Consider the following 143,596-nt stretch of genomic DNA (forward strand, 5'->3'; position numbering starts at 1 on the left):
AGTACAAACACGTCCGCCTCACAAACCCCATTTAAATCCACCAATTCCCAGTATAATTCTACGATTATGTGGCGTTTAAAACTCTCTGTGCATTATGACCACGGTGTATTCATACATACATAAAATCCCAATGGTTTCTCTTCTATGTACATCTTTCTATTGTGTCTTTTACAAAACTTTGAAAAAAGAGGCCAAGTCGCACTTCTTTCAATGAACCAGGACACGACTGGCTGCACAGATAGATTGGCCCTATATCATTCATCCATCTACTGAATAGATGTGATGTAAACACAAACACTTGCTCGACCCTATCTATGTCGATTTGACAACAGCACAGGTTGGTGTCACATAGCCCTTGTATTGTGGAGACAATTTGAAGACCCACTGATCTAGAAATCTATGGCTCTGAAATTCGATATTTTCAGGCATTTAAATTTCACAATTACCAATCAGTGTGGAATGCCAATCCAATCACTTTAATAATGAGGAAGATGAACTGTTACACAGATATCAATTACACCACCAAGTCCGGTTTTCCCAATATGCCTCTTCTTTTTATAAACAAAGACATACCACAACTCAAAAATACAGACAAAAGAACAACTGAATTCAATGATTAGCTACCTAATATTCAGGAAATTACACATTTCTGGTACTATAAAGTATTCATTTGGTAGCTAGCCAGCTATTAGGTCACCTACACCCACCTTCGGTGTTTTAAGCCCCCTACCCTTCTCTCCCTAATTCTTTGCCTTTCTTAATTTGTAAACATGATTTAAAATGAGTTAAAATAATTTGATGTAACAGACAAAATATATTTGCTCTCTCCGTTGTTTTACAAGAATATTAGACGGCACTTGACCACTTGACTTAAGTTTTAGTTTTTTTTACGTACTAATATGTGTTTCAAAGGGAAAAATGACGGTTTGAGGACCAACCGTTTTACACTAGTTGTTTGCATCGGGTACAATTCATCACAAAATCTGTTTATATCATGAATAATATGCATTTGCTCACTGAAAGGCATCATGCGTGACCAGGGGTCCAGAGCCAGATTTTCTTTCATTCAGTGGTTTGCCTTTGATTATTTTCTTTGCTTTCATTGAGAGTTGTGATTCATATATTCGCGTCTCTGAGAGAGGAGAAATGTAATTTTGAAATCTGCTAGGTGGGTGAAAATACAAAATTTACATCCTGACAAAAAAAAAATTGTATTCACACCCACCCAGTAAATTCAAAATTTACAACATGACAGATATCTTAAACTCGGTACGAGGACTACTAAAGACGTGCATTAAAAATATTGAATATATGCAATAAATGCATTTTGTTAGCTGTATTTCATTAATAAAACAAATAGATAAACCTCATCTCACACATTAAAAAGGTTTTCTGCGAAAATACCGATACCATCTGGTATTTTATCTTGTCAACAACTACACATTAATGAGTGGGGCAACGCTCCAAGAGAGGTATAGTGCCTTTTCCCATTATTACTCGTGTTTGAACGGAAATCATCTATTACTAAAAATAGATACAGGTATTTAGGTACTGATTTTATAATGGTGTCTGTAACTACTGATTTGTCATATAATATTATAAATGCATTGAGATTGAATATATGGAACTCCGTGTATAAAACCAGCTTATATTCTGAACATTGCTAACGCTATGAATATAAAATAGAATAAGATTACATGTATAATGTAATTGAACAGATCTGTTTATATTGGATATGCTCATACTCAGAATAAAACAAGAGAATGTGAAGAAAAAAATCCAGTAGATAAGATACATGTAATTTAAACTGTGTATTCTTTCAATGCTAAAAGTGAAATTAAAGAAAATATTTTCTATACGGTGGAATCGATCCAGCGACCGCAAAATCAAACACCTACGCGTTACCATTTGACCTCGCATGTACAACACTTTGGGGGTGTCTTATCAATATATATGGCAATATAAATAATTGCTTTTGAAAAGTCCCTAATTGAAATATTTGCATGATTTTCAGCACGAAGACCACACTGTTAAACCAGATTTAATTCAATATAAACGTGTACTTTAATGCCTGTAGGACAAAATTTGAATCATATTTCTTTGGTTTACAGTGGTTCAAATAGTCAAATATCCTTCCTTTTATTGCATACTAACTTTTTTTCTATATATCCCTAACAAAACCTGAAGATTTTAATGATGTCGTGTTAGATAATAATAACTTCTTTAACATGGTAATTGTGTGATTTCCGTTTCTTTGAATATATTTTCACTAAATAATGTCTAATAAAATAATGATAACTGCCTGTATTATACCTAGCTTTTCTTAATGTGCATGAATAGTGTACGACAATGATCATTTCAGTTTTGCGATGCAGTTTGAGATCAGGACCAAGTGCGGTTCTTATTGTGTGTCACCAAATTATATTTCATTCAAAATGCATTTCAGTCACGAAAATTAACACTATAATTCATTTTAATTGCAGAAATTAACACTGAATTCCATGTCAAATGCATATAAAGAAAGAAATCTTGAACCAGTCCCACAGTGGAGGGGTAAGTGTATTTTACTTATCCCTTTTGCCAAGTCATTGTTGTTTACAAATGAAATCGTGATTAAACTGTTGTGAATCCTTGTATGTGATTTACGTCATACATATTGCCTTTTTAAAAGATGAAAAACATATTGAACATTTCCTCTATTTAACAATATATTCAATATCCATTGATTATGAAACATCGGTTGGTTTTAGAAATTCGCGTTCCGAGAAAGCGCAAGGGGCTAGTTTATTAATTCACTCCAAACCTCCGGACAGAACACAAGGGCTCGTCACCATCCTTTTGTTTTCTTACTATATATGACCACCCCTACACTATAAAATACACAAAGTATTTTATAGTAAAGGGGTGGTCGCATAGTAAAAAGACATACAGTCCGTGGTCCTGTGGACAGAAGACCAGAGAAGCGCTTTTCGTCGGTTGGCAGTACATATCATTTCGTTGAGATGATGCTGGCAATATTCAGGTACTGTTTATGTAGAGAATTAAACAGCAAGCTGCAACGCTAATTCATATCATCATACATGTAACGGGATATCGCCAGTAAGCTCTGTTGTTAACTATTTCACTGAGCTAGTCTTGGTAAATTCATTTCAGTCCGATGCTTTTTAGAATGATTTCAAATTTTTCATATTTATTTGCATAACCCACAGGCACCTGACGTTAAATATATTTTTTCATAGTAAAACAATACATACCATCTACCTATTAATTGTGTGTGTGTGTGTGTGTGTGTGTGTGTGTGTATTATTATGAGAAAAACCATCTAAACACTTCAACTCTTAACCCCCATCTCATGAAGAAAAACAAGAAAGAAACCAAAGTATAGTGTGAAAAAACGCCATTTCATGTTTTATTATAAAACATATCACATCTTTCATCTATGCTTCATGTACATAACACACCGTATTACAAGTATTACACCTTCCCCCAATCACAGTCATGTATCAATAATGCTCTTAATACAATAAATAAATACACAAGGATCCTGCACATGTACCGGTGAGCTGCCCATGGTAGTCATGACAACCTCAAACCTCCTTTGGCAGTTTACATGTTAATGTCTTTTGTAAAACAAATACAGACCTCATATTCAGATCTAGTACTCCAAAAAATCACTGAAAGTAAACCAAAGCAAAGTCCACCATTAACACTTGTCTAATCATCAGGAAATAAATTCAACTTATTTTAAATTAAACAAGTATGCAGTGATGAGACTAAATGTATTGTTCACAAATATCTATTGAACAGAACATAAATATTCTGTAACATTCATTTATATATAGCTTGTTTTAATATCTCGGTTCAGGGGTGAAGGTCATGAGTATTGTAAGGGGGTGTATAAATATAATTTTAATACACAACATTAAAAAACATTGCTGTCAGAGATTGACAATTACATTGATAGTAATGCTGTGCATTGCCTACAGCCTAGCACCTCAATTTCTAAAATTTCTTCCTATCTTGCACATGAATAACTCTTAAATTGCATCCCTTCTTAATCTTGCAAAAATTTTGATTTGCTGGGTGTAGTGCTTCATAAAACACAAATTGTGTTACATAAAAATATACTCTTTTCAATCACTAAAAGGATATCTAATTGAAAATCCCTATTCATGGTACATAAAAATGCAGATAAAAAATATCGCTGAAAACATTATCGAGACATCAAAAATATACAATTTGAAAGTGACATATTAAATATCCTGATAGCTGGCAATTCCAAACTAAAGTCATTTTACACAATAATCGTAAAAAAAAATTCATGTTTACCTGAAAATTAAAAAATCATTTCTCATTCTAAATCTTTCATCAATAATAAGATGATAAGATACAAAAATAAGCATTTGTATTGAGAAAATAAATACATGTAGCTTATTTCTCATTATTTAATAAACAGTTGTGTTTATAAAAGTTAAATATGTGTGTATTTATATATTAATTAAATATTGACTGTGGTTTCATGTATCAATTTTTGTGGATTTGGTAAAATGCTCAGTTTTAAGGATACATAAATTTTTGGACAACAGCTCTATCAATAAAAGTTTTTGTCATGTTTCTTACTTTCATTTTATTGGTCCATTTAACAATGAAATCAACAAAAATTAGTGCTCCACAAAAAATAATAAAACCACAGTAAAAAATTTCTTTTTGTTTATATCTAGCTTTCTGCATTTAGACACATTTATACATCAGTACCAGTAATGCATTGTTTTACGTATCCAGTTAAACCCTCAAGGCATCAGTCTCATTTTATCATGCTGTTTATACATGCACTACACCTGTGTCTCTCTTGGTAGCTTAGCAAGCTGAGGAAGCCATTGTAACACATTTTCTTTAAATTTTGATATGCTACTTAAACCAATACATGTACAACTTTCATTTTTACAAGAAAAGTGTCACCCTTTGTTGTCTTTAGAGCTCTGGTAAAAATGTGCATTCAGTCATTAAATGACCAAAGTTTTAAACCTATAAAACATTGTACAAGTAATTTATCTTGTACAAATACTGAAAGAATAAAAGAACTCAAAATAAAAATAATGAAGTAATTCCAAATTTGCCTACTTACAATTACATACATCAGGTATCTTTTTCTACCAAATATGGCTGGGGAGAAAAATTCTTAATTTTTTTTTCTGTGATGCATGTTTTTTTGTACATTTTAAGCACACTAAATATATTTCAAAATATTCAAACTTTTGATTGAATTAAACCTCAAAGCCGACTAGGTGAAAAAAAAATGAAGCAAATGGCTTCCTCAAATATAACGCATTAAAAATAATACTTTAGAAAAAAATAACCAAGTACATATACACATGGAATATAAGTAATGATGCATGTCATTGACTGTATGTGGGTAAACATATGTGTTGTTCATGCATTGACTGGAACCTCTACACTGTACAGATAATTTGATTGCAGGGGTCGGGAGAATAATGTGATAACATGGCAGTACATATTACAAAGCATGGCAGTATACATACAGTATATATCAGTTTGGTGTTTTATACAGACTCCATGTATGAACTGATGCTTTATGATGGGTGATTAACAACCTCTAGTTATGGGTCTGGCATGTGTCAGATCAAGCTCTGGAAGTCTATACTTCTCCATGCTCCAGAAGTCTATGCTTCACTATGCTCTGAGCTATGCCTCTATACTTCTCCTCTAAAGCTAACATGCTGCGGTGTATCACCTCTGGGAGTTAGAGTTGGGAATGGACTGAGTTCGGTTCGTGGTGCGCACTTGTCGTTGTTTGGCGAGAAAAGACTGTCCTTGGGTGTTCAATCGCTCCTCTGCTGCTTGACGATTCAACTGCATTCCCTATCAAAACAATTATTTATATCATACAGTGTATAAAAAGGAGTAATACATGATGAAATATTTTTAATTGTCATGTAAAACATCATTTTAAATCTGTAAATGATTTTTAACTAAGTATAAGTGGTAAGTTATCACAATAACGAGGTGATTTTGCCTCACAGCTAAAATATCATGTTTGATATTTTTGCAAGATCAGTTTTGATTACAGCTGAAAATTCAATACAAAAACATGTCCATTTGGATTGTTCATTTACTGTAGTACCAAGTTATTACTATTATTCACATTATTATCTGTATTAACTCCTGTGTACAGTAACATTACTTACAATATTATACCAGGCTGATACAACATATTTCTCTTCTTGTTCACGTATACTCTTAGCTTTCTCATTCTCTTTCTGAAATTGACAAAAATAAATCAATTCCAAGTTTTCTATAAATACTCATGAAATTTTTACTCTATAAAACAAAGTAACTTCAGTAAATTAGATAAAAATCCTCCCACATTTATCATAAGACATATGGAACTCTACTACAAAAGGCTGTACATCCTCAGGAAATGATCAAATAAAGATGAAAATAGAAATGTGTAGCCTTATGGCTTCTCTCCCTTTGCTTGACTTATCATAAACATTGAAAAACTTAAATTCATATACAATGTACTACTAAAAATATCATGCATCTCTCAATAGTTCATGCATACTACATTGTACGTTCATTTCCAAAACAGTTTAATGAAGCAATGTAGAGTAAACATGCACAGAATGATTTTTTTTCGGGTCTAACCTCTAAATCACCAATGCTGGTACATGTAATACATATGTAGATGTATCTCAACCCAGTGCAAACACTAAGTTTCTAAATCTTAGTAATGAATTCTCAGATTTGCAGCTCAAGGTGGAATAACACATCATTACAAAATGGCTGTCCTCTAATCAAAACGGCAATTTGTTATATTAAAAGGATTTTATTGCCTGCAACATGTAAATTACTCCATAGGAAAGTGGATAAAGTGTCCGGCTTGTGATCCGTTCATCCTGAGTTTAAATCCCGCAGGGGCTTTTATTATTACTTACAGTAAACTTACTGTATAGAATTTTTTTGGATATTTATATTTTATCCCAAAATGCAAATTTTTAGCTTATTACATTTGAACAATTTAATAATATTGAATTACTATCATTATATTTACATCTACCGAGCATGATTCCCTCTATTTCTTAGGGAAACTTTAGTTAATTCATAGCTTTAGAGAAACTAATATAAATGATATCAACATGCCTGGTTTATCGATAGGTCGGGACCCAAAGCAACTGAAACTGACAGGACTGAAATCTATCCTTTCATTGATTAGTTGAAACCTACAGCGACCTATGAAAAATCATGGACTGCATGACTTATCATGATGATGTCAAATTAAAATTCCCATAGGCGGGGATTTGGCTGTTTCTTTTCGCTAACGTACTGATGTACATTAACAGTGATTTAGTAAATTAAACTTATTTTTGACAGCATTATATCAATTTGTTAAAAGAAAGTTGCCACCTTTATATCCCGCAAGAATCACCAAAGAAAGCACTTTATTGCTTCAATATCTTTCATAATCAAATAATTTACAGTTATTTGAGTGACTTTTTTACCAGGTGTGTTATTCAACCTTAAAACAAAAAGTGTTTAGTAAAAACATGTTTTTATTACCGGTAAGTTCTGGTGGTATTCTCAACCTGTTCTTAATCGTACTATGCTTATAAATACCAATTTCAATTGACATTGTTTTTTGTTTGTTTTTACCTCAATTTGAGCAATGTATTTCTCCTTCTCATGGAGCTGGTTTTTCAGAGCTTGAACCTCAGCTGAAGAACTGCTGTTTTGTTTGGGGTCAATTGCTTTAAAAACCTGAGGTGATCATAATGATGAAAAATTAGAACAGATGTAGAGTTTGACCTCATTCGTTGGTCGGTATTCATGCTTCAGGCATATTGCAAACAAACAGTCAACATAATATCTAATTCAAAATAAATTTGAATCATGCATACAAAAGAAATTTCAGATTTGATAGATTATCACACAATGGACTACAATAAAGATAAGCAGATTGTTAATTTCAAAATCAATAGGATAATTATTTCTTTGTACAAAGATCACTAATTTTAGATTTTAAGTGTATCTGTTTATTTTGGCATACCACTGTAATCATGAGTAATATTTATGATGATTTTAAAAATAAACTTGGTCATGAAATAATTTTATTTAAAAAAAAAAACAAACTAATATCTTCATGTAAGTCAAATCTTAGTTATTTCTAAAGTTATAGGGTGTATTTTAATTACATTGCCCCAACTAAAAATTCCTCTGGTCAAATAAAATCATAGATGAATTTAAACTAAGGACACATTTAACATTCCTGTTCAAGACAAGTTCCCTGACAGCTAGGCAGCCTTACCGCTCTGGCCTTGTCCAGGTATTTACTGTAGCGGGCCTCCATCAGCTTCATCTCGTTATCCTTCTTATTCAACAAGTCCTGTAACTCTTGCACTTTCTGGGACTGGCTGGTGTACCTTTTCTCTAACTCGTCCTGTAAGTCCTTATTCTTGGACAGGGCATTGTCTTTTTCCTGAGTCCTTTGAATCTGTTCATTTAACTTCCTCTTGATCTCGACCACCTCCTCACTCGACACAGTCTTTTGATTTTCATGAATATCTTCCACTTGGGCCTCCAGCTCCATAATTCTTTGGTTGGCAATTCTGTAATGACAGTTAGTTGCAACATACATGTACAAGCAACAGCAAAATGTTCTAAAAAATGGCAAAAAAGTAATAAAAAAAAACTTCTGAATATTAACTCTTTTAGAGAGAAAATGTGTTCTATATTTATCACCTTAGTTCGGTCTCGAGCTCGTTTTTGCGACTGTTGGCGTCGTCCAGCATGGACTGTAGGACATGAGAGCCCTCCTCCTCCGACCCTGAACTCTTCATCCTCAACATCTTGTTCTCATGCTCCAACCTGAGCATCTTCTCTCTACATTGACAGAGTGGACACATTAAGGTGGCTCAACACACCAAATTGTGATTTGATGGATCAATAAAGTTTCTTCATGAAAAACTTTTTCACAAATAAGAGAATGATATCTGTTTTGAATTATTTTATTTGAGTTTTTGAATTTTTTTCAGAGAAACTGGAAAACTTAAAACATAATTTAGGATGATTTATGGGAAAAGCTTACTTGATTTCTGGGGGCAGGGACAACATCTCCACCCTTGGGGTTTGTGTGAGGTCTGAGGGTTCCCCTCCTTCAACATTGATGAACTGAGAACACTTCATCTCTTCATTCATCTCCTTCAATGAGTCCCTCTCTGTCACAATTCTCTACAAGCATCGCAATCACAACACATGGAATCAGTGATACATGTAGAGTGTAGAGACATAAATTTCACATTTCTTGTTGCTGTGATAAAATTTCGCACTGCACTAAATATTCATACATAAGTTACAATTTCCTTTGGTTTTTAAAAAATAAAATCAAGAGCATTCAGTGTTAATTCTATAACTATCTCCTCAGTAATTCTGCCCTCACCTCCTTCTCTCTCTGTAGGGATGCTAGTTTTTCCTGGGCCCTCTTGCACTCAAAGTCAGCTTTATCTGCCCGCTTTGTTTCATCAGACATCTTGTTTTGGAGTTCATGGACCTGTCTCTTGTACATTTCAAGTTGTTGCTTGACAGTATTGGACTTCCGTAATTCCTTTATGAAAAAAAATTATTTTTTATCATTTACTGATACATCTCGCTTATTTTATTAATTGTTCTTAAAACAAGCAAACCTTAAACACAATTTGATTTTTTTCATGATCACGCAATATGCTAGAGTGGAGTTGAAATGTAAGGTTTACCTCTTCCAGTTCTAGGTGTTCCTGCATATATTTAGTGTTCTTCTCCTCCAGAAGTTTGACCTGACCCCTCAGGTCACTTAGCTCCTCTACAAACAAAGAGATTAATTACAAATCAATTTACATGTACATGTACCTCATATCACATGTACCGTATTTTCCCGACGATAGGTCGGTATTTTTTTTCTCTGAAGCAGAGCACTCGACTTATCGTCTTGATCGACTTGTCTAAGGCTTGAGGTCAGAAAATTGTGAAAAAAATATTAAAATTCTTGGTTTTAATCATTTTGAGCTGGCTGTGTTATTGAAAATTACGTTGTTGAATTCAATGTTCATCTTTAATTATTATCATTTTCACTCATCTGTTAACACTAGAATACATATCAATAACAGTTATTGAACAATGGTGTATTTTTTTAATCAATTAAAAGTTTTACCGTTCCGTTTTTATAAACACGCTGTCACATGATTCCATATATCACTATAGTGGGAAGATAATATTGCGCAGTAAAATTGAAACCAAACTTGGATGGAAAAAAATATTGCAGTAGGTCCGGGGAATGTTTTAAAGTTTTATTATTTCATTAGTAAAGAATTGTTAGTGGAAATTATAAATAAGAAATATTTTATGGTCAAAATCAATCTTAAAATACGTAATCGGCAATTATCAACTCTATTGTTTATACGGTAGACTGATCCCGGTTGGGTTAATAATCTTGCTATGGCTGACATCTATACGGCAATTTTACTCACTGTGTACATAAAAAGTACCGTTATACATGTAAGAGTGATTATAGTTCATTAATTAATTATTGTCCAATTCTTTGATTATTGTTAAATAAAAAATTTAGGAAACGTATGTATGTCGTATATCGTCATTATCAAGTCGTACAAATGATCGATCTATTCTAACAGTGTCTCTTTAAAATAATAGCGTGTAACTGTATTACTGGATACAAAGTAAACAAGTTTCATCAAATCATAGTAATTGCTAAGCTTTCTGCACTTGAGATCCCCCTTTGAAGCCCGACACGAGACAGGTGCATGCCTCTGACACCGGAAATTGTTAAACAAACATTGACCACGCGCCGAGTAAACAGGTGGCTGGTTGCGTAATGGCGAATACACTGGCGATGGTCAGAGTGGGTGATTATTTTAATGCATGGGAATAAAATATTTCTGTCAAAGTAAGTTTAATTTTGCATAACACGCGATATCAGGAATTGTTTACAATGCAAGCGACTTTGTAGATGTTGTCGGTATTTGAAAATATGATATCAATGCATAAGTATAAAGAGTAATTGTTTAAATGTTATTCATTAATAATAATTGGTAGCAATATCGGGGACATCGTGGCATCATACACTGATAATGTTACTGCAGTTTATACACCATTTTGAAGCGATAAGTTCGACGTGTCGTCTGAATCGACGTATCGTAGGATTTTGTTAAAATTTTGGCTAAAAATGAGCAATTCGACGAGTCGTCCGCATCGACGAGTCGTCGGGAAAATACGGTATATATAACTTTGTCCCTAAAATGTCTAAAAACTTTCTACTTCAATATTCCCATGATAATGCAGTTAGGAACTATGCAGCCAGAACTTCTTTACCTTTATAAATGTTCACATACTCTACACCAAACTGAATTAATATTACATGTACATACCTAGTTTCTTCTTGTAGTTGTCAATCATTCCTTCATATTTTGTCTGTTAAATTGAAATGAAAGGTTAAGATGTCTATTACATTTGAATCCAACATCCAGTAGATATGCAGATACCTAAAATGGCCCCCTAAAATGTACATTGTCATTTTACTGTAATTCTTTGTTTTATTTGTACAAATATACATTTGAAGTTTTTTCATAAATAAAATTTTGATTTTAGTGCCCACAATTTAAAAATATGACATCATAAAGTTTACCTTTTCCCGCCATTGTTTTCATTTTTAGCATAACATAGCTTGTTTTGAGGCAGTTTTTGTTTAAGGAAACATTAAGCGACTACTTGAACAAGCAAAATATTTTCACCAAAGATGTATCTTTCCAATACTTATAAGGGACAAAAAGTTCGTTCTTGTTCAAAGAGTCGCTCTATATTTCCCATTCGAAAAAAGATAAGAAAAATGTCAATTTTTGGTTGATTTTGATTCAATTATAAAAAATAACCGTCACTTCTGACGTCATATACTGCCAGTGAGTGCATATAAATCAAATAAATAGGTGAAAAACATATTTCATGTCAACCCTTTTATAAAATAACACAACAAATTAATGTACCTGAATTATTTTAAAAATAGTGAATTTTGGGGGCCAAATTTGACTAAAATCATATTTAGTTCTTTTACATGGAAATCTCATTTAGAGATTTTCACATTACCTTTAACTACATTACATGTGTTATGTACATGTATATGTGCAGTTCAAAACATTGATTTAAAATTGATGGAAAATGCAATTTCCTGTGTTAACAGACAGATTACTTTCCACATTAGTAGAAAGAATATATAAACATTATACATATATCATTTGTCAACAGAAAGAATACATGTAATTACCATATGAGTTGACAGACAGAATAGTTACCCAGGTGTTGACAGAATAGTTAGCACATGAGTAGCAAAATAATTACCACATGTTTTAACATAAAATTACCAAATGAGTTAACAGAGAGAATAGTTACCACTTGTTCTGAAGTGTGCCTGAGAACATCCACCTCATCCTTCAGTGTTCTCGCCTCATCCACCACAGCTGTCAGCTCCGCATTCTATAAAATGAATAAAGTGTAATCAAGCAATCATCTTAATTAAGCTAATCATTCTTATAAACCACATCACCACAACAGCTGTAAGTGACTTCCCTTCATATCAACAAAAATATCACACAAAAGAGTAATTAGCCAATCAGCATTACATTGATTTTTGCCTCCGAAATTCTCTGATGCTTAATTATTTAAAGAATGAAGAGATAGCAAGTGAGTTTGAAAACTGAAAGCAAACCTTCTGTTTCATTTCAGCACATTCTTTGGACAGGACATCAAACTTTATCCTCATGTCATCTTTGGCTGTGAATAAAACATGATAAGCTGGATAATGATTTGCTGGATCAATATTGAATAGTGTATAAATTAATAATCAATAATTATAAAACATTCATTAAATGAAACCAAAGAAATAAAACTTGAGAAAGTCTTTCCATCTATAATTGTTTGTATGATTTAATTTTACATCAAATTCACAAACAATCAATATTATACGAGTCTTACCGGTTTCCAGTTTAAAGTTTTCCTCTTGCAGGACCTCCACTTGCTGCTGTAGCTGAAGAAATCTTTTCCCAGCAGGTGTACTGGAAAATATAAAGGTAAAAAAATTATATACATGTATTATGACACACTCATTTTTAAAGTATAATTCATAGAGCATACCTAAGTTTCACGATAGATTTGATTTCAATGCTATCACATGACACACAGACAACAAAGATGGACAAAATGATAAAGGTACAGATACATACAAAGAAATGGGCACCCATTGCCCCCCCCCCCCCCAAAAAAAATGCATTTTTCTTGGACTAGGACCTGTTAAGTAAGAACATACGAAATGAAAATGAAACTGAAGTATAAAACTAACTCTCTGTGGGTATGTAGAAAATGGCATATGCATGAATGCAAGCAAATACAGTATACCCTGCATAGGCATTAGGCAAAGATTTAATTCATGTCTAATATATACATGTAACATTAAAACCATAGAGAAATTTATTTTGATTAATTCTTTTGGGTATGAGTGCTATTTTGGTCTCATTAAAGAATTTGTTGCATCAGTACTTCAAATTTGAAGTTTTATGGGGAACAAGGGAGAATTTTATCTCCCTTCCCAACTCCCAAATACAAATCCTAGCTGGGCTGTGATCCTAAAAAAACGTGATTTACAGCCCCTGTTCTGACACACTACATCTGTCTGTGTTATCTACCTGGAATCATCAAAGTTTTCCGCTTGGTTGATTCTGTCCAGCAGTCTGTCATTTTCTGCTGTAAACACCTGCTTCTCCTCCAGCAATGCTGCAACCTACCATATGTACCAACAGAGTATATATACATAGCCAGAAGGAAACACATAGCTTGTACAGATCTTATCTACAGAAATATTATCGCTTAAGTAGTAAAAACCAAATAAACTTTTACACAAGTAAACAATATACTATTCAATGTTTTCCTTTTCAAAACGTTTCAAATTCAATTTTTAAAAGTTGTCAGCAACACAACACTTATGTATAGTAAGGCTGACATAACACAAAATTTAAAAAAAAAAAGAAACTTTTATTTTCCTATTTAACAGATGTAGGAATGAACTAATTACCTGCTGATCCAGTTCGTGACATCTCTGTGTCAGCTCTTCCTTGGCTTCTAAGGCACTATTTAAGTCATCAACTGCTCGCTTCAACTATAACAGAAATAGAAAGTGAATACTTCAACACCTTGTAAACATACATTTAATTGTTAAAAATCTTAGACAAGCATCCTTCTAATGACTCGTATGAATGATGAGGCATTCTTAGCTTTTAAATTTTCAAATTACATATATCATCTATATCTTATTTTCACATATTCATAGTATAAGTCAATATAATATGCTTGTCATGAACTACCTGTACACACACATTTTGTATCCCTGTGATCTAACAACAGGTACTGTACAGTGTGATTACTCACCTGATCTCCTAGCTCTGTATCTCCCTCTATACCAGCACTGATCTCCTTTGTCATCAACTTAAAAAAAACAAAAAACAGATATTCATCATGATATGGAATACATAAAGGCAACTTTTTACAGCTTAATACTACTATAAATAAATGTTCTTATTAAGGCATTGTATGACAACATCAACATGATACATGTACATGTACTAAAGTCTGAAAAAACATTGTTTAAATGCTGCATCATAATGAACAAAATATGATGGGGTTTTTTCTAGATATTACAGGTACACGTATATGCTCAATGTACATTACTGCAAGTTAAAATCTTGTTGATAACATAAATGTTTATTCAAATGCAGATGAGACCAAGGGAGGAATTCTAAAAACTATAAAATTATGATATAAATCTCAGCCATACCTCCTGGATAGCATTCATGACCACGTGCTGCACGGACTCCTCCATTGACATGATCCTCCCGATGTACTCCTCTTTGTTAGCACAGTTGACAGCACAGCCTAGGATCAGCTGAAGAAGGCGGCCCAACTCACATTTGTCATTCCGCTCCCCTTTACATTCACACAAACAGGTAGAATTACATATAACAACAAAAAATAGAATAACTCGTATATGTAGCCTCATTTAAAAACAAAGAAGTATTATTGAAATATAGTATGCTATATTGAAATACTATTATTTGTATTGATGGATGAAGCCCTTATCATATTCTCATACCTATAGCACTGACGTCTGGCATTTGGAAATTCTGTATATGGATTCCCAAGACCTAGAAATTCAAAAATACACTTGACATAAATTACCAAGACCAATCTTTTGAACAACTAAATACCATCACCTCAGTTCAGTATTTCACAATCCTTGTATAAGATTTTATATGAAATAATAGTGTTTATCCTATAAGCTGCTTTAAATTGGTTTTTATTTTTAATATGGTATTTTTGGCATACCAGTAACTACTATAAACTTAAGTTCTTATAATGGATTCATTGAAAGTTTAAAACAAGTCCTCAACTGTCGTCAATTTCTTACCTCCATATTGTATTCCAAGATGCCATTTAATATTTTCTTCAAATTGCTGACCTGATTAAATTTAAATAATAATGCACTTTTATTCAGAGAGCACAAAAAGTTAATGGTCTTAAATAGTTGATCTGAAAATTTTTAACTAATAATTGATGTAAAAAAAATTATAAAGGTTGTTTAAGGTGGTATGGGACACCTCCATATTTTGACGTACTGTTTATCAACATAAACAATAAAAACAAGGGTAATTTTATGAACATTTTCTTTCCCAAAAAATTGTCACTAAACACTAAACAGCACAGCGCATCAGGTTAGAGTGTTCACTATCAATCTGTAACATGAGTTCAAATACTGCTGGGGATATTAAAATTTATACCTTTAAACAAAAATCTAAAACATATTTTTTTGGTCAAATATTGTAAAATTTGAAAATTCAAAACCAGTGAAAGTATTTGATTATAATGGCTTATTTAAATGCACTTCTATCCACATAAATATTGTCAGATGTCCCATACCAACTTAAATGCATGATCATAATGTTAACATGATAGGATTTCTGTGTATTATTTTCTTGATCTTCAAAAGCTACCAAACATTTCTTTTCTTGTATACATAACTGTAATACTTTCACAATGTGATATCCTTGCATGGATGTATGTACCTTAAGTCTCCAATTAGTAACTTCATCCAGTTTGATTTTAGCCATCCATCCTTCATTAAAATAGTCTGGAGCTCTGAAAGTAAAATTCAGGCACTGTATTGATCCAACTTCCAAAAGTGAAAAAAAAATTCTGAAGGATGCTTCCTTAGTTAGGTTATTATAAGTTTTTAAGAAAAATTTAAAATTTTGGGATCACATCTTTAGGCTCTAAATCTTCTGTTGACAAAACTGGCTTTAGGTTAAAAAAAATATGATATCACAATATAAACTTAGCAGGTCTCCCTTTGACATATTGAAAGATATACATGTATGGATCAAACTGTGAAAGTTTCAATTATATTTTTACTCTGATGTGTTTCGTACAATAACCAACCAGATACTGCATACAAACAATTCAACTAAAAATTGTATTCTAATTTAAGCTGATCCATGCAATCAAACTGTTTATATATTTCTTTTAAAGTTCTATCATGAGCATTCATCATTATAACATAATCATTGATATAATATCTAGCATCATACATTTGGTTGAGGACTTGTGCCATTACCACCCCATCACAAAGATCATCCACACCCTGGACTTGGGAAGAGATGTCAAAAGTGTGCATCTGAAATATTCAATTCAAAACATGCACCAAATGATTTAACAAAAATCAGTTGCGTGTAAAAATAAACAAATAACTTATAGCAGCTCTTATTTCAGCACTGTTCATTAAATTAAGGCCTGAAACTTCGAATAACGTTACTGTAGAAAACTTTACACATATGAAACGCTTAAAACTGTTTAGGACACCATTAGCCTAGATAGTAATTAGATTTATACACAAGTACATCAATTTTTTTTATATAAAGCTCCCGCTGATGTTTGAACAGCTGGGAAAGAGGGGCTGATACATATGTGCTCAACATATTTCAAATATTTATACCGAGCGCAGCGAGAGGCGGGCGAAGCCCGCCTCGCGAAGCGAGGATTAATGGTAACACGTATATGTAAGAAAATCATTGAAAAATGAAAGTTGAATCAGGGGTACTAAGGCCAAAAAAATTTTCTTCCAGCCATGGGCGCCGCCATATTGGCAGCCATTTTGTTTTTAAAAAGTTAATTCGATCATTGTTTGACCGGTACTCATCGATGTTTGTTGCCCCTAAACTCGATTAAAATGTTTCAGTATTTAAATAGAAGGTAATTTAAATCAAAAGAAATAAAAGAGGACACATGATAAGTTTCAATAGTGCTTCAGTCAAGAAACACGACTAGTTCTATGTATGTCTTACCAAATTATCAGATGGAAAATAAAAACATTAATATCAAGGAACTGGTCTTTTAGATACTGAATAAAGTATTCAATTTTATTACCGCGGGATTTAAATGAATTAAATTGATAAACAATGAAAGAAGAAATTAAAAAAAAGTTCGGAATAACGTAACTCTCTTCGGCTATTTCCGAAGACAAAACGTGTATTACGTTTGAAACATGACGTCATAATGTAGACTGAGCACGCGACGTTTCGTTAAACTTTGGCTAATGCTTTGAGTAGGCAACCAGGCGGATCCTACTGTGTGCATTTCAAATAAATTTTACTCTACAAAAATCAAACTGCACTGTGTTAAATCTGCGCTCGGTCCAACGGTCACACCGTTTACATATTAAACAGTATTTATATAAGACTTCTGTGCACATTTTATTCGACATGCATAATTATTTATCAAATTTCTTATTAAACAAATGAAACCATATATAAAATAAACTTACCCATGTTATGAGACTTTCGTAGAGTTCTTCTCTGTCCATTTTGGGCTGGACTAAAATAATATTTCCAAATGGTGGAACTAAGGGGAATAACAACGTAAACTTCCGGTCATATGGATATTACTAATTGGAGAAACCATTCATCATGTTCATGTAAAAAAAAAGATAAATAAAATAAAAATTATGATTTTATGTTTACTTGTCACAAAGATGTAAAATTCATAAATGTATTCTTAAAATACATAAAATGTTTTCGAAAAATTATTTTAGGGACTCTTTTGATTTGTAACGTTACTGTATCTGTTGTTTTAATACAGTAGAATTTTTAAAAGTATTGAATTTTTTACAAATTTATTTTAAAAAATTAGAATTAACCATCGAAATAAAAATATTAGAAATTACAGAGATATAATGACAAATTTTCCACCGTATATACAGACATTTGCCATGACAACTGCATTTTCGAAAGTTTCCGCAATTAGTCTTGTTATGGTTCTATTTTACTTTCGCTTTAAGTTTTGTAAAGGTTTGACGTCTGTTAGACAGTTATAGTGTTACAGTTCGTGAGTTACTTCAGTTACCTAAGAAATTATTGCGTTAGCTTATATATGGATCAAATGTCAATTTTATATTAGAAAACACCTATTGGCAGACGTGGACAATGTGTTCAATGATGCAATAACATAAAAACGCATATAGAACTTGTATATTTTCGATAAATTTATATACATGTTACACATAGCACTACCAAAGTGTTTTCACTGAAGTTGGTAGGAATAACAATTCTATGATATGTCATATCTGCGAAGTACTCATTTAGTAGAGGGTTTTGGCGATGAAGTGCTGTACGGAATTGGTGCCTTTTTAGGAATCCTTGTACCACTGGTTGTATACATAACGAACAGGGGCAGGTGAGATATTTATGTTCCTATCATTAATCTGTTATAGTCTGTCCAAAGTTATTGCTTCCATCACTTTTTGATTATCTTTAATTAAAATTAACATACCTGTCAATGAAGAACAATCTAAATCGATAAAAGGGAAAATAACCAAGATTTCTTCATTGATACATCATCTGTTTTTACCTGTAGATATACACAGGAATGAAAACAAACATTGTACGGAGAATTAAGATGGGATATATTTATATCTTTTCTCCATTTTGAAGTACTCTGAACACTTTGCACAATTTAAAAAAAAACCAACATATCATCTGGGGTACTTTCATGTCTTTTGCAATGTAAAATCTCCCAGACTTTCTATTTTTTGTTGTGTATTGAAACCTGAAGCGGCAGAGGGAGCGTTTCAAAACAGATAATCTGGACATTTTTCACTCTATAGTACATGGATGTAGTTTGGGCACAAAAGTATTAATCATTATCAAGATATTACTCAAAAATTGATGGAAGCAAACTTAGAAAAGAGTATAAATGTGACTTAATAAATGCTCAATGCATATACATGTACATCATTCAAAATCCTCATTACTACAAAGCACCTCAAAAACAAGCTGTTTTTCTTCTTCATTCTTCTTCTATACTCCTCTCGTCAGATAGAAATATACAAGTATAGATGTATGTGCTTACTTTGTAGGCAGTTGACTGTTAGGCCTATAAAAAAAAATTATGTGTTTAGGGTAACACTGATGAAAAAATTAGGTTAGGTAGGTAGGGATTTTTTTTAATTTTATCATATTTTTTCTGCATGAATTCTAAGAATGTTTGTTTGTGTCATATTGAAAAACAGATTTTTTATTAGAAATAACATTAAATTCACAATCGGATAAAAACAGACGTCTAAAAATGGTAGGATCGGGGCATTTTTGTAGATTAGGTCGGGTTACCCTAAACACACAACTTTTTTTTTAGGCCTTACATGTATTTTTAAAAATATTTTTCTAGTGAAGGTGCCCAAAATATACACCCTGACAGTGAGGAAAATGTTCGATCTACCCGTGAGCATGTTCAAGCCACCACAAGAGTTCGCACCAATCCTGGTGAAATAGACTGCCCAGTATGTCTAGGAAATACACAATATGGAATAGAAACAAATTGTGGTCACATCTTTTGTGGTAAGGCCCTGCAAGAGGTAAAGCATTCCTGATTGTATGATACATGTGTATTGGAATAAATCAACAAGAAAAATGTAAAATATCATGTATGCAGATTCAGATGATAGCTCAATATTTTGAAAAGATACCAAAATTACTTGAAATTTTGCTGATGTTTGAATGAGCTGATGTTGCTTTTTTCGTTTTGTGATGTTTGTTTAATATATATGAGGCAAATTACGTATAGTTTGATCCAAGTTGACAGTGAAACAAATTGTCCAGCTTCTGGCATTGATGAGTAAATTTAATGGCCCATTGTAGGTACCTGTATCATTACATACTGGGAGCATGGTACCTGGTTAGGAGCTGTCAGGTGTCCTGTATGTCGTCAACAGGTGATTATCTCTATAAGTTATTTCTCATTTAGTGTAAACAAATTACAATGATTCTTTAATATCTCTTTGAGGCAGAGGCTGCATTCTATGCCCTTCCCTATACCAAATACATAACACAAAGATAGTTAAAAATTTGCTCTTTATATTTTAACGCAGGCCATGTCTTTTTTTTTGCAATGACAGTCTCTACCTTCATATCCCACATGAATCGATAAAGAAAGCATTTTATTGTTTAATGATGCTTTTTATCTGTTGCTGTCTTAACATTATATGAATAGAACATAAAAATTTCAGATTAATTTAATGAATGTATAACCATTATTATCGCCATTGTCATCCTTATATTTTGTACTGTTTTGCTGATCAATTTCAGCATATTTTGTTTACATTTGTCTTGGTTGGCTGCCCACTTGTTATATTAAAAACAACAGTTATTGAATTAGAATTACCCGTACAATTCGTAAACTTTTAGATAATTACTTCCTTAATAAATTGGAGGGTTATTTAAGTTAAGGAACATGTAAAACTATCAGATTATAGACATACAGTATCAGTAACAATCACATACACCATATACAAGTTTCAATGTGTGCAGATTTTGATGACTCTGAAAATACCATTTTTTTGATGTCCTCATTTTTTTCCTCTAAAATTTTTATATCAAAACATTCTTTTTATTACCAAGTGTCATATAATATTTGAACCCCATGATATATTGAACCCGGGTTCAAAATATCACTGCGATATATTTTTCAGTGATATTGGAGAGAGGATTCAAAATATTATGCCTGTGATATATTGAATCACCTACCTTTTTCAAATTCCCATTGGAGAGGGGGTTCAATGTATTATGGCCGCGATATTTTGAACCCCCCTCTATTTTCACAGCCATCAAATTTTGAACCTCTGCAATCTCCAATAGCCAGTAATAAGGGTTTTTAATATTTTACAGGCATTTAAGCATTGAATCATTATTTTTTGAAAGATGTGGCATCATTACTGCAACGGTGTGTGAATACAAATTGAATAACGCTAAACCACATCTTTAAAAAAATAATGATTCAATGCTTATATTTAGGTTTTTTTAAATTTGTTCTCTTTCCACAAATATGATTTATTTTTAAAAATCTTGGCCTTATTCAACGAGAAATGTGCAATTAACGGAAGAGCCATTGGAACAGTCGAATTATGCTGAAAAAATAGTGCACAGCGTTTTAAATTCTAATAACACAATTTTATTTTTCATTCTGTAGTTTTATGAATTTATTTTTGGTGTACTAAGAAATTAATCAATTAAATTCATTTAAATCTTTAAAAAATGTTTACATCCATGAAATATTAATCAGCCCAAGTATAATATCAGGTCGTAATCCGGTTTGAAGTTGGGAGGAGAGTCAGTCATGTTCTGAAGGAAGACTGAATGTATTCATACGCACCAGATTTGGTGATTGGGTCTTCTGTGTTATGCGTAAATATCACTTAAATCTATCAATGCAATTTAATAGGAGGAAAGAAAGTGAATGTAAATATAATGTTTTGAACCCTCTCTCTAGTAGGAATTCAAAATCATAGAGGATTCAATATTTTGCAGCCATAATATTTTAAACTCCCTCATTACTGGTATTACATAATAGGGATATCATTAAGGCTGAATTGAATTTGAATGTTTCCCTACCCTGTGTATACACAGCACACAGGTTTTAGCCCTCTTTTTTCTCCCACCTGAGGACTATCATTTAGAGTAACCAAGTATACGTAAAGTTGCTAAATAAGATTGGGGTGGGGGGGGGGGGTAAAATAACTCGGAGACATGATATCTTGATCCCCCTCTCGAATTTGAAATTAAGGTGGGTGCAGTATATTGCAGCCATAATATTTAAACCCCATTTTCAATGTGAATGTAATTCAGATGTGGGGTTGTGTATTAAATATTTCATAGCCATAATATTTTAACCCCCTCTCCAAAGGGAACTGGAAATAGGAGTGAGGTTCAAAATATCACAGCCATAATATTTTGAACCCCCTCTCCAATAGCAATGAAAAAAAGAGGGGGGTTCAAAATATTGCTGCCTTAATGTTGTGAACCCCCTCTCCAATGGTAATTGGAAAAAGGAGAGGGGTTCAATTTATCGCGGCCATAATATTTCGAATTCTCTCTCCAATAGCAATGAAAATTAGAGGGGGGTATAAAATATCGCGGCCATAATATTTTGAACCAAGGGTTCAATATTTTATAGGGGGGTCAATATTTCGCAGCTATATATTGAACCCGGGTTCATAATATCTCATAATATATTAAAACCAGGTTCAATAATTTGCGGTATCAAAATATTATATGACACCGGATTTGGCCCTTTCATTCACTGCCAGTAACTGTTTTTTCTCTTTTATTCAGGTTACTCTTCTGCTAGTCCATTTTACTGACGAAGAGCAGAACCAACCAAGTGCAAGTAAAACAGAAATTCTAAACAAGATTGCTGATTACAACAGGCGCTTTTCTGGAGAACCTAGGCCTGTAAGTCACATGATCATAGTGGGGTTCATTAGTCGCATGATCCTACTGTGGTTCAATAGTCACATGATCAAACTGTAATTCATTAGTCACAGGATTATACAGTGGTTCAATAGTCACATGATCATATTGTTGTTCTATAGTCACATGATCATACTGTGGTTCAATACTCACATGATCATACCGTGGTTTACTAGACACGTGATCACACCATGTTCGCTAGTCACATGACCATACTGTAGTTCACTAGTCACATGATCAAAGTGTGGTTTAGTAGTCACATAATCAAAGCATGATTCACTTCTTTTTTGAACAACTTTTATACATGTACAATGAAATTAAGTGGATCAACTTAGTTCTTAGTGTGACTGATTTGAAAGACTTTAATCTGAAATTAAATGCAGTCAGAAACACACTTTATTAATTAAATCTATCAGTATCTGGAAATCGATCTCAATAATTCAAATTCATAAAGAACTATTTCCCCCAACAAGTGGTTGTCTATTCCTATAAATGTACAATAGTGTGCTTGTGTATAAAGTTTAATTAATTATTGTTTTCTTCATTGTTGAAAACCCTTTGTTGGTCTAAAAACAGTAGCTAGACTGACAGCTGTTTTCTTTATTTATTGATACCAAATATTGAATTTAAAACTTTTTTTGTTATAGTTGATGGACTATCTGAGAGACCTGCCGACTCTGCTTCGACACGCCTTACGTGAATTTTTCTCTGTTGGCGGTCTAATATGGATGTTTCGTCTTCGCATCATTGCTATCTTCTTAGCTGCATTACTCTACTTTATTTCTCCATTAGACATTATTCCAGAAGCAGTGTTTGGAATTTTGGGGTTTCTAGATGATTTATTTGTACTGCTTCTACTAGCTATTTACATCAGTATTATCTACAGAAATTATGTTCAGACACGTGCAAATGCAACCAGTTAATGGTATTTTCACTGATATATGTATATGTAATTATATGTAATTATTTGATATTAGTGAATCATCAGAGAAATAATTAAAAACTGTGAACTATGATATGTCAATTAACAGTTGATATAACAATGTGGGCAGAAAAAGTAGTTTTGAATTAGTCACAGGTGTATACTTAATATCTTTGGAATATATTTCTCATAAAAATAATGGAGTTTCAGACTAATATAGTAAATATTTTCCCCTCGATATGTAATAAAATTTTCAAGTTTTTCATTGAATTTTGATACAATTGTTGTGTTATGGCCAACCATTTAACAATTGTTTTCATCTCTCTGATCATTAAATGGACCATTTCATCTGATTTTGTCAAAAGCTGTTTTGAAAATAAGGAAATGTGCCAAAAAGATCAGTCCTTTGCATTTTAATACCACTTGTATTGTAGATTATGTTGACTGGTGTGATTCTTATGTAGGATTATGTGTAATTTAGGTTTTTGTAACATATATTCATCACAGTTTATCCAGTTATCCCCATACAGTTTGCCAGAACAGATAATATTTTAGAATATTTTATGAATTTTGATTTAAAGGGGTATCTTCACAACTTTTGTCAATTTCTATCTTCTTATTATTTGCAATGCTTTAAAGAATCATTTATAATGATAAATCAAAATTTGAGAGCCAATCATAGAGTTATAAGCAAGATACTGGGCTCACAATTCCATGTCATGTAAACAAGGCTTGTGCCCTGTTTTTGTTTACATAGGTTCAATATACTAGTAAAAAATCTTTTTCAAGCTGATTTGTTGATCGTTTTAGGTCTAAAACTTGAAAGGTCACTTCAACATTCAAAATGTAAACAAAAGCTCTGTTTACATAACAATTTTAAGCTCTGTAATTTGCTTATAACTCAACGAATGACACTCATATTTTGTTTGCCTATGAAAAATGTCTTACTGAAGCATTGAAAACATTAAAACTGGAAAAATAATTTTTGACCAAAATCGTGTCCATGCCCATTTAATGTGAGAGGTTGCTTACAGTTTTAATAAAGAAGAACAGTTATTTAAAATATTTTTAGCTCACCTGAGCCGACAGATCTGAGCTTTTCTAAGAAAAATTTGTTCATTGTCTGTCATCCTTGTTGTTGTTGTTATCATAATCTTTTCACACTTCCATCTTCCAAAGAACTACTGTACCAATTTGGCACAAAGTATTTAGAGGGAAGGGCTTTCAAGTCTATTTAAAGGAAGGCCCAGTTCTTCAAAGTAGAGATACACTGGTCAAAATTGCTAACGCACCATTTAAAATGAAATAATTTTACATCGTAAAAATTTTTAAAGATGAATTTAATGTTTAAATAGTTGACCTTGATTATAAATAGGACATTAAAATGCCCAAACGGATAAATGGATACAATGTTAACCGAAGCGTAACTGTTGTTTAGAAATGCTCAAATCGTGCTCACACTCTTTTGGAAAAATAAATCTTTATTTTTCTTTTTGTGTTCTTATTATTGATGCATGTATTACTAAAAACTCAAAAAACCCGACGGTGTATGCCGCATTTGACCACAGAAAAGCGTGGCAGGGCGGTTGGTATGGTCTCTGCAGGATGCTCTTTAGAGAGGTTAGAAGATCTTTTTAATAATTTAACGGTTACCTGTGATGTTGGCTAAAACATGATGCAGCATGCTTATCGAATAAAAGCAATGTCTTTTTTAGGTAACCACAGTTTGTAATAGGCACCATACGTCAATTGCAAGGTTGTACCGCAAATTTGTACAAACCGGTAGTGTGAGGAACTGAGCAAGAATTTCAAAGCGCGGCGTGACTACTAGGCGACAAGTTTGTTTAATTCATTTTTTGGCAAAATTATCGGGGCGGCGACCGCCTCTGCCGCCCGTTCCAACACCATTGAAATATCATTGACTCGTACATGTATAACATTTAGGTGAATATCATTTGAAGGAAAACGACATTCAAGGAAATTTTAAGGGTTGGCTTCATCACAGACCCTCTCCCCCTTCATTATCTACATCATTGCCAGATCAGATAATCTTATAACATACACATCAAAAAAGATGCATGTTTTTTTATACAAATATAACTTGTTCGTCCGAAAAAATCCAAATTCGTCCGAACAAACCGTGATTCGTCCGCACAAATAACTAATTCGTCCGAACAAATAACTAATTCGTCAGAAAAAATCCATATTCGTCCGAACAAATAATTTATTCGTCCGAACAAACCGTGATTTGTCCGCACAAATAGCTAAGTCGTCCGAACAAATAACTAATTCGTCAGAAAAAAAACCTAATTTGTCCGAACAAATAACTAATTCGTCAGAAAAAAACCTAATTTGTCCGAACAAATAACTAATTCGTCAGAAAAAAAACCTAATTTGTCCGAACAAATAAGTTTTGTACAAAACATACAACTGCTCGGAATGAATTGGCCGAGCGCTCCTGCTACCAGGCTGTTAACCTAGGACGTTGAACGCAACCCACCTTTTAACTCACTTTTATTTATTTTTCAAGTATACCACCGTACATATCAGTGTTAAAATGTTTAAATCAAAGAATCGATTGCAACTACATGAATCATTCGATCAAACGCCGGTTGACATTACAGTACTTTTTAGCTCACCTGAACCGAAGGTTCAAGTGAGCTTTTCTGATCACCCGTTGTCCGTCGTCCGTCCGTCCGTCTGTCCGTCCGTCTGTCCGTCCGTCTGTAAACTTTTCACATTTTTGACTTCTTCTTCTCAAAAACCTCTGGCCCAAATTTAACCAAACTTGGTACAAAGCATCCTTATGAAAAGGGGATTCTAAATTGTTAAAATAAAGGGTACAACCCTTCTGAAAGGGGAGATAATTACGAATCAGTGAAAATAGGGTGCATGTCTTTAAAAATCTTCTTCTCAAGAACCACTGCACCAGAAATGCCAATATTTACACAAAAGCTTGTATATATAGTGAAGATTCTAAATTGTAAAAATCGTGACCCCCGGACCAAAACTGGGGCCCCAGGCAGGGTTCAAAATTTAACATGGAAATACATTGGAAAAATGTTTGAAAATCTTCTTCTCAAGAACCACTGCACCAGAAATTCCAATATTTACACAAAAGCTTGTATGTATATTGAAGATTATAAATTGTAAAAATCGTGACTCCCGGACCAAAACTGGGGCCCCAGGCGGGGTTCAAAGTTTAACATTGAAATACATTGGACAAATGTTTAAAAATCTTCTTCTCAAGAACCACTGCACCAGAAATGCGAAAATTTACACAAAAGCTTGTATATATAGTGAAGATTCTAAATTGTAAAAATCGTGACCCCCGGACCAAAACTGGGGCCCCAGGCAGGGTTCAAAATTTAACATGGAAATACATAGAAAAAATGTTTAGAAATCATCTTCTCACAACCCACTGCACCAGAAATGCCAACATTTACACAAAAGCTTGTATATATTATAATAGTGAAGATTCTAAATTATTAAAATCGTGACTCCCGGACCAAAACTGGGGCCCCAGGCGGGGTTCAAAATTTAACATGGAAATACATTGGACAAATGTTTAAAAATCGTCTTCTCAAGAACCACTGCACCAGAAATGCCAACATTTACACAAAAGCTTGTATATATAGTGAAGATTTTAAATTGTAAAAATCGTGACCCCCGGACCAAAACTGGGGCCCCAGGCGGTCCAGGCTCAAAGTTTAACATTGAAATACATTGGACAAATGTTTAAAAATCTTCTTCTCAAGAACCACTGCACCAGAAATTCCAATATTTATACAAAAGCTTGTATGTATAGTGAAGATTCAAAATTATAAAAATCATGACCCCCGTACTAAATCTGGTGCTCCAGGCAGGGTTCAAAGATTAACATAGAAATAAATAGGATAAATGTTTTAAAATCATCTCCTCAAGAACCACTGCACAAGAAATGCCAAAATTTATACATAAGCTTGTATGTATAGTGAAGATTCAAAATTGTTAAAATTGTGACCCCCGGGCATAAACTGGGCCCCCAGGCAGGGTTCAAAGTTTAACATATATAAAAAAAATGTTTAAAAATCTTCTTCTTAAGAACTACAATGCAACAGTTTGGGATATCACTATGCATACATTGGCAATTGTAGATTCTAAAGTGTTAAAATCATTTTTACTGGGGCATCAAGAGGGGTTCAAAGTTTAACATAGAAATATATAGGAAACATGATTAAAAAAATCTTTTCGAGAACTACATGTACAATGTCATACTTTGTGAGATTACTTTACTTGGATCCTCAAATAGTGAAAACTTTAAAATATAGAAGCGATCTAATACTGGGGCCCCAGGAGAAGGGGTTCAATGTTTCACATAGAAAGATAGGAGGGAACATGTTTAAAAATCTTATGGAGGAGAACTACAATGATTAAATTTGTGAGATAACTATGCAAGCATTCTCAAATTGTAAAGTTTCTTAATTGTGGAAGCCGTGACCCCCAGACTAATATTGGGGCCCAAGAAGGGGTTCATAGAAATATATAGGGAACATGTTTAAAAATCTTCTTCTCATGAACTACAGTGCAACAGTTTGTGAGATTACTATGCAAGAATCATTGGCTATTGTAGATTCTAAATTGGTAAAATCGTGACCCCCGAACTAATTCTGGGGCCCCAAGACCCCCAGACCAATACTGAGGCCCCAGATGGGGTTCAAAGTTTAAGATAGAAATATATATGGAGTTTGCTTAAAAATTTTCTTCTTGAGAACTACAATGCTACAGTTTGTGAGATTACAATGCAAGGATCCTCAAATAGTGTAGTTGTTAAAGCCAATCATAAACCCCAGACCAATACTGGGGCCCCAGAAAGGGGTTCAAAGTTTAGAATAGAAATAACATATGCTATGAAATAGAATGTTACAAGGAACTGTTGTTCAGGTGAGCGATGTGGCCCATGGGCCTCTTGTTTTATTGTTCTATCAGGGATCTTAAAATTATCCTACATTCTACTACAGTTATTGCCGAGATCAAAGAGATGCCGCGGACATTATTCTCCAATATACAACAAACGTCATCAGTAAATTATCAGATCAGAAATACCTATTTGTCTCGCACTGATCATGAAAGTACAACTTCAAACCGTAAAAAGTTTTTAAACCATGTCAATTTCACGTGTTAGTTCCAGTCAAAGCTATGTGTATTTTTTTAAGAGATCCAATGCGGCTGTTCCTAGGACCTCCCTACCACATGTACACTGCGTGTTTTTACATAAAATATATCACGTGTAGTAGTAACAATCGTATTAAATTGCCCTTAAAATATTAGGAACATGATTCAAAGATATTTTATAAATAAGTGAAGAGAATAAAAAATCCAAAGAAAAATTCTGTCGTCTGCATGTGATTCCTTTGATCGATACACATGTAAACATTACTAACAAAACCGTTGGGGTTACACGGAACAGCCGTCAAAATGACCTATACATGTAGATCGTATATAGGAGAAACGATCTGTAGAAATACTGGGCTGTTAGTAGAATAGAAATAAAGTTCTTGTTTTCGTGAATGTTGCAGGATAACCTCCTCGGTCTCGAAATGTTGTTTGAAATATAAAAGCCTCGGCTAACGCCTCGGCTTTTATATTTCAAAACAACATTTCTCGACCTCGGAGGTTATTCTGCAACATTCACGAAAACTCGTACTTTATTTCTTAATTTCATTTGACAAACAGTTTTTAGTGCAACAATATAATATAAAGAAAAACATTTTATATCAAAACAAATTCTATAATCATATCATCATAAAAATATTTTACCAAGAGAATCTAGGTTATCGGATAATTCATCAGTATTAGATTTATTTATTCAAGTTAACAAAACCACTACAAAATAATTCGACAAAATAATTTTTTTTTCTTTTATTAAATATTTCTATAAAAGGCATTTTTGTTATATCAAAGAGTTCAAACGGTCCATCAGGGAAAATCTTGTTTTGGAAACAGACCCTCACCCATTCCATGGGTCACCAGAGCGACACTTGTAACAGAGGTCGGGCCTGTGGGGCTTATTTGGGTCATTATGCCTGGCCTTTCTTTCTTCTGTCGTGCATCTGCATTCTCGACTCCCGCAAATGGAACAAACCAGTCTCTCTACCCTGTGTGGTTCGCAGCCAATGTGACATTTCTTACAGTATTGTTTGTGAAAGACCTGAAAAGACAGTTTTTGCAGTCCGAAGTACTAGTTTATGGCGAACATTTCTTACGTATGATTAAAAGAGAAAAATCTTTCAAATCTCCTCAAAATCATTTGGCTAGAAAAGCCGAAACTTGTATGAAAGCATTCTCAGTTAGTTTAGATTCGAGTTTGTTCAAATCATGAACCTCTGGATTGGTTGGGACTTGGACCATAAAAATTGCAATCGACACGGTCAATTAGGACCAATTCATTGATCACTAACCACTCACTGCGCTACTCGGCCATCTAGGCAAGACATAAAATCTTGCTTTCGATGACGAACGGAACCTAGCGCGCTGGCCGCGCACTACACAGTTGTTTGAGATACAGGTGGAATACAGTTAATTAAACAATAAAATGCTCTCTTTGGGGATTCATTCGGGATATGAAGGTAGCGACATTGTCCATTTTATTCTTGTCAGTATCTTGTCAGTTTCAGCCGTAGAGATTTTGACCAATCGATAAACGGGGCGTGTAGATTTCAGTCTGGCTGTTTCTATAAAGCTATGAATTAACTATATGTTTCCGTAAGAAATAGAGGAAATAATATTTAGTATATGTAAATAAACGACAATTAAAGAGGATCGGAACGATACACATTGCATAGATATATATACTTATGTTATAAGCAAAAACATTGCAATAACTCTCAAATTGACATATATCTGCTCATAGTGAATGATATAGATACATTATGAATAACGGGACTGCAATTTGACTTCGAGGGATCAAGGGTTTCGAGAGATCAAGAGTTCGAGAAATCAAGAGTAAATTTGCTTAGTTATAAAGGGAAAAAAATCGGGACCCTAGACTCACTTCGAGCGATCAAGAACTTCGAGCGATCGAAGTTCGAGCCATCGAGAGTTACCTGTATATATAAAGCACAGAGAAATTCACTTTTATTGGAGCTCAAGCTCCGCCCCGACCGAGGCTTGAACTCACGACCTCTTGAATAGAAGGGATAGCAATGTTTTGGAAATAGAATACACTTCCACTCCAAGGACACTCGCAGTTAATTTGATGTCTTTACTGTTGGATTTTCTTGCTAGCTAAAACGTACCAGGACGGAATAGAAATGTATCAAAAACTGACAGTCCCACCCTTTCATCCATCGGGATATAATGATTATCATCTTCCTTAATTCCTCATAATATCTGAAAACATACATGTCGAACAAATAGCAGCCGTTAATATATTTTTTTCCTGGCAAATCGCTAGAACTTTATTGCGAGAGGTCAGAGTATTTAATATGACAGCATAATAAATGAACAGTTGTCATTTTTTTGCCTGACAAGTCGTCATCGGTTATTATTAAATTTATTCAATTTAAGAAAAATGTTTTTAAACTTATATTTATAGCTTGGTAGATGAATTGAACTTAATGATGAATTGTTAGCCACTGATCTCAAATTGTCGAAAAAATAACGTGTCACCCTTTACAAAGATTATGTTGCTATAAATGTTTCATTATGCAGATTTTATCCTAGAAAAATTAATGATTTTTTAAAGTCTATCCTAAATATTTATTTACATATAGCATTATCATAATAGCACAATTTCACGGCTAATAAAATACTAAAAATATCACACCAGTTAGATAATTAATCCTTGTAAAGGAATGCGCTTGCATGAAAATCATGCATCATGCCTCAAACATTTCAAAAAAAGCGTATTTCTGACCTTCACGTGAATAGTATATTGTGTTCAAATATAATCAAGTTTACCAAAATTCTTATTATAGCTATGAGTTTTAAAATATAAGTTTATAAATGTATCACACAAAACATAGGGGTCATATGCAAAAGGTTCACTATGGAAAAAAAAATAAAATGTACAGTAGTTACACAGTTTTGAATTGAAATTGAAGCAGATTATGTTAACATGTATATCTAAAAAAAAAAAAAGCTATGAAAGATTTGTAATTTTTTTTATTGAATTAATCAGATATAAAATCATTTTTAAATACATGTTTATTTGATGTTGAATTTAGAAACCGGTTTCGTGATCAAAGTAATTCCACGATGCGGGTCAACTTTCATCGAACCAGGGTCTTTGTTCAGCAGCTTTGGTCTCAATATTTAAGGTTGAAAAGTGACCTACGGGGCATTTTTCAACCCGGCTCAAAATTTCTCGCTACACCGGCAAAATGTACATGCAAAAATTGAAATGAGTTTGATTCTATAATTTTATATAACTTTTGAGCCTAGGTATCTATCATTCAAAGTAATATTGAGGGATCTTTCCACATATTATTCTACATCTACCAAACAATTTAAAACAAACATACATAGACATATTTATTGGACATACAGTTTAAATGTAAAAGGACATTTATTAATAAAACAGATTCCCGGATTCTCGCATTCTATGGCATATCATTTCTGTTTCATTTGATACAATTTTTATACGCTGTACACATGAAATTTTGCCATTACATCTTACAAATTAATTTAATTGTTACCTTTACATCTAATCCGATAGGACCATAAATAATTTATTCGTTAAGTTAATAAATCAATCTTGAATGATACATGTATAAGTTACCAGTATCAAAATCACACAAACTGTTATTTTTTCCGTATTTTTATGTGTATGTATTGCCGAATATTATGTTTCTATATTTTAGTCACAGAAATCACTATTAATTCATCCGTGTAGAGATGTCTTCGAATATTGTTGGAGGAAAACCATCATCCATGGCATGGGAAACCAGAGCGACACTTGTGACAGAGGTCGGACCTGTGGGGCTTATTTGGGTCATTATGCCGTGCCCTTCTTTCTTCTGCCGTGCATGTGCAGGGCTGTGTCCCGCAAATAGAACAGATCAACATCTCTACTCTGTATGGTTCGCAGCCAATGTGACATTTCTTACAATCTTGTTTGTGATATTCCTGAAATAATAAATATCCACACCCAGTGAGATATACTAGTATCGTTTATCTTATAAAACGGAAAAGCGTATTTTTGAATCTATGATTAAGAATTCTTAATAATATGGTCTTGATTTGAGCTGAACTATACAAATTAAACTAAGGAATCTCAAATAGTTAACCAATTTTTGAACGTCAGTTGTTGTGTAAGAAGGGAGATACAGAGCTTACAATTCTTAAACATTGAATAACTATGGTCTCGTGTTTGGCTGTGCTTACAATTTACTTTAAAATTTAAAAATAACAGATAAATGAAGTGTAAAGTATTGTAGTTAGAGAGCTCAGAGGAGATCCAAGTTCGTTTCACGACCCAGCCAACTGTGTTCCTCGCATAGTAGCTTATTTACTACATTTGGTGCCGTAACCAGGACTTGTTTATTTTCATGGCTGAGAGATACTGTAAATTCCTAACTAAACGCGAAGAATTAATATCTGCGTAAACAATAAGAGGCACATCTCGCGGATTTTAAATCTCCTTTTTTATTTTTCTGACAGTTTAAATCAAATGAAACAATTACTAGTATGATGAAAAATTAGTGATCGCAATTTTATATTCTCGCAATCTGAAGCAAAATTGTTGATAGCTGAATTAAGTACTCGCAAAAAAAGGAATCTACAGTACCAGGAGATAAGAAAAAAACAATAACAAGTTTTACAGACATCTAGCCACAGTCAGTGATGACTACAGACAACTCTAGTCTGCCCCGGGTTACTGTTTCCATCACTTTTTGCTGTGCTTATTAATACATGTAAATACACATACATGTCAGTAAAAAAAACCCAAAAGAAATCAATAAATGGCAAAAATCCTAGGATTTTTTCTTCTCCACGGTTTCTCTTTTTATAAGAGAAATTCAAAAGAACGGAAATATATTTCTTACGAGGATTTATAACTGGAAAATCTGACATCTTTTTCAATCGAAAAATCTCAAATCTGCGCACAATTTTTCATGTATCGACGTAGACTTTCCGTTTTGTTGTTTATAGAAATCTGCGGTGATAGAGGACGAGGCCATTTCAAAATGGACTAGTGACAACTAGTCACAGTCAGTGTTTAACGCTAAACACATCAAGTCACGGTCAGTTATGCCAACTCCAGTCAACTAGCCAGAGTCAGTGATGACCACTACAGACAACTAGTCATAATAAGTAATGACCACTACAGACAACAAGTCACAGTCAATGGTGACCACTACAGACAACTAGTCAAAGTCAGTGATGACCAACACAGGCAACTAGTCACAGTCACTGGTGACCATTACAAACTTCTAGCAACAGTCAATGGTGACTACTACAGACAACTAGTCAAAGTCAGTCATGACCATTACAGACAACTAGTCACAATCAATGGTGACTACTAAAGACATCTAGTCAAAGTTAGTAATGACAACTACATTCAACTAGATAGTCAAAGCCAGTAATGACAACTACTCACTGTCAATGGTGAGCAAAACAGATAACTAGTCACAGTCAATAGTGACCACTACAGACAACTAATCACAGTCAATGGTGACCACTACAGACATCTAGCCACAGTCAATGGTTACAACTATAGACAGCTAGCCACAGTCAATGGTGACCACTACAGACAACTAATCACAGTCAATGGTGACCACTACAGACAACTAGTCACAGTCAATGGTGACCACTAGAGACAACTTGTCACAGTCAATGGTGACCACTACAGACAACTAGCCACAGTCAATGGTGACCACTACAGACAACTAGCCAAAGTAAGTAATGACCACTACAGACAACTAGTCACAGTCAATGGTGACCACTACAGACAACTAGTCACAGTCAATGGTGACCACTAGAGACAACTTGTCACTGTCATTGGTGACCACTACAGACAACTAGCCACAGTCAATGGTGACCACTACAGACAACTAGTCACAGTCAATGGTGACCACTAGAGACAACTTGTCACAGTCAATGGTGACCACTACAGACAACTACTCACAGTCAATGATGACCACTACAGATATCTAGCCACAGTCAATGGTGACAATAACAAACAACTAATCACAGTCAATGGTGACCACTACAGTCAGCTAGCCACAGTCAATGGTGACCACTACAGACATCTTGCCACAGCCAATGGTGGCCACTACAGACAGCTAGTCACAGTCAATATTGACCACCACAGACATCTTATCACAGTCAATGGTGACTACTACAGACAACTAGCTCAGTCAATAGTGACCACTACAAACAACTAATCACAGTCAATGGTGACCACTACAGACAACTAGCTAAGTCAATAGTGACCACTACAAACAACTAATCACAGTCAATGGTGACCACTACAGACAACTAGCCACAGTCAATAGTGACCACTACAAACAACTAATCACAGTCAATGGTGACCACTATAGACAACTAGTCAAAGTAAGTAATGACTACTACAGACAACTAGTCACAGTCAATGGTGACCACTAGAGACAACTTGTCACAGTCAATGGTGACCACTACAGACAACTACTCACAGTCAATGATGACCACTACAGATATCTAGCCACAGTCAATGGTGACAATAACAGACAACTAATCACAGTCAATGGTGACCACTACAGTCAGCTAGCCACAGTCAATGGTGACCACTACAGAAATCTTGCCACAGCCAATAGTGGCCACTACAGACAGCTAGTCACAGTCAATAGTGACCACTATAGACAACTAATCACAGTCAATGGTGACCACTACAGAAAACTAGCCACAGTCAATAGTGACCACTACAGACAGCTAGCCACAGTCAATAGTGACCACTATAGACAACTAATCACAGTCAATGGTGACCACTACAGACAACTAATCACAGTCAATGGTGACCACTATAGACAACTAGCCAAAGTAAGTAATGACCACTACAGACAACTAGTCACAGTCAATGGTAGCCACTATAGACAACTAGCCATAGTCAATGGTGACCACTATAGACAGCTAGCCACAGTCAATGGTGACCACTACAAACAGCTAGCCACAGTCAATAGTAACCACTTCAGACAGCTAGCCACAGTCAATGGTGATAATAACAGAAAACATTGGTGGCGACTTTAGACAACTAGTCAAAGTAAGTAATGACCACTACAGACAACTTGTCACAGTCAATGGTGACCACTACAGACAACTAGTCACAGTCACTGGTGACCATTACAAACTTCTAGCAACAGTCAATGGTGACTACTACACACAACTAGTCAAAGTCAATGGTGATAACTACAGACAGCTAGTCACAGTCAATGGTGACCACTACAGACAACTAGTCAAAGTCACTGATGGCCATAACAGATATTTAATCACAGTCAATGGTGACCACTACAGACATCTTGCCACAGCCAATGGTGGCCACTACAGACAGCTAGCCACAGTCAATGGTGACCACTACAGACAACTACTCACAGCCAATGGTGACCACTACAGATATCTAGCCATAGTCAATGGTGATAATAACAGACAACTAATCACAGTCAATGGTGACCACTACAGTCAGCTAGCCACAGTCAATTGTGACGACAATAGACAACTAGTCAAAGTAAGTAATGACCACTACAGACAACTAGTCAGAGTCAATTGTAACCACTGCAGACAATTAGCCACAGCCAATGGTGACAATAACAGACAACTAATCACAGTCAATGGTGACCACTACAGACAGCTAGCCACAGTCAATGGTGACCACTACAGACAACTAGCCATAGTCAATATAGTGACCACTATAGACAGCTAGCCACAGTCAATGGTGACCACTACAGACTGCTAGCCACAGTCAATGGTGACCACTACAGACAGCTAGCCACAGTCAATGGTGACCACTACAGACAGCTAGCCACAGTCAATGGTGACCACTACAGACATCTAGTCACAGTCAATGATTAATGTACAGTAGAGCCTCAGTTATCCGGACGCTTTGGTTCCCAAGTCCAATCGTCCGGATAGGTGAAGCGTCCGGATATCTGAAATGTGTCTATTGTTGTCATGAATGATAATGTATTTGTATACAATGGCTCCCAGTGTTGATACTAGGTTTTATTTGCCTTTCATTCCATATAGCAACACATGCTAGAGTTGTCTGACGATATGAACGTTTTTAGATATAAAGAACTCTGCTTTATTTTATTATTTTGTCATGAAATATTAACCGGACAATAATGATAACCGAATCTAGCTAAATTCTTTGTGTCTAATTGTGATATGTGTGTGATACACTGTTGTTTGCAATTTTCCATGAAAGTGATTTGGGATGTCAGTGTGTTTATACAAGCTACTCATGAGGATCTAGCACGTAGAAAAGGTGTGAAACTTAATTGACAGGGGTAATCTTTTGTACTGAGTAGGACATAATCATATTTTACCGTCCGGTTAAATGAAGCAGAATTGGTAGTTAATCAGTATTTTGTGGTAAAAACAGACCGTCCGGATCCGGAACGCGGAATTCCTTATAAATGAGACAAAATAACGTATAAAAAATCTGTTCCCAAATAAAATCGTCCGTAAACTGAAGCGTCCGGTTATCTGGCGTCCGGATATCTGGGGCCCCACTGTATTAATATTTCTAGTTTCTACATTTTTACATAAATTCTCACCTGATGGTACTTTTTGTATACAAGATTCCCTTTTTATTGGCAGTATGCTACACCTGATAAACTGTACACGATTTGAGATTTGGGCCAAAAGTTGTGTAACCATTTCTTATCAATTTGCATTCTGTTCATTTACTTACTAATCACTTTCGGTTTTGCTTTCGTTAATTTTTCTTCGAATTGTTTGTCATCTTTTCGCCTCTTTTTAAAGCTAACCCTAACTAATCTGCCCATCAAGAACTTTTAATAATTTACATGTTAATTTTGAAATCGCGTCCAAAAGGTCTTATCATAAAGATAATAAGAAGTTACGGTATCTGGCAAAAATAAAAAAATAGATAAAGACCTACATGTATATTTCAAATAAATTACCTCCACATTTTGCGATTTTTTGTAGGTATGTGAACTTTCCCAGTGTGCATTACAGCTAGGGCATCGGAAGAATCCATATCGTCTGAGTGACATATTGTCCTTCTAACACGAGTATGTCTGTTTAGGCCTCCAACTTTCAAGGCGAACTCAACCAGATTGATTGTTTTTAACTTCCTGGCGAGTTATGCAACAGATGGTCCAATAATAGATTTTATATCATGTAAATGTACATGTATCAAAGTCTATATGAAAGAGATCACCAAGCATATCTTATTACAACTTTTTTATCATTTCATTTTAATAAATAATCAAAATATTTAAGTGTACATTTTATAAATAAAGTAAATTCTGTATCTAATCATGAAAAATGCATTTTATTAAAAATAAATTCTACTGGGCATCGATGAATATTATATCTGCACGAATGTACATTATAATACAAATGTGAAGTTGTTTTGTAAAAACACCAAGACTTTTTGTTCGATTAGATAACTGTTTTAAAAAAAGAAAGATACTAGTAAGAGGCGTTTTTGTATTTTCATTTTTTAGCTCACCCGGAGCTCGTTCTTCTTGTTGCGACATCATAACTAAAAAAGCATTCCGAGATTATTGCACAAGCAATAAATATTCCCTACCGGCATTCCCAATTTTGAGTTTAAGCAATTTTCGTTTTATGCGCTAAATAGGGCTAAAGAAAATTCGTCAAAACATTTGTTTTCAAAGATTAAACCCGATTTCTTTATAACCATTAACGTACATTTTGGTTCATTCGGGTAAATAGACGTACCGGCGTAAAACTAATCATTACTAGTACGATAAATTATCAAAAAATTCCTGTGGATAAAAAATAACGGAAATCGATGAGTAATAATTGCTGTTTTGTAGAATCTGCAGGAAATAGTCCTGTCTCCTCTTTTCTCACCTTCATTTACTGGAACACTAAACTAACCCGATCCAAATGAGTCACATTTAAAGATTAATTATGTAAATACATGTTCATTAAAAGTAAAATCATTCATACTTATGAAGCTACACAGGAAGACTGAAATAAATTCACCGCATCATAACGTATAATAGACTGGAAACGAACAGGGAGAACATGCAGATTTGGCATTCTTCAATATCCCAGTGTTGGTATTTAGAAACAAGAGGCCCAGGGGCCACATCGCTCACCTGAGCAACAATTGCCTTAATTCTGATCAAATTAGCATTACAGTATCAAAATATCTTGACAACTAAGTAAAGTAGATCTTGCTAAAAAATTGAATATCTGCCAATTTTTATCCACATCTTTTTTTTGGTAAATACCAAGCCTCTTTTGTTGTTGTACCTGTAAGAAGATTTTTCTCTATTCCTATACACACCCCCCCCCCATTTCGTGGCCCCACTTTTCTCTAAGGAATCATGGTTTCATCAAACTTAAATCTGCATAACCTGTGCTTTCACACTAAGTACTGAGTTTTGGACCGAAAACTTTCCCAGAATATCTTTAAAGATTTTCTCTATGTTTCCCATGTAAAAATTCAAACCGCCATCACGGCCCCACCCTACCACTAGGGACTGTGATTTTGCAAACTTGAATTTACACTACCCGAGGATGCCTCTACACAAGTTTAAGCTTTTCTGGCCAAATAGTCTTTAAAAAGAAGATTTTTAAAGATTTCTCTATATATTTCCTATGTGAAAATTCATCCCCCATTGTGGCCTCACCCTACCCCTTGACTATTATTTAAACAAACATACGATCTGGGGATGCTTCTACTCAAATTCGGGCTTTCCTGGTCTAATAGTTTTGAAAAGAAGATTTTTAAAGATTTTCTCTATATATAAAAATTTATCCCCAATTGTGGTCCCGCCCTAACCCCAGGGACCATAATTTGAACAAACTTGAATCTACATTATCTGAGGATGGTTACACGCCGATTTGAGCTTTCTTGGCCAAAAAGTTTTTAAAAGATTTTTTTTTAAAAGATTTTCTCTATATATTCCTTTATAAAAATGTATCCCCCAATTGTGACCCCGCCCTAACCCTGGGGACCATGATTTGAACAAACTTGAATCTACACTACCTGAGGATGCTTCCACTCAAATTTGAGCTTTCCTGGCCTAATAGTTTTTGAGAAAAAGATTTTTAAAGATTTTCTCTATATATTCCTATGTAAAACATGATCCCCCTATTGTGGCCCCACCCTACCCCTGGGGACCATGATTTGAAGAAACGTGAATCTACACTACCTGAGGAAGCTTCCATTTTAATTTGAGCTTTTCTGGCCTAATAGTTTTTGAGAAGATTTTTAAAGATTTTCTTTATATATTCCTATTTAAAACTTGACCCCCCCCCCCATTTTGGCCCCACCCTACCTCTAGGGACTATGATTTGAACAAACTTGAATCTACACTACCTGAGGATGCTTCCATTTCAATTTGAGCTTTTCTGGCCTCATAGTTTTTTAGAAGAAGATTTTTAAAGATTTTCTCTATATATTCCTATGTAAAAATCCATTCCCTTATTGTGGCCCCATCATACCACCAGGGACAATGATTTGAACAAACTTGAATTTACACTACTTGAGGATGCTTCCACTTTAATTTGAGCTTTTCTGGCCTAATAGTTTTTGAGAAGACGATTTCTAAAGATTTTCTGAATATATTCCTATGTAAAACTTGATCCCCCAATTGTGGCCCCACCCTACACCCAGGGACTATGATTTGAACAAACTTGAATCTACACTATCTGAGGATGTTCCCATTTTAATTTGATCTTTTCTGGCCTGATACTTTTTGAGAAGACGATTTTTAAAGATTTTCTCTATAAATTCCTATGTAAAACTTGATCCCCCTCTTGTGGCCCCTCCCTACCCCCGGGGACCATGATTTGAACAAATTTGAATCTACACTACCTGAGGATGCCTCCACACAAGTTTAAGCTTTTCAGGCCGAATAGTTTTTGAGAAGAAGATTTTTGAAAAATACCAACAAATTTTCAATTTTCTCAATTATCTCCCCTTTAAAGAGGGCGTGGCCCTTCATTTGAATAAACTTGAATCCCATTCACCTAGTGGTGCTTTGTGCCAAATTTGGTTGAAATCTGCCCAGCGGTTCTTGAGAAGAAGATGAAAATGTGAAAAGTTTTCAACAACGATGACGACAACGACGACTACAACAACTACGACGACAACGACAGACAACGGACAAATTGTGATCAGAAAAGCTCACTTGAGCCTTTGGCTCAGGTGAGCTAAAAATGAGAAAAAGCATTGATCAAAACATATATTTGAAAAAGTATTTTATTGAAAAGATAATTTTTTTGGTAATTCATGCAGGGATTACTACTAAACCGCGTTAGGTTATTAAGTAAATACTGTTTATATAGTGCTTGCTACTTTCAAAGCTTACATGAAATACCAAATAAAGCATTCTAGATCTACTGTTTGTATTTTTATCTATCTCAGAATCATCGCATTATTTTTCCGTAAAAAGTAACCTTTAATAGATTTATCAAACTTTTTAAAGCATTGACCTATAAACAAAGAAAAAATGCATTAGACAAAATACAATATGTACAAATTCGTTTAATATGTTTAGTTCCTATATTTCGTTGATAATAAGCAACCGTTACTCCAGTATTCATTTATAATATAAAAACATGTTTTGTAACAATTTATTATTTAAACTTACAAACAAGTTTTAAAAATTTTAAGTTTAACTGCAAAAATACGATAAAGTATAATCTTTGCAATTATAATAATATGACCTAATCACTCTCATGGTTGTAAAGATATATAACTAAATATAATATTAACATACCGACTCGATATATCCCAGTTAACTTGAAATAAAAGAGACCACTGAGTCTGCATCATCTGTTTCATATTTGGATATTTTACTGGAAATGGACATTGGTGGTAACAACTTTATGATAAACGCGATGATTTCAATTTTTCTATAGTCAACTTTCCTTACTTACACCCCTGCGAATGTTATTGTCATTTAAATTTAGTTCACGTGGTTTTATTTGACCCTTACAGTTTCGCAGTAAAAATCGTGCCTCGTGTTTATAGTCTATTTCCTGGAATCTAGGTACCTGTACTCAAATATAAAATCTAAACGTTTATTGATTTTAAACTTTATGTTCATTAATTGGTAGATAAAACGAGTTCTAGAAATAAATGTGATCATAGAAAATATACGGTTTTTCTGTTGTTGCAACAATTAACATGCTTAGTAGCGATCCCCCCTAAGGATTAATTTTTGATCCGCGCCTGACCTAGTAATAGCATCAATAGTGAAACAGACTATACTATTTCATGCAAAATGTTCCTTGAAAATGACTCGATATACTAAGTTTTTATACAAAACAGACACACATTCTTTTTCTAAAAACCATGGTATTGCACACCAAAAGCATCAAACAAGGCTTTGACTTTTTTTAGGCATCCAATGTTTATAATTTCAACCACGTGTAGAGTTGTTGAACACGAATGATAACTCTGTTCTGAAAATCATCGTTTAGTTAAATAACCGCTAGATGATGAAATAAGACATATATCTTCTAGATTATCGTGTTTTAACATAAATCAACGTAGGATATGATATGAAAAACGACCAGTACTTACGTATTTTGAGAATATTATCCAAACACATATACTTTCGCTTGAAATTTCACAGGAACAGAACAAATCTCTGGAAAGTCTCGTGAACTTTCATTTGAGCACCTCTGGATTTATTACATACTTAGCAACGATAAAGAAAACATTCCGAACATATTCGCAGGAGTGACTTAAGTAGCATTATACCTTCATCACCTGCATATGGTGTTTTTGTCTCTCAGTTAATTCGATACACAAGGGCATGCTCTTCGTATGAACAGTTTCTAAGTCGAGGAAAGCTACTGACAAACAAGTTGATAAAATAGGACTATCAACGGTCTCGTTTGAAGTCATCTTTTCGTAGGTTCTATGGTCGATACAACGACCTCGTCAGCAAATAAAACCTTCCACTGGGTAGCATACTGACTGACGTTTTTCATACTAATTGTTTGACCATAATTTATCACCTAATTGTCTACGGACTTTTCCGTTTTCCCCCGATTACGACAAAGAGCACGAGGCGGGTTTGACCGGTCAGCAGAGGATGCTCACTCCTCCATGGCACTTGATCCTACCTCTATATTTTAGAGGTCTGAGTTGCTCTGCTTTGAATTTGTATTTCGTTTTATGGATTTTTGAGATGGTTGACAGTTTGTTATTGTCATTTTTTCATTTAAATATATACTTACATCTACCGAGTATGATTCCCTCTATTTCTTACGGAAACTTATAGTTAATTCATAGCTTTACGGAAACAGCCAGACGGAAGTCTTTACAGGCCCTGTTTATCGATTGGTCGAAATCTACAGCGGCTGAAACTGCATGACATGACTGAAATCGGCCGCTCTGTTTATCGATTGGTCGAAAGCTACAGCGACCTAACAAAAATCACGGATTTCACGAAATAATCATGATGATGCCAGACTCAATGTCCCAGAGGAGATGGTTTGGCTGTTTCTTTTAGCTAACTTACTTATGTACATTAACAGTAATTTAGTGAATTTTACTTACTTTTTATACTCAGTTTATTAAGTAGTGAAAAGAAATATTTAAATATAAACAATCATATGCTTTTCTTTGATGATTCATGCGAGTTATGAAGGTAACGATCACTGCAGAAAAAATTTACATAACCCGCTAGTTAGCGCGGGTTGTGTATTTTTTTCTGCAATGTCGCCACTTTCATATCCCGCTTGAATCACCAAAGTTATTACATACATATTAAGTGCTTGTCGTTGGCGAATTCTGTTTCCATAAAGGGAAAGAGGGTCAACGTAATGTTACGTAACTATATCTATAATTGAATCTATAACTCTGTGTACAGCAGGAGAAGAAAAGCAAAGAAGTATGAGATCATTGTACTTTCAGGGAAAAGGTCAATGCGATGTCTCAGAAAAAAATGTTAGTTTTAAGGGAAAATACACCGCGGATCTCAATACAAATTTTTAAGACAATATTCAACTTCTTAACTCAAAAACCTATACGGGATACAGTTGTTAGTAGATATTTCAGTTATATATATATTTCGTTTGTCATTCGAAAGGTAGAATTAACTTATGTGTTTGACATCGCAAATAATCCTGGTATAGGCACTCAAATGCAGGGAAGTGATAAAACATATTAACGCACGTTACGCTTGCAAATGAATACTTCGGTAGTTAGCTCGGTAAGCATGTGTTTCATGTATGTTAATATATATGTAATTTCCTTCGTCCTGTTACATACAATCGTCCGAAACCGACAAATAGTCTTACGCTTACCTATTATACTTTAACATACACTGGTAACCAACTCGCTGAGTTTTGTTTATTTGTTTTCGGCCTCTGTATAAACAACTATATATACATGTTTTCATATCACGATCTTTCTTTTCATACCCTTAAAACCGTAAGGGTTTCGCTTTTTCTTTAATGATTAAGAACAATTAAAATATCCTATTTTGGGTTGGCTCCCTGTTAGTAAGCGTTGGCGAGACTGTTCGTTGTCTTTCAATGCTACAACAAAACTAAGTCTACTTGATTGTGAACAAGATGGAAATTTTCTGTAATAAATGCGCTTCGGAATTTGTTCTTTTTTATGAGACATGAGAAATGTAGATTTTGTTTTACACAGCGGTTGTTGTTTTGCTGGGGATTTTTATAGGTTCTCTGATGTCCATTTGTTGTTAACACTGCCAGATTTATCATACACGGGATCTGACTTTGGACCATTGGTGATGTCGATACCTGACTGAAATATTTTATAATAATTGTTTTAGTTAAAAACATGGCAGGTTTTGAGTTTGACGTCACCTATGGTCATTTCTTTAATAACTATATTCCTTATAATTACAAATAAATAAAACGATATGATAATATATATGTGTATTCAATAAATAAGGCATAATTAAAAACAACTTTTACAACAAACAAATCCATTGTGAGCAATAGAACGATTATCTAGTCAATATTAAATGGAAGCACAGTCACAACACAGACAGATTGAAACATTCGATGCACCAAAGATATGTCGAGATGTTGTCTCTTCATGGCATACGTCATAAAATAACCAGGGGTAGCATCAAAGCATAGATGAATAACGGAAAGACGGCACGAGCAGCGCTGGCCGCCATATTGTCACTATAATAATACTCATCGTCATAATTCTCTGCGGCGCTGGGAGCGACATCTGTATCCGGGATGAGAGAATGGTGAACATCCGGGTCTTTGGAAAATAAAGTGATAGTTTTTCCACGAAAAGGATCGACGGTTCTGGTCGAATCAAGCGGTTCGTCATCATCATCTACAAATTAAAAAGAAAAGTTGGGTTAGAAAGACTATATTTTATTTAAGGTATTCAATGTATAATGAAGGGATGTTGAACAATTTTGAATCATTTTAAACCAGTTAAATATGTATTGAAAGATAACAATGAAAGTGAAATGAACCAAATTCACATGACTGATAACATATAAGAAGCCGGACATTTTGTACCTTAAAATTTTTTTTAAAGAGTTATCTCCCCTTGTTGAAAAAAGAAAACTTTAACTTCGTCAAAATACCTGCGGTAAATGATTTATTTTATTTCAGATTTTAATAAAGAAAAAGTTTATGCATGTATTAACCAAGAGAGTTTTACAAATTTTAAGCTACTTTTTACAATATCGTATTAAAACATACCTTGCCCATAGACTTCAATGCAAAGTTCAGGGTGTAATTAGTTGGACCATAATTAATATTTTCAAAATTCCTTCGGTGGAGTATTTTTATTTGATAACACCTTCAAAATGATATCATGATGAAGAATATCGGACCTTTAATTTATTAGGTACAAAATGTGGTCGTTATACATTGAATACCTTAAATCAAGAAGTGGGTTATTTTATTCAACAAAATGGTCGTTAATTTAAAGTACGTTGGTATGCATAAATTATTTTTTTTTTAAATGAGTGCACTTTTCATATTTATTCATGATAGTAAAAACAAAGATTTCAAACTTACCACAACCGAAGTAATATTTTGGGATGCAAAAGATTCTGCCATTAAAACAACGGCATTTATCGCAATCAGAGCGTATCCAGTACCCATGTGGAACGTGTCTACAGGCGTTGTACTCCATATGATACTGGCAGTATCTCCCGATGAAAAACCTTTAAAAAAACAAACAAGTGATGAGGGGTTTTTAACGTGTGTGTAGATGATAATTAAACAATAAAATGTAAGTTTTCAGATATTAGAACGATCGGGTAAATTCCAAGTTGACTAACCCCACAGTTGTCGATTTCTTGTATAGGATTATTAAAATTTCATTTTAAAATCAAAAACAAGAAAATTATTGGTAGCAACTCCCTTCAAATTCTGCAACTGTTATTTTTCACCAAAATAAGAAATGTACAAGAATCACTTACTCTGGGCATTTACAAAAACTTCCAAGGATGCATACGCCGCCATTCTTGCAACATGACACTGCTTTGGGTGTGCCTGTGGAAAAAAAGGAAACTAAAATAAACAGACGCTAAAACTTGCTAGTGGACATGGCCTTAACCGATATCCTCAATATACATAAAGTAAGGAACAAACTTTAACGGTTGGGGAAAGGATATACCGGTATAAGCTTCGTTAACCGAGACTCGGACAGAGCTTAACCACAGGAAATATCATATGAAATGTTTCTCATCATCACTCAATTGTTATCATAAGTTTTTCTGAACAATTTTTGAGCGTCACACCAAACGCTTTTATTGCCTCTAAGCTGACGTTCGCTGTTCAATTGAACGTAACTGTGTGCGCTGAAAGTGAGAATTGAAAACAAATGGCTAGTTAGGTATAATGTTAATCACACAGTAAACAGTTTTTCTCTTTATGTCCTCAATCTTTATTCGTCCATTTTATGTTGTACCATTATTCTATCTTAATTTTTACCTTGATTCTTTAAACCCTTTTTTAATTCAAGACTAGTTTCCGATTCATCGATTGGAATATAATTGTGGTTTTTTTTTTCTAAACTTGAGATGTTCACTTTTTAGTTTTATTTTAGATAAAGCGTGAAATTTGGAAGTTTCACAAAAGAATAGGTAAACAAGGTTTATCTTATTCAATGGTTTTTTCTTCAAACAAAATAATCTTTCTGTTGATTTTTAAATTTTCATTTCTCTATCTAAGTTCATATAAACCCACATGGATAACAAAGTAACAGAGGTTAGGCCAGTGGAGGGGTGAAGTGTTTGATTGGAAGGTTGCACGGAATTTGTTATTTACTTTGTTATTTCAATTGTCTAAATCTTTTAAAGAAAAAATGACCCATTTTCACCCTATCAAAGTACTGTACATTCTACGGAGAACAGTCAAAGGTGTTTATCTCTTTTTTTTTTATCTTTATCCTCTCCTAAATAGCCATTCTTACATCATAATTAACCTCTCAATGGAATATTTTATACAAATTCGTAAATACATTTTTTTCGGCAAAAAAAAAAATTCTACGAATAAATTAAATACATTGGATTGATTTTAAACACATGGAATAGAAACAGTCCCACCCCAACTCCGGTCAATCTATAGGTTTTTTATGTTCTGGTTTAGTCAGTATGGAATACCTTTCGCGAATTTTGTAGATGAGCAGATAAAAACATCATAAATAGGATGGAGGGCAGACACGCGAATTGCTTAATTTGCGAAGAACGTTATCATTTGTTTGTTGGTTTCTTTGTTAATGAAGATAGTGTCTATTTTGTTTGTCAATTTTTATCGCTCCCTCCGCGCAGGACAAAAAGAAATGTTACCCTCACTGACCACCACCATTTCCTGGCTACCTGGCCGCGTTATTACCTGTGATAATCTCTCAGTTTGACGAATTTGGTAGCAGCGAGTTTTTATAGAAACTGAAATATCTCTGAAGTCATATTTGAGGGGCTTAAACAGGATTTATTTGCGGAATAAGAATCAATTGATAAAGCTGTTAATGGGTCTATAAAGGATCAAAAAGACAAAGGATTTTGAGTGTTTGAATTACTTAAGTCTTTATTTTGAGATACAAGAAAATCCACTTGCAGAAAAAACACGGGTTTTGAAATAAAGAGGGAGTATACAAACTGTGAAAAGGTATTTGGGTGATAATGACTGGACGTGTACAGTTCAACGGACTCCCTGGGGGTGCTAATGTTATTAACTAATTAACAAAACTATACACTTTTTATAGGGCTTCAAGGAGAGAGAGAGAGAGAGAGAGAGAGAGAGAGAGAGAGAGAGAGAGAGAGAGAGAGAGAGAGAGAGATGAAATACTTACTTAAACTCAAGACATCGTAGATACTGTTCAGTGTTAATATCCTGCAAGAGGAAAAACAACTGTTTTCAATATTTGAAATTGACAATATTTTTTTAAACTTAAGAATTATAAGATTTTCAATGATATAATAAAAACATCTTCTTTTACATTACGACTGATTTCAGAAATCATCCAGTCTATCTAATTTTGTCTTGCATAAATAATGACATTAGAATAAACACTTGGAAGTTCATTACATATAATAATTTTCAAAAAGATCATTATAAAGATCTCAGTTAGAATTAAACTTCTATAGACATTTAAATGCTTAAACGAATCTAGGGATAGGGACAAAGAGGTTACAACAAAACCAGGTAGTACATGTCCAATCAGACTTCCTATTATGATGCACAGAGTCAATAAGTAATTTACACTTAGATATCCCCATCTCTCTGGACTTATTGTTATATGGGGACAGTAGTTTGCCTTATAACGAAAATGTTGCTATATTTAAGATTGTACATGATTATATATTAGCTATCAAAAGATTTTAGTTTTAATGCATTATTCACAGTGTCACTCAAACAGCTGAACTGATAGATTTCTACAACTATTTTACATTTTGTACATAAATAATACCCGGTACCAAGCATTTTGATTCCACTTATTTTTTCCTTTATTTTTCTCTACTATATTCTATTGTTACATTGTACCATCAATGTTTGTCAACTTGACTGTTAAAGGAGAGGGCTCAAATAGGCATATTGCCTGCTGCCCAATCCTATTATGTCATATTTTTTTACATAATAAGATATTGTTTAAATTAAATCAGACTTCCTATAGTCTCAATAGTCAACATTGTATCAATATTGAAATCATGATCATAATTATCATTTATGTATAGTTACATTTTTTTTCTACTGTGTCTTTGTTTCCTAAGTACAAATTAAAAACAAAATATAAAAATAAGAATCACTTACACTATCAGGCAAAGAGTATCCATCTTCTTCAGCTTTCTTAGAATGTATGTAACATCGGCCTCCTTGTAAGAGTTAAAACCTTTAATCTTAAGCCCCGCCCCTTTTAAGCATGTTTTTACAATGTGTTGACACTCAGCGGCAAGTAACAAAGTACTCCTAATTACAATGACTTATAAAAGGTTGACGACCACTAATTACACCCACCCCTTCGTTGTGGCATTTTAACAGTTTATGAAACTCAGTCAAAATTATATTTGTATTATAACTCCCTCCTCATTATATCGTTAATTGCTTTTACGACGATTAGTAAAGTTTAATCCTTAACCAGCTAAAAACCAAAATTACAATAAGTATGATCAATAATAATAATATTATTTTCATTCGTTACCTACCCCACTCCCGTCAGATAACGACATACAGAGCAAATGTTTTATAATGGATGCTATCCATATTTATATGTTGGTTTTTTTTTTTTAATCTGAGAGGACACGCGTTCCGTACTCCGCAGCTGTAAGTAAGAAGTACATCTTTTTAACATTTAATTTATTTCTGTTTCATTGTCTATAGTCAAGATAGTCCTTTATATTTGAATTAAACTGCCGTATATTTCTTTCTTTTTTATTGCTATTTACAGCTTAAGATGTTTATTACGTTTTGTTGTATATTAGCATGGTTCATAGATCGATATATATATTTAAATCACAAATAAAACGTAAATCACTTATCAATTACATGTGTATGACTAGATCTGAATATTATGATATATTATACATTGTATTAACATTATTCATAAACTGTTACGGATCTACATAAATAATATATTAATACTATTTATCAAATACACGAATAATAGCTAGATTTGCATATCATTCATTACTATATACTTTTTTATGTAACTTGGCCTATTATACAAGGAGAGGATATAAATAGGGTATTCCTGTTGTCCCAATCCTATTGAATTTATTCAATAAAATATATTTTAAAAAATCAAAATCTGCATTATATAAACATGAGCACATGAGTCAGTTTAAAAAAAGTGCTAGCTAGTAATAAAAATTTTGTGTGAAAAAAATGAAGACTTTTTTTAGCATCATTATCTTATGATGAAAACATAAAAATATTTAAAGAAGTTCATACATTTATACAAAAGTGTGGTAGATTTATCTAAGTTTTTAAATTATTTGCATAACTTTCTTATCCATCCTAATTCTAATTATAGATTTAAAACTAATGATTTATTTGTATTTCATTACATGTTCTATAACTGTTATCAATGTTACATGTAACTGGCATTGTATGGCACTGTAATATATTATGTACAAGGAGAGGACATTCTAAGTTTTTGGAACTTGTGTCCAATCCTTTTGGCATTAGTCAATAAAATATGTTCAACTCAATGGGTAACTTTGTACATTAACACTGTAAAAATATTACATTACAACTAAGGTGATGAAAATATATTGTCACTCAAATACAAATGGGCGGAGCTTATTTTCCCGGCATGACATTCCATTCGCTGATCAGAAGATTGGATATTGTCCTCTCTTTCATATACATTTATACATTCTGCATTTAAATTAAGACAAAGTAAATTCTCGCGCATGTATTAAAAATTATTATTTAGTGTTTACAGTGACTTATATGTCCAATGGGCCGGGTGTTTGATTTATGTAATTGTATACTACTTAGTTGTAAAAGATGTAACACATGTCACTATAATAAATAAATAAATGATGAATGAATGTATATTCAGTGTCAAAAATGGTTTCAAAGAGAATCGTTGTAATAAGAATTTAACATGATACTTGAGGTACAGCAAGATATAAAAAGTAGGATTATACACCACAGTGTTTACATAGGAGAACCGATTTTTTACTATAAATGTATTCAGAATTGTTTAGAACAACGCCAGGCGTTAAAATATTTATACAATGTATACCTACTAAGATGCTAGGATATGAATAGTTAATTATGTTTTAATTTATTATATCACATTTCATTTTTCATTATTTCCATTGAGTTGCACAACTGGACTGATATATCCCATCCCGTATCCTATATATATTGTGTATATTTACACATACAATTGTGCACAAATAATTGAAATAAGTAAATTACTTAATGTACACATTTTTCGAATGGTTGGAGGGTTGATGATGACATAAGTAATTTAAACTTGAAGAATTAGGGTTCCGGGATAAAACGTATTAAACAGCTATATGTAAAGCACTACATTCCAAAACGCAGTGATGTTCATCGTCAATCTAATTAGAACCATTTTAACAAGACCTTGGACTTTTAGTAGGGCGTAGCTATCTATTCCTTGCGTTAAAACATGTTAAAAATGACGTGGTTTCAAGCGAAATATGCATCAATTGCGAAGTCTTATCTCAAAAGCCAGACAAATCTTGTTGATTTCAAAAGCCATGGCTGAGAAGCTAATAATGAAATAGACAGGCCTACGTCACATTGGTGTTTGACACTTCTACCCAATGTCCAAGCTCTTGTTAAAATGGTTCTATATTTACGACCTTCTCTTGGTATATTATTTCAGTTTCTACATGAAGGTGATGGTTTGTAGTTCTATATTTAACGAAGAAATTAGGCGCGTACGATGTAGATTCGACAGGAATCTGGTTGCACAAGGAGAGTGAAAATTTCATCGATTAATTTTGCACCATTTCGAATTGAAACCGTTCGTTGGTTTCCTTGGGACGTGAAATTCGAAAAAAAAAATGTTCGAAATGCGAAAGGTTTTATCATAACATGGGTCTGAATATAGCAACACGACGCATTATGAAAAATTCTACTTATTTATACAACTGTTTTTAAATGATTTTATTCAATAAAATTTAAAGTGATTACCCACAATATATTAAAAATATGATTAAAAACATCCCAGCAATTGAACGTTAGAAAAATTTTACGAGTCGATCGTGAATTCTGGCAGGGATTTTCCCTTATGACGTTTAAATAACATATTACGGTATGTTTTTATTGAAATGGATCAGTGGTTAGAGCACCAGGTCTTTTGCAACCATATATAGAACTCGGCTTTATAGGTTGAGCGTTCGATACCACCAAAACATAAGGCATTAATATTATTTTTTCTTGTATTGTTTGCTAAAATAATAAAACTGAATATGGTTAGAAATTAGCTTTTGCAAACTTGCATGATTAAATTATCAAATAGATTTAAATGGACAAACTTGAAAAATTAAATTGTATTTTACGAATAAACCAAAGGGCATTTGTACTATTTTATTTATTATCAAAATTTCAGTTACAACGTATGCGTCTCAAGATGAATGTGAAGGACTCTATGACAGGTACAGTACCGATCAGACCCAACCTAACACCAGAGTAAACCCCAACTAAACCCCGGGTTTCTGGGTTTACTTTGGGTTTACTCAAGAATTGCTTTTGGAGTCAACTATACGCACTGAAGTGTGAAGCAGACTTGTATTTTATCTTATCATCCTACTGTCTGTAATTCCTGCCCTTTGTATATTCCGAATACACATGTAGCGTCTGCTTTCAGGGTATTCTTCTGATCGGGGTTTACTCTCTGTGTCTACTCTGGGTTTCCTTGGGGTTTACTCTGGGTTTACTCTGGGTCCACTCTAGTAAACCCAGAGTAAACCCAGAAAGTAAACCCAGGGTTTAGTTGGGGTTTACTTTCTGTTAGGTTGGGTCTGATCGGTACTGTACACAGTAACTCTCTCTCTCAATGTAAATAGTAAATGTGAATGTTGGAAAAGTTGTATCTTATCAGTATAAAATCCAAACAAGAAATTTACACCCCCCAAAATGGCTAGCCGAGGACCCCCACCCACCTCAGCACATACACACACGCGCACACATTGACAACAATACGACTTCATTTGATGTAATGAATATTCATAAATATACATTAGGATCGGGCTCGTGGTTCAGAAATTCTATTATGGCGGTGGTTTGAAACAAGTATCAACAAGAAGACGATGGATTTATGTTTTAATGCACTTGCTTAAATATGTATGTAAAAGTGGGTTTACTATGAGTTCATTGATTTAACATCTACCTAAATGCATGCAATTACGACGACATAGGAAAAAGCAATTTGTAATGTAAACAAGCCTTTAACTGTTCAACAGTTCAACATGGTCAATGACACTTTTCATTAAAATCCAAGCAGAAAGATGGATTCGGTTGAATAATTGGAAAACTCATACAGCAGAGTCTCTTTATTTTTTTTTAGGTCACTTGGAAAGCTTACACTTTGAAATGTAGTACTTTGAAACAAACATGAAGTTGACAACGGAGGTGTTGGCATCGGCAAGCATAAAAAGAAAAAAGCCATGGCCAAGGATTATATGGGTTGGTGAGGTGAGTCAGTCAACATTTATTAAAGGACATGTCAAAAAGACAACACTATGTATTTAACATTTGGAATATTACAGGACACTGTCACACATCACATGTTTTGGCTCAGTATTACATTGATATCAGTTATAACCTTTAAAAATTCACACTTACATTTGTAATTTGGAGAAAATATTGAATGAAATGGTAATAAGACAAAAAGGTCAACAGCTTGTGTAAGAAAACTTTAAGTGGTGTGGTGAAAAATTGTCCACTAATTTTATATAAAAATATTCATGTCAGAATCCCATATATACAGGGCCCGAAGTTGCGGCTAAATAGGTCGCATATGCCACTTAAATTCAGGTTTTGCGACTTAAAATAAAATCCAGTCACCATTTGGCGACCAAAAATATCCGCCCAGTTCATTTTCAAAAATGTTGCAACGGGTTAAAAAATCTTTCAAAATGAACAAAATGGCAGACTTTTTAAACAATGCTGCATGTTTCAGTCCTATATTAATATATACAAAGAAGAGACTTCGTCCAAGGAAGTTTTATATGCAAACCTGCATGAGACAAATATATTTAGTAATGTTTACGAGACTCTAACATAACGAGAAGGTAAACTTATTTTGTTACGCCAATGTGAAATAACTTAATACGAGTTATTCATTTTACATGTACGTATTGACTCAAAACAACAGTTTTGGAGATTTAGTAGACTTGTCTCCCAAGAATCAATGTAAAAGAAAACTTCTAGTGCCAGAAAATTTATAATAATGAGTAGGATGTCATTTTTCATTGGATGGATGGGAATTCTTTTTTTGGGGGGGGGGGGGGGGGGGGGGGGGGGGGCAGACGTGAAACAGTACATAAAAACCTTTTCAACAATGCACTTCTTTTTTTATTATTTTTTACAGTATACCGGTATTTAATGAGAGAAAATATGCAAATATCTTAATGCTTTATAAAGTTTTACTACTGCCGACCTGAATTTGAAAAATGGCGAGTTAAATTCAAAGTAGGTTGCCATTTAGGGACTTTGTCTACTTTTGTCTACTTTTAGCCCTGATATGCATATAATATCAAACTCTAATTTTGATGTCAGACCTGTGATTGGCCACTTGTCTAATACATGAGAACTGACACAAATGTAACTTTCCTCAGAAAATATACCTGTCTTGAATGCCAATTCACTTAATATGCCATATGAATACTTTTTCTGTTGAAACTTTCATGGAGTTTTATTTCTTGTAATGAGGATGTTTAAAATATTTTGTAGGAGTATGAAAGTCTTCTTCTTTTGGATGAAGAAAATCATCGAATCAGTGTTTTGTACGTTCCATCTGGAAAAACCAAGAAGAGAGTTGCCAAATTATCTCCTTTAATACTGCATACACTGCAAGTTCAAAGCACAAGAAATGGTATGTATGCTAGTGAACATTTGAAAATTTCGGGGGAATGAAAGAACTATGTGAGAAATAAAGTTTTTAGCTCACCTGAGCCAAAGGCTCAAGTGAGCTTTTCTGATCACAATTTGTCCGTTGTCTGTCGTTGTCGTTGTCGTTGTTAACTTTTCACATTTTCATCTTCTTCTCAAGAACCACTGGACAGATTGGGGGATCAAGTTTTACATAGGAATATAAAGAGAAAATCTTTAAGAATCTTCTTCTCAAAAACTATTAGGCCAGAAAAGCTCAAATTAAATTGGAAGCATGCTCAGGAAATGCAGATTTAAGTTTGTTCAAATCATGGTCCCCGGGGGTAGGATGGGGCCACAATTGGGGGATCAAGTTTTACATAGGAATATAAAGAGAAAATCTTTAAAAAATCTTCTCCAAAACTACTAGGCCAGGAAAGCTCAACTTTGAGTGGAAGCATTCGCAGGTAGTGTAGATTCAAGTTTGTTTAAATCATGGTCCCCGGGGGTAGGGTGGGGCCACAATAGGGGGATCATGTTTTAAATAGGAATATATAGAGAAAATCTTTAAAGATCCTCTTCTCAAAAACCATTTGGCCAGAAAAGCTCAAATTAAAATGGAAGCATCCTCAGGTAGTGTAGATTTAAGTCTGTTCAAATCATGATCCCCGGGGTAAGGATGGGGCCACAATTGGGGGATCAGGTTTTACATAGGAATATATATAGAGAAAATCTTTAAAAATCTTATTCTCAAAATCTATTAGGCCAGATAAGCTCAAATTAAAATGGAAGCATCCTCAGGTAGTGTAGATTCACGTTTCTTCAAATCATAGTCCCCGGGGTAGGGTGGGGCCACAATTGGGGGATCAATTTTTACATAAGAGTATATAGAGAAAATCTTTTAAAAAATTTCTTTTAATAACTTTTTGGCCAAGAAATCTCAAATTTGCGTGTAACCATCCTCAGATAATGTAGATTCAAGTTTGTTCAAATCATGGTCCCTGGGGGTAGGGCGGGGCCATAATGGGGGATACATTTTTATATATAGAGAAAATCTTTAAAAGTCTTCTTCTCAAAAGTATTAGGCCAGGAAAGCCCAAATTTGAGTGGAGGCATCCCCAGATCATATAGATTCAAGTTTGTTTAAATAATAGTCTAGGGGTAGGGTGAGGCCACAATGGGGATGAAATTTTACTTAGGAATATATAGAGAAAATCTTTCAAAATCTTCTTTTTAAAGACTATTTGGCCAGAAAAGCTTAAACTTGTGTAGAGGCATCCTCCGGTAGTGTAAATTCAAGTTTGCAAAATCACTAGTGGTAGGGCGGGACCGTGATGGCGGTTTGAATTTTTACATAGGAATATATAGAGAAAATCTTTAAAAATATTCTGGGAAAGTTTTTGGTCCAAAACTCAGTACTTAGTGTGAAAGCACAGGTTATGAGATTAAAGGTAGATTTAAGTTTGATGAAACTGTGATTCCCTAGAGAATAGTGGGGCCACGGAATGGGGGGGGGGGGGTATATAGGAATAGAGAAAAATCTTAGAGGTACAACAACAAAAGGGGCTTGGTATTTACCAAAAAATAAGAGGTGGATAAAAATTTGCAGTTTTTCAATTTTTTTTAGCAAGATCTACTGTACTCAGTTGTCAAGATATTTTGATACTGTAATGCTAATTTGATCAGAATTAAGGCAATTGTTGCTCAGGTGAGCGATGTGGCCCCTGGGCCTCTTGTTTTAAGTCCCCTGAGTCACTCAGGTGACCTATTGAAATTGGTCTTCGTCCGTTGTCGTACGTTAACAATTTTACATTTTTAACTTCTTCTTGAAAACTACCAGGCCAATCGCTACCATTTTTGGTGTGAAGCATCTATATGGTAAGAAGAATCTAAATTATGAAATTCATGGCTCTACCACCCCTGGGGTGCCACGGGCGGGGCCAAATATGCAAAAAAAGCCAAATTTTCAAAAATCTTCTTCTCTACTCCCACACATGCAAGGAAAAAACAGGTTGCATAGTTATGATGTCCATGAAGCCCTCTACCAAAATTGTGAAATTTATGGCCCCTAGGTCAGGGGTTCTGGCTCTAGAGTGGGGCCAATATGGCCATATAGTAAAAATGTATTAAATCTTAGAAAATCTTCTTCTCTACTCCTCTGTATATTTATTAAAATCTAAATGCATGATTATGATGTCCATGAAGCCCTCTACCAAAATTGTGAAATTCATGGCCGTAGGTCAGGGGTTCTGGCTCTAGGGTGGGGCCAATATGGCCATATAGTAAAACTGTATTAAATCTTAGAAAATCTTCTTCTCTACTCCCATATATATTTGTTAAAAACTAAATGCATGATTCTGATGTCCATGAAGCCCTCTACCAAAATTGTGAAATTCATGACCCCTGGGTCAGGGGTTCAGGCTCTAGGGTGGGGCCAATATGGCCATATACATGTATAGTTAAAATGTATTAAATCTTAGAAAATCTTCTTCTCTACTCCTCTGTATATTTATTAAAATCTAAATGCATGATTATGATGTCCATGAAGCCCTTTACCAAAATTGTGAAATTCATGGCCCCTAGGTCAGGGGTTCAGGCTCTAGGGTGGGGCCAATATGGCCATATAGTAAAACTGTATTAAATCTTAGAAAATCGTCTTCTCTACTCCCACACATGTGGGCAAAAAAATGAATAAATGGTTATGATGTCTACTAACTCCTCTACCAAAATTGTGAAATTCATGGCCCCTGGGTCAGGGGTTCAGGACTTTGGGGGGGGGGGGGGGGGGGCAATATAGTGTTAATGTATTAAATCTTAGAAAATCTTCTTCTCTATATTCTCACACATCTGTATGAAAAACTGACTTCATAATTATGTTTACCAGGAAGTCCTCTACTAAAATTTTAAATTTCATGTCCCCTGGAGTATGGGTTTTGACTCTAGGGCAGGGCCAAAATGGATGTATAGGTGTTAATGCATATAATGTTTAACAATTATCTTCTTTACTCCCACACACCTAAAAGGAAAACTGAATTCATGATTTTGTAGACCAGATCTTTAAGTTTTTCACCAAAATTATAGGTTTCATAGTTCTTTTTGAAAGATTTCAGGCAGGGAGGTGGTCGTTATTACAGATTTATAATTTTTCTACTCCAGAATGAAAACTAATTAAATGCATATATGAGACTTCTCGACAAGTTTGTGTATGGGTTATATGCTACTCAGGTGACCGTTAAGGCCAATTGGCCTCTTGTTAAACCCAAAATTTAAAGTTATGAACAGAGCTTTAGAAATTTGCTAAAAGATAGGTTAACACATATCTAGTTCAGGTTTATAAAGATAAATTGTCTAATCAAAGTCATAATAGAAATATGATGTGTTAATAATGAGTAAATGAGCTAATTTCACAAAAGTATGTATTTTAGCCAAAAATGGGGCATTTCCTATCAGTTTTTTGAAAAGGAAACATCGAGCGCGTGCTTGCTATATATTATTAAACAGAGGTAAAAATTTAGACATCGTAACTTAAAATAATTACTTGAAACGTGACAATCAGGCCACAAAAAGACATCAATTACTGGTACTGGACTAAATGCATAAGAGAAAATATGTCAAATAAAGAAGATAGTGTTGATTTTAAAAAATTAAAACATCGCTTTAATCCGCCTAAGAGGAGAAAATCTTTACATAATGCCAACAGTAAAATTAATATAAACCAAGCCTAGGGTTCAAAAAAGCTTTGAACCTTAAGTTACTATAGATTTATCAGAGGAATGTTCAACAAAACGAGCACTCATGAGCATTTGTCAAAATTCCTTATACCCTTAACAGAAATGTTCATGAGAGCTTGCAAGCATCTACTCTGTTCACAATTGAACTGTTTTCAGGTTTATGTGCAAATCCAAAAAAAAAATAGTACATGTACATGTATTGAATTTCTGATACACAAAGCCTTAGAAACTAAGACTACGATGTATTGCTTAGAGCATGCCTTGATTTCAGATTCTTAAAAGTTACTGTTGTTATTGTATTCAGTTTCTTTTTAAAGAAAAATATTTTTTTTTCTATCTAGGTCACTATTTGATTGGAATTCAGAGCAATGCTGAACTGTTTGTTTGGTTCAAAGATAAAGATATATTAAAGACCATTCCTGGACTAGAGGGAGTAGTTGCGTTGGAGAGTTTAAGAACAGGTAAGAAATTGAAAATCCAAAAGGATAATTTTATACCTTGCATGCACTAAATGTGGTTTTGAGAGTCCATGATTTGTGCAAGTTGATTTATAATAGCACCTTTTTTTTCAAACTCTTACCTCAATTGTTTCAAAACATACAGGCTTGTCTTGACAAAAAGATTGTTTTAATGAGCATAAATTATTGTGGAATCATTTACATGTATTTGAACAGGTATTGCTTACAGATCAACCATTTACAGCATTTATTTTCTCTTCTTGATTGTTTATCACAATTGGAAACACGCCAAGTTCTCAATCCCACTGAAATATAAAGTACTATCAAAACACAAGTGCTGTCCACTGCCCATCTTTTTATGCTCCTGAGATCAAAGATTGAGGGTGGTGGGATATTGTTTTAGCCCTGTCTGCCCTTTAACCTTCCTTATTAGTTTTGAAGGAAAGATGTTTGAAATTTTATTTTTTGGGGTCAACGTTGATACATTAAAAGGCATGTAAGGAATGTTTCTGCTAGGTATATGGGAAACTGCTCAACCAAATATGCAAAAGGGCTACTGAATACCCACTTTGTTATTGAAAAAGTAGGATTGAAAGTATATGTTAAAGATGCAATGATGGAATAGCTCCTCTTGTGAGCATGCAGTTGTGTTTATGAAACACACCATGTTTTATATATTTTTGGTATGTCATGTATATAGTAAAGCAAGTATGTTTCTTGTATCATGGTTTGACATTGTCGATCATGTGAGTGAAGTGACCAATAGGATTCCTGATCCCAAATCATCTGCCAACAATGTATATTTAAATATACCATTGTCAAGGTTTTAGTTCACACACCTGATAATCATTCATTCATGGTGTTCTAACTCAGATGATAAATATTAATCACCTGTATGATTCCAGAAAAACTGAGCCTCCATGGATCCAATGATTGTCGGAACATCCTGCTCACTGTCGGCACTGACCAGATCTATGTGTGGGTCATGCAGACAGGGCAGTCTTTTCTTCATTCCAATGTTCCCGAGGTCAAAGGTCATTGGAACCGAATCAATGTGCCACAGGACATTCAGATGCCCCCCGCTGCAGAGTGCAGAGAGCTTTGTGTTGAAGCTGTGTTCTTCTCACACCAGGTAACTAAAGTCTGGTGATTGGAATGTTTGTTATGTGAAAGCTTAAATGATGAAAGAGATTTCAAAATAGATACCTTAATTTATTTTCATTTTCTTTAATTTATTTTCATATTCTTTATTTTATGTTGAAGATAAAATGTGTAGTTCATTTAATTTTCTTTTCATACATACCGGTACTGATGATGCATTGCAATAATTATTTCAAGATTTAAGTATGTAGGAATTGCACATGAAGTTAACAGGTTAGATTTTTTAATTGGGTCCTGTTCTGCAGGCTTTTTATAGTGATTAAGTTGACTGTCTGTCCATTCAACATCACTTGCTTGGAGCAGATTTTTCTATTTCCTTGACCAAGCTGGCTCATACTTCACCTGCAGAGTGCTTCTGGGTAAAGGTTATGCAGTGACCATGAACCAAGTTTTCTAGTTGTAAGGTTAAGGTCACAGCAGTATTATGTAGAAAATCCTTTCCCAGATCATGCATGTATATCCCATCCCCTTGGCCTGGTTTGGCTCATACTTCACCCAAAGATGTCTTTTTTCAATGGAGATGCAGTGATCTTGAACAAAGTTGCTAAGACAGAAATCATTGTTTGGACCATATGTTTTCTCTTCTTTGCCTAATCTAGCTCATTATTCACAGACTGAGTGCAAAAGGATAAATGGTTGAACTTTACAGCAACCTTGAACCATATTTTTATGTCAAATGTGAAGGTCCCAGCAGATCTCTTTGATATCCTGTTTTGGACCATAACTTCTCTTTACTTCTATTTGCCCAAATCTTGCTCAGATTTACCCGAAAGACTGCCTGGGATTTGCAATTACACTTAATTAAACTCAATGTCAAATGCAAAATTTTAAGTCAGAGATTTTCAAAGGTCAAAGCAAAGTCCTCTCTAATGTTTTCCATCCTAATGTCCTTAATCAAGCGGGGCCGTTTGACATGGTAACCCTCTCAGTTATGTCTAGTTCATCTTGATTAATGAGCCATAATTTTAGTACTAACTACAAATATTTTTATTCCTGTGCTTACATATCTTCAGGGAATTTATTAGTGCGTGTACATAGAACAAAGAATTCCAATCTTTTGTCTTAAAGTCCATAATTTGTACCCCCTAAACAAAGTAGCAAGTTTATTTTGAAAAATAATACTTAAGATAACTTATTTTAGCAGTTAACTAAACAACTATAAAATGATTAAGTGCACATGTTTAATTCATAATAATTTTTACTTTCTTTACCTCAAATGAGTTGTTTGAATTTAAACAAATTCAACAAAGATATAAAAAAAAATATTTAAAACACGATTCATTAGAATCATACACCTCTAGAACTCCTCGCTAACTGTTACACCATGGAATCGCATGTTTTAATCCATTGAAATAACAAACTCAATTTTGTATTGCCCAAACATTATTCGATCTTGACAATTTGATGATCATCTTGAAATGAAGGAAGAAAATTTGCATTTAACCATAAAATGAGTCTTTGTCTTGAAAATTGAAAAAAGATAGATATTAAGGTAACTCCGTACCTATAAAATGATGGGTTCAAAGTTAAAAAACATAACTTTTTTTAACTGATTGGACTTGAATTTCATCAAAAAATAAATAAAATATATATCTATCCATACTATTTAAGATGTAAGGTAATAAAAACCAAAGGCTGAAATTATCATCTGAAAAAAAACACTTTTTCTTGTTTAAAAATTAAATAAAAGTGGATGGATACTTGTTTATATATTTAAATTTTATTGCTTACTATGCCAGAAAACTAAAATTTATTAAAAAAAAAAAAAAAAAAATTGTTTACATTAGAAAAATTATAGCATTTAGATATATCACCTAGAGAAAAATAGAAAAGAGTTATTTCCCTTTGTCATTATTGAATTATGTCGAATATAAGGATGACAAACGTTTATAAAATATCTCCAAGTAAGCACTGATTTGAGTTTTTGATGTGCACCTATAATAACTTTGAAATTACAAATCTACTTGCAAGAATTTTAATGAATTCATGGTTTATGTAAAATGTATGACGTCACAGGAGGGTGGATTTACTTTAACATGTTTTATCACTTTCTAAAAAAATTGGTATGACTCGCTCTATAAAAAAAATATAATCTGAGCATCCGATTTTATCAGCATTTTGTATTATTCAATTAGCATATACATATTTTGATGTCTTAATATCAACTACATTTGAAGTCAATTTTTTGAAGGTTTTAGCAATACTGAATGTAAATGATTACATATCTTTAATAAATGTAACGAAAGTGATATTTGTAAAAAAAAAATTGTGGGTTTTTCAAATGGACTTGAAGTGTTTTTATGCCTCGACTTATTCCCCACGTTCTTTGTCATGCATGACATATACTGAAATTGTCAATGCTACAGTGTATACCGTATTATCAAAATATGTGCCCCGGATGCTTAAAAATATGCAAAAAGGGGTAGTTACCGGTATATGTATTTGGTATTTATATGAAATTCTTTTCTGATATATGTTTTAACTTCAAGAAATGTTTGGGAAAAAACTGTTAAATTCAGTAAACACCTTTATGAATGTTATACTTTCCTTAATAGTATAATCCTCTCAAGCCATTATATTTATTGAGTTAGTTGTCATAAAGCACTCTTTAAAGGACATATTGATGTCATGTTCCTGCTATTTCTTACTAATATATTAAGCACTTGATAACTAATTTTGTAAACATGAATTCTCTCTGATATAAGTTTGTGCTAAATAATTATTGTTTGTGAACTACATTTGTTTATGTTATATATGGAAATAAGTAATGGGTGTGAATTACATTTTATTTCATCCACTCCTAATAGTAATCAAGTACAATGTAATTTGTCAGAAAAACCAAATATGGTAATGAAACTCTTATACCAGTTGTCACTATACTGTGTTTGGTCGAAGACCAGTGAAATATGCTCAATATTAAGAGAACCAAATACAGTATTATGCAAATCAAAGTTTTTCTGTTGTGATTAGAATTTAAGTAAACAAAATTGAAGTATCTTACAAAAGATTGAAGTGTTATATATATATTATTTTGATTGTCAGAAAAAAATGAAAATATTAGTGTCATAATTTAAAAAATTCATACGGAAGAATAAAAAAATGAAAATTCAAACAAAAATGTTTATTAATGTACAAAGTGAAATTTAATGTAGCTTACAGATCAAAGTTATAATAAAAGAGAGGTTAAGATTTGAACGTGTACATGTACGAGTACATAAGTTGTATAAGATGTGTACATGGAGGTGAAAACTTGTAGCATTTTTAAATAAAAATATAGATTTTGTGTATACATGTTGTACCAAACATTGTTTTATGTAAATAAGATGATAAATTGAGGATGACTATGCTTTTGGTTTCATCAAATTCGGTGAATTATTTCATAAACAGTGAGAGTAAACCAAACATGTTGAAATATTAAATTTAATTATTTTTCTTGTCCGCTTACACGTAAAGTTTATTTAACATTACCCAAAGTTTGGTACATACTTGTAGCTCCACACGTACCCGTAGATGTTCACGTTCAAATGCTTAACCTCTCTAATGATTGAAATAGTTGCTAGTGGAAACAACATCATTTCTAACAGTATTTTGAATTTTCTATATAGTATAAACATTTTGAATTGAAGGTAAGTTTGTTTGTGAAGGAGTGGACCAGCACAGTCCAAATGTATTCTATCCTTTCCCCAAAAAAAGTCAAAGAATATGACCCAATCAACTTATGTATATGTATACCGTAATTGAATTGTCCTTTAATTCTAGGATGTCATTTTGTATATACCATTCCATCATTCCATCCTCATTCATAAGATAATTTGGACAAGGAGTGAATTTAAATCACAGGCAATTAATCAGAAAAGTTCACAGTTCCTTTCATAAAAGATTTCTTTCACTTTTGAAAAACTTACTTCACTTGTTTTAACAATTCACAATTAAAAAGTTGATAAAGACTGATGTCAAAATGAAAAATTAGCTACAAATTTTTTTTCTTCAGGAGTGGCCAGTTTTAGTTATTATAAATGTTGAAAATTTCTATAAAATTTAAAACTAGGTTTAATTTTTGTTTAGCTTACCTGGCTGACCTGAAGATTTACATGAGCTTACATATTTATACTTGTGTTAATCTTTGAAACAAGAAATCAGTCAACAAAGTTATATCATAAAAAAGGATTTAAAATCATTTTAAAATTTTTGAATGGTATGTGTTAGGTCAAAATTTAGAGTTTTCTCAAAGTTCTTAAGATTTCAAAGTCATCACAAGTATGTCCCCACAAACAAGTTTGTTGTGAGAATGTTTTGACTGAGAATAGCATATCTGCATGCACACAAAAATTCAGAATTAATTCTGAATGGTCTTTAAGTCATTAAACCTTTCATTTAATTCACTTTACCTTTTTTCTTTCAGCATTTAATTTTAATGGTCATGTCACAGTTTGCATAAACAAATATACACATATAATTTTCTAATTTGTGTGATCATGAAGCAAATATTCATTTTATCATCAAAGTATTTTAAAAATTGAACAGATAGAGAAGAATAAGTTGCTTGGAACAAAAACATTACTCTAAACTAACTTTTATCTACAGCAATTTTTTACAAGATATACTGGAGAAAAACTGATTCTTGACAATTTATCGTAATCAATTAAAATTAAGGTGTAGATAATCTGATAAAAATAAAAGACATGTGTAACAACATGAAATTTAATAACACTGCAAAATGAAATTAACTCCCGTTATTACATTTTACACAATGACATTTTGTGTTGAGATCAACACATAATGTAATAAATTAAATGCAAAATGAAATAAGGGTTGTTTTTTAAAAGACTATGTCATATTGCATTTGGGTAATAAAAAAAAACGTCTTGACATTTTACTGTTTCTACATTCCAGATTATGAAGTTATTTGTTGCAATTATGTATGCATATGGAAATATTTAACTTTGAGATTGAAATAATCATGATGAATTTATATTGTTAAACTTAATATTGTCAATAAATCTGATTGAAAGTCATCATTATTTGATAATGACTGCTGTTGCAAAGATTGACGTGCACAAGCTACTTTGATGACATAACAATGAAAAGCATGATATAAGACATTAATATTATGCTATAATATGAGTTCACGCTGATGTGTTAATACGTTTTGCCTTATTATATTTTTTATAAAGATTCATGCAAAATGCAATATTGCAAAATTAAAAAATAGGGATTTATTACATTTCGCATTGTTATTACATTTCATGTGATTACACAGGTCTTTTATTTTTATTAGATTATCTTTGTTACAGACCTGGAACATTCGATGACTGGTTTACAATGAAAAATATTCACGTTGACAATTTTTTTCGCAAACCTTATGAAAATTTCTTGCACACAAATAAAAGTTGTTTAACAGTATATCATGACTGCTTTATTTCTAAAATCATTGTCTTAATTGAAACTATGTCTATATCGTATGCTATCTGATGATGTTTCAGTTCATTGAACTTTTCTTATTTCAAAATTGCTAAATATTTATCATTTGACTCGATCCAACAAATAAGAAACAGAAACTTTGGCGTTTTTGATATCTCTGGCCATATTGGCATCTGATATATATCAGGGCATAAAATAGTCAAATACATTTATATTCTTATGATCTTAGGGATTAAATTTGTAGCTTAAAATGTTTTATGTACAGATAAGATGTTAACACACCCACACACTACTATTTATAGCTCTTTTTGCAATATGGAATCAGCAGGCATGTTCATGAAGCTCTCCAAGGACCAAGAAACACATTAAATGACCTATCTAGGACACTATTTTATCTAAGTGCTTAAGTATCCTAACTTAAGAATGTTCCTAAGAATTTAAGAATTGGTTTGATCCTAGGACAGCTTCTGACATATCTAACGTCAATTTTTGGTAAGCATTTCCCCTTTATCTCTTTTTTGAGGGCCCAGATACAAAAGATTCATTCTTTATATTGGCGTTTCAACACTGCAACACAACACTGTTACTGCATGCATGCACGGTCACTTGAATATAGAAGGTTGCCAAATTATTTTATTTATTCTATTTAAATGTTGTTTTAAATTTATGAGAGAGAGAGAGAGAGAGAGAGAGAGAGAGAGAGAGAGAGAGAGAGAGAGAGAGGCTATACTTTTAGATGCCAGATTTAGCAACTAGGATCATCATTTTCCATCTTTAATGGTTTCTTTTATATCATACCCGTAATTATAAAAAACGATTCTTTTGTGTCAAAAATAATTGAATCTCTCCCCCCCCCCCCACTACTGTGTTTAATAATTTAATTCATATTATCTAGATACTTTGATATTTCAGTATTTTGAAAATAGAATCCTTTCCTTTTCCAATATTCTATAGGTAAAAAAAATGTTTGATATCAATTTCTAACATACATATATGCCTTTTGACTCATCTTCCTTGGTATTGAATTTGAAGGACCCATTGTAGTTAATGGGTCTTTATTTAAAGAATCTGAATGTAATCAACGTAATCTTATCAACTGCATGTGCAAGTCAGTTTTAAAAAGCACATGTTTATGTATTTTAATTGATACTTTAAAATTACATTTCATGAATTATCATCATTATGATTTGAACACATATGTGTTTTTCACATACAACACCTACTTGAGGCCTCTTCAGATGGACCTAAATTTTTCTTAAAAATTTGTCTTAGGGACTTTCTTAGAAGAATCTTGAAAATATTTTGTAAACATTCTTGCAGGTGTGTTGACTTTTGAGTTGGTTGCTTGGCAACCAATGTTTGATCTAAATGTTGGATTCTGTTTGTTGGAGATTGATTCTCATGTTCAACTGTATGTGTTAATTATTATCATTCTTGGTAACTAATATTATCCTATCCCTTTGATTTCTTTTCAGATGTATACCGATATATTTCACTTATTTTCAAAATTTTTCTAAATTAAACAGTTGAAGCAACAGTTTAATTTAGAAAAATTTGCTCTTTTGCTCATTTGCTGGCTAAGATGTATAATTAATTAAGGAATAAGGAACCTTTCATTGAGTATGATGAGGTGATAATTTTGGTCGGAACATATTCAAATCCAATAAAGCTTGAAGGAGTAGATTTGATCATGCCTCGTCCGAATTATCACCTCATAATATTCAAAGAATGGTTTCTTATTACTTATGTTTAATTATCAATTTTTAGCAATTGACCAATTGTAGATTAAATATTTGAATATAAATAAGCAAACACTGTTTGTGCCCCAACAATATGTCATTTGAATTTATTGGACTGTAAAAACTTGATATGTAGTTTTATCACAGGCAAGACACTGAAAAATGCTAATATTAATTGGTATTTACAAAAACTGTTGTTTTGAAAACTTTAACATGCATTATGAACTGTCATATTTTGTATCTAAGAAATGAGGAAATTTTTTTAAATGAGCTTTTTCTAGTTATTTATTTATTATAACATTTTAATAGAATCTTTATTGACTTGGGGGACTTGTGCCTTGGGACTTGCGCCACAATTCTTTATTTTTGTACACATTAAAATTAAACTTTCTAGTAGTGTACTATTTAGTAGTTTATCTTATTGGCATTTCCCTAGATAGGATTTATTGATGTACAATATGGAAAGAGATTTATTTAACCATAGTACTTGTGATTTGATCAACAATTTTAAAAAATTGCCAAAAGAAGCCATTCTGTCCATCTGTCGGTCTTTCCGTCTGTAAACTTTTCACACTTTCAACATCATCTCCAGAACCACTGGGCTAATTTCAACCAATCTTGGCACAAAGCAAATAGGAATTATTAAAAAAAATTGAGAAATTTTCAGGACTTGTCTTCTGAAGACCCATTTGACCAGAAAACCTGAAACTTGTGTGAAAGCATCCTCAGGAAGTTTAAATTCAAAGTTGTAAAATTCATGACCCCCAGGGTTGGATTGGGCCACAAAGGGGGAGGGGATGTCGAACTTTTACATAGGAATGTACAGATTAAATCTTTAGAAATCTTCTTCTCAGAAACTAATCAGCCAGGAAAGCTGAAACTTGTATGGAATCATCCTCAGGTAGGGTAAATTCTAATTTGTGAAAATCATGATTCCCGTGGGTAGGATGGGGCCAGAACTTGGGGGGGGGGGGGGGGAATTTACTTAGGAATATATAGAGAAAAGAAAATCTTTATTTAATCTTCTAAAAAGCCATTTGCCTAGAAAAGCTGTAACTTTAGTGAATGCGACCTCAGACAGTGTTGATGCAAATTTGTTGAATCAAATAATCTTAAGGAGTAGAGTGAGGCCATATTGGGGATCCAATATTATAAAGGAAAGCATTTTAATTATTCACAAAAACTGAAATGTTATGATTTATGGTTTTACTTATGTGCAAGCATTTTGACATATTGCTGATTCTTTAAATTTGTTTAGACTTGGCCCCTGGACAATTCTTGGGCCTCACAAGGGATTCAGAGTTTGATGTAGGTTTATATCCCATATATAAACAATTATATAGAATCTTTTTTTTTTAAAACTGCAATGCTCAACATGTGATATGACTATAAAATCATCCTGTTAGAAAAGGGACTTCATGATTATAAACATCAGAATATCTAGGGGGCGATGAATTTTTATTTATCCAGGATCTTCATGTATTTTACTACATTGTCCAGATAGTTTGCATTATGACTCCATTAAGCGGATTTTATCATACATATTGTTTCTCAGGTGAGCAATGTGGCCCATGGGCCTCTTGTTTTTCATGTTGGAAGAATGCGTACCCCATCATTAATAAGGTTGAAATATTATTTTAGTTGTACGTGTATATGGTTGAAAACATGAAAAAAAATTGAATGATAGTAAAATGAAAAAATAATAGAATTAAATAAAACCCTGCACACAAATCAAATATAAAGAGATTTAAATGCTGATATTTGATACTAATATCATTTTGAAAGTAAATATGATTTGGAATTGTTGTTTAAAAAAAAAAAAAAAAAGAATTATTGCAGTTGCCACTGACAAATCAACTTTATCTGTAAGTTATTCCACTATTTAACAGGTTTTCACTCTTAAGAAATTTTTCGTTTATTACCATTTTCTTCCTTTTTACAATTGGAATCAATGAAATTTCAATCAGATGTACTGGTGAAAAATATGGTTCAGTCTTACAATTAATTAAAATTCAACAATTTTTCTACAATAAATTATAAATTTCTTTTTCAGGTATATATATATGGTACCGGTGATATTTCTTTTATGTTTACAGCGTGATTTTTGAAAATTTTGGGTCTTTGTTGCATCTCATTTTGTTCTAAATATTGTTTTTTAACACAATACTATATATTTAGAATGTAATGGAAATCAAATGATTAGAATTCACCGATTCATGATTATGTAACTTGTTTTTTATGTTGTGTCTTCAGAGCCTAGGACTTTGCTGCCAGTGTTCCTTCATGTACAATAATGACGTTGATGTATGCATCGTCACGCTGTTATTACGTTTCACGAGGGCAGACGCAAATCTTGATGGGTAAGTTATCATGCATGTAGAAGCACAACTTCATGAGTTTTACAGTGACATGATAAAAAAGTATGTAAATTTAGATTTGCATAAGTATGAAGTCCAAAAAAAAAATATTATGATTTTAAAAAATTCTTTTCTAACTTCTTTATTTTTTGTTAAAGATCCCCTTCATTCCATGTTGAATGGAATATCATCAAGTATCCATTCCAGCACATCAACTCACGATTTCAACCTGTGTCTTCTCGGGGTGCCATAGTAGCTAAATACATCCAGAGTGGGCAGATTGTGGCAGTTGCCATGAACCAGAACAGACCGGCTTTAACCTGTCTGCTTTTTGTCTCGCCCCTAACAGACACAGTGATGGTCTCTAGTCTAAAAGGTTGTGGGGTCAAGGACAAAAGGTCACTTAGGGGAAGGTAGGGAATATTGTTTGATGCGTGCTTTTGCTATATGTCTGAAAATTAAAGGGAATTAGATATGATTTGATCTCCAATTTTTCAAAATTTATTTTTTCATTTTAAATGTCTAGAATGGTCAGTATGGATGTTTTTAATGTTTTGTCAAAATTTGAAAGTCAAATATCGAGATACAAGCGAGTTACTGACTCTGAGATAAACAAAGCCCGGATCCTTTTATTGTTTAAATATGTGTTCTATTGGTATAAGTTTAAATCTGATGTTGCTTTTTGTTGTTGATGTTTTTTTATGAACATATTAAATCAGTTATTTTTGTTTGTCACAAATTATTTCATCAAAGTAAAGGTAATTTCTGTACCATGCATTATTTGTAAACAAAATTAAGACTCAAGCTTTGTTTACATAACAACAACTTCTTTTCTCCGTATCTCACTTGTAACATGACTTCTAACATTCAAATTTTGGTGAATCATGCAAATTACACAAGTAAACCATTATATACAAAAAGAATAAAAATAAATTTTCCGTCTCAAATTGTGTCTAGGTCCCTTTAAATGAAGTCAATATTGTATCTGTGATACAGATGTTATAAAGGTTTAACAACAAGATGTTTAATGATACAAATATAAATTAATTAAATTATGCTAGGCACACTTTGGGCAATGAATATGGATGACATTATATGTGCAACTTATTTAAAATGTTTTAAAGTTCAAAATATATTAGGTAATAAAAAGCATTTGAAAATTCATATCCTGTAACACAGATGATTTAGAATGAAAAAGCCATTTAAGAATTCAAAATTCAAAATATCAGGTGATATAAAACATTTAAAAATTCATTTCCTGTAATGCAGACTGAGTGGATTGGTTGTTTTGTTTTCTCCAGGATTTACTGGGTGGCTGACATGGCCTGGACAGCAGATGACCTGTTCCTGGTGTGCATCATGAAGAGTGGGTCTGTGTGTATTGTTAGTCGACTGGGAGAACCCCTGATTCTTAACATTCACGGACAGGGCTTGAATCTAGGACCCTCCTACTACCTACCGCTGCATCCGTTACAGATTATAAGGTACCAGTAGATAGATGGAAAGAACTACCACTAATCTATAAATTATATGATATGTACAAATATCTGCCCTTAATTTAAATACCATGATAATATTGTTTCAACCATTGATTCAAAATTTAAAAGTAAACAAATGATTTGTTTAAATCTATAATGAAAAAATGGCTTGATTTAAAGTATTTGATAAATTGAACCTTGTATTTAAATTATTTTAATTTGTGATTAATTTTACGTTGCATTGCATTAATCCTCAATATTGGATACTTAGGCAGATATACTGAAATGTGTGTATATGTATATAAAATGTTATGTAGGTAGGAATCTGAGTTAGCTTGCATATTTTTTTACTGAGAATTATTTCAAGGTACCTTAAAATGACCTATATCTCATACAAATGAACATTATATCACTAATGGTAAATTGATTCTACACTGTACACAAGCTTCCAGATTGACAAAATTTGTTTGTATCATTTATAAGAAAAATACTTTTTTTTCAATATTTGTGGAGAATCATTCCATTTACATGTATTCAATATTCAGTGTATGCAGTATTCTAGTGAGAAAAAAAAATGCATATATCTAAAGAGTGGTACATTACTGAACATACACCAACAATATCCATCCATGCTTTAGAGTTTACATGTTATATTAAGCAATTACATGTATTTTTTGTTGGGAGGGGGGAAGACTATATCTTTGACATTTTGCAATAATTTTTCAAGTAAATTCAAAGATTCTTTTTTTGTTATTCTGCTTCAATTTCTGATTCCTGCTCTAATTCTGGCAGCACTGGAGAGGAAGGGAAGGTGTTTTCTGTGGACGGTCGACCAGTGTCACCGAGCTCCACCACCTCCGAGGCCGATAAGATGGGCCAAAAGTTTTCTGTCACCACACACCCTGGATTACCCATAATCCTCTTCTCGGATGGATTCATGGTGACAGTGATCCAGATAAATGCTGATGTGACCTGCGTGTCCCTGATGAGGGAGCTGATTTTGTTGTCTTCCAAACACATGCAGAGAATTATGGAACAGGAGGACTTGGACCACTCCGTTGTGACAGCCTATCATCTCCCCGCTCACTCAGGTCAGTGTCGCTGTCCCCAATGGTTCAAAATCATTTGAAAACAGATATATCAAATCAAACTTTATTATTTAAAATTTCAAACCAACTTAAAGTTCGCTTTTAGCTTTTAGTATGGTATGTTGGTTAGAATGACACGTAGGAAGACTTCATTTAATCATTTTGCTAACCTGAAAAAAATGAATCAAAATCTTTGTAATCAATAAAGATACTTTTATTTTGGAAATCTTATGATTGTGTTACAGGTGGAAAGCCAGGAAGGATACCTTTGTCCAAGAAGAGACACTTTCAGTTTGAGGAGCCAGACAGCACCTTGAATGGTACCCTGGATAGTGAGGATATCAGTTTCCTGGAGCAAGAACATCGGGGCTTTGACGCCCTCAGCCATGGCAAGATCCTTTTTGCTGAGTGTGATGATGATGTGATTGATTTAGATAACACTGCTGGATTGACAAACCTGGAAGCTATTTGTAGACATTTTGAGGTGGCGGAAAACTCTCTGTTCACCTGCTGGAAGTTAGCTGTTTCCTACACTGATCCATGGAATACAGAGACTGATACCACAACCAAATATGTCACCCACAATTTTGTGAAACTTTTTTCCATTGTTCTTGATTTTCCGAACATGGAAGAGATTTTAACACAGAGGCATCTTAAGCCGTCAGCAGCTCAAAATCCGAGGCTGTTCTTCATTGTCAACACATTCAAGAAAATCATGGAACTTCTACGTTTTGATATTATCAATCAACATCTCATGCCCCGAGCTTTGAAGTTAGTCCATGATACATTAGAACTTGTGCTAAATAACAGAGAATTGTATGCCTCAGATCCAAGGATCAAAACTCTTTCAGGTTGCTATGCCTTACTCAAATTTGCCGAATCCATTTTGAATCGAGTTTACGTATGGGTGCCTAAGTCCTCAGCGGCTTACACAGGCTTACCTTTAGAGGTCAGGGGTCAGCAGAGACATGCTTATGAGCCAGCTATATTGATGAAGGCTCATCTGTCACCAAGATCTGTTGCTAGGGAGATAATATACACGGACCCTAGAACTCTGGGTCTGGATCAACAGTCCCAGCTTCCTGGAAAGAGGTAGATATCATTTTCAATACTGGTTACAAGTGCTTCAGATACTGAATTCCTGGTTGCATGCCATGTACAATGTAGAGAAGAAAGAATTGTAAACGCTAACGCCTGTTTCCCGCCTTCATTTTACATCCAAATATTTCAGAATTTCTGACAGATATTAAAAAACAAAGTTATCTACTAAAAAGTATAATCAAATCAAATCAAATCAAATTATAACAAAATAAAATTTGCAGTCAAATTATTAATTTTAAAACAAAAGTTATGCTTACAGGGGGTCCAAAAAAATTTCATTGAAATCAGTCTCTCTGAGTGAGATAAATATTATCTAGCAACAGATATGTGCTTAAAAGCTTAATAATCACATGTTTACGTTAGATATTAAATAAAGGACTATGTGCAGTTTTATGCATTTTTTGCCCCCAAAATTAAAGTTTTATAAAGCGCTTTAAAAATAAGGGCGAAGATAGTTAGAATCATATTAGAAATAAGGGTGCAAAAGGTTATCACCACAGTGACGTCATAATGTAGGAATGACGTCATGAAGATTGCCTAATTTTGATAAATGGATGTTTTGAGGCAAAATATGGGTGTTTTCCAATGATTTTTCGATTGGGAAACATTGAGCGCAGGCTTGCTCAAGTACCATTTTATAGTATAATGTGTATAATTATCTGAAGAAAAACATATGTTAAAATCTTACTTGAGTAGACCTGTGCACTTTACCGGTACTTCCGAATGCAAAATATAAAGCAAAAATGAGAATATTTTCATCCGTTTGCAAATTTGCGGGAATAAGGTCATAAAGTTGACGTCATAGATAAATAGCCAATGAGCAATGGTGGTTCAAATCAAGATTAACGTGATAGGCGTCCACTGTACAATGATTTATGAAGATTTGATTTTTATACGACACTATTTAAAAATTGGTTAAAATTTAGGGCAGATATTAGACCATACTGCACAGTCCTTTTCAGTTTAATTCATATTTGTTAATTATTTTTTGAAACGTTACAAAGCAAAATGCTTTTTTGGAATGTATCTTGGTCTGTAGACAAATGTCCCCCCCCCCCCCCCCCCCCATGAAACAACAAACCTTTTGGTATAAATATGCTTAATAACAACATATAAAATCCCTCAAATGGAATTTTTGTTTTACACAGTTATCAAAAAATGACTTTTAGAGCCTCGGCTCGACAGTCTTATCATTGGCAGTCCTTTGGGTTCATATCATTCATGAATATTTAAGGAATAAGGAATTCTTTGAGTATAATGAGGTGATAATTTCGGTCGGGCGTGGTCAAGTCCAATAAAGCCTGAAGGGCTATATGATAGATTTGACCACGCCCTGACCGAAATTATCACCTCATAATATTCAAAGAATGATTCCTTATAACTTGTTTAAGTATAACTCGGTTATGCTTTAAGATACACCCATTTTGTGTCACTCATTTTTTATGAAGTTATTGGGTTATAGGGTACAAAGTTGATTCGTAATGTTATCACAGACAAAGACAGTTGAAAATGTAAATATTAAAGTTTAACTAACATAGTTTGGATGAAATTTACCTTTTTTATCAACATAAATATTGGGTTATTACTAGAGTTATTGCGCAAGATTAAAACAACCTTTTGCCATGGAATCATGTTCTTTTGACTCTCTATCTTTAATATTTAGTTAAACAATATATAACAGAAATGCATATCAAATTCTACTTGAAATATCTTGTAATAATGATAACACACACATTGGTAATTAATAGTAATTATCTTTAAAAGATAAAAGATCCTCTGACTCATTTCCTTTATGAACAAATAGTGATAGTGGGGGTTGATAATTACAAACCAAGTGTAATGTCTCTTTGGACAGGTTGTGTGGGGCCTGGAAGCTGCTGTACCAGGGTTTGATTCAGTTCCAGGCGGCTCTCCAGCACGGCGGCGGAGTCCAGAGAGAGGCGGAACAGCTGCGGAGTCTGATGTTTGCAGTAGAGCAAATTATTCATCAGATTGATGGCAGCACTACCAGGAAAGCTGCAACCAAAGTACCACAAGGTGAATTCACTCAGCCCAAGGGTTACATATGATTGAAAGAACCAAGATTCCTTTTTACTGAACATGTATTGAAAAGATTGCCTAATGATCGGTATAAATTACAAATAAGGTGATGCTTCTCTTTGTAAATAAAGCAAACAAATACAAGACTGTAGATTCCTAATTAAATGCTAGAAATTAAAACCTTGTAAAATCAAAAATAAATTTCGCGAATTTTAAAATCTTGCTTTTATTTTTTGGACAGATGAAAACTTAAACTATGATAAAAATTAGATGTTCAAAATATTATATTTCTTGCGGTTCGATGCCAAACAGTTGAATTGTGGAATTAAGAACTCACTTCAAATAAGAAACCTACAGTATTTTGATATTGTAAACGTTTGAAATATTTTGATGTGTAATATGATAAAATAGGAAAATCTAGTTGGCCTTCCCCATTAAAAACAGATGTTGTTTACATTTTTAGCTCACCTGAGCTGAAAGCTCAAGTGAGCTTTTTTGATCAAAATATGTCCTTTGTCTGTTGTTGGCGTTGGTGTTGGCTTTTTCATTGGAAACTTTTCACATTTTCATCTTCTTCTCCAGAACCACTGGGTAGATTTCAACCAAACTTGGCACAAAGCATCACTGGGTGAAGGGAATCCAAGTTTGTTAAATGAAGGGCCACATTCTCTTTAAAGGGAGATAATTTAGAATTATTGAAAATTTGTTGGTATTTTTCAAAAATCTTCTTCTCAAAAACTATTTGGCCAGAAAAGCTGTAACTTGTATGGAAGCATCTTCAGGTAGACTAGATTCAAGTTTGGAAGCATCTTCAGGTAGATTAGATTCAAGTTTGTACAAATCATGGTCCCCGGGGGTAGGGTGGGGCCACAATGGGTGGATGGATTTTTTCATAAGAATGTATAGAGAAAATACTTTTAAAAATCGTCTTCTCAAAAACTATTAGATCAGAAAAGCTCAAATTGGAGTGGAAGCATCCTCAGATAGTGTAGATTTTAAGTTCATTTAAATCATGGTCCCCAGGGGTAGGGTGGGGCCACAATGGGGGGATGAATTTTTACATTGGAGTATATAGATAGAATCTTTTAAAATCTTCTTCTTAAAAACTATTAGGCCAGAAAAGCTAAAACTTGTGTGGAGGAATCCTCAATTAGTGTAGATTCAAGTTTTTTTTTTTTTAAATCATGGTCCTCAGGTGTAAGGCATGACCACAATGGGGGGGGATGAGAAAAGTGAGGCCACAAAGTGGGGGGGGGGGGGTTTCCATATAAATATGTGGATAACGATTGGCATTTTGAAAGGGGAGAGGGTATATAGGAATATATAGAGAAAAACCATCATACAGGTACAACAACAAGAGGGGCTTGGTATTTACCATATAAATATCTGGATATAAAAATTGGCAGAGTTTTAAAAAATTTTGAGCAAGATTTACTGTACTTAGTTGTCAAGATATTTTGATTTTGATATTGTAATGCTAATTTGATCAGAGTTAAGGCTATTGTTGCTCAGGTGAGCTATGTGGCCCCTGGGCCTCTTGTTAATGATGTTGTTCACATTTTTAATGACGTAAAAATTAATTTACACCTGTACCTTGACATTTAATGTGATTCGCATTTTGGAAAGCGTGTTCAGTATAACTGTATATGGAATTTCCCATCATTTATGCAAAATCAGTTCTAGAAAGATGTACATGCAGTCACACCTGTTTTAAGAGGCCACTTGTGGGAGTATGGCAAACTGGCAACTTAAGACAGGTGGCCTCTTAATTTAGGTTTTTTAAAATCAATGAAGAGTTGTTTTATTTTTAAACATAATTTTAACACACTTAACAAATTAAAAATTATAAGTCACATGAAATCCTTTTTATTTTACAGATTTCTGGAAAAAGTTTTATTATTTATTTTATAATTTTTTGTGTTGTGGAGATAATACAGGAAAGTCTTGATGGCTCGAACTTCGATCGCTCAAAGTTCTTGATTGCTCGAAAAGAGTCTCTGGCTCGGATTTTCCCTATATAACTAAGCCAATTTACTCGTAATACTCAAACTCTTGATCTCTCAAACCTTAATCCCTAGAAGTCAAACCTTCAGTTCCTTTATTCATTATCAATTGTTTATGGGAGTTGATTTTGATCAACTTTCCTATGCAGTTACTCTGGCAAACCAGAAGTGAAACAGTGTTTGGACATAAGCACAAATCAATACCGCTGACAACACTTAGTTTTTGAAAATAATCGATATATTTCAAGTGGGATTTTGAAGCATTGTTTTTTCAAGGAAACTTATTTGTAAATTTCTTGAAAATAGTCATATTTTACATGGTACGAACAATTTAGATATTTTTTGTTGTCGTATGTATTCCTAAGCTAGAGTTTAATATAGTCTTGTTTATTCAGACGCTCGGCTGTCTCCACAAATCTCCGACAAGCAGGGTCTCTCTCTTGCTTTTCTGAGATTAATGGAAACAGCTGAGCATCTGGTTGGATGAGACTAGAGTTCAATATTGCTTGGATCCATACAATTTCTCAGAAATATTTAGATTACTGATATGTACTTTGATGGAATTAATTCTACTGTATATTGAAATATTACACAGCATGATTCATAGGGGGGGTTTCTCGAAATTCTTGTTGGAAAAGTTCTAAAATTCAATTTATAAAAAATGTATGTTATTCATGATCAAATACAAATAAAAAACTACTTGCCATGCAAAATAACACTTACATTCATTGCATTTTGCTGGAAGTTATCACAAACAGACATTATACATACTGAGTTCTATATATTCATTTCTTGATGCCGGTTTCCTGAATTAATGACATATCAGTTGTAACCATATAATGGATACCCTGTATTTTTTTATGGTATTTGTTCTTTCTTTCAGAATACATATATCGAATTTTATGCAAATGAAAAATAAAAAATAAAATCAACAGTGCTCAAAAGCATTTCATTTCCTAAAATTTGTAATACATATATGTACATGTTATAATATATGATATTAACCTACAAAAATTTAAAGATGTATCCTGTGCAAAACTATATATTAACAGAATTGTACCTTGAAAATAGAAGTGAACATACCGGTAAGCATGTTGCCTGTTGTTCGATACAGTTCGATCCAATTCAATGTATTTATATATTGAATTAATTTCTTCTCAAATAATACATTACATATCAAAAATCTTATATGTGTACAAATATTCTGTTGAATAGACATGTAATGTATATACAAAATGTGTTTCATGTACAGTTTCTGAACCAATTTATTCCTGCCTAGGGTGGAAAGAGGAGCAGTTTTATCAAAGGTGTTTTCAGGGAGAATATCAGATTCTGTGTTGTAAGAAGTGGTTTTTCTCTTAAATTTATCTTCTTGTGTTTGATTTTTCTCATTTGATGTACATGTAATTACCTGTACTAATCAATTAATGAAGAATGAAAAGTTGATAGTTCAAAGAATTATTTATTACAAGTACATGTACATCAATGTCATCAAATGACAATAGAATATTTGTTGGTGGATCGTAGGTTTGAGAGAAAGGGGTTTGTTTGTTGTGGGGAGAAATGCACATGGATATCATAATCTATGACTTGTTGTTTTATTTTTGGCACAAGCATAAATGGAAATACTAGTATGATAAAATGGAGTTTTATATCTTGACTTGTTTGTTCAAACATTCAAACTACATGCCTCAGAAAAGAAAATTGCTGTTATGCTACAATATACAGTAAAACACGGTTAAAGCCAACATGCTTATGAAGAATTGATGCTTACAGCGAAGTGATTTTCATTCCCCATGACTTTATTATATGTTGTAAACTTGACGGATATAATGAATTACGCTTATAATGAAGTAAAATCGCCCGACCCTGGCACTTTGTTATAAGCGTGTTTTACTGTATATTGTAGCATAACACAAAGGGTAGCACAAAGGGTATTTTGGGAGCACCATTGTATCCATTCAGAACTGATGTAACTGTTTATGAAATCTATGTATGTAATTAAAGCTATATTAGAAAAATCTAACAAAACTAAATGTAGTTTTAACTCTGACCTTTTCTCTAGGGGAGAAGCTCAGTCTAGATGGAATGCATACGAAAGCTGTAGATGCTTGGAAGAAAGAGATAGAGCACCTGACAGGTGTGTATTGAATTAAGCACCTAACATCAACCACCGAATGGGCCATTTAAATGAAAGATTTGCATGTACTGTAAACTTATTACATGTATACATTTGTATGTTAATTTTTCATTTTTTTGGTGGTTCTTCTATATAAGGTACAATGTTAAACGGTATACAGATATGTATATACCTAGAGAATAATACTTACCCTTCTCTACATTACACCCTGTATCAGCCTAAGACACCAATATCAGCTGGATGGTCGAAGACCCGAAGGCTGATAATGGTCGAGGGCTGATACAGTACAGAGTGTAATATGGAGAAGGGTATGTATTATTATATTTATTACATACTTCAGTAATAACATCAGAGCTATTTTCTATGCCTCATTTCAATCAAGACATGATTACGTTAGATGTTTTTTCTTCAATTTTTAACTAATTCTAAAGGGGAAAAACCAGAGAAGTTCCACAAGGGATGTGATACAGATCCGTATCAGCCCTGCATGCACATCAGTATTAGCTCTGCAGGCTGATATGCCCATTATGAAGTTAGCTGTATCACATATGCAAAAACACTGTATTATTTCTAAGATTTTTTCTCGATTAAATTTAAACTAACATTTCAGCCTGATATTGCACACAAAAAATCTAAAACGTTTACAGTATAACAAGGTGACATTCAAATGCTTATAGATATAAAGAACAGCAGAATAACATTCAGAAATTGGTTGTAGACAAGGCAGAGGATGTGGAGAGAATAAGCCATAACCTGCATTCTGTTTTGTACACCTACATTATAAAGGAAGATCTTGGGAAATGTGTGGACTTTGTGGACTCTCTAATTGTCCAGGGAAATGTGTCCTCCTCCATATTGGACCACCAGCTGCCAACAAGTGGAGCGGGGGTGGAGAAACCTCCACTAATGACCATTGTTTACAATTCCATGAGGATGGAGGTAGACTGTCCATGCTATCTTCTTCATTTTTGTAATGCTACAAAATACTTGTAGCACTTACAATGCTCACTTTAGTATCATTGTTTCATCCCACTCCATTCGTTCAGATAATTCCATGGGATATTCCAAGATATGCATTGATATATTGCTTGAACATATTGATTTCTACCTCAGTATAATCTGATACTGTCTATCCCTGCAGCCTTATGGAGGGGAACATCAGGTGCCCTGTATCAAGAACAAGGGGGTGAGACAGCTAGTACAGAGCATGGCCCGCTTCATGGCCACCTACTTCACCAACGAGACTATGTATGTCTTTCCTCCCCATTGTCCTCAGCCCCTGCCCTCCATCCACTTGGGAAACACTAATAAAGGTATAGTGCTGTATTCAGTTTTTGGCAGCTACGCATTTTAGATGTTTTGAACCTGTTTTCTAGATTATGACTTTAATTTGGCATTTTTTTTAATTGACAGACAGTAGAATCATTCCCCGATACCATGATGACATTAACAGACTCGTCGCCAAGGAAGGGCTGAGTCGGGTGTGGACCACTGAGCGTACCCTGGAGTACCTGTTACTGAGTGGGTTGGTGTGTGAGGCAGCATGGTTCGCTGACCAGATGGGGGACTGGAAAGTCGGATTCCTGTTATCTGTGGCCTGTACCCAGCACAGGGGTATAGCCCCGAGGGTGTATAAAAAGTAAGTTTGGCAAGAATTACATCCAAACTCTTTTGCAGAATATGATATTGAACATAGAGGAAGATTTTCATAAAATCATTTTCGATTTATCTCAGGAAAAAGAAGCCCTTAGAGATTCCTCAGTCCCTGGAACCTGCTTCTCTTCTGCAGAGAAAGTTAGAATCCCTTGTCCATCTGCACAAAAGGGGTAGCCAGAAAGGTGCTGCGCACGAGGAGGCTAATGAGGGTAAATGTCAAGTCAATATTTAGGAATTTTGAACTGGATTTGTCACATGTGTTTAAACAGAATGTTGATGGGGTAAATCAAATTTCATTCAGCTGACCAGACTTTGTATTTTTCTTTTTTTGATAGGATTTATACCAATAAGTAATGAAACAAACATTGTTCAACTGTCAAGAACAATGGAGGACATATTGACAGCGGGCATTGTGAGCTCTGTGGAGGTGGTTCCTTGGCTTCTAACCACTTTGGTGCACCGCCTAATGGACACAGTGGCTCAGATGTCACCACTTGTTCCTCAGGACCTTTATCTCCCAGCTCCACCTCTTTATTGTCCCCAGCCCTCGGATACCAGTGAGGTAAGGCTGAATGCTAGGTCACTTACTCGCAATGTTTAAGGTTGAATGTGTCAATTTATTACTTTAATTTTATGTTTAAAATGATGTGTACTTTAGTCATATGTTATTATATAAATAGTGCCTGTTTGGGAGGGTAACAGTTGAAATTGACACCCCTCGAAAACCATTGTCAACCTCCGCTTCGCGCCACATTTTTATGCATTTAATGTATTGTGATCTTCTTCATTAATCTCCAGCTCAAGTTGAGTGTACATATATTTACACCCTGCTTGTTAGCCAATTAAATCTCGTGTTGCAAGATACATATGAAATAAATGGATATATGTATGTGGTCTTTTCAGTCCAAGAAGTCTATAGAGGTGGTGCGGGAGGGCAGGCTGAGGTTCCAGGCCTCCTCTCTGATCCAGCTGATCCTTGTGGTCCTCAACAGTTCTCACCTCTCTCTCCCGGTCACTCGCTGGTATGTACAGGAGCTCAGTGCCATCCAGGAGAGAGCCGCACAGTTCAAGGTAGGCAGTGGTAAACAAAATGTAAACAACACGAACTATGCATTCTATATTTATTGGATCATGTTGCTACAAGTAAACTTAACACTTTTTTAGCAATTTTTAAATTGATGACTGATAAGAGTTTAAAACAATTTTCGGGGAGATTGTATTTTCTATCATGGAGATGACAAAGCAAAATTTTGCCAAAAAATAGCACCCATAAAAAATCCAGCTATACAGTTTTTGATTTGAGAATTTATTCATAAGTGAAAATAAAATTTTGTAGTCAAATGTGTCTTCATTTCTAAAATTCATATATTTTCCAACACTTCAGTCCACAACTGAAGGGCCATGCTTGGAATTGCCTGAAGTCTTGCAACAGTACAGAGAAGTTGAGTCCTCACTACGACCTTTCCAAGATGTTGAGGCAGTGCAGCAAGTTTGTTTGAGTTTCAGGGACTTCTGCTCACTTCTTTGGCTTCTTCATGCTCGAGATAAACTATCCTATAACTTACGAAGTCGTGAAAAATACCTGAATGATGTGAATTACCAGGATTATTTACGCGTAAGTATTCAAAATGTAAAACCTTACATACCGGTAATTTGTCAGAAAATCTTTATTGTGTATTTTTACCAAAGTTTTTGGAAATAAACTATAAATTTGGGGTTTTTTTTCATTATCTTTTGTAAGTTACTGTGTGATTGAATAAGAAGTTCAAAATGATATGTAGAAAAAGAGTTGAATGAGTAAACATGATCCTGTAGCAAACTGCATTTCTAAAAGAAATTTCTTTTTTTTTCTCTGATTGCCATGCTTAAAAATAATAGTAAGAGATTGTATTGTTTATTACTGGTATCTTGTTTCTGTATTACAGGAAAGCTGGGAATCCAAAGAAGGAGAAAAATGGAACAGAGAATGCTTCACCACTCTTCAATGGGCTGTACAAATGCTGACCTTCAGTCGGTTTCTGCCAGATGAGGGATGCATTTTCAAAGTCATTCTCTCACTCTTGTTAGAGTTTCCTCCATCAGAGGACACAGCTGACATTTTGGCTGAACACTTTTATGACCCAGAGGTCCTAGATGCAGAAGTGCAAGAGAAACTGGAAAAGTTCCTGAATAATTGGCAAGCTGTTTTCATAGAACCAGAGGATGATGGGAAGTCAGCAAAACCAGAGCAGGAGGAGGAAGATGAAAATGATGGAAGGAAATCGGTCACATTTTTCCAAGCCTCCCCTCGTGGCCAGTCATTGTCCATGTATTTTTCCAAGCAGTGTGAAGCAGTCCTCAAAGTATTAAAGAAGAAAAGGAAGATATTTGGAGCCTATGATGAATTTGTTTTTGACAGCAGTGGTAGGATGCCTCCAGAAAGTCTGACTTCTAGTTTGGCACCAGAATCACTAGCGTTTTGTATTGGTTCCAGACCATTTGAAACCAAACTTTCATATCTGGAGTTTCTGGACACATTTTGTGCCATTTCTTTCACTAAGGTCGAAGATTCAGTGAAGAAAAGCACCTCAAAGCCCTTACCTCTCCTAATGCCATTTGCAGAGCACATCTGCTTGAAGGAGTTTGATGACTTGGATAAAGTTAGTAAACCAAGTGATGCAAAAACAAACTTAGTGGTGATGTCATCTCCTGGCAGGATGAGCCAGAATTCAGGGTCTACAGAACAAATCGGCAACTCTCCCTCACAAGCCAAGGGCAACATGACCAACCTTGCATCCAAGTTCTACCAGTCGGAGGAAGCACTGTACAAAGGACAACAGGTTGGAGCAGAGAACTTGTGGTCAGTGGAGGCAGATTTTGGCTCAAGGTATGCACGCCTGCAGAAGTGTCTGGACTGGTTAGCAGTGTGGTGTAAGAAGCAACATTCTTTGGGCCTCCACTGGAAGGGGGAACAAGATTTGGAATTCCGACCAACCATGAAAATTGATGTGTCGCCGCGGCTGGTGGTATTGGCACTTTGGCTGCTAGAAAACAAGTATAGTACAAAGTCTTCAAGTAGGAATGTGACTCTGAGAGAGAAAAAGGATATAGTTGAACGACATTCTTTAGACAATTTAGTTACACAAGTAAACTCAGAAGTTACAGAGGCCTTGCAAAAAAAGACCAGGAGACCAAGGAGGAGAGCAGACCGTCCACCAAGCACCAGTTTAGAGCAAGAACCAGAACAAGAGGCCAGTCAGATGCACTCTGCTTATGAAGAGTTATTGAATGGGTAAGATGAATTTGATGAGCAGTCACAGTTATGACAGCTTTCATTTGTTAAAACATGTTTATTTGTGAATGTAATATTAGAAAAATCAGCTTTACTGCAAAAACAAAAAAAGAAATGTGGCCTGTTTGCTAAGGATCCAGTTGGACTAACTTGTGTCCATTGACAATGTAATGAGAATTTGAAAGCAATTCATTGTATATAATCTTTAATTTGTTCTCCATGGACCATAAATCACAATCTTTTGGTAAGAAGAACAGATACTACTCTTAGATAATCTATTGGAGATGTTTTAAAAGATCATTGTCTTCTTTTTTTTTTTAGCAAAGAGGATAGTAGTTCTCTAGAAGTCAGCTCTCTAGACCAAGAGGCATTCACTAGAGAGTTCCAATCTTCAAACACTTTCAAGTAAGATACTGTATTATCAATTGTAAACTTTTAAATTTACATTTAAAAAGTTCAAGATTTTTCTTATTTTCTTGTATTAATGAAGGTATTACCATTTGACAGGAATTTTTATTGTTAAATTTTCTTCAGACTTGGAAGCAGGCCTAATTCCAGGGAAAGGAGTGCAGATTATTATGATTTTGGAAGACAAATTGATGTTGATAAATGGTCATCCAGTAGAAGAGCTCATAGCAGAGGCCATTCTCCAAATAGCAGCAGACAGTCCACCTTAAATGGAAGCAGACGGTCAAGAGATAGGGAGAGGTCTGAGAGAATGTCCCCACAGGGCAGGGGTCAGTCTCCTAGTTACAGAGGTCAGTCACCAAGTTACAGAAGTCAATCTGGTCATGTTAACCAGCAGCGACAGGGCTCAGAAGTACCAGGGGATATAGCTAATCAAATCCAAGGTATCATCAGAGGAGAACTCAGGAAAATGATGGAGGTAAAAAATTGTTTCAGTTGAATATGTCTGTTAACAGTGAAAGCCAAATTATTATCATATTGGGAATCTTTGAATGCATACAAGACCTTCACTAAAAAATAAATAGTAGCAATGGGTATTTCAATATTTTGTATGTCTCTATAAACAGGCACAGCACAGAAGCATGATGGCAATGATGGGAGCATTAGAAGAACCAGTGGAGGAAGCCATGACTCCTCACAGACAAGCTATGCATCACAGTCCTCCAAGGGTTAATGACACGAGGAATACCATGGTCCTCGAAGAGCTGGAAACAAGTGAGGACAGGAGGAGGTCACGGAGGTCACCCAGGAGGAGGTTTGATTCTCCTGAGGAGCGAGGACTACGTTCAGAAAGGCAGATGTCTGAAAGGAGAGGCAGGTCAGGAGAAAGGTTCCATCAATATCAAGATGACCCTAATGTTATTCCTCGATATCTGAAAGTAGAAGCAGAGAGGGACATTGATGATGAACCATTCAGGTTGCCTCCTATTCCTATGCCTGCATGGGCTGAAGTACCTCAGGGGCCATTGCGAGAAGATAATCAACAAGTTCCACTGCTCCAGCTGGAGAGAGGTCGAGCCCCACCAATGGCTTACCATGGACCACATCAAGTTCCTGAGAGAAATCTTCCACGTGTTTCTCCTGGTCCGCCCTCACAGCCCCCGCCTTCTTACCAAGAGAGCTTTTTTATTCCACCTGTAACACATACTCCTGAGGAACAGAGACAAACACAGAGGGTTGTGCCACAGTCTATAGAAATGCCTTTGCTTAAATTGGTTCCTGAAGACAAGCCTTACCTTGGGCCTCAGAACATGTCCAGCTTTGGGCGTCTACTGGATCCTGCACTGCTAGTGGCACATGAACAGGAATTACAGGAGAAAGAAATGTCCAAGTACAAACACGCAAGAGAGTTTTTCAATCAGCAGGTATATTTTTGGCAAAGATTTATCATTCCATGGTTACAGTAGGAAAAAAAGATATCAAAGATTAAGGATTAAAGAAATCATTTTATTTCATTTGAAGGTGGAAAATTTTGAAGAAAAAGAGCAGAAACAGCTTGGGAGCCATCTCTTACAAGCTAACTTACATGGCCAGTCACAGAGAGAAGAGAATGAAATGGAACGGTCTTTGAGGTACCTATTTGATTATTGATACCAAACATAAGGACATAATTTGATTAGCTTGTATTTTTGTATAAATGACCATTGTGTAATATACTCTTCATGATTTGATGAATAGAAAACCAACAGTCTTCTGCTCAGAAATACATGTGATTTGAACGGAATGTTTTATTTGAAAACATGCAATTATATCTTCATAGGAGAAGAAGAAAACAAAAACCAGCTGAAAAAGAAGAAACTGAAAAGGTGTGTTGAACTTTTTTTTTTTTTTTGAGAGAGAGAGAGAAGGGGGTTGAGGACTAGCTTTAAAATAGTGTTTGTGGAATTTCATAGAGGAACTCAATGCTTATGTTCTTCCTACATAGGTTTCTTCAGAATCAGGAGGGTCTCCCAAAGAGGAAAGTGAAAAGGCTTCTGAAAAAGATGCTACAGACAACATAGAGAAATCCACAACAGAAGAGGAGGATGAGGAGGCAGGAATCCATGATGGTTATGCTATCCAGCCAGGTCAGTATCAAGACCAGAGTAGTGGTGTGAAAGAAGTAAAGAAAAAAGTATAAAAAATAGTAAATTAGCGGTGAAAATTTGTGCAGAGAACTGTATTTAAATGCAATTTGTAATGCAAACTTACAACAAAACAACTTGTATGGCATCTTGGATTCTCTTATTACTCTTCATTGCTCTCACCAGGAATATTAAAAGTTCCACAGTACATGTATAAAACTAGATATAATATAGATATAATTTCTATATATTCTGGTAGTATTTTTGTGACTTTGTGAAAATAGTCAGATATAAGGTACTGATATTAAAAAATAGACTTAGTACAGAGAAAATATGTACACTGGGGGTGCCAGAACACTAGAATTTAATGTTGCAATGTTCAGGTGATGTATAGTGTATTATTTCATTACTTCAAGGCTCTTTTGAAAATTACCTGGAAATGAATGAGAAAGATTTTGAAGCTGATACTAATGCACGGGTGCAGTACAGAACGGCCATGTTGATGAGAGAACAACTCGCTAAAGAAAAGAGAGAGAAGAGGAAAAAGGTAAACATGAATCACAAAAACTGCAGTTATTAAGGTAAAAATTAAATGCAGGACTAATTCCAATACATGAATACTGTATACAGGGTTATTTTCCCCCCATGTAATTTTCGCCCTTTTACACTTGCAAGCTTTTTCGCCCCATCTTGAATTCGCCCAGATGCAGTTGTGTTAACAGATATATTATTTGCAACATAGAATTCACCCAGTCTTAAATTTGCCCTCTAACAACGAGGGCGAAAGGGGCGAAAATAAAATGGGGGTGAATATTTCCCTGTATACAGTAGATGAAATGAATGTACACCTAGCCACCAAGACCATAATTTGAGAATAGACTTAAGTCAACTTGTACATTTTGAATATCTGGATTTACTCCTAACAGAAAGTCTGAAAACAGTATGTGCAGTCAGGTCATGATGATGTTTTTCCCTTTTAACAACTTTCTCTGCCTACAAAACATTTAATATCATATGATTTCCCTGAAGGTTGATTTTGCTACCATGACAAAGAACTATGAGGATGCTCAAATAGGAACCGGAGCCTCTTTAGAAATGGAGAGTGTGAGAACAGCTGAAGCAGCCACATCAATTACCAAAGACACTGGTAGTTATCAAAGCAAATTCTTACTTAGACATAGAGTTATCTTATATAGTAAGAAGCATTTGTATATGAGGAATTCTCCTCTGCATGATATATGACGTTAATTTAGGAAGCATTTGTTTAACAGGGATTTTTTTTAAATTTATGATTCATACATGATTTGTACAGAAATTTCATATATATTATGTATATCCAATATTCTGTTATGTTTTGTATAAACAAGAACTATACGGATTGAATTTTGGTATTTAAGGTGTGGATCCTATACAGGAGGCCATTATGGAGTACAACAGAAGTCGTCAGGGGCGGGCTCTCCCCCCAGACATATATCTGGGCCTCCGGTTCGCTGATGCTAATGGACAACCTCCAACTCCAAACCTCCATCAAGGGGTAGGAGGTTTTTTTTTGTCTTATTTAAATACATGCTGGCTATTTGAATCATTTCTTGAATACATTTTGTACATTCTGAAACTTTATTCATCAGCACTATGTTATTTTGATAAAGTTTGGTCAGTTTTATTTTTTAATGAAGCTACTAGTATATTGATTTCCTGTTATAAAGGAAAGGATCTATAATATACCAGTACTGATTAAGTAAAGACTCATTGAAAAATAAAAGATGTATAACCCCCAAAAATACAATAAATCAGCCATATACCACCTCAACAAATGCTAAAAATACACCAATCATGGTTCCTTTTTGGTACTTTGATATTAAAAGTTTAATTGCTTTAAACCTTACATGAAAATAAAACCTTGATTTACTTAATGGAAGACTATCCAATTTCTGTGCAACTTTCCACTTTAAACTTTTAGGAAAGACCAAAAGGTAGATCATACATCAATGTGGTGGATCTTGATGCCTCAGCTGTGCTTCATGACCTTGGAAAACTTCCTGAGAAAGAAGAACCTGCAGGGGATGACCTTGGTCTGGCTCCTCAGTCTGTAACCATGACAACGGCTCAGGGTCGTAACCTTGAAGAGCTGGAGGAATCCATGAGAGGTGCATTGCGACCAGCTCAGCCAACCGTTGAGCGGCCATTTAAACAGGATTCCGTCACTGTTCGCATGTTTGAATCTCATCTCCCACATCACAATAGGTTAGAATATAATAAACATTTTAATAAATGTTGTTATTTTTTTTTTTATGAATCCTCTTTGGCTATGAATTCTTAGATCAAACTTATCAATGTTAGCTGAATTTTTCCTCTTTTTATCTTAAGAATAAATGATATTCATATCATTAAATTATTTACATTAAGAAGAATAAAAGATAGTAAATGGAATTAAAGTATCATACAAGAACACACTGTTGATAACGTCGGTGTTATGGTAATGATGAGGTTGACGTACATGACATTCCTTCTTCAGAGTGTCTGTAGCGGTGATGCCTAGGGACAGTGTGGAGGGTTCGAGGGGGGCAGTAATAGAAAGACTCAGGGACATGGGACGCCAGATGTCCACCATTGACCAGATGGCAGCTAACATAGAGCGTGACTTCCACAGCACAAGACTGGTAAACAGTGTAGCTTTATCTGTAATGCTGAGTTTGTTGAAATCTCTTTCAAATTTAAACATGAGTGAAGTTATTGAAACTATGTACCAGGTACATCAAGAACTTCTTTTTCTTTGGGGTCAAGATGAAATTAATAATAAAATGTTCAAGATTCTCTTTGTTTAAAGAGAGTAAAAATTGTTAGAGTAATCATGTTATGAAATGTTATCTTAGATGTTAAACACCTTGGATACACTTGGAAGTGTGGATGAAACCAGACCTCAACAGGAGAAGGAATCTGTGCCAACTCCCAAATCCTCCCGAAGATCACCTGTAAGGACCCCCAAATCCTCACGTAAATCCCCAACTCCTAGGACAGGAAGGACCTCTGACAGGACGCAGCCAATGACGTCCAGCGTAGAGGAAGAAAAGACGACGTAAGATTCTACTGATTAATGATACTGTAACTCTTCATATTCTATCTTGGTCATTTGTTAGTGTCATAATGTAAATTTTGTAAATTACAAATCATTTCTTAGATCCATTCATTTTATACATTAGTACAGATATAAGTATGTATTAAGATTTTTTATGCATTTTAAGTGTTTGAGTAAAAAAGAATCTATAAAAACTTTTGATTTATGGAAGTAGTTATCATTGAAAAATCTACTTGTATTTAAAGGCCCATAGATTAATATTTACATTCATCATTCATTTTATTATTTTATATATTAACTTCAATTTAAACAAGACACACTAAAAAACTTTTAAAATGGTATTCATTCTTGTAGGTTTATATTTTGTCAAGTACATGGTTGTAAATTTCCTTAACCACTTTTATTGAATTAAGCATAATTTATAGAGCAATTCTAGAGAAATAAACTTACATGTTCACAAACATTAGGTAAATTATGAAACATGTTTTACAATGTTATTGTAAGTTCATTCCTTGTGAGTACCATATGGAGGAACACATTTATTTGTGTGTTTAGGGCTATGCAAAGTAGATTTGGAGTTGAAGATTTTTATGTTGGTGTGATTAATCTTTCTGTAGGACTGGTGAAATAGTCAGGATGTCAGGACTTAGTGGAATAAGTGACATAATCGGAGAAATGGTGGAGAAAGGTGACATAGATCTGGAGGAGGCAGGCTTCACTGAAAGGGAAGCTGTCAAACTTGCTGAAAAAATTAAAATGAGGTAAGGTAGAATTGATACTCCTTTTAAAAGGTAATTAAGAATTTGTATCTCTTCAAGGTAAAGAATGATATGATGACTATTAATTTAATATTAATATCTGGCATTGTTATACCCCTGTAAAACAGATACTATATAACTTTATACGAAAAAAAGTCCAGCATTTTGACTGTTGGACTGGAACTGTTAGATTGGAACTGTTAGAATCGACTGTTAAAAAAGACTGTTGACCGGTGACGTCACTTTCCACCAAAACGTGTTATTGATTAGAAGGGGTATAACAAAACAGTTGTTGACTGTGTCTCGGGCAACAGTTGATCTGTCGGACCGGCTCGCAAACTGTTGCCCGCGGCCTTCGGCCTTGGGCAACAGTTTGCGAGCCGGTCCGACAGATCAACTGTTGCCCTCGACCCCAGTCAACAATTGTATACTATTTATTTTATTGTAAATGTGGACTTAATAACTTAACTTGATAATATTTCAGTGCCAGAACTGACCACACAGAGGAAGAAAGAGAAAGAATTCGTCACAGTTTAGAAATATTAGAGAAGATGTCCAAGGCCCCTGACAGCAAAGAGGAGGAAGAACGAAGACGGGAAGAGAAAGAACAGCTGAGGGCTTGGATGGTGGAGAAACGACACCAGAGATTGGAGGAGTACAAGAGGTATCGCTCAGAACTCCGGGAGCATGAGAAGAAGCCATTCAAACCAGACACCAGCTCAAAGTTCAAGGTAGTGCACTAGTTCTTTCTTTGTGCTTAATTGCTACGTGTAGATAGATTATGGAGATATTCTTTGGGTAGTGTAAAAGTTCTTCCGTTTGGTTTATAAGTACAAGTAAATAGAAAGGGACAATTTTCTTAATAGTAATACATATTTATGATTTTTGTTCTGTAAATGTCAAAGAATGTTAGCTATGTTGAAAAATACTATTTAAAGGTGCTTATTTCTAATTGATTGAAAGTTATATACTTGTTATAATCTGTGTACAATGTCTGTTTATTCTAGGGAACTTTCAAGGTGCCTGATAAAGAGAGGACAGGAAGGGAGGACATGCAGAGGAGGATGAAAGAGGCACAACAATTACTGGGAGACATCTTGACAGACAAGCCAGAACTTCCACCAGAACTACCTGCCAGGGAGAGAAGTCCCAGACGGAAGTCCTCCAAATCACCACCGAGGGAAAGAACCCTGTTTAAGTCTACTCCAGTAAGGGACCCTAGCCCCCGAGTCAGCAGTAGGAGACCAGTGTACAGACAACCCAGTCCTAAGAGGCAGCAGACGGTCAGAATCTCTACAGAAGTACAGGAGAGGGAGTACGATGACATGTTAGAGGATGATGAGGAGATCATACACAACCAGTTCCCGAAAACACCAGTGAGGAGGGCCGTCAGTCCAAAGACGCCAATGAGGAGGGCGGTCAGTCCTAAGACCCCAGGCAGACAGGTGCCTCGACTCAAACTTATGGACTCTGACGATTTCCTCCAGAATACTGGCGAGACAACAGGTAAAAACTTGTATAAATTGATGAAGTTGGTCAAATGTGAAAATTGTTGTATGAAGTCTTTGAAATGTTTATGTTAAAATTGTGACTTTGGCAGAGCTAAGGAAAAATTTGTTCTGTAGGTGAAATCTCTGAGTATGCTAGAGCTGTGGAGAGCATGGAGAACAGCCAGGACATCACAGTGCGGGACAGAGAACCAGCAAAACAAGAACCAGTCACAGAGTACAAGCAGAAGTCATTCAAGGACCTTGTGAGACTACAGAGACCAGAGGTTACCAGAAAGGCTCCACGCATTCAAGTGTCCAAAGAACGAGCATATGAAGAAGAACCTGATCATTATCAGAGATCTGAGAGAGAGACCAAAGAAAGAGAGGCTGTAAGCAGGGAACCCACTGAGAGAGGAACTAGTCGAGACCATCTTACAGTTCAAGGTGGGAAAGGCTGTCAATATTGCACAGATTACAAAATGTTTGGTTAGTAATATTTAACATAGAGCCCGTATACATTTTATGATTTATTTTAATTATTATAGAGCCCAAAAGAAAAGTGTCACCGAGAAGGGTGAAAACATATGCAGAGAGACTGAAGGACATGCGAGAAAACCAACCCAAATTTGGCACACCCATTGTTCCCAGAGTTCATGCACCTTCAAGTAACAATATGTCAATTTCTTTGTAATCTTTTTGTCATCACATTGAAAGCTTTGTAGAGGAGTAAGTTGCTTTATTGCCTTGGTTCTAAATGTAAATGGTTACTTACACTTACAGCTAAGACAACAACCATACAGAGGAAGCCTTCTGGCCCGGCCCATAAACCAAAGACCTATGTAGAACAACTACAGCAACTAAACCCTGGGAGCAGGAGAGGTCAGTTCACAGTCTCATTGGAATTTATTTGCCCTTTGTTTAATTGCTGTGATAATAATTGCATAAATATTATTTCTCTGAATTTTTCATTGAAAATACACTGAACATGTAGATGCTTGCACATACAGTCAGAAAAAGTTGGAAGGTCTATTATTTTTTACAAAAAATTAGTACTCAAAATTTGATATTTTACCAAAATTCTTAGCATTAAAATGTTGTGTTTACTAGTTAAATGAATTTTTTTATTGAAAAATTGTTTAATTATTTTTTCAGAATAGATGATTAAATTTTTAATATTGTATAATTGAAAAAATGGATTTTTCATGATAAAGGTCTTTGATGGACCCCTTAAAATAAACATCTTAAATTTACCAGATATTTGGGTATACTTTGAACAGTTGTAGTTTGTGCATGAATTTTAGCGCTGTCGATTTAGAAATAATACTTTTATATTATGTCACAATGTTAACCTTTTCCCACTGCCTTTTAGTATTTATGTTATTTTCATTTAGTTTTAATTCCAGAAAACATAATGGTTTGTTTCTCTTACAGGTCTGAGGTCTGCTGGGTCTAAAACAGTCCAGGGTCACACATTCCTGAAATCCCATAAACCTCTTCACCAACCCAAAACCTACGTTCAGCAACTTAAAAAAATACAAGCACCATTCAAAGGTGTGATAATTGACAGTGATGATGTTTGGTCAACATCTAATCAACTCTTTATAACATTACTGATATTGTCCCAAATACTGTTAAACAACTTTTATTTGCATTTGAAAAAATTTTGTGAGGTTTGCGAGAGCGTTTTCTTCACAATTATATCTCACCGTGAAATAGACATTAAATGTCTCTGGTATATTATTTTTAGAATTATCTACATCTTGATTGCAAAAATTAGTTAGCGTGAACCACTTTATCTTTGGTAAATTGCAAAATAAAGTTGCAGTGACTTGATGATGGTAGGGATAAGTACCTATGAATGAGAAGCGATCATCATGAATTTAATTTTGAAGGCATATTTTGCATGGTTAAGGTTGTAAGGAAACCTAAATGTTATGGAAACTGTTTAGATTTGAAACAGCAAAGTATTATTAGATTGTTACTTTGTACTTGCACAATTCATTATTATTCATTGTTATAAACATGTTCTTCTCAGACATCACAAACATTGCATTAGTATTTAATGCTTCCTTGGAGACTTTAGGGATTGGCAAAATATTGCTTTCAATTAATGCTCTTAGTAACATACTCCCCAGCATGTGTGAGACAGATTTATGATTGGTGTTCTGAGCTATAACATGAACCTCTATGAAAGAATTCTGAAACTTTCAAAAATCTTGTGTTATTGTTAATTCACATATCCTGTGATATGGAATTAGGTGGTAATTGTCAAAAATTTGAACGGAAATAATCATCAATGCATGAGATATACTAGTAGTTTATCATTAGGCATCACAATAAGGGATGCATCAACTTTTATTTTGTAATAAGTAAGTTAATTACAGAGAACATTATTGATGAAAGATTTTTGATTACACACCTTTAAAGATCAATCGCCCTCATGGTAAACATTTTACCAATTACTTAATTTATCATTAACAAAATATAGAATTTGATTGATTCATTCAGCAGTTTGATAACATCCATTATTATGCCACCTGTTGTGATGGTAATAAATACTCCAATCCTTAGATGCATCTGTCAGTGTTAATTATGGAATTAAAAACACCTGTTAATGTTGTCTGTACCAATTAGTTTTAAAAGACACTGTGAATTGCTAGATTTTTGCTAGGTGGCATACCAAGTACACTGAAGAAAAATGCCATCTATTTGAATTTGTCTTTAATTTCATAAATTATCAATTATTATCTTCCATTTAAGCTCCTCCACACCCTAAGCGAGTGTCGGCTGCCCGAGGCCAGATGCGGCCTCGACCCTATGCAGACCCATACAGGGAGTCTCCTGACAGGGACTCGGTACTCAGTGATTGGTCCATGGATGATGATGTCAAGCGGCTTCTCTACGATGATGACGAAAACTCCACTGTAAGTGTGCACCTCTAAATATCTCTCCCTCTTGAATAGAGATCAAGGCTATACTGACTTGAACACATTGGGGGGGGGGGGTGTTGTTGACCAGATTGGTTTGACAAGTTCACAGTGTTCTTCACCCTCATCATACATCACATTGAAGATGGTCTACTTATCACAATAAAAGACCATGACTGACCTTCAGGTCAAAAGTACTAGATGTTGGACTTAAACTTTGTTAATTATCAGTCAAATAATTCAATAAGTAATCTTCAGATCAATTTTTATACAAAGGCTGGTTAAGACCAGTAGTTGGTCTTCATAAATCATAGAAAGAAACTTGATGTCTTGGCATAAAGAGAATTTAGTGAAGGGAAAAACAAGTTAAGTATGATATTTCTTTGATTTTTAGATGTATGGAAGAACCTCCTACACAGGACTATCAATGGACTATACTGCCTCGGAGGGAATTTCAGATTACTATAATGATGTTATGGATGATGACTATCTAGGTTCTGTGGATATTGATGAAATTGCTCAAATAGCGGATGCTGCGTCAGTTAGAAGTGGGAGTGTCATGAGTGTGATTGACTGGGACGCTGTCGATGACCTCATAGCTGATGTCAAATAAAATTTAGGTCATATATTGAAACAGGATTAAAATTGCACCTGCTTCATGATAACATTAAACAATTTTAGGTATAGAAATTGATTGAACTAGTTTTAGAAATATCAATTGTTCAGATGAGTATACTGGAAATTGTAATAAGAAGTTGTAGATGTACATCAAAATCTCAAAATGTGAATTTGATTTCTTATACGTATTCTCGAGTTATTTCTCTTTGTATAAATTTCGAGGTAAAGTCAAGTTTATTTTTACTCCGTCCAGGATAGTTACTGTTGTATATCTGTGATATTTCTTTACAATCTGTTTAGTTATTGTCACATTTAGACATGTATTTAATAATAAAATAACAAATTACCATGATATGAGGGAGTTTTTGTTATACCATTTGTTCTATACATTCATTGAGTCTACATCTATATGAATCAAAAAGAATTTCCCCCCTTCATCAAAAAGGCAGCAGTGTGTTATAGGATAGCCTTCTGTTTCACCCTTTTTAATACAGAAAAATTAATAGCAATGAAACTTTTAGTATCCCCATTAGCAACTTTGATTTGAGCTTGTTAAAATTGCCATCTTGCTTATTTTAAAGTAATATACAACATGTTTTTTAGATATTTCTGGTGCACACGTAATACTAGCGTCATATCTGTTGATCAATGCCTCGGTGGTTGGGCGTTGAATGGACTATTTTTAATTAATACGTACAGATGATAATCGAAGATCACGAGTGAATTGCGTGCAAACATTTTCCTATTGAATTCTATAAACGGGTGGCTGCAGTGTTATTGTTCTTGGAAAAATTAAAATGAAATTGAAATAAGATAACGTATACGAGAGGGCAAACCAACCAAATAATCATATCCTTAATACAACAGGAAGGAAATTGTCATCTATATATACAAAAACAAAATATCACTGAACTTAGTCGTCAGTAGTATACACAATGATGGTGTTTTTGATTGTTTAATTCTTTTAATAAGTTTTAATAAAGGAATTGCTCCCATTCTGTGTCGATGATTTGGAATTAAAACCGTCTTGACACTAAAAAACTTTAAAATAGAAGTATACCTGTTGGCTGTTGCGTATATGCTTTCAAAAAACGCTTGTCAAGAAGCCAAATTTTGAGCTGATATTGAGTAATTCGCAGAATCGCTAAAGAGAAACTATAATATTACGTATAGTAATTGATTCTTGACAAGATGCCGGGTAGAAGAAGGAGAAACTTCAAAGGCAACTACCGCCAAGGTATTGTACCGTTTGGATTTTGTATTTCTGAAATTCAGATATAACTTAGCATAATATTTATAGGCCACACTATATATACTCTTGGTTTTATGTAAAACGAAAGTAAACAAAGAGTAGTCGATATAGTATGTATTTATTTTACCTAGCGAGTTGAAAGGGGAGGGGGGCATGGTGGGTGGTAGTAAATACCAAGGGCGTTTAATTCTGTAATTTAAAGTGCCTGTGCAACGAGCCTATTCTAGTTTGGATTTTATAACAGATTAATTAGGAGTATCATTTGAACATAGAAAATAAAATTCCTGAAGAATATAAACAAAGTTATCATTTTTAAAAACTTCATGTATTTACTTTTCCCTTGAAAAAATCCATATTATTGACAATTGGTAAGCAATTGTTCAAGCACCGAAGAAAATAAATGTGGTTTAAATTTATAAGTATACCACAACGACTGCAAATAATTAAGTTAAATCCTTAAAAGTCTTCCTATTTTTTGTCTTCTTGCTACCGAAATCGTTTAATTGGGTCAATATTTCGAGGGGAGGGGTGAAAATATAAAACATTGATTGTCCTAGAGGTGTCCTCAAAGACGGTGGAAACCCGAATAGAAGCAGAATATTAAATTTAAAAAAAGGAGGACTTTTGTTTGTTTTTTATTTTTTATGTTTTTTTTTGGGGGGGGAGTATTTATTTTTTTATATACAAAATGCTACGAATACGATGAGCAGGTAAAATTTATATAAAACGCACAAAATTAAGAGACGAGGAAAAAATGAAGAGAAAGGGAGAGGGGGGGTGTATTATATGCTCTTTCGTTAGAAAATATAAGATTCAGGCCAAACAAAAGGAGTTACTTTAACCAAATCAAGTAGATATTTGAAATATAATAACTGGAACAGTAGTACTATAAATCATTTAATACACATGTTGTGAGAACTCTTTGACTTTTAAGCTCCTTCAAATTGTTAAAAGAACTGGTTAAATTCATAATTTTATAGAAACAGCCACACTGAAATCCACACACCCATTAATCGATTGGTCGATATCTACAGCGTCTGAAACTGACAAGAAACTGAGAGGACTGAAATTGACACGCCCTGTTTATCGATTGGTCAAAGCCTACAGCGACCTAAGAAAAAATCATGGACTGCACAAAATAATCATGATGATGTCAGACTCAAAGTCTCACAGGAGACGATTTGGCTGTTTCTTTTATCTAACGTACTTTTGTACATTAAAAGTAATTTAATGAATTTTACTTACTATTTATAATTAATTTATCAATTAGTTAAAAGAAAGATGTAAATATAAACAATAAATGCTTTCTTTGATGATTCATGAGGGTTATGAAGGTAGCGATCATTGCAGAACAAAATTACATGACCCGGTAACGCGGGTTATGTATTTTTCTGCAATGTCGCCACTTTTATATCTCGTGAACTTTTTAACTTGCTCTTTATATCTTAAATAAAAGATAATAAAAAGAAGGACAACGTTTGAAATAAACAACAAAATACAACAGTCGGTTGGTAGACCATATACCCTTACTGACAAGTATCCTAGCAGGGCTGTGATCGACAGTCAATATAAACTTGTTTTGTAGGTTGGCCATGACAATTGGAATGTCCCTATTTTTATTTCAATTTATTTCCTGGTTACAATTTTTGTTTAATAAACATCTTAGTACATTTTGAATATTTTCGCCAATCAAGCAGTCAACTGTTTTGAAAATGAAATCAAGCTTATTTCTGGTAAAAAAGTATGGTATCTTCATTTATTACAAATACGACTGCTGTTAAATATAATTTAGTATTGCATATTATTAAAAACTTTAATATAGACATATAAGAAAATACTTGTTATAGGATCTGCAAGATAAATTCTCTCTCTCTCTCTCTCTCTCTCTCTCTCTCTCTCTCTCTCTCTCTCTCTCTCTATTTAAACCTGGTAGAGTGCAGCATTTAACCTAAATAAGAGTCACATTTAAAAATATTATGAAAGGGTTTAAATCACGTATCTCCGGTCTGAATCAATTGGCATATCAGACCTTTATCATATTATGCAGTATAATTTTTAAAAGATCAATATCATAGGTGATTATTATCAAGTATCAAGTGACAAATTATGCAGATACACAAAAAGGAAATTTAGGCAGACTTGAGTAGAGTAAACATTTTAGTTTCTATCCCAAATGTAAACGTTATAGGTTTAGCTACATAATCTTTTCGTAAAAGATTAAAAGTCATAGATTATGAATAAAACGCGTTCATCTATAGTTTTGAGATGGTTAAGCAGTTGGCAAAAGTGAGTCTCATGATTTATTTAAAGATACCCGTAGCTTTGACAACATTTAATCGATTAAGTAGATATGATCATTGAAATTAGGTTAAACTATTAAAAATACAAGATTAATCGAATAAAAAAAATATGAGTAGTAAATACAGGTAATATAAACAAAAGTGTACATGCAAAAATTGTGCAAAAATGCATAAGTTTCCAATTTGAAATTGAATGGTTTTGACTTTAAACTTTTTTTTCGCTAATCATGTCTATTGTAGAATCATTGTTTTGAAACACTTTGTAGGCAGCATTTCAACACTAAGTTCTACATTTAGACGAAGACAGTCCGGTCAGTTTCGATCTCCAGCCCTCTCCCGCTGTAGCTCGGGGTCCATATTTTCCAACGCAACCAACGCTTTCAGTAACTCTGATAGCGATGTCCCCGACGACACAGATGCTGTATCCGAAACGGACTTTGAACATCGTGAACCACTGGAAATTGAATTGTCTGAGAACTCAAAGGAATACTTTGAAGAACTGGATAGCGAATTTACGTCAACTAGATATGAACAAAGTCGTCTTCTTTACAGCAATGACGACAACAGCGAATATTCTAGAATTCTACAAGACGATATCATGCAGCATGGTTTGGAACTTGCAAATGAAGACGACTTTCAAGACAATGATAAAGAGGAAACTTTCTACGAGGAAATGATTCCAAAAGAACACTTGGAGGAGACATTGAAAAATGAACCTCACCGGTATAAACGTTGTAAGTTTACTGTTCAAAATGCCCACGAGTCCACGTGTAAAGTTTTGGATATACCAGACGTTGATGGATTAGAAGAAATTCAGATATCGGGAAGATCAAAAGCAGGGAGGACATTTAATGGGGACATAGTGTTGGTCGAAGTCTACAATTACGAAAAGTACACAAAACAGTTTATTGACCGATACAAGAGAGACATCAACAGAAACAACAAGTTACACAAAGTGTATGGAAAAGTGGTCGGCGTGTTCGAAAGAAATAGGACCGAGGATATCAAACACCCGGTGTTTGTGTGCGTTCTTGATGACACTTCCAACTTTCTAATGCGACCCGTGTGTAGAGCTGTTCCAAAGCTTAACATCATTCACGATTTCAGAAATCCAAACTTCATCCTTGTCCACAAATATGATCCACAGTCTACGCGCCTCAGTTTTCATTATCCATTTCAGATTGACCCAAGAGTCATTAAGAGCTTTACGTTTCAAGTTGTGTTCATCAGATGGACTGATTTTTACCCTTACCCTTTGGCCGCAGTCATTAATGTTATAAAAATAGAGGAGACCCCCTCATCCGCGTTACAAAACCTTCGACTTCAACACCATGTACCGAAATTCTACCGCAAAGATACCGTAATCGAAACCGAAAGAACAGTACGCAAATTTAGCCTGGAAAAAGTAAAACGTAAAAAGGACAGGAACGACTTAACGGATTTGAAAGTTTTCACAATCGACCCATTTGGTTCTCAGGATCTCGATGACGCATTGAGCATTGAAACATCTGATGAAAATTATCAAATTGGCGTTCACATCGCTGATGTAGGAGCTGCCATTCATAAAAACGATGCAATAGATTTGGAGGCTCAAGAGAGGACATGTACATTTTATCCAGGGCAAGGGATAAAGCCATACCATATGTTACCCGAACCATTTAGCACTGACATATGTAGTCTGATACCTGATGTACCTAGACCAGCAATTACAGTACTATTTACATTAGGCAAAGAAGAATTTGATTTTAAGGCATTTGAAGTAAAGAAAACTACAGTCAAATCTGTCCAGCAGTTTACCTATGAAGAAGTACAGAAAATTATCGACGGCGATTGCTCAACTGGAGAGCTTGATAAACGTATCTTGCTTTTGTTTAAGATAGCAAAAACATTCCGAAGAAAACGAATAAGAGATGCTATGTTTGCTTTTCCCGTCGAGACGAAGCTAAACGACACACAGAGTTCTGTCCTCAATACAAAAGAAGCTCATTACCTGGTGGAGGAATTCATGATTTTGGCGAATAGATGTATCGCACAATATTTGTGGGGAGTATTTCCAGACGTTCTCCCTGTGCGTTGTCAAGAAGTGCCATTAGAGGAAATGGTGAATAAATGGATCGAGCAAAATAACCCAATTGTTAACATGGTGCTTAAATTACAAGAAGTTGAACCAAAGCGCGAATTCAAAATTGGACTACACCAAATACAAAATCCAATCAGATATATACATGTCATGCCTTTCCAGAAATGGGTTTGGGAAAGCCTTTTGGAGTGTACCAGAAAAAATGACATGAAAGCAGCTGCCAGGATTATTGGTACTGACGAACTTCATCCATTACAGTGCTTGGCATTAGAGGAATGGACGTCTTTTCAGGAAACAGCTGTTTACAAATGTACTGGCACACGTGGAAATGAAAGTATATTTCATTTTTCTTTGAGAATGAACTTGTATGTGCATTTTACCTCACCAATAAGAAGATATCCTGATTTGATTATAAATAGATTGATTCATGCAGCTTTAGAGAAAAGAAAATGTCCATATCTACCTGAAGAAGTTCATGACCTTTGTGGAAGGTTTAACAGTACAATGCGTAGAGCAAGAAAGTTCCAAAAGCAGTGTCAATTGATGTCATGGGGATTTCAGCTGAAAAAGACCCCACAAATAGTGCATGGATTTGTGAAAGAATTTACAGAAAAATCTGTTTCAATCATAATTCCTGGATTACGAAGATTACCTGTGTACTGCAGGGATATTCCTCTCAACCTTCTTCACTTATCTGAAAAACCAACGGTTTCCAGGAAACAAGAAGAAAAATATAACCTTATGATATTAAAATGGTCACAAAGACTGTACGATGTTACTGGAAGACCAGTAACCAGATCTGGGTGGTTAGAACCTGATGCTAAAGCAGCATTTTGTAAGCAAATAAATCCCCATACGAAAGCAAGATTTGTAATGCAAGAAACGTGGAAAGCAATTCTGAAAATGATCTTAGAGGAGAATATTTCTGAGCTAAGAAAATTGTTCACAGAGAAACACGTTAAAGACAATTTTGGACTAGATGAAGACAAACATAATTTTGTTAAAACTTGTAAAAATACTGTTCTTGATCATTCATCTGAAGTAGAAAGCGGAAATGTAATCAAACAAGGATGCGAATACAGTATGTCCTTTTCTCGCGGGCAAATCGTGACTGTTCAACTATCAGCAGAACCCATGAAAGGGATTTTATCACCTACCATGCAACTTTTTGATATGACTCGAAGTATAAAGCACTGCCTTCAACATACCCGTGATCCAATCAAATTTCTTTCAGATTATTCTATTCTGAAACCACTAAAAATATATTATACAACTACGAAATACTTGTCAATTTGGTTACCATTGCATGAAATGGAAGCAGTTACTTCTGCAGTGGGTGAAGATTCGTGTACAATTAACAATGTATCAGTGGAGTTCACGGACAAACGTCATGGTCACTTTTACTTAACCCGGAGGTTTTGTGACCAGCGTGATATAGACTTTAGCAGAATGACGGAAGACTTTATAATATTTGGAGAAGATGACTCGGATCAACAGGTAATCTTCAACAACAATTTTGTTTGCTTGAAATCGGAACATGTGTACAAGAAACCAAGTAAAGCCAGGGAAAATGTACCGTTAGACCCCGACGATAGATTAAACTGGATTCTTCACGGGCAAATTACTGATATTGAAAAAATCAAACCCTTGCCTAAAGATGAGACACTTGAACAAACTCCCCGTCAAAGACAATCTACCAAGAATCGATTCAAAGTAAAATTTAAACTTCACGAAGCAAGTTGTGATCCGAGTGACGGTATGCTTTACGATGAAAACCCTTCAACTTGTTCAGTAGAAATCATTTCAAAATCCGAAACAGACGTGTACGTATTTCATTAATATGGCCATATGATTTTATCTATATATAAATAAGATGTCAAAAATGGGAAACATATTGAAACAAGATTTAAGAAATAATATTTTTTTCAGACGAATAGAAGCTGTACTCAAGTGTCTCGGACAATCCACAGATCTCGCAAAGAAAATAGCATTGAATGGAGGAAGGTCCAATCAATTAAGTAAGAACATGTGGTAAAAAGGTTCATTTCTAAGTTTACAACAGATATCTGTGTTCACCATAGTCTGAAAATGTTTGACAATGCCCAAAAAATATTTTGAGTACTTATCTAATGTAAATTAGATTAACTTAAGCAAGGTCCTTTATTTTGTGGCAGAAGGTTTTCAAGAAGAAATATCCAGTTGCTTTCTATTAATTTACTTAAAGAACAGTACGCTTTAATGGGATATTTTGTCCCGAATACGTTTACCACTTTTGAATATCAAACTTATCAACAAAGATTGGCATACATAGCAAATGTTTTATAAAAGTCAATAAAGCTCCAAGTTTATTCTAAATCTAACTTAATTTATGCAAAATCTAATATTTTACACCATTCACCAATTTGTTTTGGTCATTATTTTTAAAATTTATAAGAATTATCTGAACAATATCTTGAAAACTATATCAAGAGGAAAGCTGTCAAATTGATAGCAAAGCGGTTTTATTTTGTATTTTTGATAGAATAAGTTTTGTTGATTTATTTTAAAAAAGACAGAAGACCTGTCCACCCCCAAACCCGAATAACTGAAATTTCAATTTCAGTGCAAAAACATCACAGTAAATGCACCTTAGCATTGGAAGAACCATATTGACCCTATTATTTGTCGATACCAATAACGTACTTTTCTAAACTTCAACGCCATTAAAGCATTTACAACTATCGCTAAAATAGTTATTTTAAACATTTGTTTCCCTATTATTAACGACACATGACGATGTTTATGTAGATTCCTGGTACATGAAAATAGCAAAACGAATGAATGTGGAAGTGAACCTCCCAAACATTGTCAGCAACAACGAATACCAGAAGAACGCCATCAAAAAAGCTCTGACCTCCACATTTACTCTCATTCATGGACCCCCGGGTAATTAACAAAGCTACTTATTTAAAGGTGTAATACTTTTGATAAATATACATGTACTTATAAATCTGTTATTTTGGTCTTATTCATATTAATAAATACAACGACAACACAACTGCACATAACAATCTGGAAGCATTTATTATGCTCTATCGAATCTTTACAAAAATCTATAGTGTTATTAATTCCTTGCTTTAATATACTTCAAGGTACTGGTAAGACATACACAGGTACAAAACTCGTGTACCTGTTTGACAAAATAAACAGCAGGATGCAAGAAGAGGGGCATGCTAAGATGCAGTTGGTGTTTTGTGGACCAAACAATAAATCAGTTGACCTGGTGGCCAGTAAGTTCCGTTTTGAATGAGATATCTAGTAGGTGCTACTGATCATGATATAACACAGATAAAAATCCTTTCCTTTGTCTTCGCTCTTCGGCTTGAAACTTTTTTTTATATTTATATACAACTTAACCAATCTCGACCACATGGCATTGGTTATCTGTGAGAAAGGAAATGTCGTTAATTCTAATAATTTTACTTCTCCCTATTGTAGTACAAATTGAAAAAAAAACCAGCATACATTCTCTTTAAGTTATGAATTACATATTATGTATTTTAACTTCATTAGCAAATGCACACAGGTATTTTCCTAAAAACATATGAAAACAATCCACGAAAATTTCATCCACTGGATTCTAGTAATTCTATAGTAGCTGAAACGGGGGTCATTTTCTCTAATCTAATGATTAGTCAAAAATTATATAGAAGCCGTTTGCACGAGAGGATCTAGAGTAATTTGTTCTAGTGCTACAGGATCGCTTGTGACCAATACATGGGTCTTGTTTAGCTTTAAGCTGTACATATTAAAGAATTATAACTCACGCGTTTCGTTGCAGGGTGGATGCACCTGAAATACGGAAATGAATGTCCCGATATTGTTCGGATTTATGGAAATTCCTTGGAAAACAAGGACTTTCCAACTCTTGGTAAGTATTTCTCAAAAAGAGCATCGGCAAGAGAAGCAAAACCAGACCCGCAACTGGAGGGCATATCCGTTCACAGATTGATACGATTAAAAGATAAACCGTATGCAGAGAAAATACGGAAATTTGATGAAATGTTCCAAAAGTACAACGATGGACAGTATGAACCAACGTTGGAAGATTTGAAAAAATACAGAAAAATAATTAGCGAAGCATCTCAAGAGGAATTGAAACAACATAGTGTGATCTTCTGTACCACTGCCGTTGCTACTAGTCCTAGGTTTATAAAAGCAACGTCTGGACGCATTCAGCAGTTGATTATTGACGAAGCTGGGATGTGTACTGAACCAGAAAGCATTGCAGCTATCATTGCTACGAAAGCTCAACAAGTAGTTTTGATTGGAGACCATAAACAGTTACGACCAGTCTTAAAGTCAAACTACGCTGCAGAACTTGGTCTTGAAAAATCTCTTTTTGAGAGATACTCGGATCGAGCCAAGATGTTACAAATTCAATACCGTATGGTAGGTATAATGATTGGTTAAAATTCTGGCTGTAGTAATGCTTTTCAAGGTTTGCATTTAGTTAAATTTTACATAAACAAGATAATTTACAGCATCCAGGGATATGTGAATTTCCCTCAAACGAATTTTACGACGGTAAGCTACAGACAGGATCTTCTCCAAAGTGGGACATCCCAAATCCTTTAAAGATATGGATTAATAGAGACAATATACCCATTGTGTTCTGCCATGTAGAAGGAGAGGAGGAATATCTAACTGTATCAGCGGAGGAAGGAAATGAACAATCGTGCAGTAATAAACAGGAGGTTGAAAAAGTGGTAAATTATAATTAGTCAGTTTATACTTTGAACAGAGTAACTCAATACATGTGATAGGTTGTACTTTGCGTAGTTACAGGCATTTATTCTTCGATGTTAAATAGAACATACCTGATTTTTTAACTATTATACATAACATTTGTTAATGTACTTTGTAAATTACAATGTAACGTAGGTACGAATTGATAAAACTTGCAACTGCTCTAAAGTGGTAAGAAGGTACTCAAATATTCAATGCAAAAACAAAATGAAAATCATTCTATTTTTTGAAACACCATTCACATGCAGTAAACTCAATCAATGGACAATAATTTACAACAACCCCCCCCCCCCCCCCCTTCAATTTTTTTTTTCATTTTTATATATTTGGTTTGAAAACATATTTCAGGTAAAGATCTTAAAACATCTACTAGAGCATGAGGGGCTTGATCTGTCAGACAAAGAAAACCTAAATATAATGTCCCAGTACAATGCCCAGTGTCACCAGATCAGACTCGCTGTCTCCGACATCGCTGAAAATGTGAATGTCAACACAGTAGTGGCCAGTCAAGGTAGGTTCGAATCTCTCCTGCATCAGCAGGCAAAATGGTAAAAATAACCTTTTTATTTTCAATGACAAATTTTAAAATATGTTAATCATAGGAGGAGAATGGAACTATGTCATCTTTAGTACAGTTCGATCTCTGCCACGGTACCGTATAGAGAAGAAACCTACTCTAGGATGGTGCAAAAAAAGTCTAGGCTTCATTTCAGATGAACACCAAATTAATGTAGCACTTACAAGGGCGAGGAGAGGACTCATTATAATTGGTTGGTGTTTTTTTTTTAATTGCCGTACCTGTTATTATTGATATCATGAATACTAACACATGGTTTGAGTTTAAAAAAGATTATGAAATTATTAATTTTTCATAAATATAAAAAGTTTCAGTTTCATTTTGTCTTTTTATTAGTAATGAATATTTCTTTTTCTATTTTCAATCAGGAAATAAGTATCTTCTTTCAAGCGACCCTGTATGGAAAAATCTTATCTATCATTATGCTCGATTAGGCTGCGTTGTAGAAGACTATGAAGAATTTCCTAGAAGTTCGTCAAATCATAAGGTCCCCGGAGGATCAATGTACCTGCAGTCAAAGACAGCTTCAAATAGCAAAAAGTATTCGGATAATAGAGTTCCCAAACGAAAAACAATTAAACATCAGCTCACAAAGGAAACTGAGGAGGACTTTTATAGAGGCACTGATCAGGAAGAAGAAATGCACCAGCGACGGTTACAGAAGGAAGAGCTTTTATATTCACGAGACTAGACCCTATAATGTTGTTTAGAATTTATATTAAACCGATTAATTAAACCGATTATGCTGTAAGGTTACAGGAAGGGAATCCGACAAATATGACTTTGATTTTTTTGGTGTAAATATTAAAAGATTGAAAGTTCATTGTGTAAAATATGGGCTTTATTTTCATTTCTAAATTAAATTGTATAAGTTCAATATCATTGTTCCTCACATCATACTACATACATGAATTTGTTAGTGATAAACTGTGTCAGGAATAAAATGATCAAATATATGTCTTGTATTTTAAAATGATTTAGAACAATTTTTCAGCTCACATACGACGTCACTTTTGCTTTAATCTTGCAATTAAATGTAGCAGATTATTATCTTTTATTTACATGTATCAATTAAATTATTATTCAAGTTCTTCTATCTATGTTACTGTACATTCAAATTTTAAAAACGTCATGCAGTCAACCTACATGTTCTTATAAATAGATTTTCGGCAATGCTAACTACCTTCATGTCCTTCATGTTAACACCAAAGAAAACATTTTATGGTGGCAAAAGCTTGTGATTCCATATACATGTATTGATAGTGAAATGCAAGGTTCGACTTAAACACAAAACCGAAATATATTAAACGGTATATTTTAACATCTTTCGGTGCATATATATACGAATGGTAACGATAAAGTAAGTGTCAACACAGACAGATCTCATACGTTCTTTTTATTGTTGAATTCGTCAATATTTTTCATACAAAAATATAAACAAAAATATGAACATGGAAGTCAAATCAAACTTTAAGACAATGAAATAAATAAAGCAACATAAAAATAAGGGCGATTGCACATACTAGTATTATATCACAGATGTAAACAAGGGACTAATGCAAAACCACCGGTAAAAGAAGTAAATTTACACTTGATAAAGACTTCCAAAACCTTTATCGGGGAAGTTATAAATTTTATTTAAAAAATATGCGACTAGTTTCATTTTCGTATACAATTGAGACAAATCAATATGATAATAAGAATATCTTTTGTAATATTTTGTTTTCTAATCTTACATAAGATATACGATCTTTTTTAACCGCTGGCGATTTCAAGCGAAGGTATAAAATCATACTGGTATATATCTTTCTTGTGGATATATTTACAAAAAAAATATCAAATGTCATGTTAAGCAATAGATGAATATATTCAACTAAGGTATTCTTGTCATAAATCATGAGATGCAATACAACGCACTTTTAAATATAACAAATGCATGAGGAAATTTAAAATCCTTAGTAACATTAGTAGATGGGTATAATACCTTCGAGGGTGTCAGTTTTTTGTCATAAACACAAACATCAATAATATCTGTATAGTGAAAACTGAAAGAATTAAACTGCTCACAATTAATTGTAAATATTTATAATTTATCATATCTAATGCAACAAGTATTGGTAAAGAGTAAAAGAATGAAACCATAGAAAATACCCTGCATCTGACTTATTAAGTATAGAAATTCGAAGGGCGCCACATTTACTTGAGGCATCAAATCATATCGCATGACCTTAAGAACATTTTTATAGACATATTACCATATAAAGCAATTTAAGTACTATAATATGAAAAATAACTATTAGCAATTTGAAAGAAACAAGTATTCAAATAAATCAACTGATTTACCCCCTAAAACCTTATTTAGTGTTTAACTCAGTTTGATCTAGTATCGTTGAAATATTTACATGTAAGTAACCTCAATATGATATCTATAAAAGCCATGCTAGTTAAAATAGAAAGTGTGTTAATCTGTTCATGATGAGAAGGTAAAAAGCGTTGTTATTTCTATCCACATTATAATAACAAAGGAAAACAAACTGCTAATTCAATAATAAAACCCGGTTATCGGCTTGCATTCGTAAAATTCTGCTATTTTTTATATTTAATTTATCGTTCCTCATAATCATATCAAAATCATAATTAAACACTTTATCAGCTACAAAACCATCTCGCAAACAATTTTAATAATGGTCATGGTCATCTAGAGTAGTCAAATCCAGAAAAAAAAATTATATGAAAAAATAGAGTATGTCACTAAAAAAAAAATACATGTAAACTAAATAAATTAAATCAAATAAGTAATAAACAAATTGAAAAACGTATACAAAATAACAATCAAATAAATAAAACTCATCTTCACAATACAGTGCAATATCATTATTCTACAGCTATATTGCATAAGTTATGGCAACTAGTGTTATTCATTCTCCTCATCCACCTTGCTAAGCTCTCGGTCCGTACCTCGATAGAAATCCTCCTCTGGCTGAAGGCTTTCGCGATGTGATCTTCGTCGTTTTCGCTTTTTGTTGACGGGGGGAGGCGGCGGGAAGTGCTCGACATCCGTCAGACATCCATTACGAGCGTAATGATAAATCAGTTTCTTCCACACCTGGTCACAGGACAAAAGATGTTTGTTTCCTGGTAAATATTAAGGGGGGGTTTTAATTTTTGGATATTAACAATGCCTGATTTAATCAAAATCATAAATATAAGAAATAAAATGTTCATCATGAAACTGATATTTAAATTTTAAACACGTACTGCGTCTGTAAAATATTACATTTACATGCATTTTTTTCACACAAAACATTTCAAGATCTACCTATAATGATAAGTCCTCGTCTGGCCCGAGTCAAGGCCACATTGATCTGGTGCTTGTCTGTTATAAACCCCAGATTTTGCTTACACCAGCCGAGGGTTGGGTACTTTTCTATACGGTACTCTGGCAGAGAGCGAGCAGTGCTGAAAATCACGTAGTCCCATTCCCCACCTTGGCAAAACAGTAAGCAAAATAGTAAAGACTTTAGTTTTTAAATGCATCATATCACTAAGTAGATATGTATTTTTAAAATGCATTATTTCCGTTTTTATCTACTTAAAGTAGAAAAACATCGGTGCCATATACATATGCACCATTAATAAAGAAATGGAGGGACAAAATCTGTCCAAAGTCTACGTCTACCAAAACTCTCGGCAATGTTATCCACAGAACTAACCACTCCAAGCTAGAAGAAATATTTTGGTTAAAAGATACCAAGTATCGACTACCTGCATATACCAAAGCTTTCGTTTGATACATGTTATATTTAAACGTGAATGACTTTCCCGTTTTTTTAAATTTTAGGAAAATCGACCCACATGACGCCATTAAGTTGTACCTACCCTGGCTAGCCACCACTGTGTTTACGTTAATATTAATGTACTTCTTTTCCTTAAGTGCTTTGCGAATTCTTGTACATTGCGCATTATACTGAGACATAATGTTGATAGCTTGCTTGTTGCTCGGATTGACATGTTCATATTTCACCAAGTATTCAAAAACTTTTAGCTGTAACAAAAATGAAGTTGTTGTGAGAACTTTTATATCAAGTCAAAAATAATAAACATGTACGGAGAGAGAAAGAGAGAGAGAGAGAGAGAGAGAGAGAGAGAGAGAGAGAGAGAGAGAGAGAGAGAGAGAGAAACGTACCACTTGCTCTACTTCCTGTGTGTTGCTGCACGACTGCTCATTACCTTCTTCTGTAGAAACAGTCAAATATTCCTCCTCTCCCTCCACATGGCAAAACACAATTGGCTTTTGCTTGTTTGGCCAGATTTCCAATTTGTTTTTTGTATACCAAGCCTTTGATCTCTTAGTTATCAACTTTCCCTCATAGAAATGTTTGGAAGGAAAATGACATATTTCTGGATGCTATTTAAGAAGGAAATAATGAGTCATCATTATCAAACTCAGTATTTGTACCAAAATACATAAAAAAAAACCCAGCGGAAAGTAAAAAAAAAGATGCATACAAGTTTAAAGGAAAAATTACCATTCTGTATTGAAATCTAAGCATTTTTGCTAAATGCGCATAACTTTCAAATAAGGAGACTTGAAGTCCAATTTCAGCAGCATGCGTCGAAGAAATGACGGGGCTAAGTTGTTTGTGGTCCCCAATGAGGACCACCTGTTTTGCCTTTGTAGCTATGATAGCCGCAATGCTTTCTGGCTCAGTGCACATGCCCGCCTCGTCAATAATCAGCTGAAATATTTTCCCGCGCGTACCTTTGATAAACCTCGGACTCGTGGTTACAGCGGTAGTACAGAATATAACATCATGCTTTTTGAGTTCTTCCTGTGCAGCTTCGCTGACAATATGTTTGAATCGCCGAATGTCTCTTATCGTAGGCTTGTAGCTTTTTCCGCTTCTAAATAGAGCGAATTTACAATCGAAGTCGTTTATTTCACTTGAATGAAGACTATCATCTTGCCTAATAAGATTGTGAACAGATATGTTTTTCAGGGCTGGGTCTGGTCGATTTTCTTTCGATGATGCAGATGTTGCAAAATGCTTTCCTGGAATCGGATAATCTTTGTTTTCTAGGGAGTTTCCATACAAGCGAATCATATCCAAATTTTCGAATTTCCTTAAAGTCCATCCTTTAATAATCATTACAACTTTATTATGAAATATCACAAAAATTATAATTTTAAAATAGGAAATATTTTTATCAGAGTATTCTATTAAATAATTGAGTAATATGAATACTTTCTTTTTCGTAAGATATAACATAAATATTAAGATGCCTTTACAAGCGCGAATGAATCCATAAAGCACAATTAGACAACAAAGAGGCATACAGTTAAAGTGATATTAGATCTTACTTGCAACAAGATCCACTGACTTGTTATTGGGGCCACAGAAAACAACCTGTTGGTGGCTGTGTCCATCGACTCGCAGCATGTCGTTAATCAAATCAAACAGATACACCAACTTTATTCCTGTATAGGTCTTTCCAGTTCCTGCAACAGAAAATTCAACGGTCATTTCTCTACCCCTACTTAATTTGTCTTAGTACATGTACTAGGACAAATTAAGTAGGGGGACCAACACCAAAAACTAGTATTCACAAACCATTTTTAATAATAACAAAATGTATAAAGATCAGTTTTCAACATTCTACAAAGATGCCTATAACTGCAGGTTTGTAGCCCCTGGTCTTAAGGAAATCCCATGGACGACTAGGTTGTCCATCCGATTTTTTTTTAGAACGGGAGCTGCAGACCTGCAGCTAAGATGCCTAAAGATACTTGAACAATGTAACAATTCTTTCCTCCTATGTAATATAACCAGTTTGAGCTGAACTTAACCTGTATACGTGACAATAAGAGAAATCCAGTTTTTACAGCCAGTCTCTGTATCATTAAGCAAATGGTTTTTAAAATATTAGATAACATATGGTCCGCTAAATTACATATGGTCCGCTAAATGACAAAAATCCAATTTTTGAAAAAAGAGATATCTGTACTCAATTACATACATATCTTTTAAGGTACCTCACTGCACCTTGACTTATACTTTTAAGACAAAACGTCATAAGATGGCGATATAAATATTTGATAGATTGTTTGTATCACTTGATTTGATCGTATATGATCAAAGCTCACTGGTTAAGCATCAACTTTGTGAACCGCAGATCAAAATTCAAATCCGCATGGAGCTTTATTTAGAGAATTGAATTCTGAAAATCTTATACTGTGGTTTCATTAATTTTCGTGGGTATCAATTTTCGTGGATTTTCTGAAAACCACAGTTTCAAGGATACGTAATTTCGTGGCCAATGATCCTATCAATACAAAATGTTAGTTGAAATTGCACTTCAATGAACATTAATTTTCGTGGATAAACTTAACAACGAAATCCACGAAAATTGGTATTCAACGAATATTGATGAAACCACAGTATCTTTTTCCCCCCAATTTTCATATTTTCACCATATTGTCTTATATACTTCTGCATCATGCTATTTATTATTATCAAGTAATTTTTGAGAGCTGTTTTGAGAGACTATTTCAAGGTGAAGTGAACTGCTGTAACACTTCCAGTCTTTTCAAAACCAACCTGGTGGTCCGTGGATAAGACTGAAGCTATTGTTTAATGAATTCTTTATAGCTTCTATTTGAAACACATTGCTTGGTTCAATGTTTTGTAGATCTTTCTTTATGTCAATTTTCTTAACTTTCTCCAGATATATTTCATCTGAAAATAAATCAAAATCAGTATTTAATTTAGTTTTCTGCTTCTTCAAAATTGTCAATAAGATCAGTTGTACAATAAATGGAGTTTCGCAATGTTATGTAACTATCACATGTAGTATTCCCAAAGTTATACATTTTACGTCCGTTAAAAGATTTGTCATTAAAAGTCGTGAAACTTTAACAAGATAGCATCCTCTCTCAATATATAATACTATTCATAGAAACATATTTTGCAAAAATCTGTCAACCGTTTTATTTCGAGGTGCACTTTTCATTTGAATCACAATTAAAGTTGATGGCTTGTTAATCAAACAAAACAATTATATTTGAGCTTTTGCACGAGATGTTAACACGAGAAAATTAATCACATTGATTCATTTAAAACAATGTGTATTTTCAAGTGTGAATGAAAGATCTAAACGAATAAACCTTAAGTTGCATGGTCCCATATCTACTGGGACCATAACACTGCTGGATATATGTATTTCCTAGTAAAAAAAATTGCCAACGTATTGTTTTTGTTTAAGACATGTTTTAATTATTGCATAGTTTGCTCTAAGTATACAATGTAAATCGTTCTTTACCTAGGTTTGGTGTTTTCCTTTTCAATGCAATTGCTTGGGATAATTTGCTGGACTTCGGTAAACATTTCAAGACCTCTTCGATGCGTCTAAAAAATTGACAACAAAAATTAAATGGTAAAACAACTGTTGAATTTATATCAATATGATAACGTATTTTCAATGTCATGGTACACTATCTTTGTTATAAAATAAATATTAATAACAGTGCCAGTTGCTTTTCGATATCATACACTTTTCTTTAATTTTTATCTGTTTCCTATTATTCCTGCCAGAATCGGCCATCATTTAATTTTAATTTGAAAATTAATATAAACTTAGTTCTTCATTCAAGTTGATTCAAAGGAAAATATGTGATAAATTACGTTTCAGTTTCCGATTTCTGAATAAGTTCCACACAGCTGCTATATCCAGCTGACGCATTTAACATTTCAAACGTCGCTCTACTGCTTTCTCTGTGGAGTTTAAAATTCACTTTGTACTTTTCCGTGATGTTACGTTTCTTTTCATTTTTATCGGCTTCTTCGGAGTCTTTTTGTTGAGGTCTGGGTTTCATTACTTTCTCTATGTTGCAAATTTGTCCATGAAGGACTAATTGAAAACGGTTATTTGGGTCTACGGAAGACGTTTTTCTTTCTCTTCTTGTTTCGGTAGTCGAATGCTCAGATCTAATGCATAAGAAATCAGAATTAAAGATAGTTTCATTCTTGCTTTCGTCGTCTCCAACAAGAATAAAATGAGGGGACATTGTGCTGAAGTCGATATCTCTTTGCTCACAAAAATGATATAAAAGGAAAAAATATCCTGCTCCTAGTGTTTCCATGAAGATATCTACTCCATTTACAATTGGCGAGTCATCATGGGCTGCATTTGTAACAGCTTCCATTTCAATTATAGGCAACCAAATTCGCAGATATTCCATAGGAGATTGATATTTCTGTTTTGCTTTGTGTATGGAATATTTCGATAAGAATTTGATGGGATCACGGTTGTGCTGCAAACAGTGTTTAATATTTTTGGTCATGTCGAGCATCTGCAGAGATGGGACTAAGACCCCTTTTTGTGGTTCAGCAGTAATTTGTACGCAAACTACCTGTCCACGAGAAAAGGACATGGAAAATGCACAGGCTTGTCGAATGACTTCCCCGTCCTCAACTTCAGAAGAATGATCAAGAACGGTATCTTTGCATGCCGGAACATAGTTATGAAGATCTTCATCTGCCTCTTTTTTATCCCTTGAATTCAATAATAATTTTTTTTGTTGAATTAAAATACTCTCTGTTATTTCTTCGTATTCCTCCTTTAGAACCTTTCCCAAGATTTCTTTCCATCTCTCTTGTTGAATAAATTTTGTCCTGGCATGAGGATTTATTCGCTTGCAAACTTCTTTTTTTGCTTCTTCCGATAACCAATGAAGTCGTTGTGCCTTCCGCTCCTCTTTGTTTGGTTTCCCAGAAACGTCATACAGACGAAGTAACCAATTAAGTGTCATAATGTCATCTCCAGTTATCGTGTCTTTCAGAAAGCTCGGTCTTTGGCTCACATGAAGGAGGTTTAGCTCAAATTCCTTGCAAATCTGAGGGAGAGACCTGAGACCAGGTAAAACTAATGATACAGATCTGTCAGTAGCTTCTCTAACAAACCCTTGTAAAATCTGCGGATTTTGTTTCAATTTAAATCCCCAAATTAGCATTTTGCATTGCTTTTGAAAATCTTTTGCTCTTCGGATCACATCGTTTAAGTCTTGACAAAGAATGTCAACTTCAGATGTTGAATATGGACAGCTTCTTTTATCAATAGCAGCATGAAGAAGTCTATGAACAATTATATCAGGGTACCTCCTTATAGGTGATGTAAAGTGCACATACATTAATCGCTGTAAAGAAAAGTGCATTCCTTCTTTTTGCTCACTTAAAGCCCCACTACATTTATATGATGCACTCTCTTGAAATGAAATCCATTCCTCCAACGCCAAGCATTGATTTGGGTGGAGTTCGTCGGAGCAAAGATACTGAACTGCCAGACTTATATTTCCGTCACTAAGAGCATCAACTATGTTCTCCCATACCCATTTTTGAATTGGCATAATCCTTGTATATCGAAGGGGGCCAATCAAACTCAGTTGGACTATGTCTTCTCGTCTTACGCCACTTAAGCACATATTTTGAAGACGAAGAACCATGTGCAAAAACGGATTATTCTGGTCTTTCCATTTTTGTATAACTTCCGCCGATGGAGCAGCTTGGCAACGTAGCGGTATCACCTTTGGAAATGGTTTACTCAAATAACCAGCAACAAAAGTATTTGCCAATACCATGAATTCCTCTACGAGATAATGGGCTTCCTTTGAATTTAAAACCGAATCTTCATTATCATTCAATTTTGTCTCCACAGGAAAAAAGTAAAACCCTGTTCCAGCTCTCCTTTTTCGGATTGATTTCGCTATTTCAAAAAGTTGAAGAATATCCCTCTGCAAATCACTTTCATCAGGTCTATTATCGATTATTTTTTGTACTTCATCATAAGTGTATTTCTTACAAGATTTTATTTGTGTTTTTTTAACATGTGTTTCGAGTAACTTGCCAGTGGCTGTCATTGTAAAGACAACTGACAGAGTTGGTCTCACAACGTCTGGCAGTAGGCTACAAATATTCCTTGATAATGGTTCAGGAAGCATGTGATATGGGTTCATTCCTTGTCCCGGGTAAAACGTACTTGCTCTTTCTCTAGCTTCTATGTCGATTTGATCATCTTTCTTCACAACCAAGCTTACATCAGCAATATGAACCCCAATTATGAAATTGTCACCAACTTGTTCTATGCTTAGAGCATCATCAAGGTCTTGAGATCCTTCGGGGTCAATAGTAAAGACTCTGACATGAGATAAGTCCTCACGATTCTCCTCTTTTGTAACTGGTTCTGACTTCAAATCTTCTAGAAGTTTCTTTGTACTTACTATTGTTTCTTTTTTATAATATTCAGGCACTTGGTGGTGAAGGCGGAGAATTTTCATGGCAGAAGTGAAACTCTCTTCAACTTCAATAACGTCGATCACGGCGCCCATAGGATACAACGAAGACCAAGACAAATACACAACCAAGAACACAAAGCTAGATTTTCTTCCTGGATCAATTCGAAATTCATAATCCGGTTCAACGTTAGAAGACCTTGTATTGTACTTGTAAACTTGAATGATATACTTCTTTTTCCTGTCTTGATTAATATGAAGCTTAGGAACTGTTCTACACACGGGTCGCATCAAATGGTTCGCTGTATCATCCAAGGTACAAACAAAAACGGGATGATCAATGTCTCTTGCTTTTCTCCTCTCGAAGAGCCCCACAATTCTACCATAGACTCTGTGTGACCTATTGTCTTTATTAATGTCTTTTTGCAGCCTCCGAATGACGGTTTTTGTAAATTTTTCAAAGTTAAATATTTCTACCAACACTATATCACCATCAAACACCTTTCCCGCTTTCGATCTGCCTGAGATTTCAATATCTTTTAACTCATCCCCGACGTCCAAATTGATGCAACGCGTATTATGTGCACTCTGGATTGAAACTTTGCAACGTTTATAGCGTTGTGCATTTGATCTAAGTAATGCTTCCAGCCGGTCAGGTGGTTCAAACTCTTCATAAAATTGGTTTTTCTTCTTTTTTCCATGACTTGCTTCGTCTGAAATGGGTAGATCTAAGCCATATTTCATCATGTCTTGTTGCAGAACAACTTCTTCATTGCTGTCTTCCCGCGCATAATATTCACAGCTCTCTTCGAATTTTGTTGCCCTATCATCTTCTTTTGGAATAAGAAATGATCTCTCATTTTGATGAAAATCCTCATCATCGTCGCCAATATCGTCCTCGTAATCGAATTGCGAATCATCATTTTCTGGAAAGTCTGAATCTGCATAACCACTACCTAACACTGACTCTTCTGCGTCAGATGCCGGTTTGTCACTGTCAGAGTTTCCGTAGTCTAATTGGTCAGTGATGTTAGAACAGGACTGTGCGTGTGAAGGCTTAAACAGAGAGGAAAATGATCGAGGTTGAGACGACTGATTACTGTTTTGAATGTCTTGTAAACTTTGATGTCTTTGCAGATTCAATGACTGTTCAACGTTTCCGTCTTGTGTATCTTCGTCATTTAAGGAGAATTCTGTAATAGAATTCAGATCAGCACTGTCAGATATAAAGTTTATACATTGTGTTTGCAACCTGTAAAACCTTAAAAATAATAGTGAAATATTGATGTTGAGAATATGCAGCGGCCGTGTAAATCTTCACATTTGCTAATATATGGTAAAACCATTTTAACAAGACCCTGGGCTTTGGGTAATTTTGTCAAACAGCAATGAGATATTTCATTGTTGGTCATTCATCTATAAGACTATTGCTTATTAAAATCAACGAGATTTCTCCAATTCTGTGCATGCGTAATCTGTGCATAGTTCTCTTGAAAGCAGCGTCATCTTCAGCTTGTTTTGATGCAAGAGGTACAATAGATGTAAATGTAGATGGTTACATCACAATTTGAATCCTGATGCATATCAAATTGGTTTTAAAATTTACTCGAGTTTTAAAACTGGTTGCTAATTCATTAATAAAGCATTTGAAAGTATTAGAAAAATTTATCACCCAATTTATTATTTTGAAATACTTCTACAAGTCTCTTAAACCGTCAGCCAGACTTAACTCCCCCACCCCCTCCCAAAATGAAAACCCAGATGTTACTGTGGTTATCACATGCTGAAAATCACATTCACGCAAAACATTTGCAATGAGATTAAGCTAATATCTAATTAAAATATCAACGTTGATTTATAGAACAAATTGAGATGGATATACCAAGACTAATTATACATTGCATACGAAATTGGATAGTTGTCATTTTCAGAAGTCTTTACAGCATCTCTTCAAAATAAGACTTGCGTGCACACAAAATCAACAAAGCTTATTGTAGATATCAGATTCCCTGTTACAGGTATTAACTGACACAACAACACAGACAAAAACTTTATTACACTAAGGATTATTTTAAATGCATTTTTAAGACGGAAAAATCACAACTATTTTGATGCACACTTCGTACTACGACCTTGAATAAATATGGGTACATGTTAATGCCCATTATGTCATGTATTGATTTTTCGTAATTCATTTCAACTTTCGCTTTAAATAAACTTAATGTTAAAATTAATGTGCTGTCTCTTTTTATCATGTCTAAAGCGTTCTATTTCTTAACATGTGATCAAAGGTTTGCAAACACCTCAAATATACAAGACTTTTAGATAAAATATTCTTAAATACATTATTTTTTTTATAATAAATTATAAATCGTTTTACAGAAAGCATGTATACTTTTTTCTTCACATAGATTTGATGGAAGGATGTTATTCTTATTTCATTCTTTTTAACATTCTCATTAACAGAAATTAAGTTCAATGTTAATTAAAGATGGTAAAATAAATATATTATATCATGACTAGTATATGTCAGTGTCACTGTACAAATAATATTTACTCACGGCTCCAACTGGCTCGTCTAAACCTGGGTTTCCTTTTGTTTGGCATCTTGGAACTCTCACCTTTCCTCTTTTCTCGTTTTAATTGCTCTGTTTATAAGTACAATCACATATTTAATCTATTCTACTTTCATTTTGGTTATATATCGCGGAAGTGCGCGAGTGACGTAATGTTTGCATTGTGAGCATTATTGATCAGCTGACTGAATCTGGCTGCGTTTCAATCCTCGTTTTCGGAAATCCTAATCTATTTTTACACAAAGGGGAATTCTGTATGTGCCGTGTACTTACTTTGTTATTGTTTCTACTATAAAAATAGACAAACAAAGATATGTCATAATCGATAAATATACATCCCTATTTGATTTTTTTAAAACAGGATTTTATATCAGCATCTTTGTTAGTTAATTTTGTCAAACATTTTCAACATGTTTAATGCAATTTCAAATGTAACACAAAATGCACAAAAAATGCTCCGTAAGCAGATGCAAAACTTTGTTACTGTGGTTGTACTCACTTTTTTCTTTGTACTGATTTACCGTTTCATCTTGAGCTTGCTTTTGCTGTTAATCAAAAAAGTCATTTGGATTTAAATTGTTATATTTGTAGTATTAGTATTTATTTTTTCATTCACATTTATTCATTGTATTTTAATAAACAGTTTTGAGGTAAATACAAGTTTTACAATGAATATTTTCTTATCTTTTTTTTCCTTTCACCACCCATTCATACATGTACACGCACTCATAATAGTAAAGTAATATATGCTTTAAATTTACACAAGTAAATGGTAGATAGAAAAAAAATAAGTGATTACTGCTCTTGATACTAAAAAAATATAAAGTATATTTCACTACTATAGTTTTGTTCAAAAATATTTTTTTCAGAGCTACCACTGGTTATCAAAAATTGCCAATTTTGAATTGTTTACTGCTACACATCTTTCAATGTAGTATTTCATTCTAAATTAAATGACATAAAAGTTCACAGAAATTTGGAATTATGCTTTGTTACAAGCATGAAAAGATATACTGTTTACAACATAATATAAGAAAATTTATCACATTGTTGTTACTATTTAATGGTGTATCGCCTAAAATAATATTGATAACATTAAAACCAACTGTATTAGAGGTAATTGTGTATATATGTAAGCTAAAATTTCTTCACAGAGGTAATATATTTTTCACACATAGCAAACACATGCAGTATATTTCCTACATTTGTATTTCAGTGCCACAAAATCTACAACAGTCATCTGTTTAAATTTGGATTTTTTAAAGGTAGTAACATAACGAATCCTATGAAGGATTCTGTAGTGTGACCATTGTAATGAGGAATCCATAGTAATTTTAAAACAAACTTAAAACACATCTTGTATACATATATAATTAAGTCCATGTGGAGACAGCTCTTCTTGTTAGAAATTATAATCTGCATGGTGACTACTCCTTTAAAAAAACAAGCATTGATGCATGACAAGATTCAGATGCCAGACCTTGATCTAAAAAAAATTACAATAAATAGAGAATGAAGATGGAGAGGATCAGCAGTCAAGTTTACTTGACAATGGATGACGGACGTTTCACTTCGCTTGATGTTTTGTGACATATCTCACCTGTTTGTGACATATCTCACCTGTTTGACCACTTTCTGGTTGGTTTCTTTTATCCACTCATTGTCACTGTTGCACTCTTCTTCCTCTGAATCATCGGGACCAAAAAACAAAGTTTTCAACGAATTCCAAACACCATTTACACCAGCCATTTTGCATAGGCACAACAGAGTATGGAAATCCCGGTGTGCCAGAAGTGTTAGACTTGCATGGCTTTCTTTTCAGGGTAAAAATAAATTTCTTTCTAATGCCAGACGGCTTGTTAAAATGTGCAATACATGCACAGTGGCCTAAAGTGTAAATGGTTCTAAATATACAACTTTATACTTTCGGTGGGATGTTACTATCTATAGTTCACTCATCAAAACAAGCTCTCAAATATTCTAAATCGCTTAGAGCATTAACTCAATGATGTTCTTAGCTGTCAAAACCGGAAAGTTGCTTGCCAACAACTGTTCTGTTGAGTGAATTGACGCTGTTTCAACGAAATATACAGTCATCTTTGATGAAGTCGACCGAGTGTCATTGCATTCAATGTATTCATAATTTCATATCATTTAGCCAATGACTGGACGAGAAGACCCTGCCTTCGTCACATTGGAGTGTGTCCCCACAGGGACCAAGCCCGTTTTAACATTAATTTCAATGTAACCATAAATAAAGAAAGGGGTCGAACTCTGACCCAGATAAAAAAACCTACCAGCTCGCTTCAAAAGCCTAATAAATCAATTAATTTTTTAAACACTCGCAATATGCATGTATTTTTCAGAAAAGTAATGTCTGAGATACACTCATGCCGAATTTCAAGTTGATGGGTCTTAAAATAGCGGAGATATATAGAGGATATCTATATTGTGTGATTTTATATTTGCTTTATCCAACGAGTTGAAATGGTGTATATATTCGCGAGGCTTGCCGATTTCAACTTTATATTTGACACAACCCCTCGCTTCAACGCTTCAGTGACATATTTTCGAAAATTTTCTAGTACTTTCAACATAACTATATACTATTATTCCATTGAACTTTTTTTTTTTTTTTTTTTACATAAAAACACTATGATCAGGGCCATTGTCATCTTGAAAAATAAAATTGTTGGTTGGGAAACGGGCCAAAGTTCTGCTTCTAGTATGTCTATGTATTTTTGTGCATTTATGTTACCATCTACGACACATAATGTCCCAACGGCATTCCAAGTTATACATGCCCAGATCATGAGACTTACTTTAACTGGCGGATCTGGACATAAAAAGTCGGGCATCCAATCTTCGCCGGGTCGTCTCCACACATACACACGGTTACTTTCTCCTATCATGACCTTACATTCGTCAGTAAATATCACTCTATCCCATTCTCCTTCAACTCTCCACAATCTTTTTCCTCTTGCCCATGACACACGTTTTTTGCGGTTGTCATTGCGAATTCGTATTTTCTTTGATAATTAATTGTTTTCATATAATCGTCTCTTGACTGTTCTCTGTGAAACAGGAGAATGCCTACCCCGGTTGATCATATCGGTAATTCCAGCTATAACGTTAGTCTGTCTCAAGATACACTGGCATGTATTTATGCTGCACATTTGAACGATTTTTAATAAAAATACCCATACCTGTGAAAGAAGTGCATTTGAAATAGTTGAAAGGGATGATTTCCAAGATAATTTCATTGACATACTATCATCTTTCACTCGGAAAAATTCACAGGAACGAAAAAATATTCCTTTAATGGAGATTTATAATGGGCAATGTTTAACATCGTTTCTCCATTCGGAATACACTCGGAATACATCGCGTAATTTTACAACGTTAACATCCGGGCTTGCTGTAATACAAAATCCCCGTAGACATCGCAATTTTTAGCATTATATTGAAACCTGATTTATAAGCCAACAGGGCCGTTTTGACTGGGAAATCTTTTCATACTTTTGAATGAACATCGTTTGAACCCTAAGGTATTTATAAATATCATGCAAAATGTATATCCAGGATATCTTGAGACAGAGTATAGCAGAACAGTACGTCTGGTTTTTACAACTACTTTCTATTTTTTTTTTTTTATAGTTTCTTGGTCGTCCATTTTTCGTTTTCTGCCACTTCTTGGAGCCCTCTTTACTGTACCTCTAGCTAAATATTGTTGAATTACGGAATAAATACTGTTGCGGGGAATCTTCAAATCGCGGCCGATATCTGCATATTTTTGTCCAGACAGATATTTGTCAACAATGATTTGTTTCACAGGAGTAGAAAACTCTTTACATTTGCCCATGTTTACATTCACGAGATCTATTCTAACTCAGCTGACGTCATATTTTCAAATTGACGTCATTGATCGAAAGTAGAAATCATAGGGCTATTCATAGCGTTAGGACAATAGTATGGTATGACTTTGTAGGTACGTGCAAAATGCATAATTTTCACGATTTTGTAAAAAAAAATCATAACTCTTCTTTTACGTTTGTATAAATATATGGTACAATACTGTATATTGATTGAAATATCCTTTGTATAGGCCTATATGCGCTTTACATATAAATGTATGATCTATTATGGTAGGAACAAATTATATTACACAAACGTGATGCCATATTATTCTTACAGTAAAGCTCGTTACCATGTTAATTTCTAAATTCATAACGGGTTTTGAAACACCGTCTCTGACCTTGACATTAATTATTTTTGTGTTTTCTTTTTTACCTTTATATTCATGTCGGTATTTGACTGAACCGAAGATCAAAAGGCTATCGGGAAAACAAAATGAAAGTAAAACTTGACGTATGCCGCTATTAATAGATCGGGGTTTTCTACGAATTGTTTACATTTTGCGCATTAAATTAGCGTACAGCTAATACCTAAACCTGATTTCAAAAAACCGAATTCACAAATATCCACAGGGTATAAACCAGATCATTCAAGAATTTCCATTCAGAATGACAGATATCTAACATATGAACGTACTGGAGTTGGAATCTTAAAGAAGAGCGAAGGTAGGTTCATGTACATACCACATTTTGAATAGAATTTCTGTTTATCGTAACTGCAATTCTTTCCTTTCTACAGGATCTTGATAATTTAATATGAAACCATAATTAAATCGACTCCTCCATATCCATCCTTTTCAAGATAATATAAATAATGTAACTATAAATCTGTTAATTATATATCAATTTTAAGCGAGACATACATTGTTTGAAGAGAAATTTCTAGAGAAATCGATGGCGAGTGATGGTGTTACATTTTCCATACATGTACATGCAAATTGAAAGTATATGTTCTCTAACTGAGTCTAAGCTCTAACTGCACCGAAAGAGTACCCTCAGTAAATTCATATCATGGAGTATTCTTTAAAAGTGCATGCTGATGAAACTTAAGCTAACACTTCATTTAATTGCTCGTATAAATGCTAATGCAAACTATTGTTTTAATTTAACCCCCTCCCCAAATGAAATTAGATTGCAAAAATTCAATGTGGCTGTTATTTCTACATTTAATTCCATACCATCGTACCTTTGATTACTGTTTTAGCATTGTACTTTAGCTACAAACGAACGAGTTATCAACAATCAAATATTTAATTGCAGAATTTTTTTACCCGGAAGATAATATTAAAAAGCACTCGGCTCCTTTAAACAGTATGGAAGCGGACTCGAACTGGCAATTGTTTCACCAGGCAATCGAAGTGTGTCTAGAACGTGGGGACATAGAGAAGGCCAAAATATTCTTAGAACAGCTATACGTGTCTATTGGTTTGTATCATTCTGAGGAGCAGGACGACGAAGTGACGTCGGAGGCATACAGTGTGTGCTTGGCGGAAGCATTACAGGTATATGTTGTTACCGATATTGTTGTGGGTTTTTTTACCAATCACGATATGCTTTTTATCATTAAATCTACCACTATATATACATGTATCTTGTTTGCTAGAGACAACATTCTGATCATGTGTTTGTCTAGTTGATAGTTGTGATTAAGGTCTACTAAAAGTTCTCTAAAGAATGAATTGATTTCCTTTTGAATTTGGTTTTGTATACAATATTTCTTTTGGTAACACTCCATCTTAAGAATTATGGATATGTATGGAAATAAGGAAACATTATTCATGTTAGTTAAATTCTCTGCAGATGCCTTGATAAATAGCCCAGCTAAAAGTGATCAGTGCAAGCAGAAAATACTAGGGTTTTATTTTTTCCATATCATATTTAGATAAGTAAAACGGCTCGCATAGAATTTTCAGGATCGCCAGGGTGTTGTATTTATAGCACAAACTATTATTATAAGAATCTCAAATGTTCAAACCACGAAAAACACTATCAAATGTATTTTCTTTGACAGCTGAATGAAACTGCCATAGCAGTAAAATGCTTCTACAGAGGTTAGTACAATGTACTTGTTTAATTGAAATATATATTAGTATAGGCTTGCCAATTGAATCCATGATTAAAAATGAATATTTATTTCACTAGTGAAATTACATGCACAAGACTACATCCATCCTGGACAGATGTGGGCTGATGTTTTGACAAATGAAGAATTGTCCTTAGCGGTAAGTTTTAATGAACATGGAAGCAGTGAATAATTAAACCTGATATAGATTACATGTAAATGACACACGGAGACTTGTTTAACTGTGACAGTACTGAATGTGAAGACTTCAGGAGTTTTTGATACATGTGTACTTTAAACGAAAAGCGTATTTAATCCCTGTTATTTTCATATAAACATTATAAAATTATATTAACTAACTGACGAAATACAATTTTCTAATGCAGTATATAATTTTATTTAAAAAAAAATCATGCTTTAGAAAAAGTTGACGATTCTCCGCGATGTCCAGTCGATCTTGAAGGATTACGAGGAGAACAGCGTCAAACTGCGACAATGTATTCAGGAACTGCAGTTTTGCTATCAGATGTTGTTGCTACGATACACAAACGACAGTTCTTGTACAGCTATCATTCTTCGTGATGTTCTCTTGTTTGATGTTGGCAGTGGCTGGTATCAGCTAGAAAAGGTAAAGAGTGGGAAACGACTCCTTTACAATATCTTTATATTATCATTTTTATTTTTTTTTCTCTTACCTATTTTGCAGAATTGCAATTAAAAGCACCAGTGTATTCTATAAATGATTTGATAAAGATCATACCAACATGCATCTAGTGCTATTGTGCAAAGTGATCTTTAGAATAGATATTTTGTATTTACATCCATTCAGTGAATTCAATATGACAGTGCCATCAGACAATGTGCGTGAAATAAAAAAATGAATTACATTTATATTGAATGTGTATTCAAACTGGAGGGGATCTGAAAACAACAAATAATTAACAGATTAATACATTAGATGTGAAACGTAATATTTATTTAGGTAACTCTTTATTTTACAGGGAAATCCTACCTCAGTGTGTGTAGCATGCAAAAAATGTAAGAACTTATGAATTTGTTTTTCGTGTATGAAACCAATTTTGAAAAAAATGTTAATTTACCTTTTTTTTGAGAACTTGGTTTGAACATAAAGTACTCAAAATATTATTTTTCTGACAATTCGATTATTTCAGTGGAAAAATCACATAACTCGGATCCTAATCTAGCGTTGGTCATGGAGCTCTGGGCTGTAGCTTTAGAACGGCTAGGTATGCTGGATGTAGCAATCAACAAAGCTGAAAACGCCATTGCTATGGCAAACTCGGTGAGTGCAAATTAAACAGTTTGTGATTCAAAATAAACGAAATTCAAGGTTTTTATTTTTCACATCGCTATTTCATTATTTTGTTTTATACAGAGACACAATAAAGCCTCATTTGAAAAATTGCTGACAAGACTGCAATTTAAGGTGGCTCAGACACAGGAAGAGCAAACAAAGCCTAAACATGAATCGGAAACCAACCAAAACAAAACCAAGGTAGAGAAAAGTTCACATTGAATTGAAATCATATAAATCATTGTTCAATTTAGATAAGTTCAATGTTTTCCAACGTATTTGTCCATTATTTTTTGCAGGATAAGTTAGATACAAGACAAAGGAGACCCAATAAGAAAGACAATAAGCAATTAAAAGGTATGTGAAACTGTCTCTAGAAGCATGAAGTGTACGATCGATGATTGATTACCAATACAATCAATGTCACATTTCTATAAAATATTTTGAATTAATTACAGTCAATAAATCATCAAAAGTTCAGAAAAATGGTGAGGACGAAAAAGATAGCGTTGAGATCGATGAAGCAAATTCAAGTCCGTCAAAAAGTGATGAAGACTTTGAAATTGTACCAACCCTGGCAGATAACTCTCCTAAAAGCTGGAAAGATGTCACAGATTTTGACCTGCCTGTAGGCAAACCTAAACGCAAACGAAGACGTCATCGAACTGGGGATTCTGGTTTGTCCTCCACTGGAAATCAGAGTAGAACAATCGACCAAGAAAGCGAAGGACAATCCGAGGAATCGTTCGTCTTCTCTAACTTGCACCAAGCCGATTTACAAGACAGTGAAGACGAGTTCCAACCTATACCTAAAAGTTCATTGCACAGTCTTCATTCTAGTAGTCAAACAGCAGAAGATCAAACATTGTTGTACTTGCGCCAAAACGAGGATTCAAACGGAGATGAAGTTGTCCAAGAGGATACTTTTTTCAACGAAAGCTGTGAAGGTCAAATGAATTTTCCGGAAATGAAGTCAGGTCTTATCCATGACATTGACGAAATGATTTTGCGAAATGGTATTGAGTTGTCTGAAAGATTTATTGGAAGTTTTTCTAGGAGCAAAAAGAAGTTTGCCGAGTACCCAACTTTGTACTCAAAGGAGGAGGCATTGCGACTATGCTCAAAAGATCCCCACAAATACAAACATTGCAAGATTAATATTGAAAATGCACATGGAGCAGTATGTACAAATCTGAACGATAACGACAGTGTGAAAAGCATTGAAATATCTGGTCGATCGAAATGCGGAAAAGTTTACAGTGAAGACGAAGTTGTAGTCGAAATCATCAGTGAACAACCAGAATGTATTCCACGACTAAACAAAGTCATTAATGCCAATCTCCAGTGTACTGATAAAATCTATGGAAAAGTAGTCGGGATAACAAAACGCACGCGATTTGCTGAAATCAAGAATCCCGTATTTCTCTGCACAATTGACACTGAATCCCATTTGATGAAACCACTTTGCAAAACAGTTCCAAAAATAAGTGTTTTGCGTCATAACTGTGAAAATCAGTTTCAAGTGGAAACATACCGATTAGACGAGAAGATGAAGGATCTAAAATTCGAAGAAGTAAGGCAAATTGATCCGGCTAATCGCAAAGGGTATTTGTTTTTAGTTTGCCTGATTAACTGGAATGAGCTATACCCTGTTGGTGCAATTTTGTCTGTACACAGTTTTAGTGAGAGCATAGCATCAAGTTTGAAAGTGTTGTGCCTTCAAAACCAAATTCCGACCCACTACAAGCCGGAAACTGTGGAACGAACGAATGAGATAGTTCAAAACCCTCTCCATGAAAGACCAGGGAAAATAAGAGAGAATCTTGCAGATGAGCTTCTGGTCTTTACTATTGATCCTCCTGGATCGAAAGATTTAGACGATGCGTTGAGCGTGAGAAAAATTGGAGATAGTTGCTATGAAATAGGCATACACATTGCTGATGTTGCGAGTGTTCTGGAGAAGGATGATCCTATAGACATAGAAGCCCAAGAAAGAACAAGAACGTTTTATCCAGGAGAGGGCTACCAACCCCATCACATGTTGCCAGAACCCTTGAGTACAAATATATGCAGCTTGTTGCCCAACGAAAACAGGAATGCACTCTCAATTTTCTTCAGATTCAACTTTAACTCATCTGGAGATGTGGAAAACACGTATAATCATTCCATAAAAAAAACTATAATAAGGTCCAGGTGTCAGTTCACATATGGAGAGGTGCAGAGGATAATTTCAGATGGCGATACGGAAAGCGAATTTCAGGAACAAATACAAATCTTGCATAGAATTGCAGGACAACGACGAAGGAAACGTTTAGGAAACAAAGTTTTCGCATTTCCATTTGAGGGAGATGGTTTGACTAGTCGTGACTCCTATAACTTGGCTGAAGATGCCCACAATCTTGTTGAAGAGTTTATGATATTAGCAAATCACGAAATTGCATTACATCTTTCTAAAACATTTCCTGCATGTTTACCACTAAGAGTACAAGAAAAACCGTCAACAGAAAAAATGCAAGAATGGTTGAAACACTACCCGCTGATCGGAAAATTTGTCTTGAAAATTCAGCATTTGCCCTTGCCAGATAACACAAGTATCGATGCTACGAAAGAACCAATGAAAAGATGGAATAAAATATTTCCAATTCAAAAGCATGTTTGGGAGAAAATGACTTCGAGTTTGAAAAATGATCAATTTGAGAATGTACGACAGCTTGTCGGAACTGATGAGCTTCATCCAATGCAAGCTCTAGCGTTTGAGGCTTGGATTGGTTTCCAAGAATCTGCAAAATACAAATGTTCAGGAAATCTGACAACTAGAAATGAAGCCATTCATTTTTCTTTGGGAATTTTTCCTTATACGCATTGTACCTCTCCAATTCGGAGATACTCTGACATAATCGTTCAGAGAATGATTCATGCTTCGCTTGATGGACACAGATCTCCGTACACGAAAGAAGAAGTTAGTGGACTTTGTGAAAAAATTAATGATGTCGCCAAACGAGGACGATCATTTGAAAAACAATGCTACGCTCTTCATTTAGGGAAAAAACTATCCAAAAAATCAATTTTGTGCAACACAATGATAAGAGAAGTCAATGAAAAAGAAGTTTCACTTCATTTTCCAGGGATGCGGAATCTTTCAAACGATTGTAAGGACATTCCATTTCACGTTTTGAAAGTCAACACTAAACCATCGATCAAACAAGACGAAGACTCAAGACCCTTTGCGACACTGACATGGCAACAAAGACTTTATTCATTTACTGGATATGCCCCGAAAATACAATATCTAAAGAAAGCAGCAATTGTGCGAATAGACCCACATCAACGTGTTGTCTTTCAGCAAATTCCAAAATGGCAAAAAATTTTGAAGGCGATAGTAAACAGGAAAGACAATCATCTAAAAGGAGTGTTTTTCGGAACAGATCATCCTGACGTCAATATGAGTAAATCAGTCCCAGCATGTTTCAATACGGAAACTGACGTTAGCTCTGAGGTTAGAGATGGAAACATTATACAACAATGCTGTGATTTCAGTATGAGTTTTAGCCACGGTCAGATTTTAGCCGTACAGCTTTCTGCAGAACCCAGAAAAGGAGTTATTAATCCAACGGTTCAAATGGTGGATATCACAAATAATGTAAAATTGTGCATTCAGCATATTTCAGATCCTGTTAAATGTTTTGCTCGATATTCAAGCCAAAGGGTTCCACCACAGATAAAATCCCCTGTTGAATACGTCAAGATATGGCTTAACATTTTCCGTATGGAGTCTGCCGTGAAAATGACTCAAAACATCCCCGTTGTTATCAATGACTTGCCAGTAACTTTCTCAGAAAAATCGGAGATCAGCGACTGTCATTTCATTTTGCACAATTCATTTTGTGTCAAAAGAGATATTGATTTTGTTACATTGTCAGAGAAAATGATTCTGTATGGTGATGCAATCAAAGATGAAGGAGAAGAAGAAGATAAGCCAAGATATCTCTTAAGCTGTGATAGCGTCTGTATTCGTTGCGACTTAAAAAATGGAATCCCAACCAATCGTGTCACGAGCGAAACACCACCAAGTGAAAGGCAAATATGGATTGGTCACGGGGAGATCAATATCTTGCAGAAAGGCAAAAAGAATGGCAAGAAGAAATTTCATATTCGTTTGCACAAAGACAGTCCAAAACCAACTGCGACTATGTGTCAGAACCCGCCGCCACGCTGTAGTGTTGAGCTTCTTCAAAAGGGGGACGCGGAAAAGTAAGTAGTATTTATTGAAGTTTTCTTAAAAGATGTCAGAAATAATTCAATTTATCTGAACTACAGGTACATTATACATGTATATTTTCTTCATTTTAGGCGAGTTGAGGCAATCATTGGTTGTCTGGGCAAAGCAACAAATCTAGCTAAGGCTATTGCACTTGGAAAGAAGATTCCAAAGCTTGGTAGGAAAAACACTTTCATTTTACATTCATTCCGATATTTTTGGGTTTTAGTTTTGATTTGATTAGAAATGATTAACATTATTTTATAGATAAGGACCATGCTGTTATGGCAAACAAAACACAGCCTGATGTTACAATATGTGGTTTGGCACCAAATAACACTCAACAACTAAAGGCAATACAGCGCGCATTAAGTTCCCGATTTAGTCTTATCCAAGGGCCACCAGGTATGCGTTAGAAAATAAAACATTGATAATTTTTGAAACAATATTTTGAAAAATGAGACTACTTTCACGATGCATTTTTATTAATTCAAAGGTACCGGGAAAACATACACTGGAATAAAGCTTGTCTATTTGTTTGTGGAAATGAACAATCAACTACGACAGAATGGTGGTGAACACAAGCAAGTTGTGTTCTGTGGTCCTTCTAACAAATCTGTGGACTTGGTTGCACGTAGGTTTTTTCCTCCATATAGAAAATCATATATACAATATTTTAGTTCATTTTAACGAAAACACATATAATTATTGTGTCATGTAACATATACATACAAATGTCCGTGAACCTTTTCAAAATGTAAGCGATATCTTTGTAGGTTGGATGTTGAGAAAATTTAAAGATCTGTCGCCCAAGATGGTGCGCATGTACGGGAGTTCAATGGAGAGCTCTGATTTCCAAATACCTGGTAGAGACTATATGAGTAAAACATCATGCAGAGATAGCAAACCAGATCCAGATTTAGAATCTGTGACACTTCATCATCTAATTAGGGCGAAAGGAAAACCGTACTCTGAAGACCTTAGAAACTATGATAACATGTTTAAGAATGACCCAAGCTTTTCTGACCATGGTGAAATTATGAATTACAAGCAAATTTTAAGCAAGGCTTGTCAAGAGGAGCTGAAGCACTATGACGTCATATTTTGCACAACAGCTGTTGCTACCAACTGGAGATTTTTAAAGGCAACTCAAGGAAAAATTTTTCAAATGATAATCGATGAAGCAGGGATGTGCACGGAGCCAGAAACTCTTGCACCAATCATCTCCTCTAAAGCAGAACAAGTTGTTCTTATTGGGGACCATAAACAGCTTCAACCAGTCGTGCTATGCTCTGAGGCAGCGTCGCTTGGGTTGGAAAAATCTCTTTTTGAAAGATACGCTGACCAAGCTGTTTTCCTGAATTGCCAGTACAGAATGGTAACTGTCCTGAGAACGTTTGAATTAAACTTTAACATTTCATTGGAAAAACAAGTTCATGATTGCATGCCTGTGTATTTATACGTATCTTTCTTTTTGTTTTAGAATCCAAGAATATGCGATTTTCCCTCAAAGCAATTTTACAAGGAAAGGTTAGAGACAATGCCTTCCATCGCTTGGAAAGTTACTGAACCGTTATCCTTGTGGCAAGTTCCTAACGTACCACACCTCTTCTGCCACGTTGAAGGAGAGGAGCAAACTCTCAGTGTATCCACTGATGAAGGCAATCAGCAATCCAAGAGCAACAAAGCAGAAGTTGATGAAGTGGTATGGCTTTTATTCAAAACTTCCGCTTCTTCTATTCAAAACATTTTTGTTGGATTTTTTTTAGATTAATTGAAATATATATATATATATATATATATATATATATATATATATATATATATATATATATATATATATATATATATGTTCTAAACATTTATGGAAACTTAAATAAGATCAATTATAATATTATTTTTGTTTTCGTAGATTCGAATCTACAATGAACTTATCACGCGTGAAAAAGTCAACCCTCGTCAGATCAACGTTATTTCGCAGTACAACGCACAGTGCTCTGCAATTAAAGAGGCGATGAAAAAAGAAAAGTTCATCAACTACAATGTCAATACAGTTGTTGCTAGCCAAGGTTTGTTTTAATGATTTTTATCATAATTTAATGAATTGAATTTTTATCAGATGTGAATTCCAAATCACTGGTGACCATCTTTTCAATTCATCAGCTTTAATACATGATGTATCTATTTCAGCAAAAATTAGAACACTTCAAAAGTGAATTATTTGTTTGCATTTTAATTTTTATCAGGTGGAGAATGGGATTACGTCATATTCAGTACTGTCAGATCACTTCCGGACTACAGAATAGAGCCGAACCCGACTCTTGGCTGGTGCAAGCAAAACCTCGGCTTCATTACTGATCAGCACCAAATAAACGTTGCTCTCACACGTGCCAGGAAAGGGCTCATCATCATAGGTCAATATCTTTTTTATAGTATGCTCTGAATTCATCACTATCATGTAAATTTCCTGTTGCATACCAGAATCAGCAATTTGTCAGTATTTAAGGGAAATATGATACTTCCCTTGTCTGTATGGTGTGCAATGCGTTCCATTTGATTTCAATTTTATTATTAATTTTAAGTCAAGATACATTGCGACACCACTCAGTTCGATTACGTAGTATTAGAAATATCCATTAAAGTGTTTTCCAATATTTTGTTTAGTAAATGAAGTATTGTAATTGATCCCAAAGTATTTCCCTTTTTAGACTGAATAAAGAAGTTGTTATATAATAGTGTTATCATTTTTACAAAAAGTACTTGACAAAAAATACTAGTTACTTAAGCATGATTACAATTTTTTTGCTTGACACGAATCATCAGATTGAACACGACCCAAAGCGAAGCGCCTAATGTTATGAGTTGATGTAAGGCATGATGCGGCTTTCCGGTTTAAGACACTATGATAAAAAAAAAATTACACCTACTCAATGTATTTTTAAATTAATGTATAAAGTTTTTCTTTGTTTCAGGAAACAAAAACCTTATGAAATGCGACAAAGTTTGGAAGGAGTTGCTGGAACACTACGGTCGTCAAGGATGCGTCGTTGACGCGGAATGCGTCAAATCCAGGCGTCATAAGAAGAAACAAAAACAGAAAGAAGCATCAAAAGAGGAATTTTATTCCTAAAAAATGCAGTTGTTTATATCCAGTCTATATTATCTGATCAGAATTTGTATTTGTAAAATTCAATATTTCAGCCTATTGATTACCATGGTAAATTGATTTAACATATTTTTCTATTAACATGTTTACAGATTGTTATGTTGAAAGCTTTGTATAATTTGATGCAAATTTTCATCTTTGTTAACAAATGTTTAATTGTTATTTAATTGAATAATTTATGTTCACATTCGGATGTCTTTTCTCTCTTTTCTCTTTTTATGATATTTATTGATCTGTAAAAACGGATTGCAATCTACTTTTTAGCTTTTTCATTATTTATTTTTTGATTTCTTTTTTGTAACTTTTTTTTTTTTTTTACATTTTTGGTATATTTGTGATGTCTGTGATACAAGTGATATTTTTTAATGTATAATAGTTTTGCTTTTATTGTTACCTTGATAACCTTTTTAATTCTGTAATGTCTTCGCAAGTGTAATTCGGATATACCATGAATACACGTAATTCTTCATGTTGACTTTGACTTGTCGTTCACTTTTAAAAATAAACAACAAAAAAATAACAAACCGATTGTCTGTTCTCTTTATATTTGATTGGATTTTTGGCAGCTAGAGTGCAGCTACTGAATCTGCAATTAGTATGTAAATTCTCGACTCTAAAAAAAAAAAAAAAGGTTGGATATCATGTTGATAGCCTTTAAATACAAAGATAAATGGGGTACGGAAATCTAGACGAATGCAAAGTGCACAAGGTCCCCGCTCCTGAAACTGTTTACTTATTTAATACCACTCATCATCTATGATGTAAGGAACAAGTCAAGTATAGGGTGAAAGAAATTTTGTACATTGTAAAACCTTTCTTATAATGAATATATATATTCATTGCTGAAATACAATAGAACATGTCAGTTTTGTGGATAATCGCCCATTTTCAAATCTAAATAGAACCATTTTAGCAAGACCTTGGACTTTCGGTTGGAGGTAGCTATCTATTTCTTGCGTCAAAACAAGTTAAAAATGATCGACGCGGTTTCAAGCGAAATATGCACCGATGCGTAGTCTTAGCTGAAAAGCCAGACAAACCTTGTTGATTTCAAAGAGCCATGGCTTAGAGGCCAGCTATGAAATAGACAGGCCTACGTCACATTGCTGTTTGACACAACTACCCAAAGTCCAAACTGTTGTTAAAATGGTTCTATGATCTGGTACGTGGATAGAATATACATGTATGATACTCCCACCTACCCCCTTATTTAGAATTTTTAAATGTATATGTGGCGTATTTGGAGTAAAATTTTTGACATGAGTTTAGTAAAAATTTACATCATGCTTCTTATAAATAGACGTTTCACAAACTTTAGGCCCGTAAAACATGTTCTTTTTTTAGTTATTTGTCTCCAAACTTTGCTACACGTCTGGTGAATATTAATGTGATCGGCCATTTGTAACGCCACTGCGCATGAGTGCGGGAAAACCTAGTATTGAAAACACGATGGAAGAACAGTTTGTTTACAAATTAGAATCACGTTTTTCATGTCTTAAATTAGATAATTCTTATATCAGATGATACTGAAGCATTATTATTCCGTTATTCATTAATGTAGAACGATATAAATAACGAATAATATGTAATAAAGATGAATCACTATTTAAGAAATGAACTCAATGTCTACCCAAGTTATACTCGTATAACCTGGGTTGGGGCAATTTACGCTTTATAATCCGCGAAGCGGATTATAAAAAAGCGTAAATTGCTCCAACCAAGGTTATACGAGTATAACTTGGGTAGATATTGAGTTCATTCCTTATAATTTAATTTTCTGGAATTTGCTGTACAAATTGAGTCCGTTTTACTTTTAAAAATGATATAAATCTGTTCAAAATTCAGACGTAACGTCAAGTGAATTAGTACGTTGGTGCATTGTGACGTGTCTTGTGACGTGCAAACCAGGTTATACAAATTTAACTAAATTTTTCTATCCAATCAAATGCCGCGTTACAACCAGAATTAAATTATTTTAGCATCAACGACACGGTAAAATGAGTGAATAGTCAGAATACCCCCTCTCCTGGGGGATGCATGTACTGAGAGTGTTTATTTATTCTTCTTTTTTTTATTGGGTTTTTCATTTCACAACATATGTACATATCTATACTACTATATTAAAATAATAGACTCGAATTTTTAGTCTTTAATACCGAGAAATCGGAAGAATACTGTCTTTTGTTTTATATATTTTAAACATCTTTGGTACTTGAAGATTACCAATTTGTTTTTATTTTTTCTCAGTTAAGCTTCGCTAATTAATAATCAACGAAAATTCCTCAAAAAATCCCGGAAATCACCTGGATTTTTTGGATTTTACAATCGTGCACTTGCGCAATACATTCACACTAACGGGATCTTTAGTTTATATTTGTTTCCATAATATCACATCTGCCTGAATAAACTCAGAAATGATAATACAAATACGGGTAAATTTTCATTGGACTTTTGCTATATATTTTGTTCATATAAATTAATGATTTCTTATGAGAGAAAGTATAAAATAACAAATATACATTTCAACTAAGCACTTACTTTCATCTTCGTGATGACAAAAAATATTTGATTACATGCAAAAATGTTACATTATATTTGTTAGGAGAGTGAAGATAGAATATGTTTTTTCGTAAAAATGAATAATGTCCTACAGACCCAGTTTTACAAAGAATATACGATTACGTGTACGTTGGTGAAAAGGTGTTGAGTTCTTCCATTCTATGGATTAAAATTTTTAGTTGAAAGGTATTTGCAGTCTCAAAAAGGTTTGTTCTGATGTATTTGACTGTTATTTTCAAGGCAACATCATTCATTAACTTTCTCCAAAATCGTTCCAGAGCGATTCTGCAATTTTCTGCTACTTTACGGGTATAAGTAAGGGAGGGGCTTTTCCCGAGACACAGTTAGGTTATTCAAACTAAGGAAAGTGTAGTGAAATTAATAGCATTATTGTAGGCTTATAGCTTTGTTATGTAAATGTCAATAATAAGGTGTATCGATGTACCTATTTCTAAATGTTCGATATGCAATGTCAACCCGTGCACGCACGGGTCAAAGTCTAGTATAACATAATAATGATTGGAACATTTATATAAACATATTACATAATCTTTATACTATTTCTACTTAATAGTACAGTTTTGTATATTTCATATGAAGTGAAGCTGATTTTGAGAGAGAGAGAGAGAGAGAGAGAGAGAGAGAGATTGAGAGAGAGAGAGATTATGCAGGTGGATTACAATACAAGTAAAGACTATGCTATACTGAAAATAAAATGAAATGATATGAGGGTTCACAACGATAAAAAAAACAAAAAACAGAAGAATTAAACTTATTTGTTTATTTATTCTTTATTCAAAAATTTCTCTGAACGAAAATCAACTTGTGGTTCATAACTTATAAAGTAAAGATATGGAACACATGGAGCACGTACGAACCTGACTAGCAAAAACCCTACAACTTCATGATAAAAACTTTTGTTAATTCGGCTTTAATTCGTATTCCATCAATTTACATGGTCTGCGATGACAATCTTCCCTTTGTTCCTATCCTTGTCAGTCTGTCCCTTTTTTTTCTTGGCCAAATCTGTCAAACTTAACGGTATTACAGGTATACCTATCTTTCTCGTCGTCGCCATGGTTGTTGTGATAGACTGAGCGTGGTATCACGTGGCCGATTTAAGGCGGGGTTTATTCAAATGCTGTATTTATTGTGGACGCGAAAATAATTATAAAAAAATATTTATTAATTTCTATATCTTTTTAACCCGATTGATATAAACTGCGTAATTTATTGTGAAGATATATCTTTATATATCATATTTATATAAATCAATCAATCAAATATTTCTCAGCATGAAAAAATACGCCACATATACCTTTAAAAAGGATCACATGTGAAATTTGGTTACAATGAGTGCTTTGAATAGCTGTTTTTATGTAATCTATAAATGCAAATTTTACAATAAATGGCATTACTAAGTAAATTCATCAAAATCAATATTCAAATGGACTTTATGGGCACAGACTCATATCGAATGATAAATATTATCAACGATGAAATAATTGATATATATTTCTATCTATTTAAAATCACTGTGGTCTGATAACATTGTAACAATATATATAGATAAGATAAGAATTATTTATGCAGGGAGATTTTCACTTTCGTTTTAATCTTTTTACATCAGGGATGGGGTAATTGAAAAAAGTATTTGTAATTGAGTGTAATTAATTACATTTTTCAAAGTAATTGAAAGTAATTTGTAATTGAGTCTGTCTTCAATTACAAGTAATTGAATGTATTTAAATACATTCCAAAAATATTGTGTATTTTCAATTACTTTTCAATTACAATACAATTACTTTTTTACCAAGTTTTTCAATTTCAATTTTTTTCAATTTCTTTATTGCAAAGACATACGTCTTATAGCACTTACATGTATAAATGTGAACAATACATGAATAAATAATAATAATAATGGACGGTCAGTCCTTACAAATCTATAGAATAATTTGTATTTGGAGAATGAAATAACACATATATTATATATATATTGATAGTAATAACAATTGAAATCAGCAAATGACACTTGATATAGTCAAACCATTCTGAGTGTGAGGGCTTTGTAAATGAATTTTCCTAAATTACACAATTCTTTAATATTGTTAACACTTAATAACTGTATTAATTTGTACATGGATGGTTTACACCAGTAATACTTTTTATGAGCTTTGATCGTAATGCTAAGTACATTGGACATACAAGTATAAAATGATATTCGTCTTCAATGTCTGTTATACAAGTTTTACAAAATCTTTTGTCTCTTGGTATATTTTTATGTCGACCTGTTTCAATAAGCAAATTATGTGAGGACAACCTCATTTTGGAAATACATTTTTTATACAACCTTGGTATTGATTTTTCTAAATAGTATTGTAAGCAAAAATTATCAACTAAGTGCTTGTAAATAAAACATTTTGTTTCTATTTGCATCTTGCCATGCAGCGTTTGAATAAAGTTGTCTTTAAGTCTTTTCTGAATAATTGGTAAACAAATACGACTGTTTAAATTATTTTGACCATTCCACATGTAGCCAAGTCCCAGATTATATAATTGGTCCTTAATAAATTTTGCCCAGCTTTGATAATTTTGCTTTTCGTTTTCACAAATACAATATGACCAGCCATAAGCAGCTCTTAATATACAATTTTCTGTCTGTAATAATTTAAACCAGAACTTAAACATTCGATATATACGAATAAGATATAAGGGTAGACGCCCAGTCTCGAAATATAACATAGTTGTATTAGTATTTTTCCGGACACCAAGCACAAAGCGTAAAAACTCAAGGTGGACCTTTTCAATATCTTGTCCCTTGTGGGAACCCCAAACTTCACATCCATAATTTAAAATGCTACACACATAGGTATCAAAAACAGAAAACAAAGTACAATGGTTTAAATAAAGCTGATTAATTGTTGATTTGAGAGCAAATATGGCTTTGCGACCTTGTGCCGCTAATTGTTTTTGAGTGGTAAAAAATTTACCGTTATAATTGAACATAACACCTAGATAAACAAAATGGTCCACAATTTCTAAATTTTCACCATTATAAAGCCATTTCTCGTTGGTGCGGTAATTCCCACCATTTCTAAAAATAACCACTTTAGTTTTAGATACATTTACATCAAGGTTCCATTCATTTGTATAGAACTGTAAAATATTCAACATGCTCTGTAGCTCATCAATTGATTCAGAAAACAATACCATATCATCAGCATACATAAGAAGATAAAGACTTAGCAATTGCAGGTCAGTGGGGGCAGTCCCTTTTCCTATAAATTCATTTTCAAGATCATTAACATATAATACAAACAACATGGGAGACAACACTTCTCCTTGTAAAAGACCAACATGATTTTCAAAGAAATTAGAAATATGACCAGAAGATTTAACACACGTTCTAATTCTGGAATACATTGAACGAATTACTTCAAGTAACTTTCCCTGTATGCCATAATACTTTAATTTTCTGTACAATTTCTCCCTATTGATAGAGTCAAAGGCCTTCTTATAATCAACAAAACAACAATAAAACCGTTTTTTAGTTTGCAGCGCTTGTGAAACCAGGCAATGAAGTGCAAAAATTGCTTCTGTAGTACCTAACATAGGTTGAAAACCAAACTGTGCATCTGTGACAATACTATTGGAAGATGCCCATAATATAAGTCTACGGTTCAATATTGAGGTAAACAATTTACAAAAGCAGCTGATAAGACTTATGCCTCGGTAATTGTTGGGGTCATCTAGGTCACCCTTTTTAAAAACAGGAACAATAACTGCATCTGACCATTGTGTAGGAAAATAACCGGATGATAATATACGATTAAAAATACTATGTAAACATGGCATAAGTATACCCTTGAATTCTATAAAATATTCATTCAAAATATAATCAAGACCATGTGATTTGTCTCTTTTGAGATTGTCTATAGCATCTGATATTTCTTTTACAGTAATTTCAGTGTCTAATTCTTCAAACACGGTAGTTCCAGTGTCCACCGGGGGATCGTTATCTGTATCGGTAGTAAATGTAGATAAATCTTCAAAATGTTTTCGGAATAGGTCCAGTTCAATTGATGTATGTTTAGGTTTTCTTTTCCGGAAATGTTTGTAGAATATTTTTGGGTTGTCTTTACGGAGATGATCAAGAAGGTTGCCTTCTTTTCGTAAATACTGGCGTTTAAGTTTTGCTTCTGAACGTTTGTAATTCCTCTTAGCTTCGATTAAGTTCAAATGGTTAACTCTGCTTTTTGTATTATTAAAACGAGTGAGTGCTGATCGATATATCCTGTACTCTTTTCGGAGATCTTCATTAAACCAAGGTTTGTCAGGTGACTTCACACATGAATGAGGTCTCGCTCCACCTGCGTTTTGAACTGGGTTTGGATACCTTTTGTTTATTTCGAAAAAGGGTCGCATAAGGTCACTCAGGCGTGATGTAAACAAATCGACCGATTCGTCAATACTAGACTGGGAATCACACAGGGTATTCTGGAAACATGCCACAAGGTCATCAGAATTCTCTATTAAAGCTGACTGGGCTTGATGAATCATGTCCTGGTTCCAGACGAATTTCGAAGACAATTGGTTTTCACTTTCATTAAGCACAGTTGAATTGCTAATAATTTCTATTTTAGACTTCAGTCTGACATGAAGAGGTGCATGGTCAGAGTACATAGTAAAATTTGCTACAATGAACTGATCAATTTTTGAAAATACATCAGGTGTAGTTATAACATAATCCACAACGCTCATGCCCCTTGGGCCAACAAATGTATAATCTTTATCCATACCCAAATTATGACGCCCATTTAAAATTCTTAAACCACTACTTTTACATAATGATAATAACTTGTTACCCAAATCATTGATGACCATGTCAGGATTAGTTCTACTTTGAAGACGTGTGTCTAAACCATAAAATAAAACTTCACTTAAATCTCTCAAAACATCATCATGTAGTATATCATACATTATAAAATCATTTGCATTTGCAGTTCTTGCATTAGTGTCACCAATCAACATCACTTTTCCAAAAGTCAAATATTTAACAATTTGGTTTTCTAGCTCACTAAATATATCACAATCATAAGCTTGGTAAAAAGTTGAACTGCTTGGTGGTATATACACACATGCTAAATACAAATCTTCAGAACTATCTAATAGACATTTATCAAGCTTAAGCCATATTATAGTGTCACACATATTTTCAAGAAAAGATACATAATGCTTAAGTTTTTCACGAATTAGAATAACACAACCACCTCCTTGTTTTGATTTTGAGCGCATTCTTGGAAAAACAAAGCTATGAAATCCTTCCACGTCAATTGAGAAATTATTTTCTATCCAACATTCCGTAAGGAGAACGATGTCATATGAGAGAATGTAACACTGGAATTTTTTATCACTGAATTTACTGGCAAAACCCCCGTTTATGTTCCAGCTGATTATCTTCACGAAATCATCCTCCGATTGCCCCTAAGCTTCACCTCTGCCGTTTCCAGCGTCCTCTGTAAGTATGTCCGCAGGCTCGTCATCCTCGGGATCGTCTCTGCCAGCCTCTGTGTTAATGGTGTTTCCTGTCTCTCCCATGTATAGTTTGCCGTCAATGAATAGTTTGTCGTATTTCAATACAGCCCTTCTATTTTCCTCCAATGCTTTTCTCAATATAGGCATTAAAGCCTTTCGTTTCTCAACGATTTCTTTAGGAAATTGTTCTCGTATGTTGTACTGCTTGTTTTTGAGCTTAAAATATAAAATAGGTGTCTTATAATGAAAAATAGATTTTATACATGTTTGGCATGGACTTTTGTTTATACAATAATTAAATGTCCCATAATGTTTCATATGTTTATACAGCATAACACACTGCCCAGGGCAATAGGCAAGGTAAAGATCTAATTTTGTGGAGGTGTGAACTCCTCTAATACCCAAGAATTCCCATTGATTTTAGACTTAAGGGAGTCAAAATATCTCTGTCTTGTGAATTATAGCAATTATCATTTATATACTGATATGCTGTACTGCCGGAAGGTATACTTTCTGAATAAACATAGTTTTAATATGTTAATAAAAATTAATTCACTATAGAGAAAATATAAACCAAAAATGAACTCAATGGTACTTAATGAATTTAATGTTTAAAGAAAATTTTTCTAGAAATTTTCAAGAAATCTGATCTGAACTGATCTGTACAACCTTAAAAAACATAACCGTACATAAGCTCTGTATATCTTAATGCTGTTAATATATGTATATGTTCTCAAGATTTAAAAAAAAATAAAACTAAAGTATTTGAAATGTAATTAATTACATTTATCAAAGTAATTGAAAGTAATTAATTACATTTTTAAAAATCAATGTAATTGTAATTGCAAGTAATTGATAAAATTGTTAATGTATTTGAAAGTAAGTAATTACT

General features: G+C 34.1%; 8 protein-coding genes and 1 long non-coding RNA gene across 15 annotated transcripts in view; 4 read left to right on the forward strand and 5 right to left on the reverse strand.

Annotated features, from left to right (window-relative positions):
* LOC105340089 (uncharacterized) overlaps nt 1-554 on the reverse strand; it is a 2,618-nt gene extending 2,064 nt beyond the window's left edge. The window contains exon 1 of one of the 4 annotated variants that reach the window (XM_066066762.1): nt 1-554. This exon is cut by the window's left edge and continues 485 nt beyond it. The gene's annotated coding sequence lies outside the window, so the exon portion shown is untranslated. The other 3 variants (XM_066066760.1, XM_066066761.1, XM_011445935.4) reach the window with 3 other exon arrangements.
* Nucleotides 555-3,380: 2,826 nt separating this feature from the next.
* LOC105340090 (protein Hook homolog 3) lies at nt 3,381-18,030 on the reverse strand. Of its 2 annotated transcripts, XM_011445938.4 has the most exons (22): nt 17,921-18,030; nt 16,689-16,774; nt 16,167-16,239; nt 15,512-15,562; nt 15,197-15,248; nt 14,882-15,030; nt 14,476-14,532; nt 14,123-14,206; nt 13,737-13,831; nt 13,030-13,109; nt 12,764-12,828; nt 12,448-12,531; nt 11,433-11,475; nt 9,768-9,853; nt 9,455-9,619; nt 9,104-9,246; nt 8,758-8,898; nt 8,324-8,624; nt 7,672-7,776; nt 6,207-6,278; nt 5,753-5,880; nt 3,381-3,674 (listed from the first exon to the last, which is right to left on the reverse strand). In XM_011445938.4, the coding sequence occupies exons 1-22, from the start codon at nt 17,957-17,959 to the stop codon at nt 3,656-3,658; spliced, it is 2,118 nt and encodes a 705-aa protein (XP_011444240.3). In that variant the 5' UTR covers nt 17,960-18,030; the 3' UTR covers nt 3,381-3,655. The 2 variants fall into 2 exon arrangements, with proteins under 2 accessions (XP_011444240.3, XP_034314840.2); XM_034458949.2 differs by lacking the exon at nt 7,672-7,776.
* Nucleotides 18,031-18,558: 528 nt separating this feature from the next.
* Nucleotides 18,559-23,951, forward strand: LOC105340091 (E3 ubiquitin-protein ligase RNF170). The gene is made up of 5 exons (XM_011445941.4): nt 18,559-18,828; nt 19,819-19,988; nt 20,289-20,362; nt 22,758-22,877; nt 23,543-23,951. Exons 1-5 carry the CDS (start codon nt 18,710-18,712, stop codon nt 23,816-23,818), a joined length of 759 nt encoding a protein of 252 aa, XP_011444243.2. The 5' UTR covers nt 18,559-18,709; the 3' UTR covers nt 23,819-23,951.
* A 7,993-nt stretch (nt 23,952-31,944) lies between these two features.
* LOC109620212 (uncharacterized) lies at nt 31,945-38,169 on the reverse strand. The gene is made up of 2 exons (XR_002200911.3): nt 37,920-38,169; nt 31,945-32,925 (listed from the first exon to the last, which is right to left on the reverse strand). It is a non-coding gene; the product is annotated as an uncharacterized lncRNA (long non-coding RNA).
* A 6,687-nt stretch (nt 38,170-44,856) lies between these two features.
* On the reverse strand, nt 44,857-49,361 carry LOC105340092 (teratocarcinoma-derived growth factor). The gene is made up of 5 exons (XM_011445942.4): nt 49,228-49,361; nt 48,269-48,309; nt 46,395-46,467; nt 45,988-46,136; nt 44,857-45,289 (listed from the first exon to the last, which is right to left on the reverse strand). The coding sequence occupies exons 1-5, from the start codon at nt 49,248-49,250 to the stop codon at nt 45,045-45,047; spliced, it is 531 nt and encodes a 176-aa protein (XP_011444244.3). The 5' UTR covers nt 49,251-49,361; the 3' UTR covers nt 44,857-45,044.
* A 4,106-nt stretch (nt 49,362-53,467) lies between these two features.
* On the forward strand, nt 53,468-96,137 carry LOC105340093 (ciliogenesis and planar polarity effector 1). 2 transcript variants are annotated; one of them, XM_066065218.1, is made up of 41 exons: nt 53,468-53,595; nt 54,856-54,997; nt 59,066-59,185; nt 60,088-60,314; nt 63,949-63,969; nt 69,757-69,863; nt 70,019-70,273; nt 71,162-71,344; nt 72,131-72,429; nt 72,672-73,518; nt 75,383-75,564; nt 79,636-79,710; nt 80,429-80,649; nt 80,852-81,023; nt 81,124-81,349; nt 81,445-81,575; nt 81,702-81,928; nt 82,270-82,437; nt 82,751-82,981; nt 83,292-84,637; nt 84,959-85,042; nt 85,172-85,523; nt 85,672-86,469; nt 86,567-86,676; nt 86,865-86,910; nt 87,030-87,171; nt 87,585-87,715; nt 88,198-88,315; nt 88,566-88,702; nt 89,129-89,412; nt 89,684-89,828; nt 90,042-90,244; nt 90,862-91,005; nt 91,487-91,733; nt 92,010-92,508; nt 92,628-92,936; nt 93,038-93,157; nt 93,273-93,371; nt 93,924-94,043; nt 95,253-95,416; nt 95,814-96,137. In XM_066065218.1, exons 1-41 carry the CDS (start codon nt 53,515-53,517, stop codon nt 96,030-96,032), a joined length of 9,732 nt encoding a protein of 3,243 aa, XP_065921290.1. In that variant the 5' UTR covers nt 53,468-53,514; the 3' UTR covers nt 96,033-96,137. The 2 variants fall into 2 exon arrangements, with proteins under 2 accessions (XP_065921290.1, XP_034314843.2); XM_034458952.2 differs by lacking the exon at nt 63,949-63,969.
* Nucleotides 96,138-96,943: 806 nt separating this feature from the next.
* LOC105340146 (3'-5' exoribonuclease HELZ2) lies at nt 96,944-109,735 on the forward strand. Its single transcript, XM_034458954.2, has 10 exons — nt 96,944-97,274; nt 99,856-103,492; nt 103,599-103,687; nt 104,457-104,594; nt 104,801-104,938; nt 105,490-106,100; nt 106,193-106,417; nt 106,806-106,968; nt 107,060-107,227; nt 107,403-109,735. Exons 1-10 carry the CDS (start codon nt 97,229-97,231, stop codon nt 107,723-107,725), a joined length of 5,538 nt encoding a protein of 1,845 aa, XP_034314845.2. The 5' UTR covers nt 96,944-97,228; the 3' UTR covers nt 107,726-109,735.
* On the reverse strand, nt 108,418-121,674 carry LOC117684919 (3'-5' exoribonuclease HELZ2). 2 transcript variants are annotated; one of them, XM_066066563.1, is made up of 12 exons: nt 121,516-121,674; nt 120,395-120,440; nt 119,881-119,967; nt 114,717-118,512; nt 114,355-114,440; nt 113,634-113,771; nt 112,397-112,534; nt 111,564-112,171; nt 111,221-111,442; nt 110,914-111,079; nt 110,354-110,521; nt 108,418-110,169 (listed from the first exon to the last, which is right to left on the reverse strand). In XM_066066563.1, exons 1-12 carry the CDS (start codon nt 121,642-121,644, stop codon nt 109,949-109,951), a joined length of 5,805 nt encoding a protein of 1,934 aa, XP_065922635.1. In that variant the 5' UTR covers nt 121,645-121,674; the 3' UTR covers nt 108,418-109,948. The 2 variants fall into 2 exon arrangements, with proteins under 2 accessions (XP_065922635.1, XP_065922636.1); XM_066066564.1 differs by lacking the exon at nt 119,881-119,967.
* Nucleotides 121,675-124,304: 2,630 nt separating this feature from the next.
* LOC105323546 (3'-5' exoribonuclease HELZ2) lies at nt 124,305-135,122 on the forward strand. Its single transcript, XM_066066565.1, has 18 exons — nt 124,305-124,475; nt 125,070-125,311; nt 125,821-125,860; nt 125,952-126,031; nt 126,293-126,499; nt 126,873-126,909; nt 127,044-127,174; nt 127,268-127,387; nt 127,486-127,543; nt 127,645-131,437; nt 131,537-131,622; nt 131,712-131,849; nt 131,941-132,078; nt 132,221-132,822; nt 132,928-133,149; nt 133,357-133,513; nt 133,691-133,858; nt 134,417-135,122. Exons 2-18 carry the CDS (start codon nt 125,123-125,125, stop codon nt 134,572-134,574), a joined length of 6,324 nt encoding a protein of 2,107 aa, XP_065922637.1. The 5' UTR covers nt 124,305-124,475; nt 125,070-125,122; the 3' UTR covers nt 134,575-135,122.
* Nucleotides 135,123-143,596: the final 8,474 nt, after the last annotated feature.

Source organism: Magallana gigas, chromosome 7 (assembly GCF_963853765.1).
Source record: "Magallana gigas chromosome 7, xbMagGiga1.1, whole genome shotgun sequence".
Taxonomy (NCBI): Eukaryota; Metazoa; Mollusca; class Bivalvia; order Ostreida; family Ostreidae; genus Magallana; species Magallana gigas.

Excerpts from the sequence above, each read along its gene's own strand:
- LOC105340091 (XM_011445941.4), top strand. The coding sequence starts at position 18,710 with ATGTCATATCTGCGAAGTACTCATTTAGTAGAGGGTTTTGGCGATGAA. Across the intron at positions 19,989-20,288 it reads TTGTGGTCACATCTTTTGTG|GTACCTGTATCATTACATAC; the intron begins GTAAGGCCCTGC and ends GGCCCATTGTAG. Across the intron at positions 20,363-22,757 it reads GTCCTGTATGTCGTCAACAG|GTTACTCTTCTGCTAGTCCA; the intron begins GTGATTATCTCT and ends TCTTTTATTCAG.
- LOC105340093 (XM_066065218.1), top strand. The coding sequence starts at position 53,515 with ATGAAGTTGACAACGGAGGTGTTGGCATCGGCAAGCATAAAAAGAAAA. Across the intron at positions 79,711-80,428 it reads AGAGATAGAGCACCTGACAG|ACAAGGCAGAGGATGTGGAG; the intron begins GTGTGTATTGAA and ends AATTGGTTGTAG. Across the intron at positions 91,006-91,486 it reads GCTGAAAAAATTAAAATGAG|TGCCAGAACTGACCACACAG; the intron begins GTAAGGTAGAAT and ends ATAATATTTCAG.
- LOC105340090 (XM_011445938.4), bottom strand. The coding sequence starts at position 17,959 with ATGGACAGAGAAGAACTCTACGAAAGTCTCATAACATGG. Across the intron at positions 15,563-16,166 it reads TTACTAATTGGAGACTTAAG|GTCAGCAATTTGAAGAAAAT; the intron begins GTACATACATCC and ends AAATTTAATCAG. Across the intron at positions 7,777-8,323 it reads ACCTGGACAAGGCCAGAGCG|GTTTTTAAAGCAATTGACCC; the intron begins GTAAGGCTGCCT and ends TGATCACCTCAG.
- LOC105340092 (XM_011445942.4), bottom strand. The coding sequence starts at position 49,250 with ATGGATACTCTTTGCCTGATAGT. Across the intron at positions 48,310-49,227 it reads GATACTCTTTGCCTGATAGT|GATATTAACACTGAACAGTA; the intron begins GTAAGTGATTCT and ends TTCCTCTTGCAG. Across the intron at positions 46,137-46,394 it reads AGTTTTTGTAAATGCCCAGA|GTTTTTCATCGGGAGATACT; the intron begins GTAAGTGATTCT and ends GTTTTTTTAAAG.
- LOC117684919 (XM_066066563.1), bottom strand. The coding sequence starts at position 121,644 with ATGGCTGGTGTAAATGGTGTTTGGAATTCGTTGAAAACTTTGTTTTTT. Across the intron at positions 118,513-119,880 it reads TAGACGAGCCAGTTGGAGCC|AATTCTCCTTAAATGACGAA; the intron begins GTGAGTAAATAT and ends ATTCTATTACAG. Across the intron at positions 114,441-114,716 it reads CAGAAATCGGAAACTGAAAC|ACGCATCGAAGAGGTCTTGA; the intron begins GTAATTTATCAC and ends TCAATTTTTTAG.
- LOC105323546 (XM_066066565.1), top strand. The coding sequence starts at position 125,123 with ATGGAAGCGGACTCGAACTGGCAATTGTTTCACCAGGCAATCGAAGTG. Across the intron at positions 125,861-125,951 it reads AGTAAAATGCTTCTACAGAG|TGAAATTACATGCACAAGAC; the intron begins GTTAGTACAATG and ends TTATTTCACTAG. Across the intron at positions 126,910-127,043 it reads GTGTGTAGCATGCAAAAAAT|TGGAAAAATCACATAACTCG; the intron begins GTAAGAACTTAT and ends CGATTATTTCAG.
- LOC105340146 (XM_034458954.2), top strand. The coding sequence starts at position 97,229 with ATGCCGGGTAGAAGAAGGAGAAACTTCAAAGGCAACTACCGCCAAG. Across the intron at positions 106,418-106,805 it reads AACAGGAGGTTGAAAAAGTG|GTAAAGATCTTAAAACATCT; the intron begins GTAAATTATAAT and ends AACATATTTCAG. Across the intron at positions 107,228-107,402 it reads GAGAGGACTCATTATAATTG|GAAATAAGTATCTTCTTTCA; the intron begins GTTGGTGTTTTT and ends ATTTTCAATCAG.